The 144,179-nt window shown below is 45.1% G+C and overlaps 1 protein-coding gene across 1 annotated transcript; it reads left to right on the forward strand.

Annotated features, from left to right (window-relative positions):
• Positions 1 to 51,585: 51,585 nt before the first annotated feature.
• Positions 51,586 to 91,183, forward strand: LOC143997916 (fucolectin-like). Its single transcript, XM_077493738.1, has 3 exons — positions 51,586 to 51,659; positions 61,417 to 61,699; positions 90,474 to 91,183. Exons 1-3 carry the CDS (start codon positions 51,587 to 51,589, stop codon positions 90,640 to 90,642), a joined length of 525 nt encoding a protein of 174 aa, XP_077349864.1. The 5' UTR covers position 51,586; the 3' UTR covers positions 90,643 to 91,183.
• Positions 91,184 to 144,179: the final 52,996 nt, after the last annotated feature.

Consider the following 144,179-nt stretch of genomic DNA (forward strand, 5'->3'; position numbering starts at 1 on the left):
CTCCCGTGAGGACCCAGCGTCTCCAAGGTCTTCAACTTCCACCTGCAGGCACCTGCACCCTTTCGTTGTCCTCTCGCTCCCTGTTCCCATCTCCAGGGGCGTGGAGACCGGAACCGTGCGAGAGGCCACCCTCAGCAGTCTGACTCCGCTGTAAGGTACGTGACAGTACGATCCAGCCAAAACATGGAGTCAGACAGGGGGGCCTCACCTTTGGAAGCCTTGTGCCAACAGATCTCTGCCCTTACCCAAGCAGTTCAGGGCCTGCAAGATGGTTACCATCAACTTGAGCAGAGAGTGGAGTCATTAACACCAAACACTACTGCCTCCCAAGGGTCTACAACATCCCGGTCCGCCAGTCCGGCAACTTCGGCATCTATGCCTGCAATAGTGGTACCATCCCCTGAGCCTCGAGTTCCTACTCCAGAGCGGTTTTTCGGAGATCGCAGCAAATTTCGTGCCTTTCGTAATGCATGCCAATTATACTTTCTGCTACAGCCTCGCACCTTCTCCTTGGAAAGCACAAAAGTGGGGTTCATCGTCTCCTTGCTTCAGGGGGAACCTCAGACCTGGGCCCATCGCCTATTGGAACAGGCCAGCCCTCTGCTTGACACAATGGACTCTTTTCTGAACGAGATGGCTAAATTATATGACGATCCTCAGCGTGCCACAACTGCTGAAGCCAGTCTTCATGCTCTGCAACAGGGTCGCAGACCTGTAGAGGATTATGTAACGGACTTTAGGCGGTGGAGTTCTGATACTCAATGGAACGACGCCGCCCTACGTTACCAATTCCGCATTGGACTGTCCGAACCATTAAAAGACGAGTTGGCCCGTATCGGAATTCCTAGTTCTTTAGAGGACCTCATACAGGTATCAATCCAAATCGACCGCTGTCTCAGGGAACGGAGATCTGAAAGAATTGGCCAGATTCGCCCCACTTGGATGTTACCCAAGGTTCCGAATCATCCTCCCATTTCCACACCTGCTCCCATCTCCGAAGCTCCAGAGCCAATGCAATTAGGATTACTTCGCTCACCATTGTCTTCAGAGGAGAAGCTACGCCGACGCCAGAACAATCTTTGCCTTTATTGTGGGGAAGCTGGTCATTATGCAAATACATGTCCAAATAAGATTCGTAAATTCAAAAACTCATCTCTTGTATCCAATGCATTACCTCTGACAAGATCAATTCATATTGCTGTTCCCCTTTCCTTACAGCTTCCAGAAGGAACACTCCAGGTTCAAGCTATAATTGACTCTGGAGCCTGCTGCTTCATTGACCATGCTCTCGTTCTGCAACACAACATTCCATTGACACTCAAGCAACGCCAACTTTCCATACGGTTAGTGGATGGATCCAACATCAGATCAGGTCCCATTACCCATGAGACTCAACCATTGTTCGCCAACATCCTATCTGATCACCAAGAACTAATCCGCCTGGATGTCATTTCTTCACCACTATTCCCAATCATTTTGGGAATGCCTTGGTTACAAGCTCATAATCCCCAAATAAACTGGATAACCGGTGAGGTAGTGTTTCGGTCCACTTACTGCCTCCAAAATTGTATCAAAATCTCAAACCACCTGGTCCCGGTCATTGCCTGTTCAGGCCCTACATCTGAGCTCCAGAGATTGGTCCCAACCACATACCATAATTTCCTAGACGTGTTTGACAAACGAAAGGCGGACACGCTCCCTCCTCATCGGGTCTACGATTGCCCAATCAAGTTATTGCCTGGAGCCGAAATTCCATTCGGGAGGATATTTCCCCTATCGGAACCTGAACTTCTGGTCCTCAAAGAATACATCGATGAGAACCTCAAGAAAGGATTTATCCGACATTCCTCTTCTCCAGCCGGTGCTGGAATATTCTTCGTTGAAAAAAAAGACCAATCGCTCCGCCCATGTGTCGATTACAGGGATCTGAATAAAGTGACGATTAAGAATCGCTATCCCCTTCCATTGATTCCAGAATTATTCCAGAGACTTCGATCAGCCAAAATATTTACAAAGCTGGATTTACGAGGGGCCTATAACCTAATCAGAATCCGTAAGGGAGACGAATGGAAAACGGCTTTTCGGACACGTTTTGGCCACTTTGAGTATCTGGTCATGCCCTTCGGACTCTGCAACGCACCAGCTACTTTTCAACATTTTGTTAATGATATTTTCAGGGACTTTTTGGATTTGTTTTCAATTGTTTATTTGGATGACATTTTGGTATTTTCAAACTCTCCATAAACCCATCGTGACCATGTAAAACAAGTTCTCCTGAGATTGAGGCAAAATGGGCTCTACGCCAAGGCCGAGAAGTGCGAGTTCGAACGTCAGACCATTCACTTCCTTGGTCTGGTGATATCAACAGAGGGAATAGAGATGGATCCTCAAAAGGTTTCAGCTATTTTATCCTGGCCACCTCCAACTGACAAAAAAGGGGTACAGCGCTTTATTGGATTCTCTAATTTTTACAGGAAGTTTATCAAAAACTTTTCCAGTGTTATAGCCCCCATCACGCAACTCACCAGCAAACAAAACCGTTTTCAATGGTCCATCGAGGCGCAAGCTGCGTTCGATAAACTAAAAGGACTATTCACATCGGCCCCAATACTCAAACACCCTGACCCTGCTCTACCTTACACTCTGGAAGTGGACGCTTCAGAGAACGCTGTAGGCGCCATTCTGTCCCAACGCCAAGGGCTTAAATTATTAATGCATCCTGTAGCGTTCTTTTCCAAAAAACTAAATACGTCAGAAAGGAACTACGATGTGGGAGATCGGGAACTTCTGGCAATCAAATTGGCTTTAGAAGAATGGCGATATCTTCTGGAGGGGGCAACACATCCAATATTGATCTTTACAGATCATAAAAATTTGGAATACCTCAGAACAGCCAAGCGTCTCAGGCCCCGGCAAGCAAGATGGGCTCTTTTCTTCTCCCGTTTTAATTTCAATATAACCTACAGACCAGGATCCAAGAACAGTAAACCTGACGCATTATCCCGTATGTTCTCTAAAACTGAAGCCTCATCCCCTCCAGACACTATTCTGCAAGCTGGGAACTTTTTATTAACACAAACCAGTTTTCTATCACAGGTTCGGCAGTCATCTCGTGGTGCATCAATCCCTCCAGATATTAACCTCCAAGAAAAAGATGGTCTCCTCTGGCGAGGGAGTAAACTATTCATCCCTCAAAACCTTTGCACCTCCGTTCTACAGGCTTGTCACGACTATCCCCTGGCAGGTCACTTTGGGGGTCACAAGACTATAAATTTAGTTCAAAGGCATTTCTGGTGGCCAAACCTCGCAAAAGACTGCAGAAACTATGTTAGCTCTTGTTCAACCTGTCTCCGGAATAAAAATAGCAAAAATAAAGCCTGGGGATTGTTGAGGCCATTACCTATCCCTGAAAGACCATGGGATAAGATCGCAATGGACTTTATTGTTGAGCTTCCTCCCTCTGAAGGATTCTCCTCTATCTTCGTGGTGGTGGATCGCTTTTCCAAAATGGCACACTTCATCCCCATGAAGGGAACTCCATCTGCAACCGAGACAGCCAGAGTATTCATTAGAGAAATTGTTAGACTCCATGGAATTCCCGGTGATATTGTCTCTGATCGTGGAGTCCAGTTTACGTCAAAATTTTGGAAATCATTGTGTGAAGCTCTGGGTATCAAGTTAAATTTCTCTTCAGCTTACCATCCCCAAACAAACGGGCAGACCGAACGCACTAATCAAACGTTGGAACAATATTTACGTTGTTTTACTTCTTTTTCTCAGGAAGATTGGGCCTCATTACTACCCTTGGCAGAATTTGCATTCAATAACTCTACTCACTCTGCCACAAACCAGTCACCATTCTATTCTAACTATGGTTTTCATCCCTCCTTCCTGCCAACATCCCTACTGGATTCTCCTGTACCAGCCGTCCAGGATAGGCTGAATTTCTTTGTTACCAACAATCAGGTACTTAAAGAAACCCTCTTCAAGGCACAGGAGGACGATAAAAAATTTTTTGACAGGAAGAGAAGGGGAGAATTGGATTTAAAAATCGGAGATCGTGTGTGGCTTTCAACCGCAAACCTGAAACTGGCGTGTCCCTCTAAAAAATTGGGACCCAGATATTTGGGACCTTTTCCAATTAAGAAGAAAATTAATTCAGTGGCCTATGAACTTGAACTTCCCGGCTCATTCAAAATCCATCCTGTATTTCATACTTCTCTACTTAAACCTGATGTACCTAATTCTTTTCCAAAGGCTTTGGTCCTGAAGAAAATTCCTGGGAACCCGAAGCAAATCTTCATGCCCAGAGGCTTATACGGGCTTTTCATCACTCTCAAAGGTCAGTTCAAAGGGGCACCCGGAGGCTGCCCTTAAGGGGGGGGGCACTGTCAGGGAACTCACCGTACGTATGCCCGTCCCCGTATAGCAGCAGTTCCCCTTCGTTCCAGGCGCCATGCGCGGTGTCCCCGTCAGAGACGTACGAGTTTCGGGACGAACGGACGTATGCTAATCCGAACACGTGGACGTACGCCAATCCAAACACACGGAGGCACCCGCGCAAACTGAACGTGTGTACGTAGTCACGCACGGACGGCCACCTCCACCAATCCTGGCTCACTTCCCTCTATATAAACTGGATCTTGACCTGACACCAGTGCTGGATCGTCTTCAGCTACTCCTGAAAGACCTGATCGTTGCTCCTGTGACCTTGTTCCTGTGATCCTTGTTCCTGTGACCTTGCTCTTGTGATCCTTGTTCCTGTGACCTTGTTCCTGTGATCCTTGTTCCTGTGACCTTGTTCCTGATACCCATTCCTTGGATACCTCGTGTTAAGATCTCCTGGACTACCTCTGACCTCGGCTTGGACTTTCGACTTTGGCTTGCTTCCTGATTCCGTACCTCATTTGCTAGCACGTTACCAGACCCTCGCTCGTCCTTGACTACGCACCTGCCTCCTGTACTTGTACCGCATTGCCCACCAGTTGCCGACCTTGCCTGTTACAGACACGTAGTGCTTCCTGCACACCTGCTGAACTTCCGCTGCCTACCTCTGTGACCAGTCTACACCTCTTCTCCCGTGAGGACCCAGCATCTCCAAGGTCTTCAACTTCCACCTGCAGGCACCTGCACCCTTTCGTTGTCCTCACGCTCCCTGTTCCCATCTCCAGGGGTGTGGAGACCGGAACCGTGCGAGAGGCCACCCTCAGCAGTCTGACTCTGCTGTAAGGTACTTGACACCAGGTTTCAACTAGCGGGCCCGAGTGCGACTGCCATTGTTGCGCGATTAGTTTTCTTGCTTGGAAAAGACATCTAATAACTGGTATAGTAACATCTTTCGAAATTGTGCTTCCCTCGGGTATTGCCAAGAGACAAGTCCTGGCCGTTGCTAGTAATTTTAAATTAAAAATTCTATTAATCTGGTCTATAACCTGCAACCAATACCTAAATAATTTTGGACACCGCCAAAGCATATGGATAAAATCTCCAGTTAATCCACATCTAGGGCATTGATCATTATTTTTCCAGCCCAGTTTAAACATCTTCTTAGGGGTATGATACACCCGGTAAAAAAAAAAAAGCTGGGAAGCCTTCTGGGAAGGGGAAACTGACACCCTATTTCCCTGTTCCACTATCCAATCCCATTCAGGGTTGGACAGTGGACCCACGTCGCTTTCCCATCTCCTTCTATTTTTAAGCAGGTCTTCACGATCTAACACTTTGTCCCCGAGTCTGGAGTATAGATAGGAAATCAAACCCTTGAGCGTGTCCGAGGACGTAGTTTGTGAGAGCACAGGAATCTGGGTCCACTGAATCTTTTGAGGTCCAAATTGTGACTGGATTGCATGTCTAACCTGGAGATATTTATAGAATGAGCAGTTTGACAATGAGAACTCAAACTTTAAACTGGCAAATGATTTAATATCTGTACCGTGAAATATTTGAATTAGTTGGTTTATCCCTTTGTTTACCCATTCCCTACATCTTTCCACTTTAGCTAGCTCAGCTAAATTTCTATTATCCCATAGGGGGGCCAGTACAGATACCCCCTGGTATCCTAGTAGAGCCTTAACTGATTTCCAGAGCTTAACAATCTGCTTAATCGTTGGGCATCGTATAGCGAATGAATTTGCCTCAAGGGCCTCGGTAAGTATGTTATGTGGGCATCCTAACATCATCAGGTGGTGGCAAGGCGTACCCCCATTTAATCCTCCTCCTCCTGCTAAGTGCTGCAGCTGCGTCGCTAGATAGTAGAGTCTAGGGTATGGAACCGCCATCCCCCCTTCCTCCAGCGGCAGCTGCAATATCCGTAGGCTAATCCTAGGTGGCCTTTTTCTCCATATGAGAGCTCTAAATAGGGATTCAATTCTCATAAACCACCTCAAACCTATCCAAATCGGCGAGTTATGAAGTAGGTATAAAATTTGGGGAAGCCATACCATCTTAATCAGATTGCAGCGTCCCGCCATCGAGAGAGGGAGGCGGCTCCATATATCTGCCTTTTGTTTCAACTTCAGCAAAAGAAGGGCTAGATTATCTTACAAGTATAGATTAACATCCCTTGCTATCCAAACCCCCAGATACTTACATTTTTCCACCACCTTCAAGTTGGAAATTACCTGTGGTATATGGGTAACCTCAATTTCTATCGGAAGTAATGCAGATTTATCCCAATTTATAGTCAAGCCAGACATTTGGCCAAATTCTCTAACCGTATCCATTGCCGCTTTCAACGAGGCTTGGGTATCCCCCAAAAAGAGCAGGATATCATCGGCAAATAGTGCGATCTTTTCCTCCGTCTGGCCTCTCCTGAATCCCTGTATATCAGAGTTAGCCCTAATAGCAATGGCCAATGGCTCTATTGCCAGAACAAACAACAGAGGGGAAAGGGGGCAACCCTGTCTCGTACCTCGTTCCAGGAGAAGCACATCAGAGTACTCATTGTTGATTTTAATTTTCGCTGTTGGGTTAGTATAGAGCAATTTTATCCATTTGATAAGATTTGCTCCAAACCCAAATCTAGCGAGAGCCGTAAACAGGTATTTCCACTCAAGGCTGTCAAATGCCTTGGCTGCATCCAGGGTCACTATGTGGCATCCGTTTTTCTAAAGGTCTTGGTGACCTCAACATAGACGAGGAGGATCCTTCTCACATCTAAAAAACTAAACTTTTTTTCCTGGTCTCCGCAGTACAATGTCCTGGGATCGATGGAATGTACTGGTCACCTTTGGGCAAAAAACCTGGATCAGTTCTCAAAACCACTCGATCCTCAAAAATCGTGAGGAAAAGCTCCCTCACTGATAGGACCTGCAACACACTAACCCTACAAGCTGAGGTAACAGCTACAAGAAAAACAGTTTTTAATGTAAGTAACTTTACTGAAATATCCTCCAGATGCTCGAAATGAAATTCAACCAGAGTTTTGAGTACCAGGGACAGGTCTCAAGTTGGCAATTTCTCACCACTACTGGTCTGGCCCTAGAAATTGATTTGAAAAATCTGGCCATAGTAGGATTTTCCAGGAGAGAAAACTGAAGGAAAACACTGATAGCTGCCACCTGTACCTTTAAGGTACTAACAGAAAGACCTTTGTTGACACCCTCTTGAAAAAATTCCAAAATTGAAGGAATATCATGGGTTAATCTTTGATTATCAGATAACCATGAGTTAAATCTTTTCCAAACCTTGGAATATATGGCTCTAGTGACTGGTTTTCTGCAAGAGCCTTGACTACTTTTGTCAGAGAACCCCTGGGCGCTCAGTATCTTTTCTTCAGATACCAAGACGTCAAGTTTAAGGAAACCACCTGAGGATGTGAAACTGGACCCTGCAATACTAAGTCTTCTCTCTTTGGAAGACTCAGTGGAGGCTCTGAGATCAGAGTCTGTAGCGGGGAGAACCCTGGCCTCTTGGGCCAGAAAGGGGCGATAAATATAAGATCTGTTTCTTCTAGAAGAAACTTCCGGAGGATCTCCGGAATAAGTCTTATCGGCGGGAAGGCGTAACAGAGGCTGAATGGCCACGGGTTCACCAGAGCATCGATCCCCAAAACTTGATTTGCCGAGTTCATGGAAAAGAACCTCACTGTCTTGCAGCTGTTCTGATTTGTGAACAGATCCGCTTCGGGATATCCCCATCTGCTGGTGAGATCTGCAAAGACTTCGGGGTGAAGGGACCAGTTGTCCCGATCTACCCGGTGGCGGCTGAGATAATCTGCAAGACAATTTTGTGTCCCGTTCAGGTGCACAGCTGTAATTGAAGCTAGATTCCCTTCTGCCCATGATAAAATCTCCTGGTCAATTGATATCCGGCTCCTCGGGCCCCCCATGTTTCTTGAGGTACACGACTGTCGCAATATTGTCTGAAAGGCTTTGGAGATCGTGTCCCTTGATCTCCATCTGAAATGACTGCAAGGCTCTCTGAACTTCTAGCAGCTCTCTTTGATTGGATGAAGCCCTTGCTTCCCTCGAGGACCACTCTCCCTGTGCCACTGCGTTGCTAAGGTGGGCCCCCCATCCCCAGGAACTCGCATCCGTAGTGATCCTTTGGTATATTGGAATGGACCATGGGAGACCTCTCCTTAGGTGCAGGCTTGTCCTCCACCACCACAAGCTTCTCTTTGCCCTGGCGGGAAGCCAGACCCTTGACTCCAGGGACCTTGCATCTCCATCCCAGTCTCTTAATAGAAACAGTTGTAATGGACATTGATGAAATCTTGCCCATGGTACTGCGGGAAAGCATGAGGTCATCAGACCCACTGCCTTTTAAACCTGTCTTAGTGAGACCGACTGGTTTGTCTGCAAAGCTGACATAGTTTGGATCACCTTTGTAATCTTCTTCTGAGGAAGAAAGACTTTTTGGTCTACTGAGAAAAAGTCGTAACCCAGATATGTTACCTTCTGGGCCGGAATTAAGGACGACTTCTCTACGTTTATCAACCAGCCTAGGGATTGTAGGAAGTCTTGTACAGTCTGGAGATCCGCTAATAATTTCTGTATGACTCTGCCACCATAACGAGGTCGTCCAGGTAAGGAATAATAGTTATTGCCATTAACCTTAGTGGAGCCAGCGGTTTCCCTAACACTTTTGTAAAAATGTGTGGGACTGAGGATAGACTGAAGGGGAGGGCTTGAAATTGAAAGTGCCAAGTCTCTGTTCCCATCTTGACTGCTAATCTCAAGAATCTCTGGAATTCTGGATGGATAGGGATGTGAAGGTAGGCACCCCTCAAATTCAAAGTGGCCATGAAGCAGTTTGAGTAGAGCAGATTTTTGTGAATACCGTCTCCATACGGAAGTGCTTGTATCTGAACGGTTTAGAGACTGAATGTTCAGGATAAGCCGAAACTTCCCTGGTGGCTTTTTGATATACATAATATAACAAATATACAAATATATGGGCATAAAACCCCTTGCCCTGATCTGACCGGGGGAACAGGGATCAGGCTTTTTGATCCAATTTGGAGACCCTGAGCCCTGGCGTTCATCCGATCTTGGGGAGGAAAGGTGACCAATAACTGCTCTGGTGGTTGGCGTGAAAATTCCAGCCTGTACCCATTGGTCACTAGATCCAGGATGAAGGGACTTGAAGTGACTGCTGCCCATTGTGGGAGAAAGGCCCTCAATCTTCCACCCATGGGGGGGACACGATTCACTGAGGCTTGGTGGGTTGTTGAGGAGGATTAAAGAAGACACCCCCCCTTTAACTCTGCCTTTGTGTCCTGTCCAATGTTTTTTGGGCCTGTTGTCCTTTTCTCTAGGACCCTGCTGCCTACCTTGGCCACGAAAATTTTTTCTGGCTGTTGGGTTATTCTTTTTCTCTGGAAACGCCTTTTTCCTATCGGCTGTGCGTTCCAGTATCTCCTGCAGTCCTGGGCCAAAAAGATGATCACCCGTCAAGGGAAGTCCACATAGGCGCAACTTTGAGGCTGCATCACCTGACCAGGTTTTAAGCCAAAGGCTTCTCCTGGCTGAATTCACTAAGGCCGAAGTCCTGGCTGACAGTCTTACTGACTCAGCGGAAGAATCAGCCAAAAATCCCACTGCCCAAAAAAGGAAAGGAAAAGACTTCAAAATCGGCTCTCTAGAGATACCTGTTGACAAATGTGATTGAATTTGTGATAGCCATACTTCTAGATTTCTGGCTACACATGTGGAGGCCAGAGCAGGCTTAAGATTTGCCAAAAACTGAATCCCAGGCTCTGTGGAGAAGAGTATCCCCCCTTTTGTCCATCAGGTTCTCAAGCGTGCCCATATCGTCAAACGCTAAGTCAGAGTTTTGTTAAACCTTTGAAAGAGGTGTGTCCAACTTAGGATTTTTGTTCCACGGCTGTGCAGTGTCCTCATCAAAAGAAACCTCCTTTTAAGGTTACCAGAAAAGAAAGGTTTTCTCTCTGGATTTTCCCAGTCCAGTTTGATAGTATCAATCAAGGAACTATGTACTGGAAAGATTCTAGACTTTTTCTTATGCACACCCTTATACATAAGATCATGTTTAGATAATTGAACCTCCTCTTCTTTCAATTCAAGTGTAGTATAGATAGCCTTTAATAAGTCATCAGCATATTCTAAAGATAACTTAAACCTTGAGCCCCGAGTGGATATTCTATCCCTGGGCTCTGTATCTGACCCTGATTCTTCCGGAGAAGAACGGGTAGCTCTGACTTCAGCTTCTGAGTCTTCGCTCTCCACTTTCTGCATAGTGCTACTGACTGAAGCCCTAACTGAAGATCGACCCTCAGCAGGAGTCTGAAGCTTGTCAATTAGCATTTTAAATGAGCTAAAGGTAGATGCAAGCTCATCTCTGACAGAAGACAACATCTTCTGACAGGAGGGTACCGGTTCATCCTTTACCAAGCCTTCTATACAGGTGAGGCAAACTGCTTTGCTCCATGAGGAGCTAAATTTGTTTGCGCAAACTGCACATTTCCATTTTGGGGGCTGAGCTTGGGCCTTATCCTGGGTCTTGACCTGCAAGACAAAAAAAGTGACCCACAATGTAACTAGAAGCCACCCCATCACTCCGTAACACCCCGTGCAGGAGGGAGGAAATGTGTCCCCTTACACCCACTACTACAGAGAGGGGAGGGGGAGGGAACACTCACAGGGATAGCAAGAGGGTGACAAAACACTCCAGGCTTACCAGGCTGTGAGGTGCTGGTGTTGGGGACCACATCCGCCGCCTGTGCATGTACTGCAGAAGGATCCATCCTGTCCCTTTTTGATCGTCCACAGCCTGGCTGCTTCTCACTCAAAAAACACCAGCAGCCAGCGTCTCCTGTTCGCGCCATTTATGGAGACTGGAACCGGTGTCTCCAGCGTCCGATGATGACATTGTATGCCCCGGAAGTGACCTTCTCAAGGTACTTCCTGTGGGCCAGCTTGGAGCGCAGAAGCTCCCCCCCTCGAGCACCGTGGCTTCCTCCTTTCCCTCACACAAACCATCCATGCTGTCGGTGGGAAAAGGACACTGCCGCTCTGCTTGCCTTAGTGCAATGTTCCGCGCTTGGGAGCTGACATCACCCCAGTCCTGGCCCTCTCCAGGCACTGAGAACAGGAGACAGCAGCATAGACCGAATTCCCTGGCGGAGATGCTGCTTCTGGCAGAGGAAAAAAGGTTAGTGACATGCCCCAAACAGCCTACAGAGCCCCATCTCTTGAGACCTAGGGGACCAGGTTCCAGGAACATGTTACCCCCCGTCCAGAGGAAACACTAATAACTGACATGGGGTCTGGAGGACCGCCCTTTTATCTGGTGGGGGTAACGCGTTTCCTGTCCTGGTAGGAGGAGCCCTAGGTCTCATGGGCTGTCCTGGAAGACATTTGGAGAAAAACAGGATCGTATTCTGAGCCTGAATCTGACAGATCAGTGACTTCCCCTTCACTAGGGATGAGCTTCGTGTTCGAGTCGAATTCCGAACATTATGGGCCGTTCGCGCCAAATTCGTGTGGCGCTCACGGCCCACAATGCACTGTGTCATCGCAGTGCATTGCTGGCTCATGATTGGCCAAGCATGCACTGTGACCCCGCATGCTTGGCCAATCACAGCGCCAGCAGCGAGGAGAGCCATGATTGGCCACAGGCAGGATGCCTGTGGCCAATCATAGCTCAGGCTGTGTAGTACATGCCCAACACTATATAAGGCCACCAGCGCGGCGGCCTAGTGTAGTGTGTTGGCGTCTGAAGCAGTTAGTGGGTGTTCTGTGTACCTTCAACACAGTACACACCGATCGTTATCGGCCGATTTGCGATCTTGCTCTTCTGTAGTGGTTGTTGACTGTGTGCCCTGACCGCAGTATACACCGCTATATTCACCTCACCTATATAGCTAGTGATCTATCTTTTATAATAGAGCTTGCAGTCAGTAGTGTTAGGAGCTTGTGCGTGCTGTCTGCATGCTCTGTACCCAGTACACACCGCTATATCCCCCTACATAGCTCTTCTCTATTTGAGCCCACTTGCCATCTGCAGGAGTTATTGGAAGTTGTGTGTGCCTCCAGCACAGCACAGTATACATCTGTATATACCCCTTTATCTCTGGTGTTCTATAATAAAGGCATCTGCAGGAGTTAGTGGGCTTTTTTGTGCCTCCAGCACAATATACACCTGTATCTACCCTTTATTACTGTTCTCTAATAGAGCCATCTGCAAGGCTTAGTGGGTGTTGTGTGACTCAATTACAGTAAACCCCTTTATCTCTGGTGTTCTATAATAAAGGCATCTGCAGGAGTTAATGGGTGTTGTGTGCCTCCAGCACAATATACACTACCCAACTGCTGTTTTACCCAACTCCCTTCAGGCCATTACCATGTCTGGAAGGCCAGCAAGGAGAGGCAGACAGGCGCGAGCCGATAAAAGAGGGCAAGCAGGCTCTGTGTCTAGAGACAACAGTGCTGGTCGTGGACGCGGTGCATTGTCATCAGCACGTGGCCATGGGACACGCTTGTCCTTCTTTTCGGCAGCTGGACATGTTGAACCGCAACATACTTGGTAGAGTGGATGACCAAGCCCTCTTCATCCTCCTCATCCTCTCTCACCCAGTCTCAGGGTACTAGCAAAGCAGCTGCCAACGCATCGTCTTCCCTCCTCTCAATGTCATCATCAGTGACTCCTTCCCTAGACCTACCACGTCCTCCTGAGGAGTCTCCTGAACTCTTTGAGCACAGTGTTGGGTACATGCTCCAGGAGGATGCCCAGTGTTTTGTAGGCTCTGATGATGACACTCAGCTAGAGGAAGGCAGTAGCGTGAGCGCAGAGAGAGGGGATGCTCAAGAAGGACAGCAATCTGGCAGTCATGTTCCACAAGCTGCAGCATACTGCCAGGTTTGCTACAGCGATGAAGAGGGAGGGGATGATGAGGGCACTGACTCCACGTGGGTGCCTGGTAGGAGAGAGGAGGAGGAGGCACATGTCCAACGAGGCAGGATGCCCTCCGGGGGCCAGCTTAGGGGCAGCACACAGACTGAATCACACCACAGAGCTCCGCCTGTGCAGGGCGCTGCCTCTGCGCGTTACTCTAAAAGTTCTTTGGTGTGGGCCTTTTTTGAGACGAGTGCATCAGATCTTTGCAACATATGTCTCAAGCGTATCTCGCGTAGCCAAAACATCAGCCGCTTGGGCACCACATGCTTGACCAGACATATGTTGACCTGCCATGCAGCTCATTGGCAAGCGTACCTCAAAGACCCACACCAAAGAACAAAGCGGACCTCTCCTTGCTCCTCAACAGCTGGCATCTCCAACCCCACTAGACCTTCAGTCCTCTCTGAAACCTGCTCTGAGAGGAATGAAGGTGTAGAATTAGGTGTGTCACAGCCAAGTGCTTCCGGGAACTCTGCTAGCGGTACACCCACGTCCGATTATAGCAGGCAAATGTCCCTGCCCCAGCTGCTGGACCGGCCAAAGAAGTTCACTCCCAGCCATCCACATGCCCAGCGGTTGAATGCTAGCTTGGCTAAATTGCTAGCACTTCAACTGCTGCCTTTTCAGTTGGTAGACTCGGCCCCCTTCCGTGAGTTTGTACAATGTGCGGTTCCTCAGTGGCAGATCCCCAAACGCCACTTTTTCTCACGGAAGGCGATTCCGGCTCTCTACCAGCATGTGGAAGGCAATGTCCTTGCCTCGCTGGACAGGGCGGTCAGCGGTAAGGTGCATATTACCGCTGACTCATGGTCCAGCAGGCATGGACAGGGACGTTACCTGTCTTTCACGGCCCATTGGGTCACTATTCTGGCAGCTGGGAAGGATGCAGGACAAGGTGCAGTAGTGTTGGAGGTTGTTCCGCCACCACGCCTCCAAAATGCTACTATTGGTTGTGACACACCTCTCTCCTCCACCGCCTCCTCTTCTTCTTCCTCCATGGCCTCTTCCAGTGCTCTGTCCTCAGAACCAGCGGTGCTCCGTAGGCGTTCCAGGGGCTACGCAAGTACGCAGGCAAAACGATGCCATGCCGTGCTTGCGCTGGTTTGTTTGGGGGACAGGAGCCACACTGGGGCGGATGTTTTGTCAGCTCTGCAGGGGCAGGCCGAGAGGTGGTTGACGCCACGCCAGCTTAAGCCAGGAATGGTGGTTTGTGACAATGGCACCAACCTCCTCTCCGCCCTCCGACAGGGACAACTGACCCATGTGCCCTGTGTAGCTCACGTCCTTAACCTGGTGGTGCAGCGGTTCTTGGGCAGGTACCCCGGCTTACAGGATGTCCTGAAGCAGGCCAGGAAAGTCTGTGTGCATTTCCACCGATCATTTAATGCCTGTGCTCGGCTGGCTGAGCTCCAAAAGGAGTTGAACCTGCCCAAGAACCGCCTTATATGTGACATGCCCACCAGGTGGAACTCAACGTTGGCCATGCTGCAGCGGCTGCACACGCAGCAGAGGGCCATAAATGAGTACCTGTGCGACTACGGCACCAGGACAGGGTCAGGGGAGCTCGGTTTTTTCTCACCACGCCAGTGGGGCATGATCAGGGATGCATGCACTGTCCTGTCACCGTTTGAGGAGGCCACAAGGATGGTGAGCAGTGACAGTGCATGCATCAGTGACACTGTACCTCTTGTCCACCTCTTGGAGCATACGCTGCGTGGAATAATGGACAGGGCACTTGAGGCAGAACAGAGGCAGGAAGAGGAGGACTTCCTTGCCTCTCAAGGCCCCCTTTATCCAGACAGTGTTCCTGCTGTGCCACCCATCACACAGGAAGAGGATGATGAGGAAGAAGAGGAGGAGGAGGATGATTGTGTCAGCATGGAGGTGGAGGCTGGCACTCAGCATCAGCAGCAGCAGCAGCAGTCTTGTAGGGATGATTTACAGTCCCAAGAAACACGTGGACTTGTACGTGGCTGGGAGGAGGTAGCTGCGGATCATGTTGCCCTTAGTGACCCAGAGGACTCCGGACCGAATGCCTCAGCTAACCTACACTGCATGGCCTCCCTGATCCTGCAAAGCCTGCGGAAGGATCCTCGTATTCTTCGGATCAAGGAGAGGGACCATTACTGGCTGGCCACTCTCCTTGATGCACGGTACAAGGGTAAGGTTGCCGACCTTATCTTGCCATCGCAGAGGGAGCAGAGGATGAGACATCTCCGGGAGGCCTTGCAGAAAGGTCTGTACAACGCGTTCCCAGAGACTGGGAGGTTACAAACTCCTGGTCCTGGACAATGTGTTGCTGAGGCATCGGTCAGAAGGAGCGGTGGAGAAGGTGGCCGTCTGACTGATGCTTTCAGACAATTTTTTAGTCCGCAGCCCCAAGGTATGATCGGTTCCAGCAACCATCGCCAGCGTCTGATTTACATGGTGCCGGAATACCTAGGGGCAAGGTCAGACTTGGACACCTTTCCCACCGAAAATCCTCTGGCTTACTGGGTCTTGAGGATGGATCACTGGCCAGAGCTTGCACAGTATGCAATTGAGCTACTGGCCTGTCCTGCATCCAGCGTTCTTTCGGAACGCACCTTCAGTGCTGCTGGTGGCTTTGTTACCGATCACAGGGTGTGCCTGTCCACCGAATCAGTTGATCGACTGACCTTCATCAAGATGAATCAGTCTTGGATCACCCACAGCTACCAAGCACCTGAAGCTGATGTAACCGAATAATTTTTTTTGAAATATCACATCCCTTCAAGACTGCCTATGCTGAGTGACTGTCCTGTTATGTTGATTGTCTATCCTCTTCCTCCTCCGCTGATATGTTGGAAGAACATTTCTGGCTCTGGGTGATGCCATCAGCCCAATTTTTCTGCCCCTGTTTAACAGGGGCATTTAATTACAATTTTTGATGCAATGCTTTGCAGCAGGGCTAATTCCTGCAATAAAACTAGAGTATATGGGAGAGGTTGCAGTGTGGTGGCACCAGCACCAGTGCCTAAGGCCCAATTTTTCTGCCCCTGTTTAACAGGGGCGTTTAATTACAATTTTTGATGCAATGCTTTGCAGCAGGGCTAATTCCTGCAATAAAACTAGAGTATATGGGAGAGGTTGCAGTTTCGTGGCACCAGCACCAGTGCCTAAGGCCCAATTTTTCTGCCCCTGTTTAACAGGGACTAGTAATTACAATTCTTGATATAATATTTCACAGGAGGGCCTGTTCCTGTGCCCACCCAGAGTAACGGTGAGGACTTATAGTGTTGTGGCACCAGCACCACAACCACCAAAGGTCAATTTTTCTACCACTGTTCAACAATGGCATGTAATTACAATTCTTGATATAATCGTTCACAGCAGGGCACTCCAGCGCCCACCAAGAGTCACTTTGAGGGCTTACAATGTTGTGGCAAAACCAACACCTTGTTCCGCCATTTCTGCAGAGCATATAGGGCAGGCCTCTACTTTCAAACATCCAACTTACAAACATCTCCTACTTGCAAACGGAAGGAGACAACAGCAAGTGAGATGAAAAAAGATGGACGACAAAACAAATTATACAGGGGTGATAACCCTTCCTTATGTTTTCCAAAAAGCTTAAAAATAGTTTTTTTGACTGGAGCTACACTTTAAAAATGTACCAGACCAGTTGAAAATTACAAACAGATTAAACTTAACACAACAAACCTACACAGTCCCTGTCTTGTTTGCGCCGCCTGTATACTGCTGTTCTGAGTATATAGGGCCTGGGGGCCACACGCATTTCCTTTTTTTAATATGGGTACGGGGTTCCCCTTAATATGAGTACAAGACCCAAATAGGCTGGTAATGGGCAGGGAGGGCTACCCATGCCATTTTTCTCAATGATTTTCAACCATATTGCAGGAACCAGATATAACATTAAAACCGCAAGCAGTTTTAAATGGTGTTATTTCCATTTAATGTCATTTTCTGCAGGGACTGTTCTAAACACGGGAAACACGTGGCACTTCACAGGCATACTACAGACACCCCCCAGGCACCATATTTAAAGGAATATTTCACTTTTTTTTTCACTTTAATCGTCATTAAAATCAGTGCTCCCGCCAAAACGGCCATTTTTAAAAACATTTTAGGCATTGACCCATGTCCCCTGGGGCAGGAGCCAGGCCCCCAAACCCTCTTTAGGACAGTATCTTGCATATTAGCCGTTAAAATTAGCACTTTTAATTTCGAACGTTCGAGTCCCATAGACTTCAATGGGGTTCTAACGTTCGTACGAATATGGGGTCTGTTCGAAAGTTCTGGTGCGAACCGAACCAGGGGGTGTTCGGCTCATCCCTACCCTTCACTATCTGTCACGCTCAGAATCGTGTAGGCTTCTTCACTACTGTACCTTCGATTTGCCATTTTGCTAAATTTACTGGTACAGTAGTGAGACTCACAGGTAAAAAATCTCCTGACTGTTAGCGACTGATTCAAACGCCACCAAAAAAACTGTTAGCATTTGCAGGGATCAGGCCTGACTCTGCAAACGCTGCAGTTATGTGTGTTGTGTTTTGTAAGGGACAGTGATCGATTGATACTGCAATTGGATGGGCTGGGCTGGGCGGAGGGGCTAAAAGCAGGTGCTAGCAGGTATCTGGGCTGATCCCGCTAACACAGCATTTTTGGGAACCTTAAACTGCAGAGGACGCTAGTATAGAGCTGATCAGATCAGATATTGATCCGCTCAGACACTATTCTACTAAAGGAGACGTATGGTGCGTGCGTGGGTGTTAGCGGTACTGGCACTAATCTGATGCTGCCTGGGGCGACGCAGACCCAATCTGACTCTAAAACCTAAGTTTCATCACCCGCCGGGTGATCAGGGGGTTTAAACCTTTATTGAGTAAAATATGGCGGGTGCCCTGATGCTATAAAAAAAATAATCTAGCTAAACTGCGTCACATGTGGCACTTATACTGTGATCACAGGTGACACGGAGTAATCAAGGGGTTAAACCTTTATGGGGGGTTAGGGGGGTCCCTAAACCTATCTGAGCCTAATACTAATTACCCTAACACTGATTAGTGTCACTAATGACACTAGTACAGCGATCAAAAAAAATTCGGATTGCTGTACTGGGTGACACAGTGACAGGTGGTGAATGGGTTAATTGGGAGGGGTGATTGGGGGGTAAATTGTGTGCCTACGTGACCTGGTGTCAGTGTAGTGTTGGTGCACTTACTTGTATATCTTCTCTCCTCTCGGCCTGGAACGAAAAGAACAGCCCGAGGAGAGATGACATCACTTCTCCTGTCAGTGTTTACAGTTACACGACAGGGGAAGGATCTCATTCGTCAGGACCGATCGCCAGGTCCAGGCCAGATATCATTGGCCTGGCCCTGGGGATTGATGGGTTCCTGATCGAATCCGATCGTTGCGGCCGGGGGGGGGGGGGGGGGGGTGACGGCGATTTGCCTGCCTGCGCCATTCTGCCTCAGTATAACTGTGGTAGACGGTCAGCAAGCGGTTAACAAGGGACACCAACACCAACCAATCTCCTTGAGGTTAAAAAATATAGGATAATAATGGTGTGGTGGTAACTTGACACACAAAACGACAAAAAATATTATGGAGATCACTAGAAAAAAAACATTAAACAAAAAAATCAGGAGATCTTGATAATAATAAAAAAAAAGGAGATCACTATAAAAAAAAAATGAAAACATTATTCTGGAGATCTGGCAAAAAAAAAAAAAAAAGAAGAAGATTATTCAGGAGATCAGGAGAAATAATAAAGAAATCAGTTTGTCAGAACTCTGTGTGAATATCAGCAGCAAAACAACTTCATTATTCTAGCATTATAAAGAAGAAGAGAATGCGCTGCAGTAAAAGATTAAAGAAATTTGCAGCGAATGACGAATGCAAAAAAATGGGAAAGGGCTAGAGGTCACAAACCTCGAGACTTTAAAGGTGTCTTGTGTTAGAAATATGGATATTGGTACAATAATAGCATATTTAGTAATATACAAAAAAAAATTATTAATACAAAAAAATGTAAATTGAAAGAACACGAATACATAAAAACAACATTGTATTTCAAAAATCTGTTGTTACATTGGAAAACATTTGTGCACAGATACTACCACTTTCTCAACATGTTTCGCTCGGCAGAGTTTCTTCAGGAGATATTATATGTGGCGACTGTTAAGCAACAAAAAGATAATTCAATGAATATTGAATATTTAGATTCACGTGAATAAATACATAACATCAAGAAAATATGTTGCAGAATATCGACAGATCAAAGTCATGAATAAATAAATAAATCAATCGAGGAGAAGGACATAGAAGAAAAATATTTTTCTTAATAACAAACAAGAACCATGAATTTGCTAAGCACCAAGGGGAGCCTTATGCCACGTACACACGATCGAATTGTGCGGCGGAATTGGTCCAGCAAACAATCCGCCGGACTTTATAACGAACGGACTTGGCCACACACGGACGCTCCTACAGTCCGTTGATTTCTAACGCAATGACGTACAGCACGTACGACGGGACTAGAAAAAGTAAGTTCAATAGCCAGTAGCCAATAACTTCCTTCTCGTACTTGCTTCAGAGCATGCGTCATTCGCCGGACTAGCACACTGACGAACGCATTGTCCGCTGAAAGCCAAGTCCGGCGGACAAATTTCGAGTCAAAACTACTTATAAAGCAGTGCTGAGAGAAAAAAAAATCAGTCAGTGCAAAAATCTGCAAACAGTGATTCAATAGGGCCAAAACAAAGCCGCGGACCAATCCCGACCAAAAGACCTAAGGAAAGATATATAGAAAAATAAATTCAAAAAGTAGTTCAATCAGGTTGTTTGTAGCGGCAACCAATAGTATCAAAGGTAGGGCAAGGATATAAGTCTTACCATGGGCGTTAATTAGCAGAGAGGGTAGGAAGGCACCGGGAGAGACATTAATCTCTCCCTGCTTGCAGGCGTTTCTGACACAGAAAAGACGGGGGAGGTGCCCGTATTTATGTCTAAACCGACGCAGCGACATCAGACGTCATCACCGCATCGCGGACATACAGAAGGATGCCGCGCGCATGCGCCATATCTGCCGATGGCGGCAAACTGAATGATGCTGGAGGGCGTACATATAGAGTGGCCCTTTTAGAAAATCTGAATTACCCTAACCAGATGGATGTTAAGGCTCGGAGCTGTGAATGATACCCGGAATTAAAGAGAAATAAACCCGCATCCGCCAGGTAACAAATCCAGCAAAATGTAACTAACAAAACAAGCAGTCAGGTGAAGCTGCAGAGCTGCAAACTTAAATAGGGCACAAAACGATCGGACCATTGATTAAATACCCATCAAGAAATGCCCTGGGTGTCCGTACATACCTATATAGGGAAACAGAATTCACAGAGGTTAGTTAGTGTGATCCATATGTAAACAGATCAATTTAGATGTAAAATTAATATAATAATGAAATTAAATAAGGACCAAAAATAATCGACCTATATGGGTCTTTTTTTGTATGTATAGTATAATACATTTTATAATGAATTCCAAGAGGAACAAAATATTTTGCAGTATTTATGGAAGGGTCCACTCGAGCAGATCATGGTTCAAATATATATACAGTATACAATTATTTCAGTGCAAAAATATATATATATATATATATTAGCACACCACCGTCAAAATCTGATACACCTCGACCAGGTCGGATTCATACCCACGAGAGAGGCAAGAGACATCACTATTAAAGTACTTAATCTCCTTCATGTAGCAAGATCTAACGGGACCCCCTGTATATTTGTGAGCATTGACGCTGAAAAGGCCTTCGATAGGGTGAACTGGAACTACATGTTCTCCGTTCTCCAGCATATTGGCTTGGGAGGCAAGATGCTGAGATGGATTAATAGTATATACTCAAACCCCTCGGCCCAGGTGAAGGCAAACGGAGTGCTCTCGAGTGCATTCCCTATTGGGAACGGAACAAGACAGGGGTGCCCGTTATCCCCCCTTCTCTTTGCCTTCTCACTAGAACCGTTTCTTTGCACCATCAGTTCAAACCCGGACATCACAGGGCTCCAAGTAAGTAGCCATCACTGCAAAATTTCTGCAAATGCTGATGGCCTTTTATTCTCCCTAACGAATCCCAGAATCTCCTTACCAAATCTCCTTTGGGAATTTGAAGTTTAAGGGGCAATCTCCCATCTAAAAATAAACTTTTCTAAATCTGAAGCTATGGGGGTAGCGGTCACCCCTCGCACCTTACTGGACCTGCAAGCCAATTTCCATTTTAAGTGGACCAACACTGCATTGAAGTATCTAGGCACAAAAATGCCTTCTGAAATTCTACGGACGTTTGACCTTAACTTCCCCCCATTATTAAGTGTAATGGTGAGCTGCGCTAAAACAAAAATTGTGCTAAAATGATTCCTAAATAAGTGGAATGAAGAAAACAAACAAAAAATACTCTTAACCACTTCCCACCCAGCCAATGCATATATACGGCCGGGGTGGGAGCCGTCTACTCCTGATAGGACGTTCCTGAACGTCATTCAGGAGTAGCGGGATCGCGCGCGCGCGTGCCCGCACAGCGGCGCGATCCCGATGTGCTCGTGTCACCCGGACATGGCACATCTCAGATCGGCAGGAGGGCTCTGTGATTGGCCCTCCTGATCACATGACGGCCGTGTCCAATCACGGCCGTCATGTGATGTAAACAAACAGCCGGTTGCTAGGCAATCGGCTCTCCTCTCCTCACACGGAAGTCACCGCTGAGGAGAGGAGAGCAGAACGCTGCAGCCGGCTGATGATCAGTGAGTATGGGCTGCTTTTTACAGCTTTTTACTCACTGATCATCAGTGTAGTGTAAACACACCACACAGTACAAACACAGTCCCCACATATGTCCCCAAAACACACATGTCCCCAAAACATACATGTCCCCAAATAATAAAAACACATGTCCCTAATAATAAAAACATAGAAAAAAGAAAATATTGTTTTTTTTCCAAATTTCTGCTTTTTTTGCGCTTATATCGCAAAAAAAAAAAAACGGAGTCGTGAATAAATAACACCAAAATAAAGCTCTATTTGTGCGAACAAAATGATAACAATTTCATTTGGGTACAGTGTAGCATGACCGCGCAATTGTCACTGAAAGCGCTAGAGCGCTGAAAGCTTAAAAATGGGCTGGGAAGGAAGGGGGTGAAAGTGCCCTGTATTGTAGTGGTTAAGCTAGATGAGAAAATAAATCTCCATCAATTCATACAATAGAGGGTCAGCAACCCAAATAGAATAGCCGTGAACATTGAATGGTGAATAATAAAATAAATAATAAAAATTGTTATAAAAAATATAAATGAATTAAACCATTAGTACATAAGTGAAAAAAGCAAAAACCCAAAAACAGGAAAGAACACGACAGTGTCAGATCACGTGAGAGGACCCAACCTGATTAGACCAATCAAAAAAAGCCTCAAATAAAAGAAGGTGAGTGACACAAAATATATATATCCCTCATATATACAGACATATAAACTCAAAATAAAAACAAAAATAAATTCCAATAGATGTGAAAAATAATCAAAAAAGGAATAGAATATAGTCAATTAAAGTCCCAAGAAAAGTATCAATCAGCAAGTGGTAATAATTCGTCCAGAGTGAGGATGAAAAAATTGACACCCACGTCACTTTGTGTATACAGGAGTCCAAAAAGCCACCTCCACCAGTGAAAAAAGGGGGCCGTTTACCAGAACTTGAGATCTCAGTGTTACGTGAGATCAAAAGGGCATGTGTATAATTGGTCTGGATGAACCGTCACAGCACCACACCGGACTCTCCTCAATGTTACTCCCCAATGGTGAAGCGATGGTATCACAGTTCATATGAAAGAATATAAAGGAACTCGCATTGCATAAAAACCCTTATTTATTCAAATATCAAATAAAATCAGTGCACTCACATAAACGAAGAGAAATCAATGCGTATCACAAAGACGAGCCGGCCGGCTCTCGGTTACCGCCCGCACTTCCGGGTCTGGCGTAGAACACAGTGACGTCAGCACCCCGTACCTCCCTACGCGTTTCGTCACAAGACGGACGTGTTCCCCCCATTATTGACCAAGACTCGCATCCTACTGGAGAAGTGGCACACTGGCCTCCACTCCTGGTTTGGAAGATGCAATCTTCTCAAAATGAGCATACTGCCCAAATTTATTTATCTTTTACAAGCCCTACCAGTCTATATCCCACCCGCCTTTTTTAAGCAAGTGCAAGCCCTCTTTACTAGATTTGTACGGGCGCATAAAAAGACCAGGCTTCGCCACTCTTAAATGACACTCCCTAAACAATGCGGCGGCCTAGCTCTGCCCGACGTATGACACTACTATCTCGCTTCACACTTAGTGTTAGGTACCTGGTGGTGAGCCTGACTAGACCTCTCTTACAGCTCTGGTTCAGAGACCACTGGAATGGAGACAGTGGCCCCGTGAGCACAGCGGGGTAGGAGTGTCTGAGCTGGTAGCAGCGGCTGGTGCCGAGTGAAGAGATGATCCTCCGGAAACTGCAAGAGATGGTAGAGTGGATGATCAGTGGTCAGCAGACACAGGAATAGCAGCAGCAGGACCAGGTTGGAGCACAGTACACTTGAAGTGAGCAGAGGGATGGTCAGACAGGCCAGGTCACAACAGATAAGGCAATCAGGTATATTCAGCAGGCTAAAGCGAGGTCACAGACAGGCAGAGGTTCAGTAACAGAAGTTGAGTCCAAAGCAAGGTCAGGCAGGCCAGGATCAGGGCAGGAGAGGTCAGCGAGTTCAATCAAGAGCCAGGTCAGAGAATACGATCAGCAGGCAAGGTACAGGAAACTCAGATACAGGGCTGCAGACAAACAGCACAGAGCAAGTGCAGCTGCCCTCCTTAAGTAAGGCCACTGGTGCCAAACAGCGTTAACGCTGTGCGCGCACACATGACCGTCGCGCACGTGCATGCGCCTGGGGTGCGCACCGGCGCACACGCACGCGCCGATGCCTGGTTTGCCCAGCGGCGCACGCGCATTTGCCCGTTTCGTGTGGGCAAAGCCCTGACACTTAGGCCAGATACTCGACTGGAGATGAAAGAAGCCAACCAAATTATGGGTGCAGCTTGAACAATCCCAAACTCACATCCCACTGAAAGGAGCGTTGTGGTGTTATGGGGACCTCCCCCATGGGATGAAGTCACATCCGCTATTGGGAACTACCTTGAAGCATAGTCAACACGTAGCACTTCACACGGCCCTCACGGCCAAGGACTCACCACTACTCCCAATACTCGGTAACCCTAAATTTGATCCGGGCCTACATTTGATGGAATACACTGGCCTTAGAGAATCTGAATGTGAGCCAAAATTTGTTGTGGACGGGAAGTGGCCATCCATCTCGGATTTGACCGACTTAACGGGAGCTTACAAACTTCCCTTCTGGAAAGCGATACAACTGCACCACTTCCTCCATTCCCTCCCTAGTCCCCAGGCTTTCACACGTCAGCAAACATTTAAGGACCTTTGCTCGGGAACTGACCCGTTGGCCCATATTTTATCCCAAACATACTCATTGCTAATCACACCAAAAAATCAGCCACATATTCCCTGTCTGTCCAGCTGGGAGGTAGACCTTAACTGCACGTCCTCGGAACACAAAAGCAACGGATTAAAATTCTCGCACTTAAATCCTCATCGTGCACTAGAATACAAGAAACTAACTTCAAACTGATGACCTGCTGGTACTTGACAACCTCCAGATTACAAAGATGCTTTCCCTCCGCCTCGAGTAGATGTTGGCGCTGCAATGAGGAGGAGGGAACGCTGCTACATATATTCTGGTCTTGCCCAACATTAAAAGTCTTCTGGGGCGAAGTTCGCTGTATTACACAGAAGTTTACCGATTACGCCATCCCAGAGGATGCCGCTTTTTTCTTACTGCATCGTTCAAAGATCCCTATCAAAAAATATAAGAAGTCGCTGGTACGGCATTTGCTCAATGCAGAAAGGGCGTGTATTCCCATCCGATGGAAACAGAACTCCCCCCCAGCCGTTGTTCACTGGCTGAGGAAGGTGGAGGAGGTGAGGAGATTGGAGGATTTGGTCCTCACTGCACAACATAAACATGAAATATTCAAGAAGACCTGGGACATTTGGAACACCTTTATTAACACTGAGGCCGCGTACACACGGGCGGACTGTCCGCCCAACTAGGTTCGTCAAACAGTTTGACAAACAGTCCGTTCAAAATTAGCATGAACGGACTTGACCACACACGACGAACGAACAGTCCGCTGAAAACTTGCGCGATGACGTGAACGGCACGTACGACGGGACGAGAAATTCGGCGTCCGATACACTGCAATGCAACCTTCGCCGTGTAAATTCTTTCTGAGCATGCGCGAGACTTAGTTTGCCGAACAAGCCTACACACGAGCGGACTGTCCGCTCAAACCAAGTTTCAGCGGACAGTCTTACGGAAATTCCGAAAAACTTTGTTCGTCAGACTGTCCGCTGAAACTGTCCGCTGAAGCCCACACACGAGCGGACTGTCCGCTGAAACACTGTTCAGCGGACAAAGTTGGACGAACAGTCCGCCCGTGCGTACGCGGCCTTAGGAGGGACAACGTTTACTGAGCTCGTAACATTCCTCCCTCTTTCTTGGGAACTCGTAAACCTCGACTGTCGCCATGTCTTCTCTTTCTACCTTCTTTTTCTTTCCTCTCCTTTCTAACCCTCCTTCCCTATCCCCCCCCCTTTATTCCGGAACTCACCCCCCAGTCATGCCCCTCTTGAGACAAAAGTCAGATCTTCCCCTTTATACGGGAGACGGGGGGGCAGAGGGAGAGAGCCCGACACTGACTCTCCCGCCGGATCCGGGTTGTGTGTGACCTGGGCTTGAGTTGGGCACTGGATACAGGAGTGTATATTGATACATGGACAATGAGCTATTTTGAATGTTAGCTAACCTCTGTATGATTTCTATGATTATGTTGGTGTTCTCACTCATGTCTGTAATGTGTGGTTCTCTCCTTTGTTTTGGCTTGAATAAAAATGTATACTTGAAAAAAATCCCAGTGGTGATTAAATACTACCAAACGAAAGCTCTGTTTGTGTGATAAAAAAATTATAAAAACACCATATGGGTACAGTGTTGTATGACCGCGCAATTGTCCTTCAAAGTGTGACAGAGATGAAAGCTGAAAATTGGCCTGGGCAGGAAGGGGGTGAAAGTACCCCCGGTAGGCAATGATTAACTAGGTCTTCTTGTAAAGTTCCTGTGTCCTGTTGTGAAGTTATAATTCTGCTTAGGTTTGTCAGCAAATACTGTGTTTTTAAAAAAATTCTATTTATTCCAACCTCTATAACATTTATAACCAAGCTAAACAAGTTATACAGAATTGCTCCCAGGATGGAGCCCTGGGGCGCACCGCTCACAATTTCAGACGATTAAGAAAACATGTCATTAATCACCACCCTCTGGGCACGTCCCTTCAACCTGATTTCTCTCCAGGTACAGTACATACAGTACCCATCAATGTCAAATAACTTTACAGTGGTTGTGAAGGCTGAAGGATGTTTTTCCTTAATGCATTTTTTTTTGCATTAAAGTGGTTGTAGGCAGAATGTTTTATCATTAAGGTAAAAAACCTTCTGTGTGCAGCAGGACCCTCAGCCCCCTCCCCCCCCGATACTTACCTCCGCCCTATCTCGATCCAGTGATGCTGCAGGAGAGTCTAGACCGCCTGTGACTCTCCATCCTCATTGGCTGAGACAGCAGCGAAGCGCCATTGACTCCTGCTGCTGTCAATCAAAATCAATGAGCCAATGAGGAGAGATGGGGTGGGACCAGGCTGCCTCTCTGTGTCTGAATGGACACATGGAGCTGTTACTCAGTTCGGGTGCCCCAATAGCAAGCTGCATGCTGTGGGGGCACTCAACAGGAGGGAGGGGCCAGGAGCGTCAGCGGAGGAGCAGAGAAGAGGAGGATCTGGGCTACTCTGTGCAAAACCATTACCCAGAGCAGGTAAGTAAAACAAAACTAGATTTTAGTATCACTTTAAGGTATGTAACCTTCTTAGTGCAGCTCATCTGGGAGGGCCGGTTCACACTGGTCCAACATACGCTCCGACTTCAAGAGCACAAGTCGCATGACATGTCAAAATCAATAGTTCCCTATGAGAGCCGTCTTAACTGGTCCGACTGTCGATCTAACGCTGAAAGAGGTTCCTGCACTACTTTGGTCCAACTTGGGCACAATTTTAGCCCATTGATTTGAATGTAAGTCGAAGTCAGACCATCATCTTAAATGATCCAACTTGTCGCATGCGACTTGTGCTCTGAGGATCTTGAATGGGAAGCGCACGCCAAAATGAAAAATAAAAAAATTTAAAAATAGCGTGGGGTCCCCTCCAAGACGATACCAGACCCTTTGGTCTGATATAGATATTGAGGGGAAACCCCACACCAAAAAAAAAAAGGCGTAGCCCCCCTCCAAATTCTATGGGGCAAAAGGAACTGGGTCTCCGGGTGACATCACCAGATGGCCACGCCCCAAAGCAACAGCGGTAGGCAGTGTCGGAGGAGGACTGGGTTTTTTATTTTCAGCGTGTTTGGAGGTGGCAGAAGACAACACATCAGAGGAAGACATCACTGGAGGGAGAAGACATCAGCAGAGGGAGAAGACTGAAGGAAGAAGACATCACCAGAGAGAGTCGATATCAGCCGAGGGAGAAGACCGAAAGAACACACGTGGGATCTACGATGGGGACATTCCTAATTTCTAATAAAAAAAGTCATCAATGGGTAGGGGTACAATGTACCCCATACTCATTCACATAGGGGAAGAACCTGGATCTGGGGGCCCCCTTATTAAAGGTGGCTTCCAGATTCCAAGAGGCCTCTGCCTTCAGAACCCCACAACCAGCGCCCAGGGTTGTCAGGAAGAGGCCCTTGACCACATCAACAAGGTGCTTTGAGGTGGAGGGCACAGAGCACCCCTGCCCCAAAGCAACCACCCTTCCATGTTGAGGAAGGGAACAAGCGAGCACCCCCCCTCCTTTTCTGACCTGCCGGGATGCATGCTCAGATAAGGGTCTGGTATCCATTTGGGGGGGGCTGAGACCCCTCACCATTTTGTTTTTTTGCTGTGGGGTCTCCACTCAAAATCCATACTAGACCGAAGGGCCTAGTATGGATTTTGGAATGAGGTTACCAGAAGCAAAGGAATTGTTTTAATTGGTCAAAGGACAAGTCGTAATCATCTCAAAGTCGGATTCTGTCCATTGAAGTTGCATAGAAGTCGGATCGGAAGTCGTAAGAGCAGTGTGAATCCAGCCTTACAGTGAGAACAAAAAACAAACAACTCAAAATTTACAAATAAACATTTCTGACGTTTAAAAAATAAATATAAATCAGTGACCAAATATAGCCACCCTTTTTCAATAAAAATCATAAGCCTTCCATTCATGGAGTCTGTCATGCCGCGTACACGCGATCAGACTATCCGCCGGAACTGCCGAATAAGCGGACCTGCCCACACACAACCGGACTTTTGGCGGGAGTCCACCATACTTTTGAAATGAACGGACTTGCCCACACACGGAGGAAAGTCTGTTCATTTTTTTTTTTTTTGTAAAGTAATATTTATTATATTTCACAACGTACAATATAATGAAGAACAATTACATCCATTACAAGTCATGGATGTCATACAGATATTGTCAGTAGAAACAACAGCAATAGCAATAACTTCAGCACATAAGTGTATAGATATCAGAAAGCAGGTATTAGCAATGTTTAACCTGTGAGTGTGCCACTTAATAAGCTATAGTATAAATAACGGGGTAGAGGGCAGGGTAGGGGAGGATAGGGGAAAAAAAGGGAGGGAAGAAGGTAGGGGGTAGAGTGTGGAGAACAAGCATGGAGTGGAGAACCAGCAATCACAGGTGTATTAGCAAGAAGAATAATCATCAGGAACAAACTCAGGTTATCTGAGAGGAGTACCATTTGTGCCATGGGAGCCATTTGGCCTGGGTTTCCTTGTAGGAAGGAAGGCCTCTGGATCCAATCAGCTCGTAGGTGTAGTGGGAGTGTACTAAAGTGGTGACGTCTAGGATGTTAGGTATTGTAGGGGATTTCCAATTTCTAGTTAGGAGTAGTCTGGTAGCTAAGAGAATATGAGTAAGGACCGTGTGGTATGTGTGAGGGACATCGTCCGGTATTATGTTGAGTAAAGCAAGTTGTGGTGACAAGGCAATTGTGATATTACCCACTTCCCAAATAAGTCGTGTTACCTCTGATCAAAGGGTTCTTATATTTGGACAGTGCCACATAATGTGGATCAAAGTCCCTGTATGATTACAATTGCGCCAACACAGTGGGGCAGAGTTGGGATGAAATTTAGCGAGTCTGTGGGGAGTCAGGTACCAGCGGAGTGTAATTTTCAATGTCAGTTCCCATAATCCTGTGCATCGTGTGGCTTTGTAAATGGAAGTAAGTGCTTGCTGCCATTGGGTATCGGAGAAGCGGAGATGTGTGTCTGATTCCCAGTCTATGAAGGGTTTAGATTTGAAGAATATATTTTTCTCCTGCAATAGGGGGTATATAAGTGATATGCCTTTATATGAGGAATCTTGTTTGAAGTAAAAATTCCATAATTTCAAAGGTAGTGCTCCTTATATACGGGTGTGTTTGGTCAGACAGGAGCGTAATCTGTGATAAGTGAAAAAATCTGAAGTGGGTGCCCCATAAATGGATTGAATCTCAGGAAAAGACTTGTGATCTATGAGGGATCTAAGATCATTAGTGTTAGAGGCCCGAGACGTGAGCCATGTAGGTAGGGTTAGATCAGGAGATAAGATTTGCAGGGTCTGTAAGGGTACCGGTATATCTTTCATGGGGAAGGATGACCATTTGCTATTGTGGAGTATTTTCCAAGCAGAAATCGATGCTTTTATGGTTGGTGGGTACAGGTTGAGATTTGGAACTGAGACTTGGGAGCTGAATAACCAGCTTTTGAGATCAGGACCAGGTGTGGCATGATTTTCTATATTCCCCCATAGTGTAGTATGGGGGGTGTTAGTCCATTCCCTTAATTGGGAGAGGACGGTGGCCAAGTAATAGTCCCGGATGTCTGTATACCCCATCCCCCCTGCATGTTTATGTTTGATGAGTTTGGAATAGTTGCTTCTAGGTTTTTTACCTTGCCACAGGTATGTAGCAAGAATAGATTGTAAGGAAGCTAGATAAGATTTGGATAAGGGGATGGGAAGAGTACGAAATGTATACAGAATTTTGGGCAATATGAGCATTTTAAAGGCTGCTAGCCTACCTGACCATGAAAGTTCAAATCTGGCGAGATTGGACAATTCTTTGATTAATAATTGTTTGGTTTTAAGATAGTTGGATTGAAATAATCTAGAAACCGAGTTAGTGAGTGTAATGCCTAAGTACGATATGCCTTGATCGGCCCAGGGGTATGCATATTGGTTTCGCAGTATGTTGCTAGTGATAGCATCAAGGCCTAGCTCTAGAACGTATGATTTGGTTTCGTTGACCTTATAATAAGAAATTGAACCAAAGGTATTTAAGACATGTTGTACCGAAGCCAGGGAAGTTAAGGGGTTAGTAAGCATCAATATGACATCATCTGCGAATAAATTTATTTTATGCTCTATTGGCAGCTAAGAGGCTTATCCCACTGTGCTGGCTGTCGGGTGGAATGCCCCCTTGGCCTAGACTTCTTCAATTGGTGTCCGATATTCGGAGAATGGAATACCTGACAGCCTCGGTGCATGACTTGATCCCCCAATTTGATAAGGTATGGGGGCCCTGGGATCGGTCGAGTTATGGGGCTCTCTTACCTGTGCTTCCTTTATGATTATAGCTACCAGATGTAACTACCCCTTCCTGTCATTTCTTCTCACCCCCCCCCCCTCATATTTATCTCTTCTTTATGTACCAATCCTGGTGAACTACCCCCCCCCCCCCCTCCCATGAGAATGACCATGATGACCATGTAAATGTTATGTTTCTATGCCTCCGTTTGGCCTACGGCCTTTTGTCAAACAACATTTTGGTTTTAGTAAACTGTTTATTGATCTTTCTACATGATTTGGTTATGCAGTTCACCCCTGTGCCTGCATATATGGATGCTATTCTCTGCCTTTTGTAGCCACTGTTTGTGCTATATTCTACTTTCATACCTGTCTATTGTTTACTTTAATGCTCGAATACTTTGTATTTGATTTGAAAACTAATAAAAATACAATAAAAAAAAAAAAAAAAAAAATTTATTTTATGCTCGATGTGGCCTATTTTAAATCCAGAGATATTAGGGCAATTCCTGATGTGTGCTGCCAGGGGTTCCATGATCAGGTTAAAGATAAGTGGCGATAAGAGACATCCCTGGCGAGTGCCATTGGTTATTGGAAAAGCACGGGAGGTTATTCCGTCCGTATAGACCTGTGCTGATGGAGAGGAATATAAGGCCATGATTGCTGAAAAAATATGTCCTTGGAATCCAAATTTGTGAAGGATAGCTTCTAGGTAAGCCCAATGGACTCTATCGAACGCCTTCTCTGCATCTAGAGATAGGAGCAGAGAAGGCGTTCTGCTAGTCTCTGCGTGATGAATTATGTTTATCAACCTTCTTGTAGCGTTGTAAGTCTGTCTACCCTTCGTGAAGCCTAATTGGTCTGGGTGGATTAAGGTGGGCATAATTTGGACTAAGCGATTGGCTATGAGTTTGGCGAAAATTTTTGTGTCGGTATTGAGAAGTGAAATTGGCCGAAAATTTTGTGGTGTGTTGGGCTCTTTCCCTGGCTTCGGTAGTGTAATTATCAGAGCATTAAGCATTTCGTTGGGAAGAGAAGAGGAGGAGGCAGCGTCATTACATACTTGAGATAAGTAGGGGGCCAAGGTAGCATTACATTTTTTATAATATTCGTTGGTTAAGCCATCAGGCCCCGGTGATTTGTTGGAAGGCAAAGTGGATATAATGTTTTGAACTTCTAATTGGGTGAAAGGGGTGTTTAGGTCAGATAGGTGTTGTTGTGATAGTGTTGGCAGATCAATTGTTTGAAGAAAGGTGTTTATGTCTGCAAGAGAGGGTTGAGTTGTGTTAGGGTCATCTTTCAGGTTGTATAGAGTATGGTAGTAATGGCTAAAGGCATCTGCAATAGCTTGAGGGTCAAGAAGCTTCTGCTTTGTAGTTGGATGAAAGAGGTGATGTATTCTGGATTTAGCATAGTGACCCTTAATTCTGAGAGCAAGTGCTTTCCCCGCCTTGTTGCCAGTAGTGTAATAGTGAGCTTTGAATTTCGTGTCAGTTTTTGTGTGATATTCTAGAAGTAAATTTCTAAGTTCCTGTCTGAGGAGGACTAACTGGTCCTTTAATTTAGGGTCTGGTGCGTTTTGGTTTTGAATATCAAGTGAGTGTATTTTTGCAGTTAAAGTGTCTAGACGCTGTGATCTCCTCCTCTTCTCTCGTGCAGAGAGTTGCATTATGATCCCTCTGACGAATGCCTTATGTGCATTCCAGAGGACAGTATTACTGGAAACTGATAAAGTATTTAAAGTAAAAAACTCTTCAAGCTGAGTACGTATGTACAAGGAGTGTTCTGGAGAGTGAATGATGTCCGCATTAGTTCTCCATACTGTATGCCGTGGGGAATTCAGATGGTCGGTGACAGTGAGTGAGATTGGAGCGTGGTCCGACCAAGTTATCGTACCAATATCTGATTCAGTAGATTTGGTCAATGTCCATTTATCTACATAGAAGTAATCGATTCTTGTGTAGCAATTATGCCTGTGGGAGAAAAAGGAGTAGTCTTTTTCGGTGGTATGTTGGCATCTCCAGACGTCATATAAATTGTTGTTTCTTATGAAGGTAGTCATAGGAGAGGATAACCTGGAGGAGCGTGAGGAGGCATCTGTCAAGTTGTCTGGAACTATGTTAAAGTCTCCGCATATAATGAAGCATCCCTGACGAAATTTGTTAAGCTTTTTCATCAATTTAGAGAGGAATTTTATTTGGCCAGTATTGGGGGAGTAGACATTTACAATAGTGTATCTGGTTTTGTTAAGAGTACAGTCCAGGGCTAGGAATCTTCCATCCTCGTCCACCATACTGTTGTGAAGGGTGAAGGTAACAGTGTCCCTCACTGCTATCATAACCCCATTGCGTTTGTCTGGTCCTGAAGATTTAAAGATGTGGGGAAAATGACGATTAGTGCAGCGGGGGCTTTCTAGCTTCTTAAAATGTGTCTCTTGGAGACATAGGACATCACATTGGGATTGAAGGGCAGTCCTCCACATGGAGGATCTTTTCGCTGGGTGGTTAAGTCCTTTAGTGTTAAGGGAGAGGAATTTTGGCATTGTGCAGTTCAGGTGCAGGTGTCAGGTGTGATAACAGGTACTTACAGTAAGCGAGAGTCTCTTTAAGAAGTCAGATGTTTTCCGGATGCCAGTTCTTGTAGCCGGTGCAGGTGCAGTTCTCAAGGAGGAGGCAAACCGGGAAGAGGAGAAAGGAAGGGTGGAAGGAAAAGGTAGAGGTTAACTCTTCGTTAGTGGTATGTATAACAATAAAGAACTAAGTAGAACGGTAGCTTCGAACAGCCAGAAAAGACACTAGGCTGTGTGAACTTAGTGGGGTGAAAGTTTATGGGTAACACAGCCCAAGCAGGGCACCAACCGGATCGATGCATTATAAAACATGAAGTGAAGCGGGTGAGCATCGCCTGCAGGAAGATTTCAGCGGGGATTTGGTGGTTGTTTGGGATAGAGGGGTTGGGAGGGCCCTCTGTGGGTGTTGGACCGTGGGGCAGGCTCTTCCGGGATAATATCCCATTGTTGTAGAAGTTTTATGCCTTCAGGGACTGACGTGATAATGTGTTTTGACCCATTTCTGGTAACAATGAGTTTAGTCGGATAACCCCATTGATAGGGGATTTTGTGGTTGAACAGTGGTTTAGTAATTGTTATCAGCTGTCTGCGCAGTTGTCTAGTATGTTGAGACAGATCCGCAAATAGCTGGAGGTCAGAGAACGGTTCAGGTAATTTGTTCAGATGCCGGGTTTTGAACATTAGCTGGTCTTTGGCGTGAAAAAAGTGCATCCTCATCAGGACATCCCTGGATATGGTTGCTGCTAGGTGCAGCGGTTTGGGAATGCGGTGTATGCGGTCGATTATGGTCTCCATCGGTGACAGGTCAGGTAGTAACGTTGAGATCATTTTCCTGGCGTAGGTGTTAAGGTCATGAGGCATGACCGATTCGGGGATACCTCTGATCTTGACGTTATTACGTCGAGAGCGGTCTTCAAGGTCCGCCATTTTGGATTTCATCCATTTTTGTTCAACATGTGTGTGGTCCTGTGCATCCACAAGATCATTAACTGTGATAGTCAGGTCACTCATATGGTGTTCAATACGCTGAACTTTTTGTCCCAAATGCATCACATGAGAGGAAAATTTAGTAAACATGGATGTTATCTCATTGTGTATAGAGGATTGTAAGGAGATGAGCATCTCCTTCATGGTAGTGTCCAGGACAGGTTGGTCTGATGTGGGGAAGGCCGCAATAGCTGAGGGCTGGTGTGTAGGTAAGATGGATGCAGGGCTTACCTCTGGATTAGGCCCCGCAGAATCCATTCGCATCCGCGCTTTGGCTGGGCTGTTGCTGGCTGAGGAGGGAGAGTTCTGCGGAGATGGATCAGGAGAGTACTGCTGTGTAGATATTGCAGATTCGTCAGCATCAGGTATATCGGTGTATGCCGATGATTCCCTGACAGGGCCGCGGGCGCCATCTTGGATGTCTGTGTCTGGCGGCTGGTTGAAGTAATCCGTCAGTTTCTTCGGCGGCCGGTAATCTTTTCGTTTGCGGTTGGCCTGGGGCATAACTAGGCCTTGCGGTAGTCTCCCTATGTAGTAAGGGGTTCGTGCGGAGAAGCTGAACGGCGATGCTCCGGTAGACAGTCCGGTCGGTGCGGGAGCTGAGGAATCAGACGTCCATCCTGCTCGAAAGTCTGTTCATTTTGAACGCGGCTCCAGGTAGCCGGGACTAGCGAAGGAAGTCAATGTCGCCGCCTTTGGTGGCGAGATTGACTCGTCACTGGCCCAGTCGCCTGCTTTGGACTTAAAGGGGAATCCCTACGCCGAATAGATGGCGTGGGGGTCCCCCCCAAAGTCCATATAAGACCCTTATCCGAGTACGCAACCCAGCCGGTCAGGAAATGGGGTGGGGACGAGCGAGCGTCCCCGCCTCCTGAGCCGTACCAGGCCGCGTGCCCTCAACATGGGGCGGTGCGATGCTGATGAGGACAAGGGCCTCTTCCCGACAAACCTGGCCGTTGCTCGAATAAGGGTCTTATATGGACCTTGGGGGGGACCCCCATGCCGTTTTTTTCGGCGTAGGGCTTCTCCTTTAAGTCCATACTAGGTGATGGGGCCAGCGACGTGTCAATCTCACCGCTGAAGACAGGTATTTGCACCCACTTCCGTGCATAGACTCCCACGGGAGTCTATGCTGTTTCCTGTCCTGGCGCGCTGTCTGCTGGGATACACACGGGTCCCAGAGACAGTGCAGACCATTTCTATTGTGACTCGCGCATGCGCAGTAGGGAACCGGGAAGTGAAGCCGCAATGCTTCACTTCCTGATTTCCTCACCTAGAATGGCGGCGGCAGCAGCCGAGAGCCGAGCGATCGATCAGCCTCAGCTGCCGACATCGCTGGATCCTGGGACAGGTGAGTGTCCATTTATTAAAAAGTCAGCAGCTACAGTATTTGTAGCTGCTGGCTTTTAATTTTTTTTTTTTTTACAGTGAAATCCCTCTTTAAGTGGTTAAAGAGCTAACATATGGTGCCAGGTTCTCTCAGCCAAACCGACGATACCGTATGAGTGTTGATCCAGGTTGCGTCCTTCAACTAAGCCTCCAGGCTCCTTCAGAGAAGCCAGCCTTGCGCACGGCCTTCTCCTGAAGAGTCCTCCCCTGGGGTTCCTCAGTTGCTGGGCCTCTCCCTTCAGATGAGATGGCAGCGGACCACCCTTGGATCAGTAGGCCCCCGAAATCCAGTCAGGCCTTTCCCTGCAGTTGCGTCACCTCGGGCCAGCCGGCCCCAAGACTCAGGATGCATGGTTCCGCACCCCAGGCCAGGAGGGCCATGGGGCTGGGTCAGGAGGACCACCAGAACCGAACAGACAGAAAATAAAAAGCTCCCCCGCCATGTGGTGTCAATACCTTAAATACCACCCCCCAGAATGCACAGCAGGAAAACACTCCCACTGGGCTGGTTCCGAGAAAACTAGTGGCATTCAATGCACCCAGCTAGACTGCGTTTCCACTCTTGCCGGCGGTGACAGTGATACCTGCGGTCAAGGAGAATCCAGTGCAACCCAGCTGGACTGGTACTGAAACCAGAAATTTCAAGAAATAGTCCTGAAACCCAACTGTGGTTTCAGGCAAATTAACTTTTCAAAAAACCATAGCGCCTGCTCGTCAGGAGCCCGTGCTACATTTGCTTTTCTAACACTGAACCCTCTCTCCGCCATTCAGGAAGCATGGGTCTAATACCCGTCAGCTGATTTGCTAAAGGCACAGGTGATCCTATGAAGGGAAGGGAAGAAGAGACACAAAGGAAGCATGGAGGACACCGGAGCCGTAGCCTGACCCGCAGCCTGTCCCACAGCTCGCCGCCATCACCCTCTGCCTGACCCACCACCAAGATGGGATAAGTGCCAGTTAGACAGCGAGAGGGCCAGCAAGTGGGTGGGGGGGGGGGGGCTGGGGCACAGTGAGGCTGCATTTGATGGGCACAGTGGCTGCATATGTATAACATTGTATATATTGTGTGCACGTGTATAACATTGTATATATTGTATATGTTGTGTGTTCATGTATAACATTGTATATATTGTGTGCACATGTGTAACATCATTGTAATAATTTACTAAAATTTCTGTAGGAATGGGGGACGATGTGAACGTTGCATACCATAAAATAAGTAAAATTCCTCGGACTTTTTGCAACACCCCCCCCCCCTGGGGTAATTCATCATTGGGTGACATTGTCGTGACAATTCTTCTCAGGTCCCCCCCCCCCCCGGTGAGGAGGGAATGTGGTCTGGGAGGAATGATGAAGCAGCTCTATAAATACAGAGGGAAGGATGTGAAAATCTCAGAAGCCTCAGAACTCTGTACAGGTAAGTCCCTTCATATGTACATTGGGAGGGGGGAGGGGGAACTTCTTGGGGTGCAAAGAACAAGATAACAGAAAAAAATTTAAGTGTATCTAATGGCATTATTTTTCTTTAACAAGCATTTTATTTGCTTCTAATTTAATAGAAAGTAAATCGCACATTCATGTTACATTGTATGATAAGTGGGGGGAGAACAAGTATTTGATGCAGATTTTGCAGGTTTCCTACAAAGCATGTAGAGGTCTGTCATTTCGATCATAGTACTCTTCTTCAACTGTGCATTTTATTGCATGACTTAAGCATTTGATACATCAGAAAAGAAGAACGTAATATTTGGTACAGAAACCTTTGTTTACAGAGATCATAAGTTTCCTGTAGTTCTTGACCATTGAGTGGGATTTTGGCCCACTCCTCCATACAGACCTTCTCCAGATCCTTTAGGTTTCGGGGCTGTCGCTGGGCAATACGGACTTTCAGCTCCCTCCAAAGATTTTCTATTGGGTTCAGGTCTGGAGACTGGCTCCAGGACCTTGAGATGCTTCTTACGGAGCCACTCCTTAGTTGCCCTGGCTGTGTGTTTCGGGTCGTTGTCATGCTGGAAGACCCAGCCACGACCCATCTTCAATGCTCTTACTGAGGGAAGGAGGTTGTTGGCCAAGATCTCGTGATACAAGGCCCCATCCATCCTCCCCTCAATACGGTGCAGTCATCCTGTCCCCTTTGCAGAAAAGCAGCCCCAAACAATAATGTTTCCACCTCCATGCTTCACGGTTGGGATGGTGTTCTTGGGGTTGTACTCATCCTTCTTCTTCCTCCCAAACATGACGAGTGGAGTTTAGACCAAAAAAACTCTATTTTTGTCTCATCTGACCACATGACCTTCTCTCATTCCTCCTCTGGATCATCCAGATGGTCATTGCCAAACTTCAGACGGGCCTGGACATGAGTTGGCTTGAGCAGGGGGACCTTGCGTGTGCTGCAGGATTTTAATCCATGACGGCATAGTGTGTTACTAATGGTTTTATTTGAGACTGTGGTCCCAGCTCTCTTCAGGTCATTGGCCAGGTCCTGCTGTGTAGTTCTGAGCTGATACCTCACCTTCCTCATGATCATTTTGGAAATAAGTCATTTTTATCCTTCTGATGAGGCGGCACTTATGAGGTGGCACTTATGGGCACTGAAGGGCACTGATTAGGTAGCACTGATGAGGAGGCACTAATATGCCACACTGATGGGCACTGATATGCAGCACTGATGGGCAACACTGATGGGCAATGATAGGTGACACTGATGGGCATTTATGGGCAGCACTGATGAGCAGGCGCTAAAGGGCACTGAAAGGCAGCACTGCTTGTTAAAGAAAAATAATAGTAACTAATGGGCACTGATTGGGGTCACTGATGGGCACTGCTGGGGCTATACTGTAATCAGAGCACCACTGATGATGTGATGACTCTGTATTGTGCTGGTGACAGTATGTAAAAAAAAAAAACACATTTTCATTTCTTGAGTGAATGAAAATAATTTATGACAGCTAAAACTATTGCTTATAACAGTGATATAAGCAATAGCAGTGCAACAGCAAAAAAAAAAAAAAAAAATCACCCCCTACCCCCTTTAGAACAGTACAATATCACTATATTGACACTGAACTACTCTGATGAAGGTATGTAAAAAAAATGTAAAAAATCGTAAGAAAAATAAAAAATTTAAAAAAAAATTTAATTAAAAGTTATTTCTTTTTTTTTCTTTTTTTACATACTGCCACCAATCAGTATCCCTGATCACCACCACACCAGTCGTATGTGATGACACTGTACTATACTGGTGACAGTATGTAAAAAAATAAAAATAAATTGTAATTTCTTGAATGAATGAAAACCATTTATGACAGCTAAAACTATTGCTTATAACAGTGAGCATCACTGTTATAAGCAATAACAGTGCAAAAAAAAAAAAAAAAAAAACCCTGATCACCCCTACCCCCTTTAGAGCAGTACAGTATCACTATAGTGACACTGAACTACTCTTATGAAGGTATGTAAAAAAAAATAAAAAAAAATCGTAAGAAAATAATAAAAAAAAAAATGGAATAAAAAATGATTTTTTATTTGTATTTTTTTACATACTGTCATCAGTCAGTATCCCTGATCACCACCACATTATGACCCTGTACTATGCTGGTGACAGTATGTAAAAACTACTCTAATGAGGGTATGTAAAAAAAAAAAAAAAAATCATAAGAAAAGAGAAAATGTTTAAAATAATTTAATAAAAAAAATAAATAAATATATATATATTTTTTATTTATTTATTTTTACATAATGTCACCAGTCAGTATCCCTGATCACCACCCCACCAGTCATATGTGATGATGCTGTACTGCACTGGTGACAGTTTGTAAAAAAAATAATTAAAATTTTTTGAATTAATGAAAACCATTTATGACAGCTAAAACTATTGCTTATAAAAGTCATCATCACTGTTATAAGCAATAGCAGTGCAAAAACAAAATCCCTGATCACCTACTCAGATTAATACAGTATCACCATAGTAATACTAAATTACTCTAATGAGGGTATGTAAATAACAAAAGTGAACAACACTGAGCATCACTGTTATAAGCAATAACAGTGCAAAGAAAAAAAGAAAAAAAAGAAAAGAAACCCTGATCACCCCTACCCCCTTTAGAGCAGTACAGTATTACTATAGTGACACTGAACTACTCTTATGAAGGTATGTAAAAAAAATAAAAAAATAAAATCGTAAGAAAAGAAAATTTTTTTAAAAAATTGAATAAAAAATTATTTTTTATTTGTTTTTTTTTACATACTGTCATCAGTCAGTATCCCTGATCATGCTGGTGACAGTATGTAAAAACTACTCTAATGAGGGTATGTAAAAAAAAATCATAAGAAAAGTGAAAATGTTTAAAATAATTTAATAAAATACATATATATATATATATATATATATATATATATATATATATATATATATATATATATATATATATACACATATGTAAAAAAAAATTATATATATATATATATATATATATATATATATATATATATATATATATATATATATATATATATATTATTATTATTTTTTTCCCCTTTTTTTACATAATGTCACCAGTCAGTATCCCTGATCACCACCACACCAGTCACATGATGATGCTGTACTGCATTGGTGACAGTTCGTAAAAAAAAAATATATTTTTTTTCGAATGAATGAAAACCCGTTATGACAGCTAAAACTATTGCTTATAACATTGATCATCACTGTTATAAGAAATAACAGTGCAAAAAATAAAAAATCCCTGATCACCCCCTCAGAGTAGTACAGGATCACTATAGTAACACTGAACTACTTTGATGAGGGTATGTAAAAAAAAAAAAAAAACATACTGTCACCAATCAGTGTCCCTGATCACCACCACATCAGTCATATGATGGCGCTGTAAGGCTCGGTTCACACTAGTGCAGGCCCGTGCGTTCCAGTTGCGGGAATTCTGCGCCCACAACCACTGGCAGCTGAATCACACTGCTCTTGCAAGACGCGCAGGGCTGCCATTCATTCTGAATGGCACTTCCATGCATCTCAGCCCGCAACGTGATCATGAGTGTGGGAACCGCAGGGAAACCGCATTGGTCAAAAAGACCACGTAGTTTCCCTGCAGCTACATTTTTAACCACTTGACCACCGGGCACTTAAACACCCTTAATAACCTGACCAATTTTCAGCTTTCGGTGCTCTCACATTTTGAATGACAATTACTCAGTCATGCAACACTGGACCCATTCGAAATTTTTGTCCTTTTTTCACACAAATAGAGCTTTCTTTTGGTGGTATTTAATCACCGCTCGTTTTTTTATTTTTTGTGCTATAAAAGACACATACAGAGGACCAACATGCAGGGAGCGCTATCAGGCGTTCTGGAGCACCCAGGCCAATTCTGACATTTCTCTCCTACATGTAAAAATCATAATTTATTTGCTAGAAAATTACATAGAACCCCAAAACATTATGTAGACCCTAGAGAATACAATGGTGGTCGTTGCAACTATTTGCGCAGCAATTTTCTAACGCGTTTTTTTTGGGAAAAAGAACTGTTTTGTGCTTAAAAAAAAATAAAACAGTAAAGTTAGCCCAATTTTTACATAATGTGAAAGATGAAGTTATGCTGAGTAAATAGATACATAACATGTCACCCTTCAAAATTGCACACGCTTGTGGAATGGCGCCCAACGTCGCTACTTAAAAATCACCATAGGCGACGCAATACATTTTTTTTACTGGTTGCATGTTTTGAGTTACAGAGGAGGTCTAGAGCTAGAATTATTGCTCTCGCTCTAACGTTCACAGCGATACCTCACATGTGTAGTTTGAACACCAATTTTCATATGTGGGCGGGACTTACGTATGTGTTCGCTTCTGCATGCGAGCTCATGGGGACAGTGGTGCTTTAAATTTTTATTTTTATTTTTATTGTTCATTTTACTTTATTTATTTTAGTTTGACATTTTTTTCCCCAAAAATTATTTTTTTGATCACTTTTATTCCTATAACAAGGAATGTAAACATCCCTTGTAATAGGAATATGGCATGACAGGTCCTCTTTACAGTGAGATATGGAGTCAATAAGACCCCACATCTCACCTCTAGGCTGGGAAGCCTAAAATAAAATAAAAAAAAGATTCTGGCTTTGATCGTATTGGCGAGTCGGTAGAAGCACCAGAAGGCGGCGGGAGGGGGGGGATGTCTATGACTGGGTTTTGCAGGGTATCACTGAGTATGGCTGGGTATCTCCGAGTATGGCTGGGTATGGCAATTTATGGCAGAGTATTGGCAGGGTATTGCAGAGTATTGGCGGGTATTGCAGAGTATTGGCTGGTATTGCAGAGTATTGGCGGATATTGCAGAGTATTGGCAGGTAATGCAGGGTATTGGCAGGTATTGCAGAGTATTGGCGGGTATTGCAGAGTATTGGCAGGTATTGCAGGGTATTGGCTGGTATTGCAGAGTATTGGCTGGTATTGCAGAGTATTGGCGGGTATTGCAGAGTATTGGCAGGGTATTGCAGAGTATTGGCTGGTATTGCAGAGTATTGGCGGGTATTGCAGAGTATTGGCGGGTAATGCAGAGTATTGGCAGGTATTGCAGAGTATTGGCAGGTATTGCAGAGTATTGGCAGGGTATTGCAGAGTATTGGCAGGTATTGCAGAGTATTGGCTGGTATTGCAGAGTATTGGCTGGTATTGCAGAGTATTGGCGGGTATTGCAGAGTATTGGCTGGTATTGCAGAGTAGGGATGAGCTTCGAGTTCGAGTCGAACTCATGTTCTACTCGAACATTGCCTGTTCGCCTGTTCAGCTAACAGTGAACAATTTGGGCTGTTCGCAGCAAATTCGAAAAGCCGGAACACCCTATACAAGTCTATGGGAGAAATCTAAAGTGCTCATTTTAAAGGGTAATATGCAGGTTACTGTCCTAAAAAGTGTTTGGGGACCTGGGTCCTGCCCCAGGGGACATGGATCAATGCAAAAAAAAGTTTTAAAAACTGCCGTTTTTTCAGGAGCAGTGATTTTAATAATGATTAAAGTGAAACAATAAAAGTGTAATATTCCTTTAAATTTCGTAGCTGGGGGGTATCTATAGTATGCCTGTGAAGGGGCGCATGTTTCCTGTGCTTAGAACTGTCCCTGCACAAAGTGTCATTTGTGCAGGAAAAAAAGTCTTTTAAAATCACTTGCGGCTAAATTGTCGGGTCTCCGTAATACAGAGAACACTCAATGAGTGTTCTCTGTATTAGCCGACAATTCATTCATTCATTCATTAAAAAAAAAAAAAAAAAAGCGTGGGGGTTCCCCTAAATTCAATTACCAGGCCCTTCAGGTCTGACATGGATATTAAGGGGAACCCCGTGTCAAATTTAAATTTTTTTTTACGTGGGGGTCCCCCTAAAAATCCATATCAGACCCTTTATCCGAGCACGCAATCTGGCAGGCCGCAGGAAAAGAGGGGGGACGAGAGAGCGCCCCCCCCCCCCCTCCTGAGCCGTACCAGGCCACATACCCTCAACATTGGGAGGATGCTTTGGGGGTCTGTGACCCCTCAAAGCACCTTGTCCCCATGTTGATAAGGACAAGGGCCTCATCCTCACAACCCTGGCCGTTGGTAGTGAGGGTCTGCGGGCGGGGGGCTTATCAGAATCTGGAAGCCCCCTTTAACAAGGGGACCCCCAGATCCCGGCCCCCCCTGTTTGAAATGGTAAGGGGGTACAAAAGTACCCCTACCATTTCACAAAGAAAGTGTCAAAATGGTTAAATAAGACAAACACACTTTTGAAAAATTCCTTTATTAAAAATGAAAAAAATAAAAAAAAGATTCCAGCGGTGCTAATCCACTCTTGCTATCCAGCGACGGATCTCCGGGGTCCAGCGATGGATGATCATATCCAGCGACGGGGAATCTCTCAGTCCAACGCTGTCCATACATCGTTCTTCTGTCTCCACTCCGGAGACACTGCAGAGAGCCCAGCGCTGACGTTTCTTATATTAGGAGGGCGGGGCCACCCGTCACCCGCCACGCAGGTTTCCGTTACATCAGAGGGGGCGGGGTCACCCACACGTCACTGGGGAACCCCTGGCTTCCCTCTCCAGCGTTAGAGGGGCGGGGTCAGGTGACGGGTGGCTCCGCCCTCCTAATATAAGAAACGTCAGCGCTGGGCTCTCTGCAGTGTCTCCGGAGTGGAGACAGAAGAACGATGTATGGACAGCGCTGGACTGAGAGATTCCCCGTCGCTGGATATGATCATCCATCGCTGGACCCCGGAGATCCGTCGCTGGATAGCAAGAGTGGATTAGCACCGCTGGAATCTTTTTTTTATTTTTTTCATTTTTAATAAAGGAATTTTTCAAAAGTGTGTTTGTCTTATTTAACCATTTTGACACTTTCTTTGTGAAATGGTAGGGGTACTTTTGTACCCCCTTACCATTTCAAACAGGGGGGGGCGGGATCTGGGGGTCCCCTTGTTAAAGGGGGCTTCCAGATTCTGATAAGCCCCCCGCCCGCAGACCCTCACAACCAACGGCCAGGGTTGTGAGGATGAGGCCCTTGTCCTTATCAACATGGGGACAAGGTGCTTTGAGGGGTCACAGACCCCCAAAGCATCCTCCCAATGTTGAGGGTATGTGGCCTGGTACGGCTCAGGAGGGGGGGGCGCTCTCTCGTCCCCCCTCTTTTCCTGCGGCCTGCCAGGTTGCGTGCTCGGATAAAGGGTCTGATATGGATTTTTAGGGGGGCCCCCACGTAAAAAAAAATTTAAATTTGACACGGGGTTCCCCTTAATATCCATGTCAGACCTGAAGGGTCTGGTATGGATATTTGGGGGGACCCCCACATCAATTTTTTTTTTAATTTGACACGGGGTTCCCCTTAATATCCATGTCAGACCTGAAGGGCCTGGTAATTGAATTTAGGGGAACCCCCACACTTTTTTTTTTTAATCAATGAATGAATGAATTGTCGGCTAATGCAGAGAACACTCATTGAGTGTTCTCTGTATTACAGAGACCCGACAATTTAGCCGCAAGTGATTTTAAAAGACTTTTTTTCCTGCACAAATGACACTTTGTGCAGGGACAGTTCTAAGCACCAGAAACATGCGCCCCTTCAGAGGCATACTATAGATACCCCCCAGCTACAAAATTTAAAGGAATATTACACTTTTATTGTTTCACTTTAATCATTATTAAAATCACTGCTCCTGAAAAAACGGCCGTTTTTAAAACTTTTTTTTGCATTGATCCATGTCCCCTGGGGCAGGACCCAGGTCCCCAAACTTTTTTTAGGACAGTAACCTGCATATTACCCTTTAAAATGAGCACTTTAGATTGTGAACGTTCGAGTCCCATAGACTTTAATAGGGTTCTAAAGTTCACACAAAGTTTAGGTCTGTTCGCAGGTTCTGGTGCGAACCGAACAGGGGGGTGTTCGGCTCATCCCTATTGCAGAGTATTGGCGGGTATTGCAGAGTATTGGTGGGTATTGCAGAGTATTGGCGGGTAATGCAGAGTATTGGCAGGTATTGCAGAGTATTGGCGGGTATTGCAGAGTATTGGCAGGTATTGCAGAGTATTGGCGGGTATTGCAGAGTATTGGCAGGTATTGCAGAGTATTGGCGGGTATTGCAGAGTATTGGCAGGGTATTGCAGAGTATTGGCAGGGAATTGAGGGGTTAAATTCGGTGAGCAGCGATGTGGGCACTGCATATGCAGCCCACAGCGCTGCTGACACCGATCTCTTCCCCCTCCACTGTACCGATCGGTACAGAGAGGGGAGGGAGGAACCGGCGTCATAACATGACGCCGGTTTGTTTACAAGTGATCACTCCGTCATTTGACGGAGCGATCACTTGGTAAACGGCCGCGATGAGCCGCCTGTGGACCCGGCGGTCACGGATGCTCTCGAGTGCGCGCCCCAGGGGGCGTGTGTGAGCGGAATTCTGGGAGGACGTCATATGACGGCCTCTTAGAGTTAAGAAACCGCCCTGTAGCCGTCATTCGGCTATAGGCCGGTTGTTAAGTGGTTAAAAAGGTGCATGCAACTGTTCAAATGAATGGCCCGAGCAAACGCGGGACGTGTGGCCCGCACTAGTGTGAATCGAGCCTAAATGCCTCAGACTATCTACTTTCCAAAAAGGGGTCATTTTTACTTTCCTACCATTTTCGGGAAATTAGATTGTCCATCAGTACATCAGGATTGTTGGATTTTAAAATATACACTGTATTGTCAGAAGTATTGGGACGTCTGCCTTTACACGCACATGAGCTTTAATGGCCTCCCAGTCTTGGTCGTAGGGTTCAATATTGAGTTGGCCCACCCTTTGCAGCTATAACAGCTTCAACTCTTCTGGGAAGGATGTCCACAAGGTTTAGGAATGTGTCTATGGGAATGTTTGATCATTCTTCCAGAAGCACATTTGTGGACGAGAAGGCCTGGCTCTAATTCATCCTAAAAGGTTTTCTATCGGGTTGAGCTCAGGACTCTGTGCAGGCCAGTCAAGTTCCTCCACCCCAAACTCACTCATCTATGTCTTTATGGACCTTCATTTGTGCACTGGTGCGCAGTCATGTTGGAACAGGAAGGGGCCATCCCTAAACTGTTCCCACAAAGTTGGGAGCCTGAAATTGTCCAAAAGGTCTGCTGACGCCTTAAGAGTTCCCTTCACTGGAACTAAGGGGCCAAGCCCAAGCCCCGAAAAACAACCCCACACCGTAATCCCCCCTCCACCAAATGATTTGGACCAGTGCACAAAGCAAGGTCCATAAAGACACGGATGAGTGAGTTTGGGGTGGAGGAACATATATGACCCAAAGATTGTGCCTCCTCTGAGTTCCAGCTAATTTGTCACAAACTAAAAAAAATGAATGTTTTTATTTTTTATATGTTTTACTTTTAGTTGTGTCATATACAATGCCTTGAAAAAGTATTCATACCCCTTTAAATTTTCCACATTTTGTCATGTTACAACCAAAAACGTAAATGTAAATATATTGGGATTTTAGCTGATAGACCAACACAAAGTGGCATATAATTGTGGAAGGAAAATGATAAATGGTTTTCAAATTTTTTTACAAATAAATATGTGAATAGTGTGGGAGGCATTTGTATGGCGCCCCCCGGAGTCAATACTTTGTAGAACCGCCTTTCACTGCAATTACAGCTGCAAGTCTTTTTGGGGCTGTCTCTACCAGCTTTGTACATCTAGAGAGGGAGATTTGTGCCCATTCTTCTTTGCAAAATAGCTCAAGCTCTGTCGGATTGGATGGAGAGCGTCTGTGAACAGCAATTTTCAGGTCTTGCCACAGATTCTCAATTGGATTTAAGTCTAGACTTTGACTGGACCATTCTAACTAGGGATGAGCCGAAACATCCCCCAGGTTCGGTTCACAACAGCACATGCCAACAGACCAAAAATTTGTGCGAAAACACGCGAACTCCATTAAAGTCTATGGGACTCGAACATGAAAAATCAAAAGTGCAAATTTTAAAGGCTAATATGCAAGTTACTGTCCTAAAAAGTGTTTGGGGACCTGGGTCCTGCCCCAGGGGACATGTATAAATGCAAAAAAAAGTTTTAAAAAGTGCAGTTTTTTCGGGAGCAGTGATTTTAATAATGCTTAACGTGAAAAAATAAAAGTGAAATATTCCTTTAAATATCGTACCTGGTGGGGTGTCTATAGTATGCCTGTAAAGTGGCACGTGTTTCCCGTGTTTAGAACAGTCCCTGCACAAAATGACATTTCTAAAGGAATAAAAGTCATTTAAAACTGCTTGCGGCTGTAATGTATTGTCGGGTCCCGGCAATATGGATGAAAATTATTGAGAAAAACGGCATGGGTACCCCCCACTCTGAACAGCCATATACAGGCGGTCCAAACAAGACAGGGACTGTAGGTTTGTTCTAAAGTTGAATCTGTTTTTAATTTGGAACAGGTACATTTTGTAAGTGTAGCTCCAGCCAAAAAATCAATGTTTAAGCTTTTTGGATAACATAGGGAATGGGTATAACCCCTGTAACATTTGTTTTGCTGTCTGTGCCTCTGTTCAGAAGATTTCACCTCACTTTCTGTCCCAATGATAATTGGATTTTTAAAATTTGGGGTTATTAGGGAAACAAGGATTGGTGATAAAGCATCAGACGAGACACCTTTTTCCCATATTAACTCTTACAGAAGAAAATGTTCCCTTCCTAGGGGTAGATGTCCTCTCACTTCCTATTGTCTCCCTCCATTTGTGAGTAGGAGTCATTTGTAAGTCGGATGTTTGAAAGTAGGGGACCGTCTGTATATACTATACGGCCTGCCATATATACTCTGCAGAAAATTGGGCCTTAGGTGTTGGTGATGCCAGAACACTGTAAGCCCTCACAGTTCCTCTTGGTGGGTGCTGGAACGGGCCCTGCTGTGAAATATTATATCAAGAAATGTAATGACATGCCCCTGTTGAACAGGGGCAGAAAAAATGGGCCTTTGGTGGTGGTGTGGTGGTGGTGCCATAATACTGTAAGCCCTCACAGTTACTCTTGGTGGGTGCAGGAACGGGCCCTGCTGTGAAATATTAGATCAAAAATTGTAATTACACGCCCCTGTTGAACAGGGGCAGAAAAATTGGGCCTTTGGCGGTGGCGGGGGCACAACACTGTAAAGCCTCACAGATACTCTTGTTAAGCGCAGGAACGGACCCTGCTGTGAAATATTACTGCAAATATTGTAATTACATGCCCCTGTTAAACAGGGGCAGAAAAATTGGGCCTTAGGCACTGGTGGTGCCACAACACTGCAACCCCTCACAGATACTGTAGTTGAGCACAAGAATGAGCCATGCTGCAAAATATTACAGCAAAAATTATAATTATACACCCCTGTTAAACAGGGGCAGAAAAATTGGGCCTTAGGCACTGGTGGTGGTGCCCTGAAACAAAAATGTTCTTAGAAGCTATCCATATATATAATATATATATAAAATAAACTGCAGCTAACTGAACCACCTGCCTGCCTGAAGTATATTAGAAACAGTACACCACCAGGAACGGACTGCAGTGAGATCTAGCTAAACTGGATACTGTGGATATATATATATATATATATATATATATATATATATATATATATATATATATATACATATATATATTGTGGCAGCAGGCAGGTGAAGTCACCTGGTTGTATCCAGGATGGTAAATATGTGTGTCCTAGATTCAGGCTTTATGCAGACTTTTACAATTAGAGGGGAAGAGTTAATGAGCCCAGCTGAAGCAAGTGGGCTCATTAAGGCCTCTACAAAAAACCCCAGCATGCATAGGGAGATGCTCCATCCTGGAACCAGTTTTGTGTTGTATAGACTGGGGAGTGTGTCACCTGTACTGTGCGGTGAGTTAACGCCTGTGTGGCAAAACCTTTACAACAAAGGCAGGGACTGGTACAGCACAAGGCTGCACCCAGTTGTTAGACAGGGAGTCTATGTGTGTAGTTAGAGGTCAAGCTGACCAGGATTTATTTTCTTGTTTTATTTTGTTTGGCTGTTATATGTATCACTGCATGGAGCACAAATAAACCGGATCTTTTGTTTTTTGAACCTACACCGCTGTCTGCTGTGCCTGACTTTGTGTTGTGAACCCATCCAGGGGGTCACACACACCCGCTGCCGAGCTAACCCCTCACAATATATATATATATGAGACTGGCAGTATATATATATATATATATATATTAAATACACTGCAGCTAACTGAATCACCTACCTGCTCAATTTAAATGAAATGACACACTCTGTCTCAGTCAACGCCAGCGACACAATACACAGGGCCGACGTGCAGGCGACCTTATATAGTGTGGTGCGTGGACTTAACTCCCTGAGCCATAATTGAATTATGGCTCTCTTTGCTGACGGCGCTGTGATTGGCCAAAGCATTCGGGTCATAGTGCATGCTTGGCCAATCATGAGACAGCAATGCACTGAGCTCCCGCAGTGCATTATGGGCCGTTACACGCCGCTCGAATTCGGCTTGAACGGCCCATAATGTTCGCTTTTCGATGAACAGACAAACAGCCAATGTTCGAGTCGAACTCATGTTCAACCCGAACAGAAAACTCATCCCTAATTCTAACACATGAATATGCTTTGACCTAAACCATTCCATTGTAGCTCTGGCTGTATGTCTAGGGTCGTTGTCCTGCTGGAAGGTGAACCTCCTCCCCAGTCTCAAGTCTTTTGCAGACTCTAACAGGTTTTCTTCTAAGATGTCTTGTATTTGACTCCATCCATCTTCCCATCACCTCTGACCAGCTTCCCTGTCCCTGCTGAAGAAAAACATCCCCACAACATGATGCTGTCATCACCATGTTTCACGGTGGGGATGGTGTGTTTTAGGGTGATGTGCAGTGTTAGTTTTCCACCACACATAGCGTTTTGCTTTTAGGCCAAAAAGTTCAATTTTGGTCTCATCTGACCAGAGCACCTTCTTCCACATGTTTTCTGTGTCCCCCACATGGCTTCTCGCAAACTGCAAATGGGACTTCTTATGACTTTCTTACAACAATGGTTTTCTTCTTGTGACTCATCCATAAAGGGCAGATGTGTGGAGTACACAACTAATAGTTGTCCTGTGGACAGATTCTCCTACCTGAGCTGTGGATCTCTGCAGCTCCTCCAGAGTTACCATGGACCTCTTTGCTGCTTCTCTGATGAATGCTCTCCTTGCCCAGCCTGCCAGTTTAGGTGGACGGCCATGTCTTGGTAGGGTTGCAGTTGTGCAATACTCTTTCCATTTTTGGATGATGGATTGAACAGAGCTCATTGAGATGTTCAGAGCTCGAGATATTTTTTTTTATAACCTAACCCTGCTTTAAACTTCTCCACAACTTTATCCCTGACCAGTCTGGTGTGTTCATTGGCCTTCATGATGCTGTTTGTTCACTAAGGTTCTTTAAAAAACCTCTGAGGGCTTCACAGAACAGCTGTATTTATATTGAGATTAAATTAAACACAGGTGGATTCTATTTACTAATTAGGTGACTTCTGAATGCAATTGGTTCCACTAGATTTTAGTTAGGGGTATCAGAGTAAAGGGGGCTGAATACAAATGTACTCCCCACACACCTTCCACATATTTATTTAGAAAAAATGTAGAAATCCTGGATCCATTTATCGTTTTCCTTCCACTTCACAATTATGTGCCACTTTGTGTTGGTCTATCACATAAAATCCCCGTAAAATACATTTAAGTTTTTGGGTTGTAACATGACAAAATGTGGAAAATTTCAAGGGATGTGAATACTTTCTCAAGGCACTGTTAATGAAATTACAGATCTGATCGAAAGAGAATTTATTTTAATACTAAGAAAAGCTATTTCTAAGTACCAGAGAAAGAAGAGATGATACTGAGGAAGAGATGCAGAATCACCTTCTCGTGTAACATACTATAGTAACAGACTCTTTGTGTCTTGGTTTCCCCTCCAGAATGAAGACTTTGGTGGCTTTGCTTTTCCTGGGGTCGTTGGGTCTGGCTTGGTGCTGCAGCCCTCCACCCGGAGGTAAGAATAATATAAAGGTAAAAAAGTACATAAAAATGACTTTGGTGCACTAGATGAGGAGGAGGGTCTGAATACACTCTTATGGCAGCAGGTAGGTCATCAAAAGAACTCCTTCAGGTATTTTAAAGAGATATGCACTAAAGGTATCAACAACACTCACCTAGAAACTAGACCAATTCCAAAGTTTTTATATAGCCTATTCCTGTCTCTTATTCTTAGTAAAATATAGCCATATAAAAATGTAAAAACAATCTATAGAAGTGGCTGACTTTTTAAACATTTGAACAGGCCATCATTGGATCTTGATTGAAATAGTGTGTGGGGAGGTGCAGGGTGGTAAACACTCAGAGTTCAGTGGCAGAAAACAGAATTGTATTGAAATTGAAGTTCAGGAATACCCAACATGCCCAGCAAGAAGGCAACCCAACTGGGAGCGCTCACAGAATGAAACAGCGAAGAGTAATAGCGGAAGGTCTCTGGTGTGCTGATGGTGCCTGTTTTGAGGGGTGGAATGTGGCCTGGCCGGTCCATATCAAAGTGGGGAGGATTCCAGGAAGGATGGCATGTCTCTGCACTTCCCCCTACTCATCTGGAACCTCTCTCTGATGCTAATCACTGTCCCTGACAGATGGGTGACCTGTCCCTACTCTATTCACACATGAAATGCACACCAAACCCGGGAACCAGGGTCTTGAATAGATTCTTACTGACTCAAGATGTCCACCAATGCCATATGGGATGCCAGCATCCAATCAGATGCCACCTCTTTGTGACTAAGAAGAATATAGGGGAACTAGTTTCCTTTCGACTTTCTCCTCCACTTGTATTGCCACTGTGGATGACTACAAGTGCCTACCGAAAAAGGTGATATGCTGGAAAAACCAACATAAAAATTAATTTTCATGATCCATATTTTTCATTTGGTTAAAATAAGTATACCCCTAAATTTACCTGGATGGAAGGGGGCGTGGCCGGAAGTCGGTGAGGACGGACGCGTTTAGCCAGAGCTCCGCTGAGGCCTACTTGCATCCACCGCAATCCGGATTCCCAACACCGCGGATCGGTCTTTCTTCGGGCTGCAGGCCCTGCTAACATCCCCCGCTATCATCCGGAGGTCGTTTGGCGCTTCCCCGGGCCTTCTGTGAGCTCCGGGCCGTCCCGGGCCTACCGCCCACACGTGAGGCGCTCCGCCGCCATCTTGCGGCCTACCTGGCTCCCGGAGCTACTGGTCGTCCCTCGGCTCCGGAGGGGCTCCTACCCCTAGGCATCCACCTGGCGGTGCATCCCGGCCCGGATCCGGTGCCCAACCGAAGCACTTTACAGGCGCATAGTGGTCTGAGGCCTAGCAATCCACTACAACAAACGGCGGTTATCTTGGTACACCCGGAGCAGGCCGCAGCCCTCCGCCCGCACTTCTGAGGCTGTAAACCGCTCACAGCGCTACACCCCTTTTGAATTCTGCTCTCCCAGGCTTAGTGGAGCAACCTTGGAGCCAGAAGAGGCCTCCCCAGCCCCCGCAGCAAGTATTAACCCTCAGACGGAGCGGTGTTGGAGCTACCTGGGCCTACTGTGTCTTCCCTGCCTCCGCTTTGCTTCACTTCTTCATCTGTACCATATGCGGTTCGCAGGGTTCCTTGCTACAAGTATTGCACCAGTGACCCCTGGACTAGTGGTGAGTGCTGCACAGCCCCCCCCCTCCCCCCCCCGGATGTAGACTGTTTCCTGGCACCCTATCCCCCCCGTTGATTGTTCATTCTGTGGGGTCCCCCCGCCTACCGGCCGCTTTGGAGCCGGCTGCTGCCAGGCAGTTTTATCATTCAGGAGCACAGCAGCCCTCAGCTTTTCAAAGGACTACCTAATGACATTGTGCTAATTGCTGCTGCTTCGCTGCACCGCCACCCTACACAGTAGCAGCGCATGCACCTAGTTTTCAAATGCTTTTCTAAGACCCCAGATTAGCTCCGCTCGGGACTTCAGTCTATCTCAGAGGTATTCCTGCACCACATTTCTTTTCTTCCACGATTTTTCCTTTCCTCTGTACCTCATCTTTTAACCCGCTGAGCCCTAGTGTATGCCGTCTAAAAAAAAGAAGGCACGGAGCACCGCCCAAAAGACTCTCACACAATACCTTCTCCGCTCTCAAGAACATTCCAGCATGGAGCGTGAGGGGTCGGTTGCTGGGCGCCTCTCTCCGGACCCGACCTCTCCGCCTCGCATATTGGGCCCTACCTCTCCTGCTCCTCTGTCGGATAAAAGAACTTCCAGTGCCCTCTCAAAAGCTGACCTAGAGGACAGTCTGGACTCCATTTACAATAGATTGGCATCCAAGTTTCAATCAGAACTTCAGAAAACTTCTCATGCACTCTCACAGGAAATCTCGGCCCTTGGAGCAAGGACTGAAAGGCTAGAGACTAAACATGATGAGTTGGCAATAGCTCATAATGACCTCAGCCGGGAACACGAAGCCCTTTCCTCCACGGTCCAACTTCTACAGTCTCAAATAGAAGACCTCGACAACAGAAATAGACATAATAATCTGCGTATCCGTGGCATCCCGGAGTCCGAATCTGAGCTTATTCTGGTAGTTATAAGGTTGTTTAAGTCTTTGCTCCCTGAACATGAAGCCACTATGTTCAAATGTGATCGGATACATAGAGCTCTGCGCCCCAAACCCCCGGAGGACAAACCTCCCAGAGACATCATTCTCTGCATGAAAGACTTTCTGGTCAAGGAGGAGATTTTGAGAGCAGCATGTAACAAACAGAGGATCACTCTCGATGACAAAGTTATCCAAATTTTCCCAGACATCGCACCTGTGACCTTGGAGCGTAGAAGGAACCTAAAGGAGATAACTACTGTCCTACAGTCGGCCCGCATCAGGTACCGCTGGGGGTTCCCGTTTCGTCTTGTGATTCCACATAATGGCTCGACATACTCTGCTACCTCGGTCCTGGAGGGTCAAGAGATCCTGGTGAAGCTGGGACTTTTGGACGCTTCGGCGGTTCGCAGACTGCCCTCCACCCCCAGAGCTACACCTATTTGGCAAACCCCTCCGACCAGAAGAGACAGACGTAGAATCAGATACGGTGCAGATGATCGGGTGGAAAATAGTCCTCGATGAGGTTGTTTTGCTCTCCTTTATCGGAAGGCTCAGACTGTGGTTTGCTATTAGTTCTCAATGGCTGTTTATATGCTGCTCGTGTTTATATGGTACAGGGTAGTGTATATTTAAGTTTCTGGTTTTATACTGTTTCCCCCCCTTAGCTCCCGCTTGCTCCACGCCTCAGTCCTATCGGGCGATGGTGGAGCTTGTCGGAGTGAGGGGCCTTATGTGTCCTAGGTTTTTTCTACCCAATCCTCCAGCCATTTACAAGTCCCTAGGAGCTGTTGTATGGCTCCCCTTTCCAGTGGTCGGTTGCTTCTTTGGTGGGCACCCCCTACCATTGCGCAACCCTACTGGACACGAGACCTTGTGGTCTCGATGTTTGATCGTTATTTTGGTGTGGCTATGTTTCTCCACACGCTATTACACTTAGCTTTAATGTCTTGCCCCTGGCCCTTCTTGGGCTTTGGGCCCTTTCCTTTTGACGCATATTCCCCTCTTTTATGTTTTTTGATTTTCTCCCGTTTAGGTCGATCATATTCCTTGTTCTATGCTCTTATATTCACTCAGATACCTTTTATACTTAAGATTGGTATTTTCCCTATACACTTGTTTTTATTGCACTGTGTCTTATTTTTCTATTGTCCTGCAGATGATATGAGGGTCCCCCTGTGTCTCTGGCACCTGTTGGACGAGTATTCCCCGAGAGTTTTCCTTTCTCCCCCTGCCACCATTCCTGACCTCTCCACTATAGTTGTCCTTTTTTATGTGCTATGGCAATAACTTGTGTTTCACATAATGTCAAGGGGTTTAATTCACCATCCAAAAGGCGTAAAGCCTTCTCCTTTTATAAAAGCCTTGGAGCTAAAATCCTTCTGCTCCAAGAAACGCATTTTTCCCGCTCCTCTCACCCTAAATTTTTCCATAAGGACTTCCCTCAAGCCTTTTACTCGCTCCACTCGTCCAAGACCAGGGGTGCCGCCATTCTCCTTCACTCCTCCCTCCCGATGGAGGTCAAGCATATATTTAAAGACCCTGAGAGCCGATATGTTATTATTCAGGGTGTGGTCCACAACAGGGAACTTACTATTGCTAGTATTTACGCACCCAATGAGGGATCGGCCACGTTCTTTGGGTCACTTTTTGAGAAAATTGCTCAATACCACTCCCCTCACTTAATCGTAGGTGGTGATTTTAATGCAGTTGCCAACGCCACTCTCGACCGTTCATCAACACCAATCGCTTCTAGAGCTTTCCCGAAATCGCTCTCCAGGGGCCTACGTGAACTGCAACTCACTGACACCTGGAGAGCTCACAACACAGGCTGCAGGGAGTACACTTTTTTCTCCCACCCACATAACAGTTATGCGAGGTTAGACTACATTTACTCCACTCCAATTATTCTTGCTAACTCGGTGGAGGCCTCCATCCACCCCTGTGTTTGGTCCGATCATCAGGCAATTTCTTTTACTACAGGGTTCATTAGGCTCGCCCCCACGCCTCACTCCTGGAGATTGAATGAATCCCTTCTCTCGGACTCAGGTGTGGAAGCCCAGGTAGCTCAGTCTCTAGAGGAGTATTTCTCCTTGAATGCTCGCCCAGACATGCCACCCGCGACCCTCTGGATGGCGCATAAAGCCGTCATCAGGGGACGACTTATTAGTCTCTCCGCGGCCCGGAATAGAGCTAATAGACTTAGGATAGTGGAACTGACCAGAGAATTGGATCACCTATACAAAGACGCATCTTCGTTGCACTTGGACTCGTCCAGGCGCACCATAGATCAGAAGCGCCTGGAACTCGACTCCTTGTTGTCCTCCAAGGTTGAGAAGACGCTACGCTGGGCCAAGGCTCGCAGTTTGCTATTCAACAACTCTGCCTCGACCTCGTTTGCTAGGAAGTTGTCTAGCACACTTCGGCCGCCTCACGTCTACCGTCTTTCTAATAATGAGGGTTTTGTATCGTCACATCCCAAGGAGGTCCTCAAGATCTTTGAGCAATTCTACTCTAAACTCCTAGAGGCCCCCCGCACCCTTCCTTCTCTTGATGACCTGTCCTGGTTGCAAGACATCCCTCTCCCAACGCTCTCCTCCTCACAAGCGGAGGCGTTGAATGCCCCTTTTACTGTTCCGGAAATCTTGGGGGTACTCAAGTCACTGAAGTTGGGTTCGGCCCCGGGTCCGGACGGCTTTTCAGCCCTCTATTACAAGAAATTCGCCATGATTTTAGCCCCCAGAATGATGCAACTTTTCAACTCGATTCTATTAGGTGGTAGCTTCCCAGAGGAAATGCTGTTAGCTAACATGTCACTGATCCCTAAACCCAATAAGAATCATAATTTACCTCAAAACTTTAGGCCAATTTCCGTAATAAATAATGATATCAAAGTTTTTAGCAGAATCTTAGCTGACAGACTAGCAAAATTTATCCCTTCTCTAATTTCCCCCTTCCAGTCTGGGTTTATTCCACATCGTTTTATCACTGACAATATACGCCTTGCCTCCAATGTTATCCAGGATGCCAACTTGTTCTCCCGTAAGCTCCTCCTGTTGAGTTTAGACATACAGAAGGCATTTGACAGTGTTACATGGAACTATTTAGACGCACTTTTGCCTCTCATGGGCTTTCAGGGCAGCTTTCTAGCAGGATTCCATGCCCTCTATAATAATCCTATGACTCGCATTAAGTTGCCCGGCTGTAACTCAGAATTTTTCCCCATAGGTAAAGGCACTAGACAGGGGTGTCCCCTTTCCCCTTTAATCTTTGCCTTAGCCCTGGAGCCCCTCGCAATTGCTCTCCTTAGACATCCTGATATTACTGGTTATACTAAGGGGTCTGAAACGTATAAATTTTGCATGTATGCAGATGATGTTTTGATGTTTATTACTAACCCTCATGTCTCTCTCCCTAATCTTTTCTTGACTCTGTCTCATTTTGAGAAAATCTCTGGCCTGTCCATTAATGTGTCTAAATCTGTAGCCCTCCCTATAGGCTTTACACCCAATGATTTGGCCCTTATTAAACAAAACTACTCATTTACTTGGGCCTCCACCCACATTTCTTATCTGGGGGTTGGTCTTCCCGGGAATTTCAGGGACCTCTTTGGGGTCAATTATCCCCCACTGATTAGCAAACTTAAAAACACCCTAAGAAGTTGGCTTTCTTTACGTATCCCCTTTATAGGTCGTATCACTGCCCTCAAAATGGTCATCCTACCCAGGTTGCTATATCTATTTCGTTCTTTACCGGTTAAGCTCCCTAAGAGCTTTCTCCTTGACCTTCAGTCTCATTTCAATAGGTTTATTTGGAACAGTAGACCTCCCAGGTTTGCGAGAGGGGTACTCTATAGATCTACGAAAAATGGTGGTCTGGGGGTGCCTCAGATTTGGTTGTACTACCTTGCCTGTAGATTTACTCAGCAGGCACAGTGGTCGATCCCTAATTCTAAAGTCCCCTGGGTGCGGTTTGAGGGTGACTCGATCACTCCATTCTATCTCCCCGGCCTTATGTGGTCTACTAATCATCCCCTCCTGACTCTAACCACGCGCAATACTATAGTGGCGGATTGCCTCCAATTGTGGCACCACTTCAAGCAGAAATACGACATCACACTTGGGCGCTCTTTAGGGGCCTCCTTCCTGGGCGACCCTAGGTTCCCCCCGGCTTATCTCCATCCTGAATCTTTTGATATTTGGGTCCGTTGTGGACTTACCCAGCTGAAAGACTTTATGACGGGCTCCGACTTTGTTCAATTTTCGACTCTGCAGGCCCGGCACCAACTCCCGGACTCTGAATGCTATAGATACTTGCAGATCCGCCACTTCTTCCTCTCCCGGTACGGACTCCATCCTCGGGCACAGCTCACTGTCTTTGAAGACGTGTGTTTCATTTTCCCACGCCAGAGGGGTTTGATCTCTCTGATGTATAGGGCCCTTGAGGGGCAGTCGGAGTGCCAGTCCCTTCGCTATAGAGCTCGCTGGGAGGAGGAATTGGCTTTGGAGACGGGAGTGGTGGATTGGGAGGAAGGTTGGAACAACATGCGTAAATGCACCAGATCCCTGACTGTTAGGGAGACGGCCATCAAGGTTCTCACTAGGTGGTACTACACCCCGGTACGCTTGCACCAGATTTACCCCCCTACATCCCCTAACTGTTTTAGAGGGTGCAATCGTCCCGGCACCTTCGTACACATTTTTTGGGACTGTGACTTAATTCGCCCTGTCTGGCAGGAGGTCTTAAGGCTGATGGATGGGTTCGCGGGCCGAACACTGTCCCTCTCCTTTCACCACTGCCTTCTATTCCAGACCCCCCCCGACACCCCTAAACATTTTATAAGACTAGTGCACTCTATCTGTGTTGCTGTACTGTGGACTATCGCTCTCCACTGGAAATCCCCATCTATACCTTTAGCACAGGTTCTCACTCGTATTGATCAGGTAATGCTGTCTGAAAAGATCTTTCACACTCTACATGACACTGAACACATCTATGACCTTAAATGGAACCCATGGTTCCTGTTCCGTTTACAGAGATGATCGCACCTTAGGTTTTTCCTTTTTGCTTCTCTTTTCTGTCTGCTTTTTCTCCTCTTTTCCTTTGTTTCTCTCTGCTCTCCCTCCCCCTTCTCCCTGTCATGATCTTTCTTTTATAATTGGGTTATGATGGTCAGCTCGTTTAACTTGTCATTCTCGTTGCTATTATGATTGATGGTTGGAATTCAAGACCTATACAGTGTATCTTTTATCTATGGTTGGCCTTGCAGGGTTCTGTCATGTGTTTATTACCTGTGATCACCTGGTATTCCAACATTTTATGTCAATGTTGAAATATGATGCTTTCTGCTGACTTTGTATTTCTGTTAATAACTTTAATAAAACCTCTTTTGAAAACAAAAAAATTTACCTGGATGCTGATTTTGCACTCTCCAGTAAATCAATCCAACGGTTTCAGTGAAATTATTGACAACATTGCAGTTTACAGTTTTTTTTTTTGGTGAAGGCCCCTTTAGAACAATGGAACTACTTTGTTACATAGTTAATCAGGTTGAAAAAAAGACAGAAGTCCATCCAGTTCAACCAAAAAAATTAAAAATAATAATATCATACAATCCCATATACCCAATTCTATACCCACAGTTGATCCAGAGGAAGGCAAAAAACCCCAGCAGAGCATGATCCAATTTGCTACAGCAGGGGAAAAAATTCCTTCCTGATTCCCCCCGAGAGGCCATCGGATTTTCAACTTTACCTATAAATGTTAGTACCCAGTTATATTACGTACATTTAGTAAATAATCCAGGCCTTTCTTAAAGCAATCTACTGAGCTGGCCAGAACCACCTCTGCAGGGAGTCTATGCCACATTTTCACAGCTCTTCCTGTGAAGAAACCTTTCCGTATTTGGAGATGAAATCTCTTTTCCTCTAGACGTAAAGAGTGCCCCCTTGTCCTTGGTGTTGACTGTAAAGTGAATAACTCAACACCAAGTTCACTATATGGACCCCTTATATATTTGTACATGTTGATCATATCCCCCCTTAATCTCCTCTTCTCAAGAGTGAATAAATTCAGTTCCTCTAATCTTTCCTCATAGCTGAGCTCCTCCATGCCTCTTATCAGTTTGGTTGCCCTTCTCTTCACTTTCTCCAGTTCCCAGATATCCTTTTTTTGAACTGGTGCCCAAAACTGAACTGCATATTCCAGATGAGGTCTTAATAATGATCTGTACAGGGGCAAAATTATATCTTTCTCTCTGGAGTCCATACCTCTCTTAATATAAGAAAGGACTTTGCTCACTTTGGAAACCGCAGCTTGGCATTGCATGCTATTATTGAGATTATGATCTACCAAAACCCCCAGATCCTTCAACACTATGGATTCTCCCAGTTGTACTCGCCCTAGTATGTATGATGCATGCGTATTCTTAGCCCCCAAGTGCAGAACTTTACATTTCTCAACATTAAACCTCATCTGCCACATAGTCGCCCAATTAGACAGAGCATTGTGGTCGGCTTGTAAATTGGAGACATCCTGTAAGGACGATATTCCACTGCATAGCTTGGTGTCATCTGCAAAGACGGAAATTTTACTTTTGATCCCAGACCCAATATCATTTATAAAGATATTAAAAATAAAGGTCCCAGCACTGAACCTTGGGGTACACCACTGATAATCTTAGACCATTCAGAGTAAGAATCATTAACCACTACTCTCTGAATTCTTTCTTTTAGCCAGTTTTCTATCCATTTACAAAATGATATTTCCAAACCTGTAGACTTTACCTTACACATGAGCCATGTGTGCGGAACAGTATCGAACGCTTTCGCAAAATCCAAGTATACCAAATCCACCGCCACCCCTCTGTCCAAGTATACCACGTCCACCGGCACCCCTCTGTCCAAGTATACCACGTCCACCGCCACCCCTCTGTCCAAGTATACCACATCCACCGCCACCCCTCTGTCCAAGTATACCACGTCCACCGCCACCCCTCTGTCCAAGTTTACCACGTCCACTGCCACCCCTCTGTCCAAGGTTTTACTTACCACCTCATGAAAAGAAATCAGGTTTGTCTGACGACTTCTGTCTTTCATGAATCCATGCTGTCTTTGTACACGATGTATAATTATTGAGTGTGTTTTGTTTTTCTTTCTTCAGCCACAAATATCGCCAGAAGCGGGGAAGCCTCACAGAGTTCTGATTATCCACTCGATCCAATTGGTTACGCTAAAAAGGCCATTGATGGTGTGATAGATACCAACTGGTATAATGGCTTCTGTACCCACACAAATGCGGACCCATCACCCTGGTGGAAGGTAGACCTGAAACAGAAATACAAAGTGAATGTTGTTGTAGTCACTGGACGAACAGACGGCTCAATGTACCGGATGATGGGCGCTGAGGTCCGAATTGGAAATTCTCCAGACAATAACAACCCGGTGTAAGTACTACAGGAACAGGACACTGTACGGTTACCTGTGTCAATGGGATTTGGGCTTGTGTCGATGGCATCAGTTTGAGAGGCTTCAGAGATCATGCAGAATTCATTGACAGGTGCATGTGACCTTTTCTGATCTGCATTGACCTACTCCAAGAGAGTTTTGCCTTCTCATAGACTTGTATGATAATACAAAACACATCTGATGCAAACAAAAGCTCAATGACAAAGGTCCTATGCACCACCCTGAAACCAAAATAACAGACATTACTACATGACTGGATTTTACTTATGAATATATTTAACCAGTTGCCGACCGCCGCACGCCGATGTACGTCGGTAGAATGGCACGGGCAGGCATAAGGACATACATGTACGTCCCTTGCCTCCCGCGGGTCGGGGCCCGATCGGGCCCCCGCCCGGTGCCTGCGGCGGTCGGTATTCGTTCGGGAGCGATCCCGGACGAGGGGACGGCCATTCATTCATGGCCACCCCCTCGCGATCGCTCCCGACGAATAGAAATCCCCGGTGACATCACTTCCTCTCCTGTAATGTAAACACAGGAGAGGAAGTGATGTATTCTCTCCTCCGTGTCGGTATTTTTCGTTCCGACACGGAGGAGAGCGGATCGGTGAGTTGCACCAACACTCTACACACACAGTAGAACATGCCAGGCACACTCACACCCCCCCTTTACCCCCCGATCACCCCCCCAATTACCCCTGCCCCCCCAGTCACAGTGACACCAATGTCATTTTTTATTTTTTTTTGCATTGGTGTCATTTGTGACTGTAATAACTGTTAGGGCAGTTAGAGTTAGCCCCCTTTAGTTCTAATGTACCCCCCTAACCCCCCCAATAAAGGTTTAACCCCGTGATCACCCCCCGTCGCCAGTGTCACTAAGGCTGGGTTCACATTGCAGCGGTTTATGAGAACGAATGTGATTCGCACCGCACTGCAGTGCAAATCACATCCGATCTCTGTGCGATTCGAGTTCAGCCATTCGCCGCACCCGCCGCACCCGCCACACCCGCCGCACCCGCCGCAAATTCGCACAGGACCCTTTTTTTGGCCCGCAGCAGAATCGGATCGCATGGGTGTTCACACCATGCGATCCGAGTTTGCAGATCGCACTGCGATATGCGAACTGATCTGGGGGTGTCAGTAACATTTCACTGACACTCCCAGCAGTTCGCATAGGGCAGTGTGAACTGCCGCCGGGAGGCATGCGATGCGGGAACCCGCCGCGGATTCGCGGCGTTTCCGCATCGCTCCAGTGTGAACCCAGCCTAATAAGCGATCATTTTTCTGATCGCCGTATTAGTGTCACAGGTGACGCTAGTTAGGCAGGTAGGTATTTAGGTTCGCCGCAGCTTTTTATAGCGCCAGGGACCCCCATATACTACCGCATAAAGCCCCCTGATTGCCCCCTAGTTAACCCTTTCACCAGTGATCACCATATAACTGTTACAGGTGACGCTGGTTGGTTAGTTATTTTTTTATAGTTTCAGGGCACCCGCCATTTATTACCTAATAAAGGTTTAACCCCCTGATCACCCGGCAGGTGTCATTTGTGACTAATAACTGTTAGGGCAGTTAGGGTTAGCCCCCTTTAGTTCTAAGGTACCCCCCTAACCCCCCCAATAAAGGTTTAACCCCGTGATCACCCCCCGTCGCCAGTGTCACTAAGGCTGGGTTCACATTGCAGCGGTTTATGAGAACGGATGTGATTCGCACCGCACTGCAGTGCAAATCACATCCGATCTCTGTGTGATTCGAGTTCAGCCATTCGCCGCACCCGCCGCACCCGCCGCAAATTCGCACGGGACCCTTTTTTTGGCCCGCAGCAGAATCTGATCGCATGGGTGTTCACACCATGCGATCCGAGTTTGCAGATCGCACTGCGATATGCGAACTGATCTGGGGGTGTCAGTAACATTTCACTGACACTCCCAGCAGTTCGCATAGGGCAGTGTGAACTGCCGCCGGGAGGCATGCGATGCGGGAACCCGCCGCGCATTCGTGGCGTTCCCGCATCGCTCCAGTGTGAACCCAGCCTAATAAGCGATCGTTTTTCTGATCGCTGTATTAGTGTCACAGGTGACGCTAGTTAGGCAGGTAGGTATTTAGGTTCGCTGCAGCTTTTTATAGCGCCAGGGACCCCCATATACTACCGCATAAAGCCCCCTAATTGCCCCCTAGTTAACCCTTTCACCAGTGATCACCATATAACTGTTACAGGTGACGCTGGTTGGTTAGTTATTTTTTTATAGTTTCAGGGCACCCGCCATTTATTACCTAGTCTCACTAGTGTACCCCTAAATTTAGGGGTGTCTACTTTCCAAAATGGGGTCATTTGGGGGGGTTTGTGCCATCTTGGCATTTTATGGCCTTCAAAACTGTAACGCCCTTAGAAAGCCTGAAGGCGGTGCTTGGTTTTCGGGGCCCCGTACGCGGCTAGGCTCCCAAAAAGTCCCACATATGTGGTATCCCCGTACTCAGGAGAAGCAGCAGAATTTATTTTGGGGTGTCATTTCACATATGCCCATGGCATGCGTGAGCAATATATCATTTAGTGACAACTTTGTGAAAAAAAAAAAAAAAAGTTTGTAATTTTCCCGCAACTTGTGGCAAAATATAAAATATTCCATGGACTCAACATGCCTCTCAGCAAATAGCTTGGGGTGTCTACTTTCTAAAATGGGGTCATTTGTGGGGGTTTTGTGCCATCTTGGCATTTTATGGCCTTCAAAACTGTAATAGGTAGTGAGAAGTGAACTCAAAAATTTACGCCCTTAGAAAGCCTGAAGGCGGTGCTTGGTTTTCGGGGCCCCGTACGCGGCTAGGCTCCCAAAAAGTCCCACATATGTGGTATCCCCGTACTCAGGAGAAGCAGCAGAATTTATTTTGGGGTGTCATTTCACATATGCCCATAGCATGTGTGAGCAATATATCATTTAGTGACAACTTTGTTAAAAAAAAAAAAAAAAAAGTTTGTAATTTTCCCGCAACTTGTGGCAAAATATAAAATATTCCATGAACTCAACATGCCTCTCAGCAAATAGCTTGGGGTGTCTACTTTCTAAAATGGGGTCATTTGTGGGGGTTTTGTGCCATCTTGGCATTTTATGGCCTTCAAAACTGTAATAGGTAGTGAGAAGTGAACTCAAAAATTTACGCCCTTAGAAAGCCTGAAGGCGGTGCTTGGTTTTCGGGGCCCCGTACGCGGCTAGGCTCCCAAAAAGTCCCACATATGTGGTATCCCCATACTCAGGAGAAGCAGCAGAATTTATTTTGGGGTGTCATTTCACATACGCCCATAGCATGTGTGAGCAATATATCATTTAGTGACAACTTTGTGTAAAAAAAAAAAAAAATTTTTTTTTTGTCATTATTCAATCGCTTGAGGCAAAAAAATAAAATATTCAATGGGCTCAACATGCCTCTTATCAATTTCCTTAGGGGGTCTACTTTCCAAAATGGGGTCATTTGGGGGGGTTTTGTACTGCCCTGCCATTTTAGCACCTCAAGAAATGAGATAGGCAGTCGTAAACTAAAAGCTGCGTAAATTCCAGAAAACGTACCTTAGTTTGTAGATGTGACAACTTTTGCGCAAACCAATAAATATACAATTATTGACTTTTTTTTTACCAAAGACATGTGGCTGAATACATTTTGGCCTAAATGTATGACTAAAATTGAGTTTATTGGATTTTTCTAATAACAAAAAGTAGAAAATATCATTTTTTTTCAAAATTTGCGGTCTTTTTACGTTTATATCGCAAAAAATAAAAATCGCAGAGGCAATCAAATACCATCAAAAGAAAGCTCTATTTGTGGGAAGAAAAGGACGCAAATTTTGTTTGGGTACAACATTGCATGACCGCGCAATTACCAGTTAAAGCAGCGCAGTGCCAAAGTGTAAAAAGACCTCTGGTCATTTACCAGCAAAATGGTCCGGTCTGAAAGTGGTTAAAGAGAAAGTAAACATTCTAAGAAAAGGGTTGACCTCACAGGGGGTCCCACCATCATATTAAACACAAATACAATTTATATTAAGCCTCCTGGCTTCCTCTTGCAGAACTACTTCTCAGGCCTCAAGCATAGGTTTTTAGTAGGGTTGCCACCTCATCTCTTTACATCCGAACACATATTGATTACACAGGTTCTGTGGCTGATTAAAGCGGAAGTAAACCCATCGATCTAACAGTTTGAAAAAACATGGCATGCCGGAAATGTTAACTGTCACATTGGTGCTCTCAACCAAACTGTCAAACCAATGGCCCTTAGAAAGCCTGAAGGTGGTGCTTGGTTTTCGGGGCCCCGTACGCGGCTAGGCTCCCAAAAAGTCCCACATATGTGGTATCCCCGTACTCAGGAGAAGCAGCAGAATTTATTTTGGGGTGTCATTTCACATATGCCCATGGCATGCGTGAGCAATATATCATTTAGTGACAACTTTGTGAAAAAAAAAAAAAAAAGTTTGTAATTTTCCCGCAACTTGTGGCAAAATATAAAATATTCCATGGACTCAACATGCCTCTCAGCAAATAGCTTGGGGTGTCTACTTTCTAAAATGGGGTCATTTGTGGGGGTTTTGTGCCATCTTGGCATTTTATGGCCTTCAAAACTGTAATAGGTAGTGAGAAGTGAACTCAAAAATTTACGCCCTTAGAAAGCCTGAAGGCGGTGCTTGGTTTTCGGGGCCCCGTACGCGGCTAGGCTCCCAAAAAGTCCCACATATGTGGTATCCCCGTACTCAGGAGAAGCAGCAGAATTTATTTTGGGGTGTCATTTCACATATGCCCATAGCATGTGTGAGCAATATATCATTTAGTGACAACTTTGTTAAAAAAAAAAAAAAAAAAGTTTGTAATTTTCCCGCAACTTGTGGCAAAATATAAAATATTCCATGAACTCAACATGCCTCTCAGCAAATAGCTTGGGGTGTCTACTTTCTAAAATGGGGTCATTTGTGGGGGTTTTGTGCCATCTTGGCATTTTATGGCCTTCAAAACTGTAATAGGTAGTGAGAAGTGAACTCAAAAATTTACGCCCTTAGAAAGCCTGAAGGCGGTGCTTGGTTTTCGGGGCCCCGTACGCGGCTAGGCTCCCAAAAAGTCCCACATATGTGGTATCCCCATACTCAGGAGAAGCAGCAGAATTTATTTTGGGGTGTCATTTCACATACGCCCATAGCATGTGTGAGCAATATATCATTTAGTGACAACTTTGTGTAAAAAAAAAAAAAAAATTTTTTTTTTGTCATTATTCAATCGCTTGAGGCAAAAAAATAAAATATTCAATGGGCTCAACATGCCTCTTATCAATTTCCTTAGGGGGTCTACTTTCCAAAATGGGGTCATTTGGGGGGGTTTTGTACTGCCCTGCCATTTTAGCACCTCAAGAAATGAGATAGGCAGTCGTAAACTAAAAGCTGCGTAAATTCCAGAAAACGTACCTTAGTTTGTAGATGTGACAACTTTTGCGCAAACCAATAAATATACAATTATTGACTTTTTTTTTACCAAAGACATGTGGCTGAATACATTTTGGCCTAAATGTATGACTAAAATTGAGTTTATTGGATTTTTCTAATAACAAAAAGTAGAAAATATCATTTTTTTTCAAAATTTGCGGTCTTTTTACGTTTATATCGCAAAAAATAAAAATCGCAGAGGCAATCAAATACCATCAAAAGAAAGCTCTATTTGTGGGAAGAAAAGGACGCAAATTTTGTTTGGGTACAACATTGCATGACCGCGCAATTACCAGTTAAAGCAGCGCAGTGCCAAAGTGTAAAAAGACCTCTGGTCATTTACCAGCAAAATGGTCCGGTCTGAAAGTGGTTAAAGAGAAAGTAAACATTCTAAGAAAAGGGTTGACCTCACAGGGGGTCCCACCATCATATTAAACACAAATACAATTTATATTAAGCCTCCTGGCTTCCTCTTGCAGAACTACTTCTCAGGCCTCAAGCATAGGTTTTTAGTAGGGTTGCCACCTCATCTCTTTACATCCGAACACATATTGATTACACAGGTTCTGTGGCTGATTAAAGCGGAAGTAAACCCATCGATCTAACAGTTTGAAAAAACATGGCATGCCGGAAATGTTAACTGTCACATTGGTGCTCTCAACCAAACTGTCAAACCATCCAATGGCTGGTGTCGTAACTGATCACATGTGCAGCTTCATAGCAGTTAAAGATTAAAGGGAGGGGGGGCATGGCTTGGCGCGCGGGAGAGATGGCAGCATAGTGAAGGAGCTCCGCCAGACACCCTGCCTCAGCGAGCTACATCGCCGCTAACCGCCTGACGATGAGCAAGCAGAACCACTCAGCACAGCACAGCAGACCCCGCCGACACGCAGCCACCTCCAGGGAGAGGAATATTTCGGAAATCTTTAAGTCCCAGGCCGAGACGCGGAGAAGCCAGGCGGGAGCCAAGATGGTGCCGACCCAGCGGGACGAAGAGTTCAGTGAAGACTCACAGTCTGCATCGGAGGAAGGAGGTAGGAGACACACCGGACCTGACCATCCCCTCACCTACGCAGATATGTCCGGCTTTGCAGCGGACATCAAGGCTTCCTTCTCTGCTGCTATAACCGACCTGAAAACGAACTTGTTAGTTCTCACAGAGAAGATGGCCGCAGCAGAGACAGCGGGCAGACGCAGGGACCATGCCATTCAGAGATTAGACGGCGTGGCATCCACCCATGCAATGCACTTCATAGAAGTTAACAGACATTTGGAGGACCTTGACAACAGGGGAAGGAGGAATAATATCAGGGTCCGGGGGGTCCCCGAATCGGTGGGTGCGGACCAGATAGTCCCTGCACTCCAACGGGTTTTTAACAGCCTCTTAGAGAGACCAGAAGACTCCGCCATAGATTTCGTCAGGGCACACAGGGCCCTGAGAGCCAGAGGCCCGGACACCCTCCCCCCACGGGACATTATCTGCTGTCTGCACAATTTTGCTCTTAAAGAAGAGATCATGGCCAAAGCACGCAGAAACGATCACATAGTTTTTAATGGGGAACGCATTAAATTGTTTCAGGACTTGTCCCAAATTACATTGCGGAATCGTAGGGCCCTGCGACCTCTCCTGGAAGCACTGAGGGCTAAGGACATTCGTTACACCTGGTGCTTCCCCTTTGCACTCCTAGTGACTCACAATGGAAAACAACATGTGCTCCGCACCCCTGAGGATCTCCCAGATTTCTGCGATTCACTACCGCTTGACCGCATTGCTCTCCCCAAGTGGTACCAGGAATTTATCCCCGCACGGGGAGACAGGAGCCCGCTGCACTCCCCCCCAATCACGCCGGATAAACACTCCTCTAAACGGCAGAAGCAGGGATGGAGGGACGGCTCGGGACTTGACACACCACGCAGCAGGGCCCACGCATCCCAAAGCCTGCAGGAGAACTGACACCCAGCTACCTTAGCGAATGCTCTGTCCTGCACTCTATACTCTGCACTTCTAACTTCACCTTAATCCACATTGACATATGGGGCCCTTGGCTCTATTGACCCCTCCTGGAGACACTGTTTATGGCCTGTTCCACCCCCCCTCATAGATTTGATCTCTGGCCCTTCCGCCCCTCTCCTAGGCCCTCCCGGGTCCCCCCTGTTTGCAGGACGCCTCCTACAGCCCTTTTTTCCAGCTTCTAAAGGAACTTTGTCCCCCCATTCATCGTGGAGCTGACCATGATATAGCCTGATCCCACCATTTTTATTTTTTTACAACCAATGGCTCCCCTAGCGACATGCACTCAGTTGTTCCTTGGAGACCCTTCTGTTGGGATCTCCTGAGCCATCGCACTCTTCCATCACCACCAGGCCCTCCCTTTTCCGGCATGGAGGAAGAACACTAGGAATTATCTGCTCTTTTTGATTGCTCAACGTACTCTATTCTCCTAGCCATGGGACTGATGGGCTCTGGATCTGGGGTGGGGGGGGGATTGCTGGGACCTCACTGGGGGGGGGAGTTGATTGGGAGGGTACATGATGGACCTTGATTAGCATACTGCTTGGGATAATTTTTGTGTTCATATGGGTGTGTGGAGGGGGGGGGGGACGCTCGAGTCGGGGGCAAGTTTGCTGCCCCTGGCTTGAGCGTCCTTGTTGGCTATCTTCTGTTAAATGTTGAATGATGGAGGCGGGAGGAATTTTCTGTTTGCTATGTTGCTTGCTCATCTAGTTTTGAAGGCTTCTTGCCACAGATTCCGTTTGGCGATGTATGACTCACATTTAGATCTTATTTGCTACTCAAATAGGCAGGGTTGAGGCTGACCCATTACCCAGATAGTTAATTTTTTCCTTTTTTTTCTTTCTTGTTGGATTGTTTGCCTCTACCCTCCCAGATTGAAGAGGACTGGGCTGCAGACCCGATCTCTGCCCGCAGACCTCCCAAGTTCCCCTGAAGTGGGCTGAACGTCCTAACCGGCGTCGGCACACTACTTAGTTTTATCCGGACAGTGATTGCCCGGATAAGTGAGATTTTCCACTCCTGCTATATCTACCCTGTCTGTCTGCTTCTCTTTTCACACCTTTTCTGCATCCTACCTTTTTGTCCCCTCTCCCCTCCCCCCCCCTTCCATTTCCCCCACTCTTGCTACCTGCTGACGTCTCGGGCGGGGTAGCCATCTGGGGTCCACTTTTGTACCTAAATTGTCCCTTCCTCTCAACAGCTCCGGTGATTGTCACTCTCACGCATACTCCTAGGTACAAGCAATGGCCTATTCGGGGCTTGGAAGATCACCCACAGTGGTGTCTCACAATGTCAAGGGACTGAACATTCCTGAGAAGCGCTCTGCCCTCCTGAGGGAACTGAGAAAAGGTAGGCCCAAGATAGTTTTCTTACAGGAAACCCACTTTAAGACCAACCAGGTCCCCAAATTGACAGACTCTTTACGGAAGCCCACCATGCCACAAACGACGCCTCCAAGTCCAAGGGAGTGTCCATCCTTCTTAGTAGAGAAGCCTCTTTCGAAGTCACAGGCAAACTGTTGGATCCCGGGGGCAGATTTATTTTTATAAAGGGCGACTGTATGGGAGTGCCTACCACACTGGCTAATGTCTATTTCCCTAACTCAGGCCATCTGACTTTTTGTCAAAAAGTGGTGAGGGAGTTGGAGGGATTTGGGGTCGGCCGACTCATTCTCAGCGGCGATTTTAACATCCCTCTCAACCCCCTAGTTGATACTTCCACTGGGAAAACCTATATAACCTTTAAAATACTCAAAAAAATTAAAACACTTTTGTACTCCCTGGACCTGGTGGATACATGGCGCTTCCTTCACCCAGACGACAGAGATTACTCATTTTATTCCATTCCCCACAACCGACATTCCAGAATTGACTACTTGTTTGTGTCCAGGAGAGACCTCCACCTTGTCAAGGAGGCTTGTATAGGCATCCAGACCATTTCAGACCATGCCCCCATTTCCTCATGCCTAGACTGGACGGACACAACTAGAGGCAGAGGCGCGTGGCGACTGAACTCCTCCCTCATATCGGACCCGGCATTGCTGCCTGGGCTTCATGATAAATTGACTGAGTTCTTTAGTCATAATGTGACGCCGGGGATGGACCCCTTGATGATCTGGGAGGCCCACAAGTGCTATATGAGGGGGGAGTTCATCAAGCTGGGTGCCCGACGGAAGAGGGAACGGGATAAGGAAGTACTGAATTTAACACAGACAATCAAACGTTTAGAAACTTTACACAAACAGTCCCTGTCTATGCAGTCGGCAACTGCCCTTTTAGACGCAAGGAAAGCTCTTAAACTGATCTTAGACTCCCAGACTAGACGTATTCTCTACTTCAGACGCAAACTGTATTACGAGCAAGGGGACAAAACGGGGCGTTTCCTCGCTAGAGCACTGAGGGGGCCACGGCTGGGCACTACCGTAGCGGGCATTCGCAGTGCTGGGGGTCTTATAGATAGGACCAGTGAGGACATAGCACATCACTTCCAGAAGTATTACTCCAGCCTCTACAACCTCCCATCCCAACATAGGCCTCATGATGTGCAGGGAGACAGAATACAAGCAATTAGGGACTACATTAGGCGCTCGGGAATCCCGTCGCTTCAAGCGAAAGTTAGCGAATCCTTAAACCTTCCCCTCACCTCCCTAAAACTTCAGCTTGCAGTCAAGGACCTTAAACCGGGCAAGAGCCCAGGCCCCGACGGGCTTACGGCCATATATTATAAGACCTTTCTAGACAAACTAGGGACACACCTTAGGACAGCCTTGAATTCCCTTTCGAAGCCGCGCCAGGTCCCCTCAGAATTTTTGTCAGCCCACATCACTGTCTTGCCCAAACCGGGGAAGGACCCCCTACATTGCGCCAGCTACAGACCGATTTCCCTCCTGAACATTGACGCTAAAATACTTGCTAAAATCATCTCTAACAGGTTAAAGCCCCTATTGCATGACTTGATAGGCCCGGACCAGGCGGGCTTCATGCCGGGGAGGGAGGCGAGAGACAATGTCACGAAATTATTGAATTTGGTCCACGCCTCCGGGGAGCTCAGGATCAAGGGCCTTCTCCTGTCCACAGACGCGGAGAAGGCCTTCGATCGGGTGGCGTGGGACTTCATGTTCGAGACGTGCAGGCAGGTGGGACTGGGCTCCGAGATGATGTCTTGGATAACGTCTCTTTACCAAAACCCGTCGGCACGGTTGAAAATCAACGGTACTCTCTCGAACGCAATAGACATCCGCAACGGCACTAGACAGGGCTGCCCCCTCTCACCCCTATTGTTTATTCTCACTCTGGAGCCCTTCATCCGTTGCGTGATAGCCAACGAGAATATTGGTGGCTACCAGGTGGGTGGGAAAGAATACAAGGTCGCTGCTTTTGCAGACGACCTCATGTTTTTTATAACCAGGCCGCACATTTCCATTCCGGCTCTCATGAAAGAATTCAACACCTATGGGTTTTTGTCGAATATGAAAATTAATTATACCAAATCGGAAGCGATGAATATTTCTCTTCCTGAGTCCATCCTGCAGTCTGCACGAGCTAACAGCCCTTTTAAGTGGGAGACCCACGCCATCAAGTACCTGGGAGTGATGTTAACACCTAGCTTGTCCTCGCTTTTTGCCCAAAATTTCCCCCCGCTTCTTAAATTGATTGAACAAGACCTTACTAAATGGTTTCTCCTGGTTTGGCAGGGAGGCCATATGCAAAATGACCGTCCTGCCAAAAATCCTATATTTACTACGCACCTTGCCCATAAAGATACCGCAAAGTTTTTTTAAATCCCTTCAGACTATCCAAATGCGCTTCATTTGGGCGCATAAACCTCCCCGCGTTAGATTCTCACTTTTAACAAGGGGCAAGTCGGAAAGGGGGGATGGGCATCCCAGACTACTGTAGGTACTACCAAGCCTCCCACGTGGCACGAGTGGTTGATTGGCACTGCCATGCAGGGGTCAAGGACTGGATATTAATCGAACAAGCGCTTAGCCCGACTCCCCTGCGATTCTCCCCCTGGATTCCCTTTGCTAGGCTACCAAATAAAACAAAGGACCACCCGACAGTGGGCACCACGCTGCGCATACTACACCAACTCACGAAACAGAAGTCGAACAACACGTTCACATCCCCTTTGAGCCCCTTGACACCTTTATGGGGGGATCCTGATTTCCCTCCGGGTATGGGTAACCATTCCCTGTTTTCTGGGGAGAGGGGACAGCCGCTCTTGGCGGGTCACTGTTTCCTTAACCGACAAATAAGGGTCTTGACCAACTTGAAGGAGGAGAGCAAAATCTCCACCCTGTCCTGGTGGACATATTTCCAGGTCAGGGACTATGTATCCACGGGCACCCGTAGTAGAGACTTTTCCAGGGAACACACAGAGATAGAAGCATTGTGTTTGAAAGGAGAACGAGTGCCGCGGACGACCTCGGTAGCCTACAAATGGTTGACCAACAGGCAGGTTCCAGACACAGGCAGTTTGAGACAGAAGTGGTCGGACGACCAAGGAGTGACAATCACAGATGCTCAATGGAGCCGAGCTTGTACCTTAGCCCATAAATGTTCTTTGAGTACCAGGATGCAGGAAACAGCATATAAAATTTTAACGCACTGGTATGCAACACCGTCGAAACTGCATACATGGTACCCACAGACCTCAGAGGCGTGCTGGCGTTGTGGTGGGGATAGGGGAACTTTAATTCACATCTGGTGGCAATGCGACCGCATTAGCGTGTTCTGGGACAGAGTGATAAGGCTGATACGCAAAATTATGGAGACCAAACTTACACTTGATGCAGCTTGCTGCCTACTGCACATTTCAAACTTCTCGTTCAGGAAATATAAAAATTTGCTCACCAGACACCTTTTGAATGCAGCCAAATCTCTAATACCAATATTATGGAAGTCACCCCAAGTCCCCACCGCGAAAGACTGGCTACTAAAAGTAGCGTACATCTGCGAGATGGAGGATACTAGGGCTCAGGCTGAGGAGGAAGTGGACCGTTTCCATGCAACTTGGTCTCCATGGTTTGCCTTTAGATACTCTCGAGATTACCTAGATCTGATGCACTAATTATTCACTTTCCTACTGGACCTGCTGATACCAATGGGAACTAAACATTCACCCTGGGGATGCGGGTGGTTCCCTGTTCTGAGACGTCCTTTTCACCCGCCCTTACATAACTCCCTCCCCCGCCTTCCCTTATCTCTTTCTCTCTCTTCCCCCCCTCACGTTTCTCTTTCATTTCTTTCCTAACCTGAATGTGTAAATAGTGAATTTTAAGAGCTGGGCTGTGGGATAGGGCCGGGTTGGGTAACAAACTCGGCCTGATTTTTGTTTTCTGCATACACTGTAGCACTAAGGATCCCAGCCCACGGGAGAACTTGGTATATCCCTGCCTTTTTTTTATTCAATGCTTCAATGACGAATTCTGTACCATATGTGATTTACACATTGTTGTTTTGCTTCATTTTTTTTATGTCTTAATTTCTTCAATAAACTTTCAAATGCAAAAAAAAGATTAAAGGGAGGCCAAGATGGCAGCTTCCTTGGCTGAAAACAATAGGAGGGTTTACTTCCACTCTAAGGTGGTAATTAAACTCACTTTTAGCCTTATCTGCTTTAAATTAGCCTCAGAACCTGTGTAATTAATTTGTGTTCGGGTTTAAAGGGATGAGGTGGCAACTCTAGTTTTTAGTCTGGTCCCTCGCATCATCTCTCAGCACCGCTGTGTTATGTGCAGCCCTGCTACTCTCGGCTCTTTCTCTTGTAGCTCCCTGCTTCTCTATCCCACTCCCTTGAGGCTGGACAGGGACATATTGTCTCCCGGGTAGACCCCTAAATCAATGTCAGGCCCATGATTATGCAGGTTGGTCATACCCCCCCAAACAGCCTGCTGGCCTTCAGTAATACCTCAACCCAGGCTTAGAGGCTTTTTCCTTTCCTCAACTCTTTGAAGCCTCTGGACTCCAGAACCCAATCTAAGAATTCTAAAACCCGAAAAAGACTGGAAACACAATTTTCTCTGCTCAGAACAGATATACCGGAGCCCCCACAATTTGCATCAAAGGAAAACCCTGTGTGCCATTTACTTCTTCTAATGCCGCGTACACACGATCGAATTGTCCGGCGTACTTAGTCCGCTGGATCGCATTTCACCGGACAATCCAATCATGTGTGGGCTTCAGCTGACTTTTTCACCGTAAACTTGGGTTTCAGCGGACAATACGTTTGTGAGTATGCTAGGCCGGCGGACTAAGAATGACGCACGCTCAGAAGCAAGTACGAGAAGGAAGCTATTGGCTACTGGCTATTAAACTTCCTTTTTCTAGTCCCGTCGTACGTGCTGTACGTCATCACGCTAGCAATCGCCGGACTTTCCGTGTGTCCGTGTGTGGACCGATGGTCCACCAGCCAATGGAGGGGCTGTAGGTCCCTTCGTCAATGGAGGAGGGGTCAACGCCGTCTCGAAGGTTCCAAATTTTCTTCCAAAGGTCCCAATGGAAAAGAGATGATCTCCAACCAATATTCAATAATGACGAGAAAACTGTCGGAGAGAACCATATGTAAAACAAAATGGCTTCCCATTGTGTAGGTCAAAAACAGGATTTGCTGTTTCTTGGCATAAAACCAGCATGTGCAAAAATAATTTTTAAAAACATGATCACAGATATAAAAGTAATACAGTGAACATAGAAACCTCTCCCTATGCGTTTTATGCTGGTTTTGTGCCAATAAACAGCAAATCCTGTTTTTAACCTACAGGATGGGAAGCCGTTGTTCTTTTTGTTTTACATATGATTCCATCCGAGAGTTTTCTCGCCATTATTGAATATTGGTTGGAGATCATCTTTTTTCCATTGGGACCTTTGGAAGAAAATTTTAAACCTTCGAGACGGTGCTGATCCCTCCTCCATTGAAGAAGGGACCTACAGCCCCTCCATTGACTGGTGGACCATCGGTGATCTGTCGCACGGTTCCTGTGGAGTCGAGGATTCATTTGTCCAAGCTCGTTTGACCTGGTGTTACCCACATATAGGTCCTCTGTCTCTGGTAAGAGTACCCATTTTATTCACGCTTCGTTTGATGTCATCTCCCCAGATGCCCTTGGGATCACCTTTTTTTGCTTATGCAACTTATGAGCCATCATATTGGTGACATATATATGGACTCTGGGGACTGTTTTTATTAGTCTTTGTATTCTTTGTGATGACATATATATGGACTCTGTGGACTATTAGCCTTTGCATTTTTTGTGTATTAGGATCGTACCATTTGGGTTGGTGCCAGTCACTTCACTATATATTTTTTTCATTGTCATTATCAATACTCTCTTTTCAGCGCTACATTTTTGTTTTTCTTTTTTCTAACAAAAGGGCCACACTAAAACACCAACACATGAAATGCAGTTGCTGATCCCGCCAAAACCAAGCACAAACCAAGATTTCTTCACTAGAAACATAATCTTCTCTCCACAAAATTACACACTTGAGACACCACATGAACACTTACAAACATTTTAGGCTATATACTACTAGGGACCTTGGTTAGCCAAACAACACAGGCTCTCCAATCAAAAACACAACGCCCCATAACACGGCTCAAACATACACTCTTGTTCCCAAATAAATGCATACTTGCATGCATGATGTTTTCATCTCAAAAAGAGCTCCCCCCATGTTATTCTCCACAGAAAGTAGCCAACTTTCCCCATTGTTAGTGATGGGAAAGCCATGCCTGGCTGCCCCTCCCCCGTTAAACCAAATCAAACTGCTCAGTCACACACACATTCTAGGTTTCATTAAATGGGTCCCATAGCAGAGGCAAATAATCCCAATCAATACTGACAAATCATACACAACTTACGGTTACTTACACATAGCAAACATACAATAAAAATCCCAGCATTATACCAAAAGATGAAAAATGTGTTCCTTTGCAAAGCAGAACCTACCTAAAGCATCGGACAGAGAAAACATACCCCTATGTCTCAGGACAACAAAGTTTGATGTCCTGGACTGGGATCCATTCTCCCCCTTTCTTGCCGGTGTGAAGAAGGTTCTGTTTGCTCCATAAGGTCCTGGCTATACGCTGTACATAATCTCACCTGCACTAACACACACCCTATCAGTCTAATGGTATAATGCATGTTACTTAACTCATGTCTCCCGCATTTCCCCAGTAAACAGACATGACCATGCTTACGTCCTCATCTCAGCATGACCCCCTGCCGAGCAGTGCACTGGCTCTTTTATTCAAAGACAGCAAAAGAAATCACAAACGGGAAGCCCTGGCTCCAACAGCCAAACGCTTCCTCCATGGGAAATGACAAGACAGGATATGACAACACAGGATATGAGTTTATACAACAACCAATGACTACCATTCTTGCTGATGGGAGCTTATCTGCAGGTGTACGTCATGGCACCCAAAATATGTTGATCAGGAATACAGGGGTGACACGAGTGCATATCCGCTAAACCGATAATGTCTTTGCAGATTGAACACATTCCCCCAGATGATCGTCCTGTGCATCGCACAGGGGCCCTTTCACCGGCAGACATATCCTCACTCTGCAAACACCTCTCTCCAACCTCAGGAAGTTTTCCACTACCTAACGGATCTCAACCAGCGTCAGTCTGCCCCAGTCAGCTCTTTAGAGCGGGTTGCTGGAGAACTAACACTGGGAGACACTATGACAATGCATATTAAATACATCTTCATAAAATTTCCACAACAAGGGACACCTTTCCCCTATTGACACCATCAATGGGGCACTATTCATTTCACTGATATGATTAATGGGGCACTATTCCTCCCAATAAAACCAATGATGGGGCACTGATACCAGGGCATTTTCTACTTCCAATGGCCACAGTCCAGCCCTCCTAAAGCCTGAAGGACAGCAAACAGGCCCATTGCTTAGAAAGTTTGGAGACCCCTGGAATAGACTTTAAATCCAACAAGCTATACCATACAGAACCAAGACATCAACAGAGGAAAGACTCTGGGACGCAAGGGGATTTAGGGAAAAAATGTCCAGGGAAATCAAGTGGGTAAATAGGTTTGGTTTAATTGGTGAGACTAAGTCAGTCCCCTGAAATCACTCTGGTCATCTCTATTGCCTAGTTATTGTATGATTTTGTGCTTTTTAAAGGCAAAATTCACTTTTTCTAGAAAATAACCTATGCAGTCAATGGGGTTTAGTAGATATTAAAAAGGTGGGCAGCTTTGTAAAATAATCATTATCATTATAGTTGTATCTGTAGGACATTTAGATCCCTCCAAAAACCTGACCCCCCCCCCATGTACTATCTTGTCGCAAGGATGTGAAAACTATTCGAATTTCACTCCCCACTTCCAACATTACAAGAGTGAAAAACAATGATTTTCACATCCTTGCAAAAATGCAAGAGGGAAAGGTCCAGGAAATATCTATTCTACCGAGGGGGATATCTGACCACACATCTGTCCCGCTACACTTGAATGTTTGCCAGGATCCCACCGTCTGCCTGTGGCGTCTATTCCACTTCTGGATCTCGGGTGAAAGGGTTGCCCCTGAGGCCGAGGCAGATATCACTAGTTACTGGAATTATAATCCCCCTGCAACCAACCCACCCTCTAGCTGGGACGAATTCAAAGTTCATGTACAAGGGTACAACCAACAGAAGATAGGACAGGGCAAGACTTAGACATGGCAGAACAGAGGGCTGCTACACTTGAACAAAACTATGTGCATACTAGACATGAAGTGACACGTGGATACCTGCAGTGTGCTCTGCACGAGGTAATACTACTGCGGACCATATCAGCCAAAAAGCTGCTACTCCACCAGTCACAAAGGGTCTTCGAACAGGGTGAGTGGACTGGCCATCTCTTGGCATGGCTGTCCAGAGAGCAATCAGCCCAACGGGAATGGCCAACATCAAGAATTCAGATGGACAGCTGGTGTCAGACCCTGGAGGCATAAATGCTTGTTTTGCCTCTTTCTATAGAGACCTCTATTCCTCCAGGGTTAGATTCTCTGCAGCGGATTCCAGGCTTTTTTTTGGAGGGTGTCCAACTTCCGGTTCTGATGGAAGAGACCCGCCGGAGACTGGATTCACCCTCAAGGAGTTGCAGCAGGCCATTGGCTCTATGCAGGCAGGGAAATCACTGGGAGAAGATGGTCTCCCAGCGGAGTTCTATAAAGCCCATGTGGAAATACTGGCTTGTAGGTTGCTGGAGGTGCTCTCGGCCTCCTTTGAGACTTCTTCTCTCCCCCCTCGATTTCAGCAGCTGTAATAGTGGTAATACAAAAACATGGTAAGGACTCCGAATTATGCTCCACCTATAGATCCATTTCACTGCTCAATGTGGAAGCAAAGATCCTTGCGAAGGTACTGGCTAATCCCTTGTGTAAGGTTATTCTATCTTTGGTCCACAGAGATCAGACTGGGTTTATGCCAGGAAAAGGTACTGATACCATGGCTGGGGGGGGGGGGGGGGGGGGGGTACAGAGGCGGTTGCTTCGCTGGATGTGGAAAAGGCCTTTGACTCGGTGGAGTGGGAATACTTGTGGCTTGTCCTTCAAAAGTTTGGTTTTGGGCCCAACTATATCTCCTGGCTGCAGATGCTCTATTCGGCCCCTTCAGCCAGGGTTCGGACAAATGGTGTACTTTTACCCTCCTTCCCACTCCACCGAGGAACCAGGCAGGGCTGTCCTCTTTCTCCAGCCCTTTTTGCGTTGGCAATCGAGCTGCTAGCGGAGCTCTTGCGGACTTCTGGAAAAGTTCAGGGCATTTCTTTTCCCCCCTCTGGTTGAGAAAGTATCAATGTATGCAGACTACATGCTGCTATATTTACAGCCACTCTCTCCAAGCGGCTTTCAATTAATAGACCCACAACCCCCCTTGCAACAGGTATCCCACTTCAACTATTTGGGTATTTACATCCAGAGGGACCCAAGGAAGTACCTTGACGTTAATCTATATCCTGTCTTTCAACAGTTTACTCGTAAATGTGGGGTATGGAAGAACCTTCCGCTCACTCCAGTGGGAAGAGTTAATCTTATTAAGATGACTTTTCTCCCCGGCCCCTATACCTCAGGCCTTCTTCGCTAAACAGTCAGTTGCTAAATTAAAATTGCAAATGTCCCTAACTGAAGGTGGGTTGTCTCTTCCAAATTTTAAGAAATATTACTGGGCTGCGCAACTGGTTAAAGTGAGATGCTGGCTTACTCAAGTTACTTCAAATCCGGCAGTAAACTTGGGATCCTACTCTGAGCTCAACAATCTTGTGTACCGAGGACCTAAGTATGGCCCTCAGGTGACTACTCCCAAGAAGACAACATTGCTGACCTTGAAGCAGGTTACTAAATGTCTTAGTTAGGTGGGTACCATCTCTGCTCACACTCCGCTCTGGGGGAACCCCTCTTTGCCGCATCTTAAATCTGTACCAGACCCCCAAGTCTGGGCTAGATTCCAGATCACCAAACTTAACCACATAATGCTCGGAGGACGAATCCTCTCCCTGGCGGAGCTGAGGCGGCAATTTCATTTGCCACCGTGGATGTACTTCAGGTACATGCAACTTAGGCATGCTATAAGGGCGCAGTTTCTGGATGGGGTTGATCTTGCTGTGCACTCGGTCGAGTCCCTCCTAATAGAAGCTGAGATTGGCCTTACATTATACTCCATATACTTGAGACTCACTTGCAGGGTTCTCTCCGGTACAGTTAAGCTGTTTGAACTATGGCAAAAGGATATTCCTGTTTTGACTGGACTGAGGGCTTACGGCAATGCATTCCACTTATGATATCGGCCAGGGACCACTTTGTCCAGCTCAAATTTCTACACAGAGTGTACTACACTCCCTCCAAACTATCCAGAATCTACCCAGGGGTGGCGGATATTTGCCCCAAATGCAGGCAGCTGGTGGGCACCTTTATCCACATCGTGTGGGAATGTCCTCTCATTCAAGCATTCTGGCAGTCAGTGATTGCTGACATGAATAGGGTTGCTGGTCTGTCGTTAGACAATGATCCTTTGATATTTTTATTGGGCATTACTGTCACTTTGAATACTACCAAACATACTGGACTATTTGTTTTTCATGCGGCCTAGTATGCTAGAAAAACTATACTTTCCAAATGGAAGCTCCCAGAGCCCCCTCAACTCTCGGCATGGAGAGCACTTATAAATTCGGTTCTGCCCTTATGCAGACTTACATATATAGCGATACCCTCACTTAAGAGGGCCACAAGTTTGGTTTGGGTCCTGAGCACAGCTCCGCCAACCCCCCGGCAATCTGCACTACCCACTTTGGCACAGTTAGTATCTAGCAATACACATTAAATGGCTTATACTCTAAATATGTGTGTGTGCGTGGGTGGATAACTCAAGCTCATAGACAATCCTTGAAAGTATATAACTGACTTTACTTATTGTTTTTATAAAAGGAATAACATGAATCAAACATTTGGATTGCAACACATAATCAGGTCCCTGCAGTAACCAGTAATAAAGATAAACAGAGTAATCAGCATAATAAAGTATTGCTATGCAACTCTAACGCTGCCCTTTTTCAGCTACTTCCCTGCATGGGTAAACTAACACCCAACACTATCTACCTATGCAGTCAGGCCTGACTGATCTAGATGGAAGTCCAGTGAAACAATATTCGCTAGCAATCTTTCGGTGGTGCACTTGAAGAACAACTTTGTAATCCAAACGAATAATAAAGATAAAGCATCTGTCTTTAAACAGCTCTCACCACCCGGACAAGTCCAAGTCCGGTTTCTCTGCCTTTTCGTCTAGGAACAGGAATCCACCGACCTCCGAGTCTTCAATCCTTCTGGTGTACTGCAGCAAAGATGAGAAAATGTCTCTCAGGTGCAGCTAAGCTGGCAGAGGGCTCTTTGGAAAAGAGCACAAGGCCCAGGCTTTAGGCCTTGTGCCTTCAGCAGTTCAGCACAGGCCTCCTCTTGCTAGGAGAGAGGGGGGTGTCCAAAGAGAGTGAACTAGGCCTCTCCCCCTCCTTATATGCCCTCCCCCATAAGTCTCTGGGGCATAACTCAAAACATCCTGGGAACCAGCGGGGTTCTGGGAACAGTAGTTTTATAGTCCTTAAAGAGACCCCGCTACACATATATGGGACGGAACTGCCCCCAAAAATGTGAAAAAATGTGGGCACCCTGGGTGCAGGCTAGACATATTATGGTCTAGTTGGATTTGGCCGGATTGAGTGGTGCCAAGGACTGAGTGACAGCTAGCATGGAAAGACATGCTCCCGAATAGGGTACACCTCTGCTCTGGTGGGGGGAAGATGGGTAAATCTCTATGTGGCATTCCTCTTTGTTTCTCTCCCCCTCCCCCCTCCTCCTATTTCCTTTCCCCTTCCTTCTCCTCTCCCTTCCTCCTTTCTCCTCTTTTCCTTCCCCCTCCTGACTTCCTCCCCCCCCCCCTCTCTTCCTCTCCTTCTTTTTTAACTCAAAACATCCTGGGAACCAGCGGGGTTCTGGGAACAGTAGTTTTATAGTCCTTAAAGAGACCCCGCTACACACTCCCCCCACTTAAACTCTTTGGTCCCCAAAGATAAACTTTTAACACATATCCTGTACCAATTTTGAAAGTGCTGGGTATGATGTTGGTACAGGGAATTTCCACCAGAACTCAGAGGTGGGATTCCCTGTCCCACAGGTCACACTGACATGAGTGGCCTGCCTAACTGTGCCAGAGAGTGAGCTGGGGTTGCCCTCCACCAAATGGTCAGTGGAAGGATTGGAGCGTTCAGCACTTCTTCTAGCAGTCACAACAGAGTCCTCAGAGCTCTCCCCCATTTGAGAGTAGGTTAGCTTCTTGGGGGGTCTCACAACTCGGCGAGCTCTCTGTTCTCTTGGGACTTCAGGCTCTGGTGCCACAGGCTCTACTTCAGGAACATATTCTGACAGCATCACTGGTTCTGGAACATCGGTTCCTTCCTCTTCTGAGTAAATGCTAGGGATATCTTCCCAGCCTTCAGGCACACCACTAGATGGAATGAACTCTGTAGCTTCTGGGTTCAGTGTCCCATCCTGTGTATCCTCAGTAGGTGGGAGATCTATGGCAGAATTTCCTGGAGTTAATGAAGGCCACAGCCACTCAAGCTCTCCTCTTCCACCTTCACCTCGTTGGGAATCTTGTCCATCTCTAACCCGGGAGGTCTGAGACCGAGTGCTAGGTCCCGGGGTATCCAGAATGGAAACAGATTCAGGTGGATTTCTCACTGGAGGTATTCTAACTGCTTCAGTAAGCGGGAGCAAATGATTCCTGTGCCAAGTCTTCAAGGGCCCCACTTTCCCCTCTGGTTTTAGCTTATACACAGGCAATCCAGGTAGCTTTCTGCAAATGACATAGGGCTCCGATCTCCATCTATCAGCAAGCTTGTGCTTCCCAGGGATCCCCAGATTGCGTAGCAGTACACGGTCCCCAGGCTGCAGGTCTTGCACTCGAACCTTCAGATCGAAGTTCCTCTTGTTGCGGGCTCCCCTTTGGTCCGAAGCCGCCTGAGCTCGTTCATGGGCCACTTTCAAATTGTGTCTAAGTCGGTCCACATATCCCTTGTGGGAGGTAGCAGAGGCATGATCTAGGGAAATGCCAAAGGCCAGATCCACCGGCAATCTTGCTTCTCTCCCAAACATGAGCCGGTAGGGGGAGTAACCTGTCACATCACTTGTGGTGCAGTTGTAAGCGTGCACCAAAGCTGATATGTGTTGGCTCCAGTGTTGCTTATGCTCTGTCTCTAGAGTTCCAAGCATGTTTAGTAAGGTCCGATTAAACCTCTCAGGTTGGGCATCTCCTTGTGGATGATAAGGTGTAATCCTGGTCTTCTCTACTCCCAATGAGTCCAGTAGGTTCCGGATCAGACGACTCTCAAAGTCCCTTCCTTGGTCTGAGTGGATTCTCTGTGGTAATCCATAGTGGACAAAGTATTTTTCCATGAGCACCTTGGCCACAGTGGAGGCCTTTTGGTCTTTGGTGGGGAAAGCCTGGGCATAACGGGTGAAATGATCGGTTACCACCAGAACATTTCCCAATCCACTCAAATCGGGTTAGAGGCAGAGAAAGTCAATGCACACCAGATCCATTGGACCCTGACTCTGTAGGTGGCCCATTGGGGCAGCTTGATGGGGTAGAGTCTTCCTCTGGATGCATCGTGCACAATAGAACAGGCTTCTGACAAGCTGGAAAGTTCTCTCCGCCCCTAGATGGCCATGCTGGTCATGTAAGGCAATTAGTACCGTCTCTCGGTGCTTCTCTGGGAGAAACAACTGCCACTTATCTTCTGAGTTATCAGAGGGGCCCCTTCAGTAGACCACTCCCTGATGTACCTGTAACTTATCCAACTCTTTCCTCAGCAGACGAGCCTCCTTGGAAGGGTGATGTCGAAGTCCCTCTGGATTCTCGTTCTCCAAAGCTTCAAGGACCAATCTCCCCATGGGGTTTTCCAGTTGGTCATAGCTCAGCTCCTTTCTGGACAGCTTTGGCAGGAGTTCCTCTGCTAGTTGAGTTACCCCACAGTAGGGTCGAGGGACTCCCACTGCGGTGACTCCTATCTCCTCTGCTCTGGGGCCCCCTCTTGCTTGAAACTCAGCACCCTGACAGAGTGCTCGCACTCCTTCCGGTGCTACCTGGGTCCAGTCTTCCCAGTCATTGACCATGACATGAGATCTTCGGGACAGGGCATCTGCATCCCTATTTCCAGCCCCTGGTCTGTACTTTAGACTGAAGTTGAATCCGGATAATGCAGCCAACCATCTGTGTGCGGTTGCACCTAACTTTGCAGTAGTGAAGAGGTAGGTCAGAGGATTGTTATCTGTCTTTACGGTAAACTCCGCCCCATAGAGATGGTCCTTCAGTTTGTCTACTACTGCCCATTTGAGGGCCAAGAACTCCAATTTATGAGTGGGGTAGTTCTTCTCCGAGGGAGTCAGGCTCCGGCTCACATAGGCCACTGGTCGCAGCTGCTCTTCATACTCTTGATAGAGCACTCCGCCTAGGCCCTCATGACTGGCATCGACATGTAGCTCATATGGTCTGGTGGGGTCGGCATAGGCCAGGACTGGGGCCGTGGTAAGGCTCCTCTTCAAGGTTCGGAAAGCCTCTTCACACCTTGGGCTCCACTGATCTTGAACCGACTCACCGGCCCTCCTGGGTCCCAAGCCATCCTCTTCTCCTTCAGTCTTGAGCAATTCGTTTAGTGGCTTGGCAATCCGGGCAAACCCATCCACAAATCTTCTATAATAGGAGCAGAACCCCAGGAAAGATCTGAGCTCTGTGACTGTTGTCGGTCTTGGCCAAGAGGTAACTGCCTCCAACTTCTCAGGGTCTGTAGCCACTCCCTTTTCAGACACTATGTGTCCCAGATAGTTCACAGAGGATTGGTAAAACCGGCACTTCTCGGGAGAAAGCTTGAGTCCCTCTTCGCTGAGTCTTCTCAACACCTTCTCCAACCTGGCCTCATGTTCTTCCAAAGTCTTCCCGAAGACAATGACATCGTCCAAGCACACAAGGACTTCTATGAGGTTCATGTCTCCAACGGTCTTCTCCATGAGGCGTTGAAAGGTAGCAGGGGCTCCAGACAGGCCCTGAGGCATTCTGTTGAATTCAAAGAATCCCACTGGGGTTATGAAAGCTGTCTTCTCTCGGTCTTCCTGGTGCATGGGGATTTGGTAGTACCCACTCTTGAGGTCCATTACACTGAACCACTTGGCACCAGACAAACTCTGTAGGGCATCCTCTATTCTTGGTGTGGTATACTGGTCAGGGATGGTCCTCCTGTTGAGAGTCCTGTAGTCGATACAAAGCCTCAACGACCCATTCTTCTTTCTGACCACCACTATGGGGGAGGCATAGGGACTTCTAGACTCCCGAATTACACCAGTCTTCTTCAACTCCGCAAGCTGCTCCCTCAGATCCTCCAGATCAGCTAGAGGGACCCGCCTAACCCTTTCTCTGAAGGGTTTGTCTTCTTGGAGGCGGATTCGGTGGGTGGCACTCCTGGCACATCCCACATCAAACTCATCCTTTGAGAAAATCCTCTCCCATCTAGTCAGCTGGGCCTTGGCTCTCTCCTTCCAGGCTCCAGGTAGGTCCGGGTTCTCCATGGAAAGTTTTTCCCAAACATCTCCTCCTTCACCCGTTCCTTTTACTTCCGACCAGCTGACTGGGGCCGCAGGACTCACCTGCCCCAACAGCATTCTGGCAGGGATCTCTATGGGTCTCTCCGTAGGGTTTCTCACACTCACTGGGACTCTTCCTCGAGCCTTCTTCAGGGCCTTGATTGAAATCACTTCCGGTATCACTTCCAGGCCTGAGTGATCCTCCCTTGGATCGGATTCCAGCATGACAAAGGGGCCAGGCTGCTCCCAGGTAAGCTTCACCGTGGCACTGAGGCAGGCTACCTTTCCCGGCTGCAGCACCACTCCCTCTCTCCCAAGTCTCCACACCTTCCCTATCCCCTCTCCTGGGGTCTTCTGCTCTAGGACCAACCGTTGGTAGGCTGTCTTCAGCATGGGATGTTGATGGTTACTCGTCTCCACTAGAGGGGTCAGAAGTCTTCGCACCAGATCCGTATTGGTCCCTATGATGAGGGACATCTTGCTGGCCCCGGGCGGTCTAGGACACACAACTGCCAGGGTGTCAAACACCTCTGTTTTCCCCGCCACAGATGGATCGAAGGTCAGCTTTATGGGCAGGTAACCATCGTAGGGGAAACTCTGAGTTCCCAGGCCCCATATCTCCAGCTCTTCTATCTTCTGTATAGGCAAATGGCTCAAGTGCCTATCATAGAAGTCTCTGTACAACAAAGTCACTTGAGCTCCAGTGTCCAGGAGGGCCTTCGTGTAGACTCCTTCCACCTGGATGGAGACAGTGGGGGACGGACCGACCAATTCTTCTGGGTAGGCCCGGGTTGAGGCCACCCTCTTCTGGGGACCCGTCTTCATCCAGTTGGTTTTAGACTTTATTCTTTTTCGAACCTGGTATGCATTGACCCTCCCCACAGTAATGGGAGTACAAACCCGCTGAGGGATGTTATTGTCTTTTATTTGTAGACATTCCTTCTGAGGGGTCTGGTTTTCTCTCTCTCTCTTCCTTCTATTCAGTTTGGAGTTCACTGAAAGGCATGGGCACCCGGTTGACTCCCTCACCGGGGCCCTCTGAAGTTTCCCGCCGGCTGGCAGTTATCTATCTTCTTCTTCTTGGGACTGGAACATCTACTGATGAAGTGGCCACTGCCCCCGCAGTTGTAGCATAGCATCTCTTCTCGGTCTCGAGTGGGGCTTGGTGTTGGTGTATCTGGAAACAACTCCTTCCTAGGACTTGATTTCTCGGCTCCCCCTTGACCTTTCGCCATCATAGCAGTCAACATCTCTATCACCTGGGACATCTGTAACTTCAAAGTGTCCACCTCCTCATCTCTAGCGGGAGTCATGGCCGGTGTAACTATTGCTACCGGTTGTTTGACGGACTCGGTGAGATGTTCTTCCCTTTTCTCTTCCAGTAGGGCCTCTTCCTCTCTGATCATTCGGATGAGGTCAGTGTACTCCAGATTCTTCCCATCCAGTCGGGCACGCAGTGTCCATGCAATAGGATCCATGGGTTGAGTTCCCCTCAGTACCTGTTGAGCACGGGCCTCATCTACTTTTCCTGGGCTGATCCCCTTCTTTAGGATCATCCTATGCAGGATTTTATCTAAACGTCCCATGTAGTCTGATAGTTTTTCACCTTTCTTCTGGTAGCAATGCTCTAACTGATAAGCAAGCTCAGAGATTTTCTCTGTCCCACCAAACACAATCTGTAGTACATCTAGGTACTCCTGCGCATTACAGTCTGTCCTGTTCATCTTCAGGTTGCGTACGGCCTCTAGAGCAGGCCCATTTAGACTTTCCACAATCCTCTGCTTCTTTCTGCGCTCTGGAACTTCCCATTCCTCTAGTGCCTGAGTTGCGCTATCTAGCCACTCTTCAAATCCCTCTTCTTCCGAAGGTACAGGTTTCCTCCCTGAAAACATCCGGAGTTTTATGTATCCCGACATCGGGTAATCTGTGGGATCCTTCTTGCACTGGGCCACAATCTCCCCCAGGACAGCACACAGTTCTGCGCTAAGGGTGGCCGGTGCTGATCTGAGACTCTCGGGTGAGGTACGGGCCGCAGCCTGCGGTGATCCCGTTGGCGATGGCTCCTCCTTTGTTGCGTGCACCAACCTATAGGATCTGTTGTCTTGTGTCCGTACACAGTTGCACTTGCAAGCCTCCGGCATCCCATCCCAGTATTCCACTAGCGATTACTGATATGAGATGTCTGGGTCTTTTATCTCCATCACCCATGGTTCATGGTCTGGGGACACTGACTTCATTAACTCCTCTACGGTCTCAGTCGACCATTTCTCCCCTGGGAGGCTAATGACCACTGACTGCCTTGGGTCGGCCTTAGCCGCTTCACACCACGCTCTGACTCCCTGTGGGTCCATGCCGGTACCTCTGGCGTGTTCACCGCTGTCTCAGAAATCCCGGATTTACGAGCCCCCACGTATAGCGATACCCTCACTTAAGAGGGCCGCAAGTTTGGTTTGGGTCCTGAGCACAGCTCCGCCAACCCCCCGGCAATCTGCACTACCCACTTTGGCACAGTTAGTATCTAGCAATACACATTAAATGGCTTATACTCTAAATATGTGTGTGTGCGTGGGTGGATAACTCAAGCTCATAGACAATCCTTGAAAGTATATAACTGACTTTACTTATTGTTTTTATAAAAGGAATAACATGAATCAAACATTTGGATTGCAACACATAATCAGGTCCCTGCAGTAACCAGTAATAAAGATAAACAGAGTAATCAGCATAATAAAGTATTGCTATGCAACTCTAACGCTGCCCTTTTTCAGCTACTTCCCTGCATGGGTAAACTAACACCCAACACTATCTACCTATGCAGTCAGGCCTGACTGATCTAGATGGAAGTCCAGTGAAACAATATTCGCTAGCAATCTTTCGGTGGTGCACTTGAAGAACAACTTTGTAATCCAAACGAATAATAAAGATAAAGCATCTGTCTTTAAACAGCTCTCACCACCCGGACAAGTCCAAGTCCGGTTTCTCTGCCTTTTCGTCTAGGAACAGGAATCCACTGACCTCCGAGTCTTCAATCCTTCTGGTGTACTGCAGCAAAGATGAGAAAATGTCTCTCAGGTGCAGCTAAGCTGGCAGAGGGCTCTTTGGAAAAGAGCACAAGGCCCAGGCTTTAGGCCTTGTGCCTTCAGCAGTTCAGCACAGGCCTCCTCTTGCTAGGAGAGAGGGGGGTGTCCAAAGAGAGTGAACTAGGCCTCTCCCCCTCCTTATATGCCCTCCCCCATAAGTCTCTGGGGCATAACTCAAAACATCCTGGGAACCAGCGGGGTTCTGGGAACAGTAGTTTTATAGTCCTTAAAGAGACCCCGCTACACATATATGGGACGGAACTGCCCCCAAAAATGTGAAAAAATGTGGGCACCCTGGGTGCAGGCTAGACATATTATGGTCTAGTTGGATTTGGCCGGATTGAGTGGTGCCAAGGACTGAGTGACAGCTAGCATGGAAAGACATGCTCCCGAATAGGGTACACCTCTGCTCTGGTGGGGGGAAGATGGGTAAATCTCTATGTGGCATTCCTCTTTGTTTCTCTCCCCCTCCCCCCTCCTCCTATTTCCTTTCCCCTTCCTTCTCCTCTCCCTTCCTCCTTTCTCCTCTTTTCCTTCCCCTTCCTGACTTCCTCCCCCCCCCCACCTCTCTCCCTCTCCTTCTTTTTTTCCCTTGCATGTAGCATAACAGTGGGAGTTCACAATGTATAGGTACTGTCCCATCCTTAGCTGAAAAGATGTTCCCACTGCCAGATGCAATAGGAGGCTGAAATGCTGGTAATGGTAGTCACTATGCAGCAGGAGATGAATTGCTAATCAACATGGACGGCTCTAGGGAGACTTAATTGTCATTATTATTTCTGTTGAGAGACTGATTCTTGTAATGTGAATATACTGTTCTCATGTATAATGTTTTACAACTTCAATAAACATTCCTTCTGTTAAAAAAAAAAAAAAAAAAAACAATGCAAGGAGGTAGAGGTTGCTATCTGAGAATTTTTCAGGTGGGCTTCTGGAGAAACCTAAATGGCCAACAGGCATGACAATAGAATTAATGAACACTTTGGGTGCCTTTAGTAAACCTCCTCCAAGTAAACAAGTGTAATTTCTGTATCATTCCATTGATCCTTGTTTGTTCTCCACAGGTGCGGTAAGGTCACCCAAGTTTCTGATGCCACAACAATTTTCTGCTGTAATGGAATGGAGGGTCAATACGTCAGCGTGGTGATCCCGGGGCGCAATGAATTCCTGCACTTGTGCGAGGTGGAGGTCTACAGTGACCCCGTAGCTGAGGAGAAGCATGTCTGCTGGTAAACCTCAGAGGACCACGACAGAAGGAATCCTAAAGTTCATCATCAAATTTCATGTCCATCTTGATGATACGACTGTTCTCCTATCCAGCTAGAGGACATTTTCTGCTCTATACCTTGTAATCCTGTTTTAAGAAACTCTTTACAGACATCTTTCAAGAATTTGATTTTCATTATACATAAAAAATAATGTGTATTACACGTAGGGGACAGTTTTCACCCAGGATTCACAAGTTTTTCCAGTTGAATCCAATTATGTGAATCTTGGATAAAATTTGTGTAATTCTTGTGGGAAATCTTTTATGAATAGACCACTTAAAAATTAGCTAAAAACATCTAGTTTTGGATGAAGTATAGAAGGGTTGGAACCACTGCTGTCTGTATCCTCATTGGGGAAATTTTCTTTATATATTTGTCCTGGTGACGATAATCAGAAAGAGATGAGAAACCTCAAATGTAAGATGTTCAAACTTGTTCTGATGATGATAGTGTTTCCTTACTTAGGTGCTTACTAAAGACAATAAAGTTTCTTTCACATTATCTTATTTTTTTCTGCGTTGTCCATCCTTGTTTTTTTTTTTTTGTATGTATTTTTTTCTCTTCAGGCCAATTGTAACTGATCTTGTTAAAAGAAATATTAGATGGAATTATTGTTAAGGGGTCTGTCATTAAAGTGGAAGGAAATCCTAACTTTTCTTAAAAAATGTCTGCATACCCCCAGCCCCCCCCCCCCCCCCCAATCCTACCTTTCCTGCATAACCTGTATAAAAACACATATTCTTTATACAGGTTAGGCAAGATAGATAGAAGGGGGGGGGGGGACTTTTCTTCCACTTTAAGCACATATTTAGAAAAAATCCCTGATAGAATTTTTTTAACTTTCTTGATATAAGGAGCCCCTGACATCATGTACTCCATATTCAGTAAATAAAATGCTACAGAAAATGCTCAGAGACTCTGGACATGTAACAGGAGATAGTCAGAGACTGAAAACATAGTATAGGAGTTAGTGGGAACTGGAGAAATGCTTCAGAAGACAGTCATAGACTAGAGACCCATTACATGAGACTATTAGAGGTCACTGCTATTACTGTCCATTTACAAATCAGTGCTTCCGCATCTGTGCTTAATTGTAAATGAACCAATAAGGAGAAACATAGAGTTCTCAGAGTTGTTGCCAACATCCCAAACATTCATATTTAGAAAAAATCCCTAATAGAAGGGATACCAGTACCCCCTGGTACAGTGGGACTTTTAAGGCGAACCAAGATTTTTTTAAAATGATCATAAAATTATGTTTATTCAAAAAGGATAAAAAAGACACAACATATGCATAGACATAAAAGTCCATACATAATACCAATGCATGAATCATAAATATACATACAATCTTTGAACAGAATAGATTATACAAATATATATATATATATATATATATATATATATATATATATATATATATATATATATACTCCAGCAGCCTGACATGTTTCAGGAAGAAATTCCCTTCTTCAGAGGCATATTTACAGGAGAGCAGATATAACTAAAATCTGAAAAAAAAATTCAAGAAGAGAAAATTCCTTTAGCAGGCATGTCTACTAAGACAAAAAATATATCACTGTTAGCCCCTCGTACACACGGTTGGAGATTCCGACAACCAAATCCGTCGGAGTAATTCCGATGGATTAATTCCGGAAGAGGTCCGGAAGTAATGTTGCATACACACGGTCGGACAAAGTTGTCGGAAAATCCGATTGTACATAACGTGATGACGTTATTTCGTTACAACGGGACTACGTTCAGGCTAGTAGCCAATAGCTTCGGTCTAGCAATTTGATCTGAGCATGTGTGGCACTTTGACCGTCGGAGTAGGCTACACATGATTGGAGTATATCCGATTTTACCGGCAAGTTGGAAAAGTAGGTCCGTCGGATATTCCGACGGAAACAGTCCGATGGAGACCACACACAGTCAGAATATCCAATAAAACGGTCCGATAGGACACATTCCGTCAGAATCTCCGACCGTGTGTACAAGGGCTAACACCCATATTTGTCCAAGGTACGTACCACTATTGATTCTGTACAAAAATTATTATATACCGTATATACTCGAGTATAGGCCGACCCGAATATAAGCCGAGGCCCCCAATTTACCCCCAAAAAAACTGGCAAACTTATTGACTCGTGTATAAGCCGAGGGTGAGACATGCCTGTCCATCCCTGTGTGTGTGTCCGTCCATCCCTGTGTGTCCGTCCATCCCTGTGTGTCCGTCCATCCCTGTGTGTCCGTCCATCCCTGTGTGTCCGTCCATCCATCCCTGTGTGTGTGTGTGTCCATCCATCCATCCATCCCTGTGTGTGTGTGTGTCCATCCATCCATCCATCCCTGTGTGTGTGTGTGTCCATCCATCCATCCATCCCTGTGTGTGTGTGTCTCCATCCATCCATCCATCCCTGTGTGTGTGTGTCTCCATCCATCCATCCCTGTGTGTGTGTGTGTCCATCCATCCATCCCTGTGTGTGTGTGTATCCATCCATCCCTGTGTGTGTGTGTCTCCATCCATCCATCCCTGTGTGTGTGTGTCCATGTGTGTGTGTGTGTGTGTGTGTGTGTGTGTGTGTCCAGCCTACCTGTGTCCCGAGCCTGTGTCCCGAGCCTCCGTCCCGTGCCTTGCCTCCTTGCCTCCGTCCCGTGCCGTGCCTTGCCTCCTTGCCTCCGTCCCGTGCCGTGCCTTGCCTCCTTGCCTCCGTCCCGTGTCGTGCCTTGCCTCCGTCCCGTCCCGTGCCGTGCCTTGCCTTGCCTCCGTCCCGTGCCTTGTCAGGATCGCCGCTCTTCGTCGGCGCCTCGGCGGCCATTCTAAAATTCAAAAGCCGCGCCTCCGCCTTCGCCTGTGATAGGCGGAACACTGAATTTCCCAGCAGCCTGTGTTCCGCCTATCACGGACATCGTCTCATCCTCGTCCGTAGTACGAGGATGAGCGGATGTCCGTGATAGGCGGAACACTGACTGCTGGGAAATTGAGTGTTCCGCCTATCACAGGCGGAGGCGGAGGCGGAGGCGCGGCTTTCGAATTGTAGTATGTCCGCCGTCTGTCTGCTCGATACGCTGATCGAGCAGTCAGACGGCGATGACTCGAGTATAAGCCGAGGGGGGCACTTTCAGCCTCAAAAAAGAGGCTGAAAATCTCGGCTTATACTCGAGTATATACGGTATATGGAAAATTTTCCCTCAAAAAGAAAAAACCTTTATTATGTGGGAATGTTTTGATTTGCTGCCAGGATTCCCAACCTAAGGATGGGTCATCGTTAAAAAGACGCCGGCCAGACTGTGCCAAGGAACCAAAGGTGGCTGTCACCACAAAAGTCTAATAAAGAAAGACAGAGAGAATAAATGAAAAATTAAAATTAAATGATTGCCCTATGTAGCAAAGAATAAAACAAGAGGAAAACTTATACTAAGCTTATCAGTTATAAAACTCTTGAAACATATCTATATTTATACCCCATAAATGTAAAAAAGGGGGATTTCTTTATTTATCTATCATTTATATTGTTCATGGTAAATTATAACCCATAAACAACTTAAATGCTGGCAAAGGATACCACCAAAGTATATGCATTATATTCATTAAACAAAAAGTTGTTATAACATACGTGCTGCCAAACAAAAAATATATAAAGGAAGTGTAAATAGGAACAGCATAGCTGATAATAATGGGCATATGTATTGAATGATTGTATTTCTCCATATGGAGATAGTTATCCATTCAGTGTGTCCCCTTGTGTATCAAACAGGACAAGCCAGTGAGACATGAAGCAAAATTAATCTAATACCCACCTCCAATCTGGGCCAGAGAAATGCAAAACAGCATAAGTAATTTCATGTGTGATGTCCGAAAGGGCAACAAATGCACTGATCAGAGCGTCGCCAGCTGTTTTAAAGCCGCCAGCGCCTGCGCAGTGCAGCCTGTGCCGTTGGTGTCAGCAATGATGTACGGAGAAGAGGAAACAACTAGCGAATGGCACAGCGCTGTCACGTACAGCGCAATGACGTCACCAGAAAGCGTCCGAACACAGAGATACAGCGCAGACATCTTACATCATGTAACCCACATGGAAACAACAAATAGAAAATAATGCTGGCACATAGGAGGAGGGGAAAAATGGGGAAAAACAAACCCTATAGGTGGTTTCCTGGCAGCCCTCAAACTACCAGGAAGTGTATACTTAGATGAACAACCGTCGTGCAATAAAACCAAATACACCATGGGAAAAGCCATCAATAAGAACAATGCCAATAAGCAGCACATATGAGTGGGCATCCCACTCATAGGAACTCTCCGAGCAAAAACTGAGTGGCGCCACCCCATCCAGCATATGGGCGGGGGGCATCACGCAGAAAGAGCCCACCGGCGCAATAGCCGACAGACATAGGGGGCAATAATAATATATATGCACCCCCAGCCAAGCGGCGTATAGAGAGGCCCGCCCCCAAATCCCTGAGCACCCAAAGGAAAAGGTTTATTTTTTTCGGGGATAAAACAAGGGGAAGGCCCCGTGCACCGGGCACAACTGGGCGCACCATAAACGAGACCCATCGAGGCAGCAAAAAAACACCTTAATTATAAAAAAAAAAATTTTTATACCCGTATCTTGGACATTATTGGGGTGACCCAGTGAGATTGGGACACATGTTTAATTGAATCTTTGATTGTAGAGAGATTTGTATTTAGTACATATTCTTTAAACCTTTTAGAGGAAAACCAATTACAAAAAAGATTACAATAATAATTACAGTAAGAATTTAAAACAGGTTAGCATGACGGATATTTACAATAGTATGCAGACTATACATAGTATAAAGAAAAATTAAAATTCAGAAAACATACATTGTATCAGATTTGTCAAATGATAGTGCATAAGAACAATCAGACAGTTATGCATCCGAAAAGCATAATATAATAAATTTGTGATCACTAATATTTATTCCTTTTCACATCCCCTGGATACAAAACCATCCAGGAGAGGGCGAAAACTAAATTGGGTATTTAGCCCTGGAAATGTAGTTGCATTGAGGTCAGCGATCCAACGGACCCCCCTTGGAGCAAGATCTTATTCCAGTCTCCACCTCTGTTATTTGGATGAATCCGACCCAGGATGGTGAACTGGAAGTGAGGAAAAATTTCTGCATGGTGGTCTCGCAGATGTCGCCCCAAAGGGAGGTCCGGATCCATGCATCTCATACTAGTGATGTGTCGTGCTGCTCTTTTGCAGAACTCTAGTTTTGTTTTACCAACGTAAAAACATTTACATTGACAAGTAAGGAGACACACAACACCAGGTGTCCTGCAGTTCGCAAAGTGCCTGGGTCTGTACCTTTTCTCATTCAGTAAAATAAGGTAACGTTGCGTATTGATGTAGCGGCAGATATTGCATCCGCCACACGTAAAAGTTCCCAGTCTTTTGCAGCTAACCGACCGAAAATTACCCGTGTACTCACTCTTGACCAAATGGTCTTTGAATGAACGGGCTCGTCTAAAAGTAATGGACGGTACTTTAGAAATATGGGGTTTGCGAATATGGATTGATTCGTAACAGATGCCAATGTTTGTGGAAGATCCTCCCAATAGTTTTATGTTGTTTACTGTAAGTGGTAATTAGTCTAGTAATTGGTTTAGAATTCTCACATGATTTTTTCAAAAACAAAATGTCTTAATTGACCCTGTGCCCGTCTATACGCTTTTATTAAACATGTAGATGAGTAGCCTCTATCTAGCAGCCTATTTTTCAAAAGATCTGCTTCCCGGATGAATTCAGAATCCATGGAGCAATTCCGTCTTAATCTTAGGTGCTGTCCATAAGGAATGGACAGGACCAAAGACCTGGAATGTGAGCTGGATGCATGTAGAATAGTATTACCAGAGGTCTCTTTGCGATAAAGATCGCTGGATAATGTACCCTCAAGTGATTTCATAATGTTTACATCAAGAAAAGTAATCAATGTACTACTGAAAGTCATTGTGAAAAACAAGTTAAAGCCATTATTGTTCATGATCTGTATGAAAGCCAACAAGTTTTCTGATGTACCGTCCCATACCATATGTATGTCACCTATATATCTAAACCACGGCAAAACATGGATAGTGTATGACAACAATTTTTTTTTAAAAAGTCTGACAAATTTCCTACATTTACAAGTAATCCTAATCTTGCGGCGTTTATAGCCTCAACTACCACTGAGATAAAAAAACGAAAATCTCAAACATCTTATAGTAATCTCACCAAAGAAGAACAAGAGGCCTTGGAAAAAAATTAAAAAAGAACACTTTCTGACAATTAAGCAATCCAATAAGGGTGGTAATATTATTATCACGACCAATGAGCAGTATACTTCCATGTGTGAGAAAGTGATCACAAATAAAGAATGATACAAACCTATCTCAAAAAGCACCATTGATAAATTCAATGGTATCTTTTATGAATTAGTAGATGATGCTTTCTGTAATGGGGCCATCAATAAAGATATTTCGGAATATATTAGAACTCCATACCCACGCATTCCAACTTTATATTGCCTACCTAAAATTCTTAAAAATCCTACAAATCCTCCAGGCCGTCCCATCATTTCTGAGAGTGGTTCCCTGATGGAAAATTTAAGTAAATGAATTGATAGTCATCTTCGACCATTCGTTACTAACTTATTTTCATACATCAAGAACACTATCCATTTATTATAAAATCTGGAAGGCTTACACATCCCACCCGATTGCTTTTTAGTTGCCATTGACGTTGAGACGTTATATAGTTGGATCCCGCACAATTTAGATCTTGCAGCAATAAAACACACTATATCACAGTCCCATAGAGATGATCGAAAATTCTATTCTTTTTTGGTAGATGCGCTGGATTTCATTCTTACGCACAATACTTTTTCTTTCAATGGATCCCACTACCTCCAGGTGCAGGGGGTTGCGATGGGGACATGTTGTGCCCCATCATATGCCAACTTGTACCTGGGGGAGTGGGAACAATCTTTGTTATCTGATGAAAAATTTTCATCATACACTATCCATGTTTTGGCATGGTTTAGATATATAGATGACATACATATGGTATGGGACGGTACATCAGAAAACTTGTTGTCTTTCATACAGATCATTAACAATAATGGTTTTAACTTGTTTTTCACAATGACTTTCAGTAGTACATCGATTACTTTTCTTGATGTAAACATTATGAAATCGTCTGAGGGTACATTATCTGTCGCAAAGAGACCGCTGGTAATACTATTCAACATGCATCAAGCCCACATCCTAGGTTTTTTTTCCTGTCCATTCCTTATGGACAGTACCTAAGACTAAGCCCTTGAACATACAGTCGGACATTCTGACGGAAAATGTCCGATTGGACCGTGTTGTCGGATAATCCGACTGTGTGTGGGCTCCATCGGACTGTTTCCGTCGGAATATCCAAAGGGACAAAGTTTTAAAGCTGGGCTATAAAACTGTCCGACAACATGATCCGATCAGACTTTGTCCGATTGTGTGTAGAGAATTCCGATCGGACAAAGTGCCACGCATGCTCAGATCAAATTCCTAGACCAAAGCTATTGGCTACTAGCCTGAACGTAGTCCCGTCGTAACGAAATAACGTTGTCATGTTACGTACGATCGGATTTTCTGACGACTTTGTCCGACCGTGTGTATGCAACACAAGTTTCAGACAAAATCCGTCGGACAAAATCCGACGGATTTTGTTGTCGGATTGTCCGACCGTGTGTACAAGGGCTAAGATGGAATTGCTCCACGGATTCTGAATTAATCCGGGAAGCAGAAATTCGTTTTTTGAAAAATAGCCTGCTAGATAGATACACGTTTAAAGAAACCGTATAGACGGGCACGGGGTCAATTAAGGTCGGACGTTTTGTTTTAAAAAAAATCATGTGAGAATTCTAAACCAATTACTAGACTAATTACCACTTACAGTAAACAACATAAAACTATTGAGAGGATCCTGCACAAACATTGGCATCTGTTACAAATCGATCCAAAGTTGCAACCCCATATTTCCAAAGTATCGTCCATTACTTTTAAACGAGCCTGTTCACGCAAAGACCATTTGGTCAAGAGTGAGTATATGGGTAATTTTCGGTCGGATAGCTGCAAAAGACTGGGAACTTTTACGTGTGGCGGATGCATTATCTGCGACTACATCAATACGCAACCTAGCCTTATTTTACCGAATGGGAAAAGGTACAGACCCAGGCACTTTGCGAACTGCAGGACACCTGGTGTTGTGTATCTCCTTACTTGTCAATGACCCTTCAGGTCTGGTATGGATTTTAAGGGGAACTCCACACCAAATAAAAAAAAAAATGGCGTGGAGTTCCCCCTAAAAATCCACACCAGACCCTTTATCTGAGCACGTAAACCTGGCAGGCCGCAGGAAAAGAGGGTGGACTAGAAAGCGCCCCGCCCCCTCCTGAACCGTATCAGGCCACATGCCCTCAACATTGGGAAGATGCTTTGGGGGACTGTGACCCCTCAAAGCACCATGTGGCCTCATCCCCACAACCCTGGCTGGTGGTTGTGGTGGTCTGCGGGTGGGGGGCTTATCAGAATCTGGAAGCCCCCTTTAACAAGAGGACCCCCAGATCCTGGCTGTTTGAAATGGTAAGGGGGTACAAAAGTAAACCTACCATTTCACAAGGAAAGTGTAAACAATAGTTAAAAAAATACACACACACCGTTGGGAAAAGTCCTTCATTAAAAATAAAAATAAAAATTTTAAAAAGATTCCAGCGGGTGTGACGTCAGCATGTCCTACAGGGGAAACTGCTAACCCACTACACGAGTGCGACCTGAATGGCGGCAGCTTGTGCAAGACGAGCGGCGGGAATTTTTGAATAAACGGCCGTATACAGCATGGATTAGCACTATCAAACACACAGTGCAACTGGTATGAGATTTCTTACTCCGGCGGTGGATTGCTTGATTCTAAGTGACGGATGGTTCTGCAAGCAAGTAGCGGTAAGAAGTGCTGACAACATGGTATGAGAATGCTGAGGATTCAGCTATAGGCTATATGTGACGCTCTGCTTTTGCTTTTCTTCCCCTATTCCACCTACTCTGCTTTTGCTCAAGCTGCGGATGTGCCAATATGCTTATGTATGCCAGGATTGCTATGTGCCTGTGTCTACAATAATATAATGCTTTGCTATGCAGTCGCTCAATCAAACAAAGCTAATTTATGAACTACCAACAATGTCATGCTTTACTGCTTAGCTGCTTAACCAAACAAAGCTAATCTATGAACTGCCACCTAAGGAAATTTCTGACCGAGCATGTAATAGTGCATTATAATCTTGTTTTTGGTGGTGCTGGACGATAATTTTTCTATTTAGCTTGGTAGATCTCTCTAACACCCTACCCACATACCGATAATCATTACATACCCCTCTGTATAATAGCTTGATTGGCTGTATTTATATGGTGTATCTGTGGCGATATATTGGTGAGAGATGTGTAAGTCTATGTGCAGCTGTATTTTCCCCTTTTTAACTAGACAACGTTGTCTGTTTTTTTTTTAAAGTGGAAGTAAACTCCCCTATCATTTTCAGCCAAGGAAGCTGCCATCTTTACCTCTGTTTAATCTTCAACTGCTATGGTACTGGGCACTGGAATCAGATCGCATGTAATCCAATTCTGTCAGTTGGACGGAGGAAGGGGCGGAGCTGCTGGGAGAGATGGCTGCTGTTCCGTAGAGTAGATCCAATGCTGCCGCTGCTATAGCTTGACATATGCGGCTCGAAGATTTAGAAAGCTCATGCCAGCTACTAAGTGGGAGAGCCTGATTTATTTTCAATAGCGAGAGAGCCGAGAGAGTCGATTCGTATACTGCCGTACCTGCTACATCTGCTACATCCGATCGGTTACGAACCTGCAGTGGACGTTCGTGCCCTCCTGAGCCTTACCATAGAGGCTCCAGCGGGAGGGGGAGCGAGAGAAACCCGAAGAAACCCGAGCCAGCCCGAGACAGCCTGTGGAGCGCCGTGGAACGAGACGCAGCCAAGCCGAAGGGGTGGAGAAGGTCCGGCGCGAGCGGCGGTGTGTGGGCGGAAGCCAGCCACCAACGCTACTAGCTGTTTGACCGTCCACACGGCGGCGGTCCCGGAGGATCCAGGTGGGGATCAGGAAAAATCTCGAGGGGAGCTACGGAGAGCCCTGCTTAGCGACAGAGGACTGGAAACCCTGGGGGGTTTTGGGGGGAACCCCAGGGCTGATTAAAGTGCCAGAAGACCACGAAGATAACCCTTTTTTTTTTTCTATTTTTTGAGTGACAGCAGAAGCAAAGAAAAGAAAAGGAGAAAGCTGCAGGGAGGAACCAAAGACGGACGTAAGATTTAACAACAATATTAATATTAAATAAGAAACAAAGTAAATTAAGGACGGTGGGGGAAAAAAAAAAAAAAAAAAATCTCTCTCTCAAGGTAGAAGATTAAAGGACTGTTATATATTAAATGAAGTAAAAATAAAGAGAAAAGGTCCTGGAAGAGAGATAGTAAGAAAGGGAAGAGAGGAATCACACTCATACTTATAATTCAAATCTGCTTGTTTAATGGTATAAAGTCTAAACAAACAAGGAAAAAAAAAAAAAAAAAGCTTGGATTAACATAATTATGGAATTTCAAGGACTGTTTTATTATGTGTACATATATAAGGATGCCCTTTAAATGCTATTGAGATATATTGGCTTTTTGAAAGATTACCTAGGCTAAGGTAAATCTATTGCTGAAAAATATTAAAGTATTGCAATCTCCTTAAAGGGACAATAACGGATTTTAGAAAAAGGCTGAAAATCCCAGGAAAGCTAAAGTTATGGCACCAAAGAGGGGAAATAAAACACCCCAAAGCCAAAAAAATAAAAAGGAAGGTGGCAATAAAGGATCTACAGGGGCCCAAGCTACTCAAACAACGGATATTAAGGAATTTTTTCAGCAAATGCACCCACAGGTAGAGGTACAGGATCAATCTCAATCCCCTCAACAACTATTAAAAATATCGCATACATCGCAGACAACACGATCATTACAAATATCGCAAGAATTATTAGAAATGGCAGAAACATCAACATCTTTGGGGCTATCAGGAGAGGAAACTACAAGCCAGCCTAGGAATAGCTCACCAATTGAGATAACAGGACTATTAACAGAACAAAGGGAGGGAGATAATGAGAGTTGGGACATAAGAACATATATCCGCTCCCTCCCTACCCGGTCGGATATGGATCAATACATACACAGGCTGGAGGACTCCTATAAAACCGAGATCCAGGAGATTAAAGTATCCACTCAAAAAACACAGGAAACAATAGGGAAACTGGACGTAAGAGTGTCTAATATGGAGCAAGAAGTGGCTCAATTAAGAGTAAGAATACAAGAACAGGAAAAGGATTTAATACAAGCTAGAACTGCTATAGATGAACAGGAAAACAGAAGCAGAAGAAGCAATATAAGAATTAGAGGTTTGAGTGAAAATGTGATCTCAAAGGACTTGATTTCAGCGATACAAGGGGTCTTCCAGGGTCTGTGTGGGGACCTGTCTGTAGAAGAACTGATGATCGATCGAGCGCATAGAATAGCTGGAGCAAGAAGGATAGAACCTGGTCAGACTAGAGATGTCATCTGTAGGATGCATTATGCACGAACAAAAGACAAAATAATGATGGCAGCAAGACAAAAAAAATATATAGAGTATGAGGGAAAACAACTAATATTTTTTCAGGATATCTCCAAATATACTTTGGACAGAAGAAGAGCATTAAAACCCCTGTTGGATCAACTTATAAAAAAGAACTTGCATTATAGATGGAAATATCCGTTCCAATTGCAGGTTCAATATGAAGGCTCGATAGCTGTTTATAGGAACCTAGAAGATCTACCGGAATTTGTAAAAATTCTTGATCTCCCACTAGTAGATTTACCAGACTGGCCAAAACTATACAGAAAAACAACAACAAGAATATAAGTACTGGAGAAATTGGTCGGGGGGAGGGAGGGGAAGGAGGATGGGGGCAGGGAGACTTGATTTATTTTTATTATTTATTTATTTATTTATTTATTTATTTTTTGTTTGTTTGAAACTATACACATAATTAAAAGGGTAATGAAATGGGAGGGGGGAGGGGAGGGAGGGGAAGAGAAGGAATGGAAGGAGGTTTTCATATGTGTGCACATCTTTTTTTTTTTTTTTTTTTTTCTTTGTCACGAAATAAGGTAAATAAGTATAGCAAAGGTACAATGAGTGAATAAGGTAAAATGGGTTTTTTCTTTTTTATATATATATATATATATATATATATATATATATATATCTATTTTATTTAATAATTTTTTTTTTTTTTATTTATTTTACACACGAGTACAATAATCAATGAAATAAGAGATTGTAGGGGTGATTTTTTTTTTTTTTTTTTTTTTTTTTTTCACACAAGCATAATAACTAAATGTAATAAATGATCGTAGGATATCGCAAAATGGGTTGGGTGACTAGGGGATTTTTTTTTTTTTTTTTTTTCACATGAGTACAATAATCAATGAAATTAGCGATTGTAGGGGTGTTGTTGGGTTTTTTTTTTTGTCACGAAATAAGGTAAACAAGTATAGTAAAAATACAATGAGTACAATGAGTGAATAAGGGAGCCGGGGATTTTTTTTTTTTTTTTTTTTTCATTTTTTTTTTTTTTATTATTATTTCTCACAAGCATGTGTTTAATGAGGGGAGATGGGATATATTTAAATAATGAGAAAAATTTGAATATAACACTACTAACAAATGTATGCAATAATTTTTTATTTATTTATTTATTTATTTTTTTTCACAGGCATGTGTTTAATGAGGGGAGATGGGATATATTTAAATAATAAGAAAAATTTGAATATAACACTACTAACAAATGTATGCAATAATTTTTTATTTATGTATTTATTTATTTATTTATTTATTTTTCCCTCTACCCTTCCCATCTCTCCCCGTGACCTATCCCTATCCCCTCCCTTTCCCGATTATGATTATGACCCCAATATTTTTTTTTTTTTTTTTTTTTGGAACCACCGATAAGAAGGGGAGAGGGGAGGGGAGAGAGGGAGGAGGGAGGGAAAAAGAAAAGAAAAAAGTGAAGAAACCTAATGATATGAAATATGGTATGAGCTTTCAGCAGTAGAAGCAATAATAGTAAATAAAAATATGAAAAAATAGGCGGCAATGGAAAAACTGACGAATAGTCAACCTAGACCAGCGGTTCCGACTGCCTTCCTCTTAATAGGGACCTTACTGGTTAAGTAAGTCAGACTTTTTTTAAGTCATTATAGGGTAGTGTAAGTGTAGGAAAGAGTGAAGTGAGTGGTGAGTGGATTAGTCGAGGTGTTAGGATCGAGTGTAAGGAACGAGTAATTATTGTTTTTTTTTTTGTTTTTTTTTTTGTTTTTTTTTTGTTTTTTTTTTCTCTCTCCTACTTTTTCCCTCTTCTTCTTCTGTTACCTTGTGAGATCCCCCGTACATTAAGGAATAATTGACCCCCCTCCTGGAATTTTAACATGGAGGGGTTAAAAATTTGTTCTTTTAACGCAAGAGGCCTTAACTCTCCCTCAAAAAGAAATCAAATTTTAAACTTCTTCCACAAACGAAAGGTAAACATAGTCCTTTTCCAGGAAACGCATTTTCGTTCAGAGCATATTCCGAAATTAACTAATAAGCATTATGTTAACTGGATTCACGATACATTCCCATATTCCAAGTCAAGAGGGGTATCAATAGCGTTCCATAGAGATACGTTATATCAAATAGTTCAGGAATACAAAGGGAAAGATGGTAGATCTTTGGCTGTAAAGGTTAAATTATTTGGTAAGATGTTTACAATTATTAATCTCTACTTACCAAACTACGAACAAATTGAGACAGGGATAAAAATTTTAAGGAAAGTAATGGATAGTGCAGAAGGAACAATAATAATTGGCGGAGATTTGAACTTTATAATGGATACGAAAATAGATACTACTAATACCCATCCTCAGAGGAGAAATAAACAATTAAAAGAATTTAAAGAGTTATTAGATATATATCAATTGATTGATATATGGAGAGTACAACACTTAAAAGAAAAGAACTACACATATTATTCTAATATACATAATTCCTATCATAGAATAGACTACTTCTTCCTGAATCAATCTGGATTAATGATGACTCCAATAACAGATATAGGAGGTTTTTTGTGGTCAGATCACGCACCAATATATCTGGAATTAAAAATAATGGAATATAGAAAAACAAGAGGAACGTGGAGTCTGAATGATAATTTACTTAAAGATAAAAAATGTGAGGAAGATATACAACGAGAGATAAAGGAATTTCAGTTAATTCATGATAAAGATAGTACCTCATCTCCTATACAATGGGAAACATTAAAATGCGTATTGAGGGGACTGTTCATCAAGCACGGATGTAGGATAAAAAGGGAAAAAGAACAAAAAAAAGATCAATTATTGTTGGAAATCGGGATATTGGAAGGAAAACATAAACAGAGTTTGAAATCAGAGGATAACATACTTCTAAAAGATAAAAAAATCGAACTGCAGGCCGTGCTTGATGAGGAGTCCCTTCGTATAAGAGATAGGAACAGAACACAATGGTACTATTATGGTAATAAAACAGGAAAACTACTTGCAAGAACATTGAGAGGACAGCAATCCACGACATCTATAGTAAAGATCTTAAAAAAAAATGGGGAAATAACATACGATCCAACCGAAATTGTAAAAACATTTCAAAAATACTATGATAAATTATATAATATAGAATTACAACAGGAAAATAAAAAAGAGGAAAGGGCGGAAAAAATTAGAAAATATATTAACGAAACAGCGTCACCTAGATTTCCTAGGGAAAGCATTGAGGAAATGGAAGAAGAAATTACAACAGAGGAGATTCAACAGGCAATTGCCGAGCTGGCCCTGGGAAAGAGCCCAGGACCAGACGGATATACAGCAAGGTTTTATAAACGGTTCCAAGATCTAATCATACCTATACTTAAAAAAACATATAATTCTATAACGAAAATGCAGACCTTCGCACCACAGAGTACAGAAGCCCACATTATACTTATCCCAAAACCAGAAAAAGACCACACATTAAGTAAAAATTTCCGCCCTATTTCACTAACAAATATAGATATTAGACTATACTCAAAAATCATTTCTAACAGATTAGCCCCTATTTTACCAGAACATATAAAACTGGATCAAACGGGCTTTACAAAGGGGCGCGAAACTAGGGATAATATAATAAAGACCTGCACGCTGTTGGAATATGCCCAAAAGACCGCCATCCCTGCCTGTCTTTTAACTATAGATGCTGAGAAAGCTTTTGATAGGGTGGGATGGCGGTTCTTAGAGGAGGCACTAATACAGTTGGGATTGGGCCCAAAAATGCTAGGTAGGATTATGGCATTATATGCCAATTCGAGAGCCAAGGTAAGAGTAAACGGAATACTTTCGGAATACATAAAGATATCGAACGGGACCCGTCAAGGTTGCCCCCTATCCCCTTTACTATATATAATTGTGATGGAACATCTAATTAATGCAATTAGGAAAAATAAAGACATACAAGGGATCAAAATCAGGGATAAGGATTACAAATTAGCAGTATATGCGGACGATTTATTATTGTATATAACAAACCCAATTATAACAATTCCTAATATAATAAAAGAACTAGATCGTTTTGGGGAAGTAAGTAATTTTAAGGTTAACTATGAGAAATCAGAAATGATGAACATCACAATAAAAGAAGAAATACAGATACTCTTGCAAAGAGAATTTCCGTTTAGATGGCAAAAAGAGGCAATCAAGTACTTGGGAGTCATGATCCCGAAGGATTTGAAACAGATACAAGAATTAAACCATAATATGACTATACGTAAAATAATAAAACAAATGCAAAAATACGAAAAAATAACATATTCATGGCTGGGTAGAATAAATATAGTAAAAATGGAGATACTGCCAAAGATATTATATGTATTCCAAACATTACCCATTGTTCCATCTAGGAAGATAATGATAGATTTAAGGAAAGCTATAAGTAGCTTCGTATGGGCAAAAAAAAACTGCCGAATAAAAAGAGAAACACTAACCAGAACAAAAGAAAATGGAGGGCTGGCATTGCCCGATTTGGTAAAATATATGCAAGCAGCATCATTGGTTAGAATTATAAATTGGCAACATGATAAGGAAAACAAACAATGGGTAACGTTGGAAGAGGAAATTACGGGAATACAACTCAAATTTTTACCTTGGATAAAACCTGAATTAAGAACAAAAAAAAAGGAAATGCCAATTTTCGTGAGAGCTACTTTAAAAATCTGGGACGCAGTGCTGAAAAAGGGAAAGCTATCCTCCAGAACTGGACCTTTGACTCCATTGATGTCCAACCCAGAATTTAAGCCAGCTTTGGAAGGGGTAAGATATTTAAATTGGAACAAGATGGAGAATGTAAGATTAATACAGATTTTGGCGGATGGAAAGATGCCAAACTTACTCGATATGGGATTGGAAATTAAAAAAGATTGGCTGCAACATTACCAACTAGAAAAATGTATCGAGTTAAATAAAAACTCAATAACTAGACCATTAACTAAATTTGAACAGATAATACTAAAGGAGCAAAATCATAAGAATAAGCTATCTAAAATATATGAACTGCTGCTACCTACAGGCGACATTAAAGAGCTAATAGGAATTAGAAAATGGGAGGAAGAATTAGAAGAGACAATTACAGAAAAAGAATGGAAAAAAATCTTAGGGATAATACATAAAACCTCAACGGCATTAAAATATCAAGAAAGAAATTATAAAGTGGCACTGAGATGGTACTGGAGTCCGGTGGCATTAAAAATAGTTAATAAAGGAAATACAGAGAAGTGCTGGAGATGTGGGATAGAAAAAGGAACATTGGAACATATTTGGTATAGCTGTAAAAAAGTGAGAAATTTCTGGGTAAAAATTTTTGAGATATACCAAAAAGTGACCGGAAAAGAATTAATTCCAGATGTAAAGGTAGCATTATTTTCTCTTACGACAGATACATTGGATAGTATGAAAAACGGGATAATTCAATATATGACAACAGCAGCTAGAACAATAATAGCACGTAAATGGAAAGAAACAACCAATCCAATAATATCAGAATGGATATGCGAAATGAACGAGATGTATTTCATGGAAAAACAAATAAGAGAAGAAGGCTACGTGAAAAGCCAGATACCAACGGTGTGGAAAAAATGGGAAGAGTTTCGGTCCTCAAAAGGAATGATAGAATATTTATAATTTAAAGAAAGGGGGGGGGGGGGAGGGAGAGGAAGAGGGAAGGGAGAGAGAAAAGGGGGATTGCGTCTTTTTTTTTTTTTTTTTTTTTTTTTTTTTTCTTTCTTCTTAAATGAAGGGGAAAATGTTTGGGTTTTATGTATGATGTTGTATGATGATGTTGTAAATGGATATGTATGTTTTCTGATGATTATAAAAAATAATAAAGAGAAGATTTGAAACAACTGCTATGGTACTGCACATGTGATTCGTTATGACACCAGCCATTGGATGGTTTAATAGTATGGCTGAGAGCACAGCCAATGTGCAGTTAGCATTCCCGGCATGCCTTTTTTTTTTAACTGTTTAAATCCATGTATTTACTTCCACTTTAAACTGTCTGTGGTTTACATAAGTGGTTTCTATTCATTATGTAAAGTTTTTGATGTGGTTCTTTTTGAATATTTTTTGTAATCAAGCAACGGTTCTCTCGCTGCTCTTCTTGGGGGAATCTTTCTTTTCTCCCTGTTTCTTTTTTTTTTTCTTGGTTCTCCCTCCAGTCTTCTCCTGGGAGTTCAATGGCCACGCTCGCTTATGAGCACGTGCCTTCCGCTTCGCACCACTGTGAGGGGGTCCATACTGGCACTAAGGGGATGGGCTTGTTTTCAGAGTGACAGGATCCCGGACGACACCCCCACGTGTAGCACTGACCCCCGAAGGAGCGGCTGGTTTAATTGGGCTTACCGTTAACTTCTTGACCTCGTGTACGTCTAGGGGTTCCCCGAGGTAGATGGCCCAAAGAATTGCAGAAACCGACACTGGATCCACTTTTGGGATATTTATTTGACAACAAGTAGACAGAACAGTCTCTCAATGAAGGATAAAGGGTTAGGTAGGAAGTTCAGGTACTCTTGGAACTGCAAAAGATAGGAAGTCTCTCACTATAGAAATCCAGAGAATTGCCACTCACAACTGGATTCTCACAGCTACCGGATAGACCTCCTATCACTAGGCCTAGCAGCCGATAGAGTGTTTGAGTAAAGCAAAGCCTCTGCCACAGACTTGCATATAGAACTCTTGTGAATAAAGTCTCTGCCACAGACTTGAATGTAACTGAAGGATGTAGATAAATTTAGAGAGCTATCATACGGTACCAGTATCTCGCAAGCGGTCCGGCAATACCGTATAAGTGTAGATTCACTTGGTGTCTTTCAACTGAGCCTCCAGGCTATTTCTGAGAAGCCAGCCTTATGCGTGGCCTTCTCCCAAAGAGTCCTCCCCTGGTTGCTTCTCCAGTTGCTGGGCCTCTCCACAGATGAGATGGCACGGGACCACCTTTGAATCCCCCTTCCAGTTACTTTGCCTCGGGCTAGCCAGCCCCAAGACTCAGAATTGGATGGATCTGCACCCCAGGCCATGAGGGCCATGGGGGCTGGTCAGGAGGACCAGGACCAAACAGACAGAAAGATCTTCCGGACCAAAACCCAGAAGCACGTGATGTCAGTACCTTAAGTACCCTCTCCCAGAATGACGACACTCCCACTGGGCTGGCAAGACGACACTCCCACTGGGCTTCACTCAATGCGCCTAGCTAAACTGCATTCTCACAACTGCCAGCGGTGACAGCGACACCTGTGGCCAAGCAGAATCCAATGCAATCCAGCCAGACTGGTACTGAAACCATAATTTGGTATAATTGACCCTAAAACCCAACTGTGGCTTTAGGAATTTTAAACAGAAAAAACACATAGCGCGTGCTCTTCAGGAGCCGGCGCTACACACACATATATATATATATATATATATATATATATATATATATATATATATATATACATATCACTAGATAACACAGACATCTTCAAAAATTCTACACATTACTCAACTTGAATAACATTCAGACCAAGAAACAGATTATCATGTGCATGTAGCCTTTCTTCAAAATTATGTTTATCCTCGAAAATCTAAGGGAGTGTCCAGAGAGAAAACAGAGATCAACAAACAGCAGCTACAGGCCTGATATTCCTCCACGCCTTTATCCAGACCCTTTGCCGCCATCTGTCTTTCTCCAGACCCCGAATTTTCCCTACCTCACCAAGAATCTCACACACCAGCACCGGAACAGGAAAGACTTTCTGCCGAAGGGATACCAGACACTGTGCAATAACGGACTACTAAGCCGGCTAGAAAAAGAGTGTCCAAATCAAATCCCTTGCGATTCTGCAGTGCTCCATACACCCACTCAGCATAAGACATGCTAGGCAGGAAAGGAATATTCAGAGCCCTCCCCACCTTTTTATAGACTTCTATATTGAAAGGGCACTGAAGCAAGAAGTGGCCCATGGTTTCCACTTCTCCCCGACACTCTGCTCTTGGACAACCATGATTGTTCAAAGAGCGGCACTTCACATTCCCCGTAACATAGAGCTCAGAATTTATTAAACATAAACCCTCTCTCATAATATGACCTGGGTGATCCCTTAAGGCCAGTGGCGCATGAAAGACAGTACCCACAATCTTCTCACCCAGGAGTCTCCTAGGAAGGGACCTGATATCCTCCGCTGTCACATGCCATTGTTTAAGAATTTTCAGGCATGGGGCAACAAAATTCGGGAGCTTACCATGCTTGATCCTTAGGCTTTTCACTGGCCCACCACTCTCCCAACAGCCCAGAAAAGGTCTAAACCAGATCTGGAAAATACCTACCCATCCAGGCGGTCTCTCTGCTAGCATGTTACCAAGATTGTATTTCAAAAACATCAGGGCCAAACTCGATGCCCAATGCTTTGACTTTCTGCTGTGGCCCCAGGAAGGTGTCCTTTTTCCTATGTCCTTGAAAAACCCACTAATCCGGCTTTTGGCAAGCTCCCACCACTCTGACTTACTACTACAGAAATCCAGGATTGTTACTTGAGCCTGAAAAAAATCCTCAAAAATTGTCTTACATCCTCGTCATCCAGCAGAGTCGAATTCATCCTCCAAATACCCTTTCCTTTAGGTGGCATATCTGAAGTATTGAGAATAACATACAGCAAAAGGTAATCAGAGAACTCCACCATACGACACTCAGGAGCCGAAAAGGCAGAGTCCCCCTTAAAAAAAAAAAAACTATCTATCCTGCTCTCACAACCGCTTAAATGTGTACCCCGTGGTGACGCTATCATATCTCAGACTGTGAGTGGAGCCTTTCCTGTCTTTGGGCCTAGAAACCGTGTTAAATAGTGATGGACGAACTTCCGACGGGACGTTTCGCGAAAGCGAAATGCGAACGGACCCAAACGTTCGCGAAACCGAACGTTCGCCGCGGGCCCCATTGACTTCAATGGGAGGCGAACTTTGCAAACCTTCATGTCGAATTTGCGGCCACGTGGTAATTATTAGGGGGTAAAACGTAGTCCCACCATCTGGACAATGACATAATACATGTATGAGGTGAATTTGGGATCGATAACTACAAGCATTTTTATTTTATTTGGGAAATTGTTCTAACAATTCAGGACTATGGAGCTAATGAAGGCAATGGAGGAGAGGGAAGGTCAGGGACCAGGGTAGGCAAAGAAGAGGGTGCAGGAGATGATCACCAGCAGCGTGACATACCGGAATGACACATGCACCGTGATAGAGGCATCTGACAGCAGCACCGTAATACAGAGCACTGACAGCAGCACCGTGACATACAGCGCTGACAGCAGCACCGTGACATACAGCGCTGACAGCAGCACCGTGACATACAGCGCTGACAGCAGCACCGTGACATACAGCGCTGACAGCAGCACCGTGACATACAGCGCTGACAGCAGCACCGTGACATACAGCGCTGACAGCAGCACCGTGACATACAGCGCTGACAGCAGCACCGTGACATACAGCGCTGACAGCAGCACCGTGACATACAGCGCTGACAGCAGCACCGTGACATACAGCGCTGACAGCAGCACCGTGACATACAGCGCTGACAGCAGCACCGTGACATACAGCACTGACAGCAGCACCGTAAGCAGCCCCAGGAGGAAGTCAGCACAGCACAGGGATGGTGTGATCCCCTCATAATAAGAACCCCCAGGAGGAAGTCAGCACAGCACAGGGATAGTGTGATCCCTTCATAATAAGAACCCCCAGGAGGAAGTCAGCACAGCACAGGGATATCATAAGCAGCCCCAGTAGAAATATGACACCGCTCAACCTCTTCAAAGAGGAGGGTAGGGGCATATAGTACGGTGTGCTTTTTTTGGGTCAAGGAAGTGAGCAGACTGTACGTCAGTCCCTATACCGCTGAAGGACTGCTGCAGTATAGGGCAGCGGTCAGCAGTGGTGCACGTCAACCCTATCTATTGTGGACCTATAGCGGTCCTTACAGAACAGCAGACTGTACCGCACTCAAGCCTATGTACCGTAGCACCCTATACCAAGTTACCAGTCCTTATAAGAACTTTTGTGGACCAAGCAGGTTGTGTATTAGTGTTTAGCAGACTGTACGTCAGTCCCTATACCGCTGAAGGACTGCTGCAGTATAGGGCAGCGGTCAGCAGTGGTGCACGTCAACCCTATCTATTGTGGACCGATAGCGGTCCTTACAGAACAGCAGACTGTACCGCACTCAAGCCTATGTACCGTAGCACCCTATACCAAGTTACCAGTCCTTATAAGAACTTTTGTGGACCAAGCAGGTTGTGTATTAGTGTTTAGCAGACTGTACGTCAGTCCCTATACCGCTGAAGGACTGCTGCAGTATAGGGCAGCGGTCAGCAGTGGTGCACGTCAACCCTATCTATTGTGGACCGATAGCGGTCCTTACAGAACAGCAGACTGTACCGCACTCAAGCCTATGTACCGTAGCACCCTATACCAAGTTACCAGTCCTTATAAGAACTTTTGTGGACCAAGCAGGTTGTGTATTAGTGTTTAGCAGACTGTACGTCAGTCCCTATACCGCTGAAGGACTGCTGCAGTATAGGGCAGCGGTCAGCAGTGGTGCACGTCAACCCTATCTATTGTGGACCGATAGCGGTCCTTACAGAACAGCAGACTGTACCGCACTCAAGCCTATGTACCGTAGCACCCTATACCAAGTTACCAGTCCTTATAAGAACTTTTGTGGAACAAGCAGGTTGTGTGTTAGTGATTAGCAGACTGTACGTCAGTCCCTATACCGCTGAAGGACTGCTGCAGTATAGGGCAGCGGTCAGCAGTGGTGCACGTCAACCCTATCTATTGTGGACCGATAGCGGTCCTTACAGAACAGCAGACTGTACCGCACTCAAGCCTATGTACCGTAGCACCCTATACCAAGTTACCAGTCCTTATAAGAACTTTTGTGGAACAAGCAGGTTGTGTGTTAGTGATTAGCAGACTGTACGTCAGTCCCTATACCGCTGAAGGACTGCTGCAGTATAGGGCAGCGGTCAGCAGTGGTGCACGTCAACCCTATCTATTGTGGACCGATAGCGGTCCTTACAGAACAGCAGACTGTACCGCACTCAAGCCTATGTACCGTAGCACCCTATACCAAGTTACCAGTCCTTATAAGAACTTTTGTGGAACAAGTGAGTTGTGAATGTTTAGCAGACTGCAGCAGAAGGGCAGCAGTCAAGTATAATATCCTTTCTATATTTGGAAGAAAGAATATTATACATGTACAAGCCTATTACTGTACCACTGATACCAGTCCTGAAAAGAACCTTTGTGGAACTAATAATAACAGCAAGTCTTTAAAATTACCCTCACTGCCTGACAACACTGCTTCCTTCCTGTCCCTATACAAATTGGCAAAAAAAGAGAACGATTAGTGGTTACTGGAACAGCTCTTTTGTGGACCTTGATAGTAACAGCTAATGATGATGATGATGATGATGATGATGAAAGACTAATCTGGCTGTCCCTGTAGCATACACCGTCCTTTCCCTTTCTCTAAACTAACAAAAGACACTCAGGCTGCTGCAAGAATCAGCAGCACAGCAAACCTATCAACACCTAACACCTATACCAGTCCTGAAAAGAACTTTTGTGTACCAAATAGCTAGTGGTTTATCTCTCCCTACTCCACACAGGAACCTGTCCCTATCGTAACAGAAGAAAGAATGTAAAATGGCCACCGGATCGGGTGTATTTATAGGTTAGGGGGAATGTCCAAGTGTCCATGTGCTGTCATGTCTCAATTGGCTGTCCTGTATCACATGATAAACGTGTCACCAAAGGTTAAAGTTCTTGTATACATTAAACACGTAAGTCCGCCGCGGCGAACGACGGAAAAAGGCGTTCGAACGTGCGGACCGCGAATGTCGGAAATTCGCCGCGAAACGACCGCCGGGCGAAACGTTCGTCCATCACTAGTGTTAAAATCACCTCCAAAGACAACTTGCCGAGATGTAAAAAGGAAAGGCTTAATTTTCGTAAAGAGGCATTTCCTCTCCCATTTAGTTTGTGGTCCGTAAATATTTATTAAACGCAGATCATGCCCCTTCACAGAGACGTCCAGGACCATACACCTTCCAATCTCCATTTCGATAATCCGTCAACACTTTACCATGCCAGTAAAAAGTACTGCAACTCCGCTGTAAGGCTCAGCCGCAAGAGACCAGATGGAGGGCCCAGGCCTCCACTCCCTCTCTGCCAGGTGGACATCGGCAAGGCTATTTAGCCGGGTCTCTTGCAAATATAAAATATCAGCATCCATCTCGCTGAGCAAAAATAAGGCCATATTACGAGCCCTTACAGATTTTATGCTGGCAACATTAATCATTGCCACCTTTATCAGAGTGGGAACTGCCATCAGGATGATTGAGGTAGGTGTTTCTTAGCCTGAACTCCCTCCCCTCTTACTGGAGACCTTGACCTCTTTAGGGAACACTCTACCTCACCCTCCTCCATCTGAGTCCTTCTCCAGTCCACCTCAATTGGACCACATTGCGGCGTTTTGATCATCATTGCCATACTTCTCTTTGAAAACTCCTTTGGTTTCTTCAATGCGGCCACCAGCAGACTCTGGAGGACCCATACTATGGGAGGCCATCCTGGGGATCCTCCCTTGGGTCCACCCCAGATTTCTGCATCCATTCTTGTCACTAAATTATATATTGCTCACACATGCCATGTTTATATGTGAAATTATACCCAAAAATAAATTCTGCTGCTTCTCTTAAGTACGGGGATACCACATGTGTGTGGGACCTAGCTGTGTACAGACCCCGAAAACCAATCACCATCTTCAGGCTTTCTAAGGGAGTAAAATGGTGATTTTTTCCTCCTCACTACCTATCACCGTTACGGAGGCCCTAAAATCATAACTCGAAAAGAGAGCTATGTCCTTCAGAGCAGCACGCAAGGCATCAGACCAGGGAGATGGCGACCACCAATGATCCACATAGGACGAAGTAGACCCACTATAATTACAAATATAGAATGGTCCTGCGCAACCCAAATGTTAATAAAAAGTGCTACGTGCTTAAAATCAAAATTAATATAAGTGCATAAAAAAATATAAATGCATAAAAAAGGCACAAAGAACAGTCCCAAAAAACAGTCCCAAAATCTTGATTCAATAGCATCAAATGCGTTCAAGGAATGGTGCAAAGAAAGATGTTCATATAAACACGGGAGAAACTCTATGCTCCCAGAACTCTCACCTCAGAACTTTTAAAAAACATGCACATCAAGTATATAAGACAACTTCTGTTCCGTTCTTAGCCAGCAGAGGATCTTCAATAATAAATGATTGGAATACCATGTATATCCATGCTAGGCCACCAGAGGGCCAAACATCACTGTATTATTAGATGGTGTCTGCGATGGCGATATATGCTGATATGTGCAGCTCAAAGAGGAAACATAGGGAGAGAAGAGGGGCTCTTATGCCCCGTACACACGAGCGGACTTTTCGACATCCAAACTCCGACGGACTGAGTCCGGCGGACTATCCGATCGTGTGTGGGCTGCAACGGACTTTAGCAAAGCTAAAGTCTGACGGACTTTAGAAATGAAGCATGCTTTAAATTTTCCCGACGGAACTCCGCCGGACCCGGTCCCCTTTGAAAAATCCGCTCGTGTGTGTGCTACTCCGACGGACTAAAACCGACGCTAGGGCAGCTATTGGCTACTGTCTAGGAACTTCCTACGTCGAATCCAGTCGTACGTCATCACGTTCGACTCCGTCGGAGTTTGGTGTGATGGTGTGTGGTCAAGTCCGTTCGGTCGAAAAGTCCGCCAGAACTCCGTCGGAACTCCGGCGGAACTCCGGCGGAACTCCTTTGGAGGTCTGTCAGACTTAATCCCTCTCGTGTGTACGGGGCATAATAGTGTAGTAATTTATTAAAAATTGGGTACAATCAGTTAAAAATAAGATCAGACTCTCACATTTAAAATCTAAGACAGCGCATAAAGAAAGATGGTGTACTGGCGTCTTCCGCCAGTCTTACTTCACTTCCGGTATCGCGTCGCGGCCACTCCCTACGCTTTACGCCAATCACGTGACTTCTTCAGGGGATCGTGATTGGTCATGAGCACCTTCCTTAAATACACCATAACCGGAAGTGCCCGCACGGCCATCTTGGTCATGGTCATTTAGGAAAAATAAACAGATGGAAACCGGAAGTATAGATTCGGCCATCTTAGATATGGCAATGTTAAAATATACTTAGTATTGGTATCTGGACAAGACTAATTAGATGATATAATGAATAGAGTGTTAAGCCCCGTACACACGAGAGGACTTATGTCCGACAGACTTCCGAAGGAGTTCCGTCGGAGTTCTGCTGGAATTCCGACGGAGTTCTGACAGACTTTTCGGCTGAGCGGACTTGGCCACACACGATCACACTAAACTCAGACGGATTCGAACGTGATGACGTACGACTCGGCTCGAATAAGGAAGTTCATAGCCAGTAGCCAATAGCTGCCCTAGCGTCGGTTTTAGTCCGTCGGAGTAGCATACACACGAGCGGATTTTTCGAAGGGGACCGGGTCCGGCGGAGTTCCTTCGGAAAAATTTGAATCATGTTCCATATTCTAAAGTTCTTCGGACTTTGGCGAGTCAAAAGTCCGTTGCAGCCCACACACGATCGGATAGTCTGACGGACTCAGTCCTTCGGACTTTGGATGTTGAAAAGTCCGCTTGTGTGTACGCGGCATTATAGCATCCATAGAGACAATAGACATCGAATTATATAAATGATGTAAAACGTATCATAGCAGCGGTATGATTGGAAAAATATATATAATTGGGAAAATGAAAATAGAAATAAAATAAAAATGAAAATGAAGATAAAAGTAAAAAATAAAAATGAAAATAAAAATAAAAACAAAAACAAAAATAAATATAAAAATAAGAAATGAAAATGCAAATAAAATTAAAAATAAACATGAAAATAAAATTAAAAATAAACATAAAAATAAAAATCAACATAAAAATAAAAATAAACATAAAAATAAAAATAAACATAAAAATAAACAACCCCGCATACCGGAAATGAAGTAAGACTTCAAATATATGTAAAAAAAGTACAAACACGTCAAATCGAGTATGACCTATCAGGAAGAAAGTAACATACATACTTTCCTATACATGTATTAAAAGATCATAGAAAAAAGTTTTCCTTATTTTATATATATATATATATATATATATATATATATATATATATATATATATATAAAGAAAATTAAAAATTACTCAAAAAGCAATTTAAATCAAATTCAACGTTTAGGCCTTTGGGAATGAAAGTTCTCATCGTATATATCCATCTGGACTCTTTTTGGCTGATGGTTCTAATCTTATGACTGCCCCTCCATGATGGGTTATATCTCCCAATCCCCCAAAACTGTAAATGGGAGGGGTCCCTATTATGTACTAAGTCAAAATGCCTAGAAACATTATGTTTAGGAAAACCCTTAACAATATTTTGTATATGTTCCTTTACTCTCGTTTTCAAAGCCCTCTTAGTTCTTCCTATATATTGTAAATTACAGCTACATTGTAGAGCATATACAACACCTTCAGTGTGGCATCCAATGAAATCGTGTATAGTGTGTGTAAGTATGTCCCGTAGTAGTGGCTGAAAATTCTGATCTCTTACTTTGGAATTTTTTTGAATTTCGACAGGCAAAACAGTTCCTACAAGGGAAGAAACCTTTCCCTGTAAAGAAAGTGTAACCGTTTTTAGGTGGTAGTTCTACTACTGATTTAACTATAATATCCCTTAGAGTAGGAGCCCTTCTATAAACAATATTGGGTTTCTCAGGTAAAATCATTCCTAGATCTTTGTCTTTTTTCAAAATATGCCAATGGCGATGAATAAGTTTGGATACTTCTTTATGTTGAACATTGTAATCTAGTATTAAAGAGGGAACCTCACGATTAAATTTGCTTTCGTAAGTCCTCTGTTGAAGCATCTTCTTCCTGTCTAGCACCCTGACCTGTTCAATCTGATCTTTAGTAAGGGTATCTTCATATCCCTTTTCTGCTGTGCTGGAAAGGAAGAAGATGCTTCAACAGAGGACTAACGAAAGCAAATTTAATCGTGAGGTTCCCTCTTTAATACTAGATTACAATGTTCAACATAAAGAAGTATCCAAACTTATTCGTCGCCATTGGCATATTTTGAAAAAAGACAAAGATCTAGGAATGATTTTACCTTAGAAACCCAATATTGTTTATAGAAGGGCTCCTACTCTAAGGGATATTATAGTTAAATCAGTAGAACCACCACCTAAAAAAGGTTACACTTTCTTTACAGGGAAAGGTTTCTTCCCTTGTAGGAACTGTTTTGCCTGTCGAAATTCAAAAAAATTCCAAAGTAAGAGATCAGAATTTTAAGCCACTACTACGGGACATACTTACACTATATATGCGATTTAATTGGATGCCACACTGAAGGTGTTGTATATGCTCTACAATGTAGCTGTAATTTACAATATATAGGAAGAACTAAGAGGGCTTTGAAAACGAGAGTAAAGGAACATATACAAAATATTGTTAAGGGTTTTCCTAAACATAATGTTTCTAGGCATTTTGACTTAGTACATAATAGGGACCCCTCCCATTTACAGTTTTGGGGGATTGAGAGATATAACCCATCATGGAGGGGCAGTCATAAGATTAGAACCATCAGCCAAAAAGAGTCCAGATGGATATATACGATGAGAACTTTAATTTCCGAAGGCCTAAACGTTGAATTTGATTTAAATTGCTTTTTGAGTAATTTTTTATTTTCTTTATATATATATATATATATATATATATATATATATATATATATATATATATATATATATATATATATATATATATATATATAATAAGGAAAACTTTTTTCTATGATTTTTTTATACATGTATAGGAAAGTATGTATGTTACTTTCTTCCTGATAGGTCATACTCGATTTGACGTGTTTGTACTTTATTTACATATATTTGAAGTCTCACTTCATTTCGGTATGCGGGGTTGCTTATTTTTATTTTTATGTTTATTTTTATTTTCATTTTCATTTTTATTTTCATGTTTATTTTTAATTTTATTTTCATGTTTATTTTTAATTTTATTTGCATTTTCATTTCTTATTTTTATATTTATTTTTGTTTTTATTTTTATTTTTATCTTTATTTTCATTTTTATTTTATTTCTATTTTCATTTTCCCCATTATATATATTTTTCCAATCATACCGCTGCTATGATACGTTTTACATCATTTAAATAATTTGATGTCTATTGTCTCTATGGATGCTATAACACTCTATTCATTATATCATCTAATTAGTCTTGCCCAGATACCAATACTAAGTATATTTTAACATTGCCATATCTAAGATGGCCGAATCTATACTTCCGGTTTCCATCTGTTTATTTTTCCTAAATGACCATGACCAAGATGGCCGTGCGGGCACTTCCGGTATGGTGTATTTAAGGAAGGTGCTCATGACCAATCACGATCCCCTGAAGAAGTCACGTGATTGACGTAACGCGTAGGGAGTGGCCGTGACGCGATACCGGAAGTGAAGTAAGACTGGCGGAAGACGCCAGTACCCCATCTTTCTTTATGCGCTGTCTTAGATTTTAAATGTGAGAGTCTGATCTTATTTTTAACTGATTGTACCCAATTTTTTAATAAATTACTACACTATTAGAGCCCCTCTTCTCTCCCTATGTTTCCTCTTTGAGCTGCACATATCAGCAGATATCGCCATCGCAGACACCATCTAATAATACAGTGATGTTTGGCCCTCTGGTGGCCTAGCATGGATATACATGGTATTCCAATCATTTATTATTGAAGATCCTCTGGTGGCTAAGAACGGAACGGAAGCTGTCTGATATACTTGATGTGCCTGTTTTTTAAAAGTTCTGAGGTGAGAGTTCCGGGAGCATAGAGTTTCCCGTGTTTATATGAACATCTTTCTTTGTACCATTCCTTGAACGCATTTGATGCTATTGAATCAAGATTTTGGGACTGTTTTTTGGGACTGTTCTTTGTGCCTTTTTTATGCATTTATATTTTTTTATGCACTTATATTAATTTTGATTTTAAGCACGTAGCACTTTTTATTAACATTTGGGTTGCGCAGGACCATTCTATATTTTTAATTGCTATTGTGGTATCATGTGTAATATCATTTAGGTCCAGCTGCAATGCACTAGCACTTTATTGCATATTTACACGTATAACGTTTGTCTGAAATTATTGGTCAAGTGCATTTTTTGCCTATTCACATATTTATGCACCATGTTATAAGAGTATTATTACCCCTTTCTTTTTTTATATATATTTTATATATATGTATTTATGCACTGGTTTATAAGAGGAATATCACCCCCCCCCCCCTTTTTCTTCATATACATTTTTTTACCTTGAATTAGCGCGAAGGCTTTACTCACTATCCTAGTCCCATTATAATATTTGTGGTCTATCTACATTGACAGTGACTCTAGAGGAAAAAAATATAGTACTTGTTCCCCATAAACATGAATCGGGTCAGTGTGGAATGGAATCTGTGTCTTGAATCCAAACCACCACAGGTTGTAAGAGGTTATATGAATCTACCTGATGGCTGGATAGGCCCTATTGATCCTATTGAGATGGAATGGTGCGGCTGTTTGTGTCTGCCGAACGGAACAGAGTTCTGCTCTGGAGAAGTCCTTCCAAGTCTGTGTCCCCCATGTCAGTTACCCCCCCCCCCTCTAAGTCTGTCTCAAAGGGAACACCACCCCCACCAGGAGTAGTAGCAGGTACTAAAAAGGTCGCTTCTTCCTCTATAAAGGAGTTTTCTGTGAAGACTCCAAAAAAAAAAAAAACAGAGATTATGGCATCTCTGAAGCTGACCTGCAGTACCTGGAGGAGAGAAGGAAGGTTGGGAAGCGGAAGCAGGTGGTGAGGATGGAACGGGCTCTAGTGCCTGTCTCCAACCATCGTAGGACCTCTGAATGGTATGTTTCTTCATCTGGAGCTTCCTCAGAACGAAGTTCCGATTCTAAAATGGAGTTTGAGGCGGCCTCAAGAAAGAGAGAGGCTTCTGGTGATGAGCAGCAGAGGGGAGCTAAGAAGCAATCCACCCAATAACCCAAATGGCGGTTCCCCCTCCGTTAAAAGTGGTGACAATAAATGTTGCCAGCATTAAGTCAGTAAGAGCTCGTTCCATGGCTTTTTTGTTCAGCCAATAAGACGCTGAAATTTTATTTTTGCAAGAGACTAGGCTCACCTCCTTGGCAGATATTCATATGGCCAAGAGAGAGTAGAGGTATGGTCCATCTTACTGGTCTCTTGCGGCCGAGCCTTACGGCGGTGTGGTGTTGTTGTTTAAAACCGGTATGGTAAATGTCCGGCGGGTTATTGAGGTGGAGATTGGGAGATGTATGGTCTTAGACGTCCTTGTGGGGGGGCAGGACCTGCGCCTAATTAATGTTTATGGGCCGCACACAAAGTGGGACAGGAAATGCCTTTTTACAAGGATCAAGCCATTTCTTTTTACATCCCGGCAAGTGGTCTTTGGAGGTGACTTTAATACAGTAACTAGGCCCAAGGACAGGAAGGACTTCAAGGACAGGCTGGGATATGATAGCGTTTTTTTAAATAGTATGGTTAGGGATGCTAGTCTTGTGGATGTGCACATTAAGCACCTCCCAGGTGACACCGGGTTCACCTTTCATCGAGGTAGTAGTCAGAGTAGGATAAATAGTTTTTTTTTAAGGAGACCTCTGCTTTCTCGCCCCCAGTGGTGCAGGCAGTAGAGTTCTCTGATCACTGTATGCTATCTGTGGTCCTGAATGCTTCAGACGCCCCTCAGAGGGGCAAGGGCACCTGGAGATTGAATTCGACTCTACTCAAGGAAGAACATGTTAGACAATCCTTTGAGGAATTCTTTCAGGCTCAGGTGACCATCCTGGACTTTTGTAGCAGCAAGGCTGAGTGGTGGGAGCTGACCAAAAAGAGGATCGCTGGATTCTTCAGGGGCCTAGCCAATGGAAAGCAGTTTAATAAGTACATGACCTACCAACGTTTATGGAGGAAGCTGGATATTCTTGTCTTGAGAGGAGGAGATCCTGGGGCAATCTCTGAAGTGAAACTCCTCCTCAGGAAGTGTCAATATGACCGGCATGCCTCTTTGGTTCTGGAGAGGGACTATGGGAAGTACCACTCACCTGACCCTTACCAGAACTGCAAACAAGGTGTAGCTGTTAAAACAGTTGTTGGCCTTAAGGACAGTACATGTTCCTTGACAAAGTCCAGGTCAGGGATCCTGGAAGTCGTGAGGTCCTTTTATGCTGACCTTCTTGGGAGGAAAGAGCTTGACCGTGACAAGATGGACAGCTTTTTGGACTCTACTCCAGGTCTAAATGGTGGAGATGTTCCATTGATGAATTTGACAGAGGACATCACAGTTGATGAGGTGATGAGGGCAATTGATCAGCTTGCCCTCAAAAAATCACCTGGACCGGATGGCTTGACGGCTGAGTTTTACAAAGCCTTTAAGTCTATTCTGGCCCCACATTTGGTAGAGGTTTTTAACAGTTGCCTTGCTGAGGGGGTGCTTTCCCTTTCCATGAGGCACTCGGCTGTGATTCTTCTTTCAAAGGGTAAAGATCTTTCGATGATTGAGAATTGGCGCCCCATCAGCCCTCTTAATGTCGATAGAAAGATACTGGCAAAGATTATTTTTTGGCGCCTATCGTCAGTAGCAGAGTCTTTGCTTTCTCGCCATCAGCACTGTTCGGTCCAGGGTAGAAGCACCTTCACAGTGGTTTTAGCTGTCCGGGAAGCCTTGGAGCAGTGCAGGGCTGCAGGCTGGGGAAAGTATTTGCTGACATTGGATCAGGCAAAGGCTTTTGATCGTGTTAACCATGAGTACCTGTGGTTGCTCCTTAGTAAGTACGGTCTGCCGGGTGGTTTTGTCGATTGGTTAAAGGTCTTGTATAAGGGGACAGAAAGCTTTCCTCTTGTTAATGGTTGGGTTGGGCAGTCCTTTGAGGTTGGCTCCGGGGTGCGCCAGGGTTGTCCTCTGAATCCCCTGCTCTATGTGTTTGCAATCGACCCCTTCATCAGGAGGCTAGAGAGCGGCATGTTGTGTGGGGTGCCAGTGGGGCTCCCGGGTGAGCCACCTTTGAGGGTTGTTGCCTATGCGGACGATGTGTCGGTGATTGTCACTGGGGCAGATGAAGCAGAGGAGGTGGTCTCTCTGACATCACGGTATTCTGAAGCATCAGGCTCCAAGATCAATCAGGAAAAGAGTGAAGTTTTTTGGATGGGAAAGGAAGGTGAGGGGTTTGATCTCCCGGACACCTTTCCAGTGCCCCAGGAAAGAATTAAGATTCTTGGCATTGAATTTGGACCCGGCGATTATGGCCTCAAAAACTGGGAAGGCAGACTGGAAATTGCCAATACTAAGGTGGTCAGCTGGAAGAGATGGAAGTTATCTTTGAGGGAAAGGGTTGATCTGATTAAGACTTACCTGATTCCGATCTTCTTGTATGTCAGCTTTGTCTGCATCTTGCCAGTGTCTCTCTATGCTAGGGTCAGTAGTGTGTTCTTCCAGATGCTGTGGGGGAACAGACTGAACCCCATCAAGAGGAATGTCATCTATCTATCCAGGAGGGAGGGTGGCTTAGGTATGGTCAACCCAGTTCTTTTCTTTTCACTGCTATTTCTCAAATTTAACATTGGTAATATGCTTGCAGTGGAACCTCCTGGATGGGTAGACATATTTAGATCTTGGTTTAGGCCTTTTCTGCGACTTTGGGAAGAAGGTGGCCAAGTGAAGAATCTCAGGGGTCATCGTGGTCAGCTACCAGCCTATGTTGCTCCGTGCCTGAAGTTACTGCGGCAGTGGCGATTGTCGGCTGAAGATCTCAGATCGGTTCCGAGGAAAGTTCTTATGAGTCGAGTCTTGAGCAAATTCTTTCATGACCCACTGGCCTTAAGGGATTGCCCAGGCCCAGTTTTGAGGGTAGGGTTAAGATTGATTAATTTGGACAGAGTACCCCCTAAATTTAGGGATCTGGCCTGGTTGTGCTTCCATGGGAGGCTCTATGTTCGGGGCAATTTGAAATTCCGCAGTGGGGTGGATCGTAGCTGTCCTCGGGAGGAGTGTGCAGGTGAGGAGGAGACTATGGACCATTTTCTGCTTCATTGCCCCTTTAACATAGAGGTGTACAAACAGGTGGGGCGGGCCCTCGGTGTCCCTTTCCTCTCCAGGCTGGGTTATGCTGAGTGGGTGTACGGAGCATTCAATACTGGTGGGGTTTTTTGTTTGGATACACTTTTTCTAGTTAGCCTAGTAGTCCGTTATTTCACCTGGAACGCACGGTGTCAGGTCAGCATTTGGCATAAAATCCTTCCTGTTGAGGTGGTGGTGTATGACATTCTGCATGAAGTGGAGAAGATTCGGGTGCTTGAGAGAGACAAGCGGAGTCAGGGGGCTTGGTTGAAGGCGTGGAGGGGTTTCAAGCCTCCCTGACTGCCAGGAGTCTCTTTCCCGGGTGTGGCTGTCTGTCTCTTGTCACCCAAGATTTTTTCATTTATGATTCATTTTTGATAAATGGCTGCGTACATAGGTGATGGGTTGTGCCTCTTAGGCCCTCCCTGCTGCTTTATGTAAATAGTTTTCTAAACATGTTTTGCTAATAGACTATGTATATATTGTATATATTCTGGACGTTGATGTGTATTTCTTTGTTTTCTGTTGACGTTTTATAATATGGTTTTGTTTTTTACTTTTGTATAAATTTGGTCGCTTGATTCTTTTTAATATAACATCAATAGTGCCCCATCATTGGTGTCAGTGGGAGGAATATTGTCCCATCATTGGTGTCAGTGGGAAGAATAGTGTCCCATCATTGGTGTCAGTGGGAGGAATAGTGTCCCATCATTGGTGTCAGTGGAAGGAATAGTGCCCCATCATTGGTGTCAGTGGGAGGAATATTGCCACATCATTGGTGTCAGTGGGAGGAATAGTGCCCCATCATTGGTGTCAGTGGAAGGAATAGTGCCCCATCATTGGTGTCAGTGGGAGGAATATTGCCACATCATTGGTGTCAGTGGGAGGAATAGTGTCCCATCATTGGTGTCAGTGGGAGGAATAGTGTCCCATCATTGGTGTCACTGGGAGGAATAATGCCCCATCATTGGTGTCAGTGGGAGGAACAGTGCCCCATCATTGGTGTCAGTGGGAGGAACAGTTTCCCATCATTGGTGTCAGTGGGAGGAATAGTGTCCCATCATTGGTGTCAGTGGGAGGAATAGTGTCCCATCATTGGTGTCAGTGGGAGTAAAAGTGTCCCATCATTGGTGTCAGTGGGAGGAATAGTGTCCCATCATTGGTGGCAGTGGGAGGAATAGTGCCCCATCATTGGTGTCAGTGGGAGGAATAGTGACCAGTTGTTGGTGTGAGTGAGAGGAATAGTGAACCATCATTGATGTCAGTGGGAGGAATAGTGCCCCATCATTGGTGTCAGTGGGAGGAATAATGCCCCATCTAGGGATGAGCTTCGTGTTCAAGTCGAACATACGTTCGACTCGAACATCGGCTGTTCGTCCGTTCGGCGAAGTCCGAACATTTTGGTCCGTTCGCTCCAAATTCGTGTGGCGCTCACGGCCCACAATGCACTGTGATGGCGCAGTGCATTGCTGGCTCATGATTGGCTAAGCATGCACTGTGAGCCCGCATGCTTGGCCAATCGCAGCGCCAGCAGCGAGGAGAGCCATGATTGGCCACAGGCAGGATGCCTGTGGCCAATCATAGCTCAGGCTGTGTAGTGCACGCCCCACACTATATAAGGCCGCCAGCGCGGCGGCCTTGTGTAGTGTGTTGGCGTCTGAAGCAGTGGGTGTTCTGTGTACCTTCAACACAGTACACGCCGATCCTTTTCGGCCGATTTTCGATCTTGCTGTTGTGTAGTGGTTGTTGTCTGCGTGCCCTGACCGCAGTATAGACCGCTATATTCACCTCACCTATATAGCTAGTGATCTATCTTTTATAATAGAGCTTGCAGTCAGTAGTGTTAGGAGCTTGTGCGTGCTGTCTGCGTGCTCTGTACCCAGTACATACCGCTATATCCACCTACATAGCTGTTCTCTATTTGAGCCCACTTGCCATCTGCAGGAGTTATTGGAAGTTGTGTGTGCCTCCAGCACAGCACAGTATACATCTGTATATACCCCTTTATCTCTGGTGTTCTATAATAAAGGCATCTGCAGGAGTTAGTGGGTGTTGTGTGCCTCTAGCACAATATACACTACCCAACTGCTTTTTTACCCAACTCCCTTCAGGCCATTACCATGTCTGGAAGGCCAGCAAGGAGAGGCAGACAGGCCCGAGCCGATAAAAGAGGGCAAGCAGGCTCTGTGTCTAGAGACAACAGTGCTGGTCGTGGACGCGGTGCATTGTCATCAGCACGTGGCCATGGGACACGCTTGTCCTTCTTTTCGGCAGCTGGACATGTTGAGCTGCAACATGCCACGACTTGGTAGAGTGGATGACCAAGCTTCATCCTCCTCATCCTCTCTCACCCAGTCTCAGGGTACTAGCAAAGCAGCTGCCAACGCATCGTCTTCCCTCCTCTCAATGTCATCATCAGTGATTCCTTCCCTAGACCCACCACGTCCTCCTGAGGAGTCTCCTGAACTCTTTGAGCACAGTGTTGGGTACATGCTCCAGGAGGATCCCCAGTGTTTTGTGGGCTCTGATGATGACACTCAGTTAGAGGAAGGTAGTAGCGTGAGCGCAGAGAGAGGGGATGCTCAAGAAGGACAGCAATCTGGCAGTCATGTTCCACAAGCTGCAGCATACTGCCAGGTTTGCTACAGCGATGAAGAGGGAGGGGATGATGAGGGCACTGACTCCACGTGGGTGCCTGGAAGGAGAGAGGAGGAGGAGGAGGAGGAGGCACATGTCCAACGAGGCAGGATGCCCTCCGGGGGCCAGCTTAGGGGCAGCACACCGACTGAATCACACCGCAGAGCTCCGCCTATGCAGGGCACTGCCTCTTCACGTTATTCTAAAAGATCTTTGGTGTGGGCCTTTTTTGAGACGAGTGCATCAGATCGCACCGCTGCTATTTGCAACATATGTCTCAAGCGTATCTCGCGTGGCCAAAACATCAGCCGCTTGGGCACCACATGCTTGACCAGACATATGTTGACCTGCCATGCAGCTCGTTGGCAAGCGTAGCTCAAAGACCCACACCAAAGAACAAAGCGGACCTCTCCTTGCTCCTCATCAGCTGGCATCTCCAACCCCACTAGACCTTCAGTCCTCTCTGAAACCTGCTCTGAGAGGAATGAAGGTGTAGAATTAGGTGTGTCACAGCCAAGTGCTTCCGGGAACTCTGCTAGCGGTACAACCACGTCCGATTATAGCAGGCAAATGTCCCTGCCCCAGCTGCTGGACCGGCGAAAGAAGTTCACTCCCAGCCATCCACATGCCCAGCGGTTGAATGCTAGCTTGGCTAAATTGCTAGCACTTCAACTGCTGCCTTTTCAGTTGGTAGACTCGGCCCCCTTCCGTGAGTTTGTACAATGTGCGGTTCCTCAGTGGCAGGTCCCCAAACGCCACTTTTTCTCATGGAAGGCGATTCCGGCTCTCTACCGGCATGTGGAAGGCAATGTCCTTACCTCGCTGGGCAGGGTGTTCAGCGGTAAGGTGCATATTACCGCTGACTCATGGTCCAGCAGGCATGGACAGGGACGTTACCTGTCTTTCACGGCCCATTGGGTCACTCTTCTGGCAGCTGGGAAGGATGCAGGACAAGGCGCAGTAGTGTTGGAGGTTGTTCCGCCACCACGCCTCCAAAATGCTACTATTGGTTGTGACACACCTCTCTCCTCCACCCCCTCCTCTTCTTCTTCCTCCATGGCCTCTTCCAGTGCTCTGTCCTCAGAACCAGCGGTGCTCCGTAGGCGTTCCAGGGGCTACGCAAGTACGCAGGCAAAACAATGCCATGCCGTGCTTGCACTGGTTTGTTTGGGGGACAGGAGCCACACTGGGGCGGATGTTTTGTCAGCTCTGCAGGGGCAGGCCGAGAGGTGGTTGACGCCACGCCAGCTTAAGCCAGGAATGGTGGTTTGCGACAATGGCACCAACCTCCTCTCCGCCCTCCGACAGGGACAACTGACCCATGTGCCCTGTGTAGCTCACGTCCTTAACCTGGTGGTGCAGCGGTTCTTGGGCAGGTACCCGGGCTTACAGGATGTCCTGAAGCAGGCCAGGAAAGTCTGTGTGCATTTCTGCCGATCATTTAATGCCTGTGCTCGGCTGGCTGAGCTCCAAAAGGAGTTAAACCTGCCCAAGAACCGCCTTATATGTGACATGCCCACCAGATGGAACTCAACGTTGGCCATGCTGCAGCGGCTGCACACGCAGCAGAGGGCCATCAATGAGTACCTGTGCGACTAAGGCACCAGGACAGGTTTTTTCTCACCGCGTCAGTGGGGCATGATCAGGGATGCATGCGCTGTCCTGTCACCGTTTGAGGAGGCCACAAGGATGGTGAGCAGTGACAGTGCATGCATCAGTGACACTGTACCTCTTGTCCACCTCTTGGAGCATACGCTGCGTGGAATAATGGACAGGGCACTTGAGGCAGAACAGAGGCAGGAAGAGGAGGACTTCCTTGCCTCTCAAGGCCTCCTTTATCCAGACAGTGTTCCTGCTGTGCCACCCATCACACAGGAAGAGGAGGAGGAAGAGGAGGATGATTGTGTCAGCATGGAGGTGGAGGCTGGCACTCAGCATCAGCAGCAGCAGCAGTCTTGTAGGGATGATTTACAGTCCCAAGAAACACGTGGACTTGTACGTGGCTGGGAGGAGGTAGCTGCGGATCATGTTGTCCTTAGTGACCCAGAGGACTCCGGACCGAATGCCTCAGCTAACCTACGCTGCATGGCCTCCCTGATCCTGCAAAGCCTGCGGAAGGATCCTCGTATTCTTCGGATCAAGGAGAGGGACCATTACTGGCTGGCCACTCTCCTTGATCCACGGTACAAGGGTAAGGTTGCCGACCTTATCTTGCCATCGCAGAGGGAGCAGAGGATGAGACATCTCCGGGAGGCCTTGCAGAAAGGTCTGTGCAACGCGTTCCCAGAGACTGGGATGTTACAAACTCCTGGTCCTGGACAACGTGTTGCTGAGGCATCGGTCAGAAGGAGCGGTGGAGAAGCTGGCCGTCTGACTGATGCTTTCAGACAATTTTTTAGTCCGCAGCCCCAAGGTATGATCTGTTCCAGCACCCATCGCCAGCGTCTGATTTACATGGTGCAGGAATACCTAGGCAAGGTCAGACTTGGACACCTTTCCCACCGAAAATCCTCTGGCTTACTGGGTCTTGAGGATGGATCACTGGCCAGAGCTTGCACAGTATGCAATTGAGCTACTGGCCTGTCCTGCATCCAGCGTTCTTTCGGAACGCACCTTCAGTGCTGCTGGTGGCTTTGTTACCGATCACAGGGTGCGCCTGTCCACCGAATCAGTTGATCGACTGACCTTCATCAAGATGAATCAGTCTTGGATCACCCACAGCTACCAAGCACCTGAAGCTGATGTAACAGAATAATTTTTTTTGAAATATCACATCCCTTCAAGACTGCCTATGCTGATGCTGAGTGACTGTCCTGTTATGTTGATTGTCTATCCTCTTCCTCCTCCGCTGATATGTTGGAAGAACATTTCTGGTTCTGGTTGATGCCATCAGCCCAATTTTTCTGCCCCTGTTTAACAGGGGCGTTTAAGTACAATTTTTGATGCAATGCTTTGCAGCAGGGCTAATTCCTGCAATAAAACTAGAGTATATGGAATAGGTTGCAGTGTGGTGGCACCAGCACCAATGCCTAAGGCCCAATTTTTATGCCCCTGTTTAACAGGGGCGTTTAAGTACAATTTTTGATGCAATGCTTTGCAGCAGGGCTAATTCCTGCAATAAAACTAGAGTATATGGGAGAGGTTGCAGTGTGGTGGCACCAGCAGCAGTGCCTAAGGCCAAATTTTTCTGCCCCTGTTTAACAGAGACATGTAATTACAATTCTTGATATAATATTTCACAGTAGGGCCCCTTCCTGTGCCCACCCAGAGTAACGGTGAGGACTTATAGTGTTGTGGCACCAGCACCACAACCACCAAAGGTCAATTTTTCTACCACTGTTCAACAATGGCATGTAATTACAATTCTTGATATAATCGTTCACAGCAGGGCGCTCCAGCGCCCACCAAGAGTCACTTTGAGGGCTTACAATGTTGTGGCAAAACCAACACCTTGTTCCGCCATGTCTGCAGAGCATATAGGGCAGGCTCCTACTTTCAAACATCCAACTTACAAACATCTCCTACTTGCAAACGGAAGGAGACAACAGCAAGTGAGATGAAAAAAGATGGACGACAAAACAAATTATACAGGGGTGATAACCCTTCCCTATGTTTTCCAAAAAGCTTAAAAATCGTTTTTTTGACTGGAGCTACACTTTAAAAATGTACCAGTTGAAAATTACAAACAGATTCAACTTAACACAACAAACCTACACAGTCCCTGTCTTGTTTGCACCGCCTGTATACTGCTGTTCTGAGTATATAGGGCCTGGGGGCCACACGCATTTCCTTTTTTAAATATTGGTACAGGGTTCCCCTTAATATGCGTACAAGACCCAAATAGGCTGGTAATGGGCAGGGAGGGCTGCCCATGCCATTTTTCTCAATGATTTTCAACCATATTGCAGGAACCAGATATAACATTAAAACCGCAAGCAGCTTTAAATGGTGTTATTTCCGTTTAATGTCATTTTGTGCAGGGACTGTTCTAAACACGGGAAACACGTGGCACTTCACAGGCATACTACAGACACCCCCCAGGCACCATATTTAAAGGAATATTTAACTTTTTTTTTTCACTTTAATCATCATTAAAATCAGTGCATATTAGCCGTTAAATTTAGCACTTTTAATTTCGAACGTTTGAGTCCCATAGACTTCAATGGGGTTCTAACGTTCGTACGAATTTGGGGTCCGTTCGAAAGTTCTGGTGCGAACCGAACCGGGGGGGTGTTCGGCTCATCCCTAGCCCCATCATTGGTGTCAGTGGAAGGAACAGTTTCCCATCATTGGTGTCAGTGGGAGGAATAGTGTCCCATCATTGGTGTCAGTGGGAGGAATAGTGTCCCATCATTGGTGTCAGTGGGAGGAATAGTGTCCCATCATTGGTTTCAGTGGGATGAATAGTGCCCCATCATTGGTATCAGTGGGAGGAATAGTGCCCCATCATTGGTATCAGTGGGAGGAATAGTGCCCCATCATTGGTGTCAGTGGGAGGAATAGTGCCCCATCATTGGTGTCAGTGGGAGGAATAGTGCCTGTTGGAATCAAACAGGAATTAATATTATACATCTACACAGCTGTTTGTACAGCCGAACTCAGCCATATTGATACCATGCAGTCCCACCTGTTTAAAAGGAAGGAATGTGACACCAAGACACAATCTGGATAGCAGAATGAGTTCTATTCAGCCCACCTGGAATGTACTGAACTTCAAAGACAATATGGTGCCGGCCTGTCTGCAAGAACAAAGAAGACAGTTGGTGAGCGGGAGGGGCGTCCGAGATCGAACCACAAGATGGGAATCCAGTCGGAGCAGTTGCAATTCATGGGCAGACACTGCCCCCCAGAGGCCAAGTATGGCAGGACTGTCCGAGGTGATTAGTCTGGGGGAGGAAACGCCCCAGAGACGCTGATTGGTCCACGGGAAAAGTAGGGTGGGCTATGGGGTGTGGTATGGCTGAGGTATGTTTAACAAAAAGGGTTGCAACAATGAGCTCGATCTCTCACTTCCATCATGAGGCTTAGCTGCGAAGGTCGGATAAGTATAAGGCTTGTATTGTACTTTGATTGTATGCTATGTATTCTTGTAACTTCTATCGATACCTTATGCATGCTTTCTTATTTCCTTGGGAAATAAATGAGATTTAATTGATCTTAGACCGTGTATTGATTTCATAGCCAATGGTGGTAATATTGTGATATTAACAATAACATGTGCTTGGCATATTGATAGACTAACTAAACTATAGGGACTAGACAAAGGAATATATAACTGATAATAACAATAGATTTGATCAATTGAAAAAAGGCGTGTAAAACGTATTTTTCACAGAATCCACAAAAATCTAAGGTATTTTTGTTTGAGTCCCTGTAAGCACAGATCCTCAGACACCCAGAACTGAAAGTCATCTCTAGCGTGGACAAGATTGGCGCTGGCTCGCGAATTCTGAAACCACGCTTGGATGAGCAGGAAAATTCTGTGAGATATTTCACTGGTAGAAAACGCACGCGTAAAACCTGGTGAGAACTGTGACTGATATATATATATATATATATGTACGTTATTGTTGTGTTTGCTGCAAACCTGTAACCAGAGGGCAATTTGGCGCACTGGCGAGATAGGGACTGATCATCCCTGGTTATGTGATATAACCGCAGATTGACAGGATAAACCATACAATTTTGAGGGAAAAGTGGAAATATCCACGTGATTGTGGCAAAGCTCGGTCCCAATAGAAATTCCCTATGGCCTGCTATCGGATAGGAGGGCATTGAATAAGAGTGTGTTCTCCTAACGAAATTCGTGGGTAAACGGATTTGTATTTGTTTTTTGTTTTTTTGTGTTTTTTTTTTGCGTTTTTTTGTATTTGGAGTGGGACTACAGGTCAAAGCTAGCTTCTAAACAGCTTCATCTGTGTCTCTGTGTGTGCTTGGTATCTGTTTGTCTAGTGTATTAGTGTATTGCTAATGCAAAGTGTTGGTTAGAGATTGACAGGAATGACCATACATCTTTGAGGAAAAAGAAAAAAAGTGGGGGAAATATAGGTTTTTATTTCTACCCACGTGAGAGTGAAATAGCTCTGGTTCAATAGAAGACCAAGGCATTGATTAAGAGTGTGCCTTGTGTCTTGTATGCTGTAGAACCACAAGTCACTGTAGATTTAAACGTTCGTATCTGTTTTTTTTTTTGTTTTGTTTTTTGTTTGTTGGTAGGACTAGAGGTAAACTAGTTTTTAAACAGCTATGTCTTTGTGGGGGGTTATCTAGTTGTTTGTCTGGTTTCTATTGTCTAAGCAACTGGTGGAGCAACCTTAGTGTGGATAGGCTAATTAGCATGTCAATGGATATCTTTGAAGAGTTTCTTGGGAAAAATGCTTTTATTCAATTTAACAGTATAGGAAAGGATGCGTTAACACACCAATTCAATGATCTATTGAAACAATGCAATACTCATAATGATGCCATAAAGTATAAAAAATCTTCAAAAAAGGGCAAGAAAAAGAGAATAGTCAATTCTGTATGCATGTTGCTGAGAATGAAAGAAATTGCGGAACAGAAAGAATTAGAATGGTTTGCTGATAGAGAAAAAGTGATGGAACAGGTAAGTGATATAGCAATGGGGATTGAAAAGGCTGATGCAGATGCTCGTAGTCAGATTAAACAATTAGTGACTGAGAAATGTGTATTGCAACAGAGATTAGATGAATTAGAACAAACGTGCAAATTAAGAGAAAGTTGCATTGCCTCTTTGAATCAAAGGGAGGCTGAGAATTTGCAGGTTATCACAATGCTTAAGGCACAGGCAGCCATAATGGAATTATCCTCCAAGTGTGCAATGGTGGAGGTACCCTCCGCACATGCTCAGTGTATAGAAAAGCTAGAAGTGAAACATGAAGAAAACCCGTATGCTATTATCACTGCAAATGATAGTACTGTGATGGGAATCGATGTGGAAGAAGCAAATAAAGGTGGGATAACTGCACTTGAAATTGATTCAGGAGTTGAAACTTCTGATGACTCCTCAGACAACGAAAGTGTAAAGTCTGTTCATTCCAATTGCAGTAATATTATCCAGCAATGTGGGTTTCGAGCGCCATATGCTAAAAAAATGGCCTATGTAGGGAAACCAGAACTAAAATGTTTTTTGTGTAAAAGGGGGGGTCACATTTCAAAATATTGTCGGGCAGCGAATAATGATATCGAAAGGAAATTATACCCGAAAACGACCCCAAGGCTTCATGTGTGTTATTCAGCCAGGTGGGGTAGCCATCCAAAGCATGGAACCCATAGTAATCAAACCCATTTCCCGTGTAAAACGCAAATGCGGGGTCTACAAACTAAAAAGCAATATGTAGGACAGTTGCGTAGAGTCAAAATGGAGGTAGACGCATGGTTACTCAAATATAGCACTGAGAGAAACGATGTTAGCAGAACTTAATGAGCTGCAGGTATGGTAGAATATTCTGGTCAATGTTTCCTGGCTATGAAAAAGGTTTGATGGGAGTTTCAGGTTCAGAATATGATAGAGGACCTTGATATAGATATACATTTTTTTGTTTTTTTTTTGTTTTGTACTTTCAGGGATAAACCTCTGAATTGGTATTGTGGTTTTTCTTTTGTGTGGTTAAAAGATGTTTCTGTTATGAGTATTGTTTTCTGCTTGTGTTTCTTTACTCTTCTCTTATTGTCAGTCTTTGTAAACTTTTCCTGAGTAATATCCAATACTGCTGATTAACATAAGAATTGTGTGTAATCACTTGTGTGTTCCTTTTTCCAGAGACCAGGGAAGAAGTTAAACTGGTTTGTATACGGACATTTGCATTTGTTTGCAGGTCTGTCAAAGTGAGAACAATAGTGGTAAAATATAGCAGAACATGGGTTAGGTTATTGTAAATGCACTGGGTTTGAGGGGGGAGGGTGAACCAGAAGTACATTGGGCAGACAGGTCAGTTAGGGGTCAGACATTAATGGAGGGTGGAATGGGGATAGATGGGGGGTGGGATATGGCAGGTGACAAGAAATTTCCCATGTTGCAAACAGCCATTGAAAACTATAGTGCAATTTGTACTACTAAAAATAATATGAAAAACACCAGAGCAAAATGTAATAATGCATTAAAGTGTTTGTTCACCAATGCCAGAAGTCTGCCAAGCAAAATAGGTGAGTTGGAAGCTGTGGTGCATGAGGAGAGCTATGATGTAATCGGTATTGCTGAAACTTGGCTTCAATCCTCACATGACTGGGCTATTAATATTCCTGGCTATGCACTCTTTCGGAGAGACAGGGTAAAAAGGAAAGGTGGCGGGGTCTGTCTCTATGTGAGAAGTGATCTCAAAGCAAGTGTGAAAGAGGACCTGGTGGATGGAGAGTGTGATGAGTCCGAAGCATTATGGGTGGAACTGCATTTAGATGGGTGTAGTTCAAAGTTAATCGTTGGAATTTGTTATAGACCACCCAATGTGAATGAGGAGGTGGAGACTCAGCTCCTTGCACAGATGGAAAGGGCTGCAAGGGCTGGGACAGTGATAATAATGGGGGATTTTAACTACCCAGAAATTGACTGGAGTAATGGCACTGCTGGGACAGTTAAAGGGCAAAAAATGATAAACCTATTACAGGACAATTTTATGGTACAGTTTATTGAGGCCCCAACTAGGAATGAAGCTCTGTTGGACCTGGTAATCTCAAACCATGCGGAACTTATTACTAATGTCCAGATAAAGGAACACCTGGGTAGCAGTGATCATAACATGATTTCCTTTGATGTTAGCGCTAAACAACAAATACATACGGGTAAGATAAAAACACTTAACTTCAAGAGAGCTAATTTTCCGAGGATGAGGGCTACTCTCCAGGACTTAGACTGGGAGAGAATATTCGCTTCAATGGGCACAGAACAGAAATGGGAATTCTTCAAAAAGACTGTTGGGGACCTCACTGCAAAGTATATTCCCATGGGCAATAAGTTTAAAAGGCTAAAAACAAAACCTATGTGGCTCACGGACAAAGTTAAAAAAGCTATAAACTGTAAGAGAAGAGCTTTTAAAAAATATAAAAATGAAGGATCACTAGTGTCATTTAAATTTTACAAAGAAATTAACAGAAGCAGGTTTCCGTTACATCAGAGGGGGCGGGGTCACCCACACGTCACTGGGGAACCCCTGGCTTCCCTCTCCTGCGTCAGAGGGGCGGGGTCAGGTGACGGGTGGCCCCGCCCTCCCAATATAAGAAATGTCAGCGCTCGGCTCTCTGCAGTGTCTCCGCAGTGGAGACAGAAGAAGGAGGTATGGACAGCGCTGGACTGAGAGATCCCCCGTCGCTGGATATGATCATCCATCGCTGGACCCCGGAGACCCGTCGCTGGATAGCAAGAGTGGATTAGCACCGCTGGAATTTTTTTTTTATTTTTTTTATTTTTAATAAAGGAATTTTTCAAAAGTGTGTTTGTCTTATTTAACCATTTTGACACTTTCTTTGTGAAATGGTAGGGGTACTTTTGTACCCCCTTACCATTTCAAACAGGGGGGGGGCCGGGATCTGGGGGTCCCCTTGTTAAAGGGGGCTTCCAGATTCTGATAAGCCCCCCGCCCGCAGACCCTCACAACCAACGGCCAGGGTTGTGAGGATGAGGCCCTTGTCCTTATCAACATGGGGACAAGGTGCTTTGAGGGGTCACAGACCCCCAAAGCATCCTCCCAATGTTGAGGGTATGTGGCCTGGTACGGTTCAGGAGGGAGGGGGGGCCGCTCTCTCGTCCCCCCCTCTTTTCCTGCGGCCTGCCAGGTTGCGTGCTCGGATAAAGGGTCTGGTATGGATATTTAGGGGGACCCCCACGTCAATTTTTTTTTTAAATTTGATGCGGGGTTCCCCTTAATATCCATATCAGACCTGAAGGGTCTGGTATGGATATTTGGGGGGACCCCCACGTCAATTTTTTTTTTTAATTTGACACGGGGTTCCCCTTAATATCCATGTCAGACCTGAAGGGCCTTTTGATTGAATTTAGGGGAACCCCCACGCTTTTTTTTTTTTTTTTTTTTTTTAAATCAATGAATGAATGAATTGTCGGCTAATACAGAGAACACTCATTGAGTGTTCTCTGTATTACGGAGACCCGACAATTTAGCCGCAAGTGATTTTAAAAGACTTTTTTTCCTGTTGTGCAGCGACAGTTCTAAGCACCAGAAACATGCGCTCCTTCACAGGCATACTATAGATACCCCCAGCTACGAAATTTAAAGGAATATTACACTTTTATTGTTTCACTTTAATCATTATTAAAATCACTGCTCCTGAAAAAAACGGCCGTTTTTAAAACTTTTTTTTGCATTGATCCATGTCCCCTGGGGCAGGACCCAGGTCCCCAAACACTTTTTAGGACAGTAACCTGCATATTACCCTTTAAAATGAGCACTTTAGATTTCTCCCATAGACTTGTATAGGGTGTTCCGGCTTTTCGAATTTGCTGCGAACAGCCCAAATTGTTCACTGTTCGCTGAACAGGCGAACAGGCAATGTTCGAGTAGAACATGAGTTCGACTCGAACTCGAAGCTCATCCCTACTATAGACCTGTTAGCTTAACTTCTATAGCTGGGAAGATACTGGAGCGTTTAATAAAAGACCACATCGACGAGTTCTTGCTGAACAAAAACACTTTAAGCAACAGACAACATGGATTCATGAAAGACAGAAGTTGTCAGACAAATCTGATTTCTTTTTATGAGGAGGTAAGTAAAACCTTGGACAGAGGGGTGGCGGTGGACGTGGTATACTTGGATTTTGCAAAAGCATTCGATACAGTTCCCCACACACGGCTCATGTGTAAGGTAAAGTCTACTGGTTTGGAAATATCAGTTTGTAAATGGATAGAAAATTGGCTAGAAGACAGAATTCAGAGAGTAGTGGTTAATGACTCTTACTCTGAATGGTCTAAGGTTATCAGTGGTGTACCCCAAGGTTCAGTGTTGGGACCCTTACTTTTTAACATCTTTATAAATGATATTGGGTCTGGGATCAAAAGTAATATTTCTGTCTTTGCAGATGACACCAAGATATGCAGTGGAATAACGTCTTTACAGGATGTCTCCAATTTACAAGCCGACCTCAATACACTGTCTAATTGGGCGACTATGTGGCAGATGAGGTTTAATGTTGATAAATGTAAAGTTATGCACTTGGGGCCTAAGAATATGCATGCATCATACATGCTAGGGGGAGTACAACTGGGGGAATCCATAGTGGAGAAGGATCTGGGGGTTTTGGTAGACCATAAGCTCAATAACAACATGCAATGCCAAGCTGCTGTTTGCAAAGCGAGCAAAGTCCTTTCTTGTATTAAGAGAGGTATGGACTCCAGAGAAAGAGATATAATTTTGCCCCTGTTCAAATCATTAGTAAGACCTCACCTGGAATATGCCATTCAGTTTTGGGCACCAGTTCTCAAAAAGGATATCGGGGAACTGGAGAAAGTGCAGAGAAGGGCAACCAAACTGATAAGAGGCATGGAGGAACTCAGCTATGAGGAGAGATTAGAGGAACTAAATTTATTCACTCTTAAGAAGAGGAGATTAAGGAGGGATATGATCAACATGTTCAAATACATTAGGGGTCCATATAGTGAACTTGGTGTTGAGTTGTTCTCTGTACGGTCAACCCAGAGGACACGGGGGCACTCTTTACGTCTAGAGGAAAAGAGATTTCATCTTCAAGTACGGAAAGGTTTCTTCACAGTTAGAGCTGTGAAAATGTGGAATAGTCTTCCGCCAGAGGTGGTTCTGGCCAGTTCAGTAGATTGCTTTAAGAAAGGCTTGGATACTTTCCTGATGGTACATAATATAACTAGGTACTAACATAGGTAAAGTTGATCCAGGGAAAATCCGATCGCCTATTGGGGGATCAGGAAGGAATTTTTTTCCCCTGCTGTAGCAAATTGGAGCATGCTCTGCTGGGTTTTTTTTTCACCTTCCTCTGGATCAATTGTGGGCATAAAATTGGGTATCTGGATTGTACGATTATTTTTTATTTTATTTATTTGTTTTTAAGGTTGAACTGGATGGACTTGTGTCTTTTTTCAACCTGACTAACTATGTAACTATGTAACTATGTAACTATGTAACTATATAATCGATTATCACATGGTACCATGAGCTCATTAGTTAGTAATTGTTTGCAAACAATGAAAAATAAATAGTACTAAAAAGATATAAATGAAGCTACAATGTTGTGATGAGATACATATGCTTTGTTTTGTTTTATTTTTTTGTTTTCCCCATTAGCTAATTGTATTTCAGATTGGAATGAGCACGCTCCTCAGGAGAAAAGTCCATGGATGTTGTCAACTAAAAGTTGAGTGTTTGTCATTGTTGTATGATGGTTGTCTTGTCATGTTATTTGTGTGATCATGGCCAGATTTTTAATTTTGTACATTTTTTTTTTTTAGGTAATTTTTTTTTCTTTTCTCAAAAATTTTTTTGTTTAATATTGGTTTAGTCCTCTATTTTAGTTATATTTTTATTCAGGTGGAAAAGTAGTAGGTCTAATCCACCTGAAAGGGGGGAAATTGACAATGCCCTCAGTTAGAAACCAGTCACCTGAAAGGGGGTAGTGCATACATCGTAAAGATACAGAAATGCATTGTCTTTTTAGCTTGTAAAATTTGAAGTTTTTGAGAAGCAACACTGACGTTCAGTTTTAAACATTTTTTTAACATACCATGGGGATCCATTTTACAGTGGGTTTAGCCTAAAGAGGTCATGGTTGTTTGGATAGTTTGGTCAGAGTTGCAGAAGCCAGGAATACTGAGGTCCTGGGCTCCAAGGAGGGAACTATAAGTAAACATGGTAAGCGAGCAGATATTGTGGATAAGAATTTGATACTGCTCTTGTTTTTCACTTCCAGAATCCAAGTGGGGCGAGAATTGGAGAGGCTTCTGGAACATGGATCACAGATGATCATCTGGTTGGCAGTTTGTCTGTGCCACACCATACCACAAATTAGTTCCGATAAACATCAGGAGAGAAGGAAAACTGAAAGATTCAGATTAATACCTGTTTTTTCGTATGGACAATTTGGTGCTAATGCTGAATCTGAAAGACTGTGCCTAGCAAGAGAACTTGTGAAACATTTTTGCTGAAGTCTCTCCTGATGAATGCAAACATGTTATTTATACATGTGCAGTGGGTTGGAGGTTGGGGAAGAATTATGACACATCCAATCGGTCAAAACATGAAAATGTAAAATATGTGTTTTTTTGTTGGAAGGAGGAATTGAAAGAAGAAAGGTTTTAATGTATTACATGTATTGATGTAACGGAGACAATATGGTGCAGGTACCCAGGAGGCATACTGGCGCTCATGCATGATAAGGTAGCTGTTGGTCAGACTAAAGGGTGCCAGGTGACACATCAATGGGGTGAAAACATCCTCGTAGGGGTGGTGTCTCAATCCTAGCGGTACTAGAGAGAAGCTTTCGGTTACAGGACATGCGGGACACCAGAACTAGACATGAGGAAGATACACCCGGTTGGTGTCTCACCTGAGAGGTTGAAACCCTGCGCAGATAATGCCAGTAAATACACACAGGAGCATGCTCTGTTAAAATAAAGGGAACAAACGCTGGCTACCAGGGTACCATAGGACTTCACTACATGGTGCTGCAACATCTCACGGTGGTTGACAAAAACCTATCACCCTATATGTGCTGAGTATACACTGAATCAAGTGCGGTTATTGTACCAGTGACTTACTCCCAGAGATGCGATCAAGTCCATGCAGGATGCTTATTTCTGAGGAGTAACCCGAAAGAGGAGGGATGTATTCAGCACTATATTGGGGGGGGGGAACAATAGCTGGGATGGGTGTTGTTAATGGAGGGGACATCAGCCTCCTGAGGAACAAACTCACAGCCATAGCTTCAGAGAAGGAGCGTGACTTTCTTACCCCGGGAGATTTGTGGCATCCTTGATAACATTCAATGAAGTCACAGAAACACTCAGGTTAGAATGGCTCCGGATTTTGTCAACCATGTTGAGAGGTTGGTTGAGAGGACAGAAACCTGTCATTGGCTCTGGCGCGCACTCTGTGGCAGGTGGAAATATCAGCCAACATCAATCTGATTGTACCGTCTCTGTATGAGGGGCAGTGGCCTGATGAGTTAGCATCACCGCTCAGTAAGATTTTGCCAAAACACGGTGCTTACACTAATCCAAAGTAGTGGTCGAATGCCTGTATGGGCGGTACTAAGTTGGATTGTGAAAGGTGTTATGCTGTATGTTCCCATATACAGAAGTACAGACTCGGTCTGTATATTTGGTGGCATCAATGGGCTTACTGACTGGGGATTCTATCTTGTTGCATTTGAGGCTATATCACACATGTGATCAGAGAAGATGAACGCTGGGGGCAGGTGGATATTTCCATTTGTCAGAAGCATGGCCATGAGGTCCTTTGTATGCCAGGTCAATACGTGGGGATGAACGAATAACGTTGGGAAGTTATTTCTCTCTGTGTTCTGGATGGAGAGATCATTGCTGGGAAGGAGGCACCCGGGTATTATTTGGGACATAGGCGAGTTTGTTTCTTTGTCCTAAAGAATACCGGTGTAGTGTTAGTCATGGAACTAGAGGGTTCCTTGAACCTAACCATAGGTAGAGGTGCATGGTATACCATGGGCATGACCTCTGAAATCCAGGCACAGGGGTGGAATGGTGTGGGTTTGGTCATTGTTGTAAACTTATATGTGTAGTTAAGCGATACTTATCTAGAAGGGTCTCCCATTTGTCTATGCAAGTTGAGGGACGATTTGACGGTGAGCACTCTGTGTACAAATTGGAGACGTTGCTGCCAAGTCAGAGCCCTGCAACGCCGCTGCGAGCAAGCCTGCCTAATCCCAACCCGTATTTACAGTAAAAGGTTATAGGAGGTTGGGAGCGGGGTGCATAATACATATATATGTATATATTATGGTAATAAGTTGATTTATGTTTATGGTAGAGTGTGACCTATGGGTATTGTAGGCTAGTAACATTGGCAAGAAAGGCCCTCCTCAAGACTCTGGGTCTGAAAGCTGGGTGATATGTTGCTCTGAATGGGTGCTGGTGAATGGTGAATGAATGGACACCCTTTGCCTGTACTGCCGTCCTGAATATACCCAAGATACAGAATGGTGACATGGAAGCTGTCGCTGAAGAATGGTGGAGATGTGTCACTCAGTGGCAAAGCGGCACGTGTTGGGAAACATCACATGGTAAAACAATTATGGACTGCTCCACAGGACCCGTTTCTGCACACGTTGAAAACACAGCGTGGTAAGACAATTGTGTACTGTTCCATGAGAGATGTCTCTGGAGCGCTCGTTGAAAACAACCACGCGTTACACAAGCTAAGGACTGTGCCACAGGTACTGGTTTGGAAGCACATACACACGTTAAGACAGTTATGGACTGTTCAATAGGAGCCGTGTCTAAAGAAGGGTGGTGTGCGCCTTTTAGGCTCAAAGCGGGTTATGTTGGAATCAAACAGGAATTAATATTATACATCTACACAGCTGTTTGTACAGCCGAACTCAGCCATATTGATACCATGCAGTCCCACCTGTTTAAAAGGAAGGAATGTGACACCAAGACACAATCTGGATAGCAGAATGAGTTCTATTCAGCCCACCTGGAATGTACTGAACTTCAAAGACAATATGGTGCCGGCCTGTCTGCAAGAACAAAGAAGACAGTTGGTGAGCGGGAGGGGCGTCCGAGATCGAACCACACGATGGGAATCCAGTCGGAGCAGTTGCAATTCATGGGCAGACACTGCCCCCCAGAGGCCAAGTATGGCAGGACTGTCCGAGGTGATTAGCCTGGGGGAGGAAACGCCCCAGAGACGATATTGGTCCACGGGAAAAGTAGGGTGGGCTATGGGGTGTGGTATGGCTGAGGTATGTTTAACAAAAAGGGTTGCAACAATGAGCTCGGTCTCTCACTTCCATCATGAGGCTTAGCTGCGAAGGTCGGATAAGTATAAGGCTTGTATTGTACTTTGATTGTATGCTATGTATTCTTGTAACTTCTATTGATACCTTATGCACGCTTTCTTATTTCCTTGGGAAATAAATGAGATTTAATTGATCTTAGACCGTGTATTGATTTCATAGCCAATGGTGGTAATATTGTGATATTAACGATAACATGTGCTTGGCATATTGATAGACTAACTGAACTATAGGGACTAGACAAAGGAATACATAACTGATAATAACAATAGATTGAATTGATCAGTTACTTCAGTGCCCTATCATTGGTGTCAGTGGGAGGAATAGTGCCCCATCATTGGTGTCAGTGGGAGGAATAGTGCCCTATCATTGGTGTCAGTGGGAGGAATAGTGCCCCATCATTGGTGTCAGTGGGAGGAATAGTGCCCCATCATTGGTGTCAGTGGGAGGAATAGTGCCCCATCATTGGTGTCAGTGGGAGGAATAGTGCTCTAAGGGCCAGATAAAGGCAAGCAAAGGGTCACACCTGGCCGCAGTTTGGAGACCTCGGTTCTAGACATTTCTTTTCACCTCATTCCGGTAGACACAACAGAAATTGAGAGGAGACGTCTCCAAAATGAGGGACATATTAGACATATTGCAAAGGTATAAGCACAAATGAACATCCTAGGTATACCATTCCATATAATAAAGGTCACAACTTATTCATGATAGATTGAAGATGGGATAGCCTGCAGAGAGGTAAGCCTACAAGGTGGGAGTCACAATAGCTAAAGCGAGAGATAATACGGGAGAAGTCCTGGAGAGGAGCATGGGAGGAGGAGACCAGGGAGCTAGAGAGCAGAAGGTCTTGGGCGGAGCAGAGGGGATGGTTTGGGTGATATTTGGTGATAAGTTTGGGGATGTAGCTCGGGGCAAA

This window comes from Lithobates pipiens, unplaced genomic scaffold (assembly GCF_037356315.1).
Source record: "Lithobates pipiens isolate NorthernLeopardFrog02 unplaced genomic scaffold, aLitPip1_a1.2 Scaffold_19, whole genome shotgun sequence".
NCBI classification, from domain to species: domain Eukaryota; kingdom Metazoa; phylum Chordata; class Amphibia; order Anura; family Ranidae; genus Lithobates; species Lithobates pipiens.

Coding starts and splice junctions, on each gene's coding strand:
- LOC143997916 (XM_077493738.1), top strand. CDS start 51,587: ATGAAGACTTTGGTGGCTTTGCTTTTCCTGGGGTCGTTGGGTCTGGCT. Junction 51,660..61,416: donor CTGCAGCCCTCCACCCGGAG/GTAAGAATAATA, acceptor TTCTTTCTTCAG/CCACAAATATCGCCAGAAGC. Junction 61,700..90,473: donor CCAGACAATAACAACCCGGT/GTAAGTACTACA, acceptor TGTTCTCCACAG/GTGCGGTAAGGTCACCCAAG.